At 41.9% G+C, this 113,039-nt stretch overlaps 2 protein-coding genes across 3 annotated transcripts; both read left to right on the top strand.

Annotated features, from left to right (window-relative positions):
• The first annotated feature begins 24,331 nt into the window (after positions 1 to 24,331).
• On the top strand, positions 24,332 to 92,558 carry CAMSAP2 (calmodulin regulated spectrin associated protein family member 2). 2 transcript variants are annotated; one of them, XM_080917658.1, is made up of 17 exons: positions 24,332 to 25,092; positions 40,928 to 41,187; positions 57,506 to 57,667; positions 62,670 to 62,753; positions 66,703 to 66,844; positions 67,097 to 67,236; positions 71,114 to 71,207; positions 73,143 to 73,236; positions 76,727 to 76,761; positions 77,762 to 77,831; positions 78,156 to 80,349; positions 83,280 to 83,416; positions 83,845 to 84,065; positions 85,636 to 85,708; positions 86,666 to 86,781; positions 89,207 to 89,325; positions 89,726 to 92,558. In XM_080917658.1, exons 1-17 carry the CDS (start codon positions 24,954 to 24,956, stop codon positions 90,029 to 90,031), a joined length of 4,386 nt encoding a protein of 1,461 aa, XP_080773784.1. In that variant the 5' UTR covers positions 24,332 to 24,953; the 3' UTR covers positions 90,032 to 92,558. The 2 variants fall into 2 exon arrangements, with proteins under 2 accessions (XP_080773784.1, XP_080773783.1); XM_080917657.1 differs by lacking the exons at positions 24,332 to 25,092; positions 40,928 to 41,187; positions 57,506 to 57,667 and having other exon boundaries at positions 62,672 to 62,753; positions 85,609 to 85,708.
• Positions 92,559 to 100,976: 8,418 nt separating this feature from the next.
• Positions 100,977 to 102,053, top strand: GPR25 (G protein-coupled receptor 25; the record flags this gene model as incomplete). The annotated part of the gene is made up of 1 exon (XM_080918081.1): positions 100,977 to 102,053. One exon carries the CDS (start codon positions 100,977 to 100,979, stop codon positions 102,051 to 102,053), a length of 1,077 nt encoding a protein of 358 aa, XP_080774207.1.
• Positions 102,054 to 113,039: the final 10,986 nt, after the last annotated feature.

Raw genomic sequence — 113,039 nt, 5'->3', positions numbered from 1 at the left:
AAAACCCTGTCTCAAAAACAAACAATCAATCAAACAAACAAAAATTTTAAATCAAAATAGACCTTCTTAAGAAAACTTAACACCATTGTGTCTGAGTAGTTAGCAACCAATTTCATCCAAAAATAATTTTAAAACTTTTTCTGCAGTATTGTTACTATACATGAACTTTGAGCTCATTCAAGAATTTGGTAGGGAGCTGGATAAGAAAACTGGTTGTTCCTCCAGAGGACCTGGGCTTGATTCCCAGCACCCACACAGAGACTTCTAACACTTTGTAACTTCAGTTCCATGGGATCTGACAACTTCTTCTGGCCTCTCTGGGCATTGCTTACATTGGGTGTATAGACATACAGTCAGGCAGAATGCACCCGCCAAAGGATAACGAATAACACATAAGGGTTAAAGAATTGGGGGAGGGGTAGAGAGAAGTCATACTGTTTGGTAGGTAGTGTTGGCCACTGAAAATAATGAATATAATTTTCTGTATCTTAATTAAACATACAAAATACTTCCAATAGAATGTTTATGCTTGTGTCTCTCAAAAACAATCTCCTCCGACTATTCAATACTTATCGCAAATTGCCTTTAAAAGACTCTGGAATTTAGGGTTAATGCTTGTCATTGGTATTTAACTTCTAGGAATGAGTTATAGAATCCATTCTTAAGACACATTCCTTATCTCGCTTACTTTGTATTTCGGAAATGCAAAATGAAACCTTCTCTTAGCATCAACTCAGGGACAGAACACTTGTCTAACATGCACAGAGCCAGGGTTCTAGTCCCAGAATAACAAACAAACCCCCAAAACAAGTTTCCATGCCCAAACCACTAGGAGAAATATTTCCTATTGTTTCTGATAAGGGCCCTGAGTTTGATTACAAAAAATATTCTCACCATCACTTACTTAATTTTTCAGTGTTTATGTTAAAGGGTTTTGTTTTTCCTCCCCACCCTCTGTAGGAGAACTCTGCCTCAAATGAGGCTGACATAACATTTTCTAGAAGCTTCAGGCCACTTAGCCAGCTTTTACCAGTGGCTGCCTGTCAGTGCTGTCTGCCCACACGGCTGATGCAGCCTTCTGGAGCTGTTGGTTCAGGAAGCTGCCCACGTTGTGAACTGTTCTTTGCTCATATAAACTCTGCTCAACTTAATTTCACTAAAGTGTTTTTTATGTCTAACACCCAAGACTGTGCTGTCTTTGAACTGTCTCCCTGCTTCGTTTCTTGAGGGGCGACAAGGACATTGTAGAGCATGCAAGCTCTGTTGTCAGGTAGCCGGTCATTGAGTACTGACTCCAAACCTTACCAGCTGTGGAAGTCTTAGCAAGATTATTTAAACTGTTGCTTCTGTCCCATTTCCTTCACTGTGGAAACAAGAATCATACCCAGCTCAATAGAGGGGCGGATTAATACATGCAACACTCTTAAAATAGTACTGACCAGTAATCGGTGGTTGTGTTTATAGTTAACAAAGTTATTAAATGTCTGGCTCATTTCTGAGCCCTTGGTTTGACCTTAGTCTCTCTGCAGGCTCCTCTTGCTCCCAGTTCCTCAGTCTTTAGTCTCAGCAGCTCTTCCTTCCCACTCTCTCCCTGGCCAACTTCATCTTAGCCTCCAGACTGAATGACAACTTACCTCTTGGTGGCTCCTTATGTTCAGCCATCCTCCTGAGCTTTCCCCATAAGCTTGAGAATCACAGTTTTAGCTGATTAATAAATGTTCACATCTAAAAGTGTCACAGGCACGTGCTCAATACATAAAAAAGCAAATGAACTCCCCTCTTGCCTCCATCTTCCCAAATCTTCCCATGTGTCCGTAGCCAGTGAGGAAGGAACCATAGTAATGAGAACAGAGTGTCGTCCATCTACTGCTAACTGAAGAGGATGCTGTAGTGTTGACCAAGGTGGACAGTGCTGTTCACTTAAAAATAGTTATCCTTTGTAAACTGTCTTTAAGGTTTTGGAACCAAATAGTACATTTTGAGAAAAGGATTTGTGTGTGTGCGTGTGTGCGTGCGCGTGCACCAGTCCAAAGAGTAAGGAATTTAACCCTTCTATCTTTAACTCTTCTATCTTCCCAATCATGACAGCTAGAGCTCACTCTGCTTTCTTTATACACAAAATCCAGAGAAAGACTTGGACAGGAATAGAGGAGGGAAAGACTGTACAGCTTATTGACCTCTTCTTGTTCTTCTTGTTGTTGTTCCTTTTCTTCTTCTTCTTCTTCTTCTTCTTCTTCTTCTTCTTCTTCTTCTTCTTCTTCTTCTTCTTCTTCTTCTTCTTCTTCTTCTTCTTCTTCTTCTTCTTCTTCTTCTCCTTCTCCTTCTCCTTCTCCTTCTCCTTCTCCTTCTCCTTCTCCTTCTCCTTCTCCTCCTCCTCCTCCTCCTCCTCCTCCTTCTTCTTCTTCTTCTTCTTCTTCTTCCTCTTCCTCTTCTTCCTCCTCCTCCTTCTTCTTCTTGTCCTTGTTCTTCTTCTTCTTCTACCTCCTCCTCATCTTTTTCCTCTTCCTTCTCCTCCTCTTCCCCTTTTCCCCTTCCCCTTCTCCTTTTTTCTTTTTTTAAGAAGTGGAAAGTCTGGAAAATGGAGGAGGAAGAGTCAGGCTATAAGGAAGTGTTGTGTGACACACTTCTTGTGGAGCAGTGAACAAGCATCTACTCACCCACGACAGGAAACTGATGACAGACCACAGGATACCACTAAAGTCCAACTTGGGGACCAATTCATTTCATTGGACTTAGTTACAGCTGAGGGGTTACTTACGGAACCCAGTGGCAGCTGCATCACCAGAGTCTACCCCGTCACGGGTGACAGCTCATGACAACTGGAAACTTAGAGTGTGTCGCATAGCCTGAAGGCAGCTTCATCGTGGAGAGTGTCCTTTTCAGGTTGGTCTGATTGCTCTTCCAGGCAGCTCAACTGTTTTTTCTTCCTGGTCTCTCTTTCTTCCAGGCAAATCAACTTGTCTCTGCAGTTCTTACAGCTCTGGGAAGGAGGGGCTTAGTGAGTCTGCTTGGTTTCAGGGACTTTCTGAAGCTGTTTTGTGTTATTTATGTCTTGAATTTAAGGAGCTTCTTTGCAGGATGGAAAGTTCCTCCCTTAGAAGATCCCTTTGTTTCACCTTCCTGTGAACATCCCATCTCAAACTATTTCATCTCCGTGTAAACATTCTGTGTTTTAAGGATTTTTCCCTCCAAAATGGAAGGTTTCCATGCAGGAAGAAAATGCTACATAATAGGAGGGGAGGTTAAAAGGAAGAAAATAGGTGGAAAAGGGAACAGGAAACTTGAGAATACACCTGGTAGACACAAACAGTGGTATCTGAAGCCCTGGATGCCTAAAAGAGGTTAAGCAAACCAATAGAGGGGGTGGGGGACCACACCCACTTTTCTGCTTTCTAACCCTGTGTGGCCTAGATTTATCACTGGAGACTTTGTATGGAGACCCTGGTAAACATTCTTCAGACTCTAATTTTACTTCAATTTTGATTTAAAACACTGTTATGCAGACGCATTGCGGATAGATGAGGGAACTATCACCCTTTACCCTGAGTCACCGGATCAGTGTATGTGTCACTACATTGGAGCTGCAAGGACACCCACTTGGAGGAGCTTTCCCGAAGCCTCTGGAGAAATAGCTCCTATACTGGCAAGTTTCTCTGAAGTTAATTTCTTCAAACTCCCCATTCCTCCAAACATATAGAAGCTTCAAGCCATGTAAGAGTGGAGTATGAGATCTCCTCTCCTTAATTGCCTTTGAAAACATGTCCTCCGTGATTACAGTAATGGCGAGGTAAGAGTTTCTCTTGTAGAGGAACAATCATGTAAACTTCTTCCAAGATTCCTTTCTGAGAGGTGTGTTTCATACACACATCTCTTAGGAACCAAACCAAACCAGACCAAGGACAAATCTGCCTCCTATATGAAGTTATGGGCACGGGTTAAAGCACCCCCTATCTCTCTTAAGGATGCTTTTCTTGCCCCACCTCCACCTAATGGTCCACGAAGTCTTAGCTTTCTCCCCTAGAAATGTGCTCTCTCTTCCTCCACAACAGTGAGGGCCAATGTCAGTGATCCTGTTTCTCCTGTTTCACTGTATCAGCCTCACATGGACCTTCTGTCTTTCAGAGGCAATACCTCACTACTCCATTTTGACCTATGACCTCTGTTTCTAACAGTCTTGTGGGAAGACATGTCTATGTTACCCCATGGCTTCAACACCCCAGGGATTCCCGTCACTCTCACAGGGTTCCTAAGCTCATGCCAGGAGTTCCCAGGGCAGGTGCACACAGAGGACATTAGATGATTATAGTTAGTCACAAGTATGGATTGTTCCATGTCATAATCATATTAGTGTGTGTTACTGCCTACAATGAAACTAAGGCAAGCAGCAGGGTGGTAAGCCACTTATACTGACAAGGGAAAAGGAATGTTACATTATTTCTTATACAGAGACATTTGTTGTCACTCCTGAGAGACAGTCATGACAACACAGGGCAATTGCAAAATGCCATTGTTCAAATTGTTTATATCATTGAGAGGCAATAAAGCCTGAGAACTACCATAACCTAATAATGAAAGTCATTATTAAAGTCATTTGGATCCAACTAGGAATCCTAAGAATTTTTTTTTTTTTTAAATCACCATTTAGGCACATGGTAGTAAGACTGTGATTCTTCACAGTCAAGAAAAGATACTCAGTGCAGAGGGGAGCTGGCCCATTGGCAGGTCCATGCACAGCGAACTGTTAACTCCAGGGGTAGGAGTGAGTGTCTGGGAAAGCCAGAGAGAGAGAGAGAGAGAGAGAGAGAGAGAGAGTGTTTTTATTTGTGTGTATGTCTTGAAGGAAGGTGAGTCTCTAAAAGCAGGTCTCCTAAGGGCATTGACCAAAGGCAGAAGAGATGATGCACACAAGTAAGCTTAAAAAACAAAACCAAGAAACATCAAAGATTAAAAGAAGCCAAAGGTCATGGCCATACATATCTGTCATCTCAACACTCAGAAGCTGAAGGCAGGAAGGGAAACAGTCATGAATTCAGGGCCATCCTCCACATATACTACACTAAAAGCCCATGGCTGGACTGAGACCAAAAAACCAAGGATAGGGAAGAAATACACACACACACATACACACAGAACGACAGAGCATAGAACAGAAATTAAACAAACAGAAACAAAGCCAATAGTGGGAATCCTTGGTGAAGTGCTTGCTGTAAACGCAGGAGGAACTGAGTTTGAACCTTATAACCCAGGAAAGAGTGGTGTGACTTGACCTTATGCTTGTAACACAAGCACTGGAGGGTGTGGACAACGTGGGCAGATCATTAAAGTTCATTTGTCAGATTTAATGACAGACCCTGTCTCAGTTTAAAAAATAAAAAGGTGCAGAGATTGAAGAAAGACACTCAAAATTGACTTCCGGTCCTCACATGACATTACTCTGGTACTCACACCTGCACATAAGTGTGCACAAAACCTCACTAACAAGTGCACACACAACCCCAACAGTCACATACACACACAACAACAACAACACACAAATACTCGCACACATTAAAAATAAAAAATAAAAAACAATGAAGCAAACACTGTAAAACTCAAAGAAATAAGAAAGGGGGTGAATATAAGAACTGAATATGACAACAGTAACAGAAAGATGGAAGGCATTAATCAAAAAAGAAAGTTTAAAGGTATTAATGAGATACACACACTTCTGGCACGGCCCACTAGTAAAGATGCAAAGATGAGAAATAAATACAGATAAACCAAGAATAACCCATGGGATGGAGAGATAGATCAGCAATTAAGAACACACTGCTCTTGCAGATGTCACAACTACCTGTCATTCCAGCATCAGGGCATCCAGAGACCCTTGACCTCTGTGAGCACCTGCACTTGTGTTTAAATACCTCCCCAAAACACACCAAAATAAATATCTAAAAATGACAAGGGAATACTAAGAACAGGTCTACTCCTCTAATTAAAATATAGATAAAATTAAATTTATTTTCCTAGAAAAATACAACCAATATAAACTGAACCAAGAGAAATAAAAGGCCTGGCTAGACTTTCAGCCGTTAATAAATAGATTTAAATGTTAAAATTCTTCTTGCAAAACCACCAGGCCAGGATGGTTTCACAGGAAACTTCTGCCAAACCTTCAACAAGAAGATAATCCTATTTCATACAATTTGTTCCAGAGAGAAGACAGAACGCCTTCCAACATAATTTGTGAAACTAGCACAATATTCATGCCATAATCAGACAAAGAAGCATATAAAGGAAGTTCACAGCCAATCTCAGGTATAAACACACTGAAAAACATGCTAATGGATTAACATTCCATACCCAAGCTGATAACTCATAGTTAAAATGGAACAAAAGGAAAGTTATTAGAATAGAAACTCCTTTAATCTGGAAATGTCATCCTCCCAAGCCCTACACAGACAAGACACTAATTATGAATTATTACTATTACTATCTGTCAAGAGTAACATGGAAACTCATTGTCCCAGCTTATAGTCAGTCATGATTGGACAGAAAATTCAAGCCACGCTGGAAAACGAAGGCAAAAAGGGAAGGTGGGAATGTGGAAGGCAGGAAAGGAAGGAAGAAAGAGAAGGCTAGAGAGGAGCTGGAGAGATGGATCAGTGGTTAGGAATACTGGATGCTCTTCCAGAGGTCCTGGGTTCAATTCCAAGCACCCACAGGGTGACTCACAACCATCCATGACTCCAGTCCCAGGGGATCTGAAGACCTCTTCTGGCCTCCTTCGGGACTTTATACCCGTGGTACAAAGACATACATGTAGGCAAAACACACATGTACATAAAATAAAATAAAAAATATTAAAAAAAGAAAAGGCTGGAAAGATAGAAATCAAACCAAAAGCTCACAGGTGACCATTTTCTCACAGAAAATCTATAAATCAATAAATTATTTAAAAACTGAGCAGTTGTTCCATATGAATTAGGAGTATCAAAATCCTTAAAACTTTTAGGAATAGATCTTGCAGGAGAGGTCAAAGAACTTATGGGGAAAAATATGAAAACACACATACACACAAAGCAATGAAAAATTAGAAAAACCTCTGAAACCAACTGGGTGGTGACATACATGTGTAATCATCTATAATTCTAGCCCTTAGGAGGAGGAGGGGGAGGACCAGGAGTTTAGAGCCATTGTCATTTACCTGGTGACAGTGAATTTAACTTTAACCTGGGTAACAAGAAAGCTTGTCTCAAAACAAACAAACCAAAAAAAAAAAAAAACCAAAGCAAAACAAAACCCAAAGTGGTGGGGTGGAGACTTGGCTCAGTGGTTAGAGCATTTGTTCCTGAAAAAGACCTGAGTTCAACTCCCATCACTCAAATGTAGGTTTACTACTTCCCCAGCACTAGGTCTGCATGTGGTACACAGTCATAAATGCAGGCATTGCACCCACAAAATAAAATAAGCTACACACACACACACACACACACACACACACACACACACACACACAATTTTAAAAAGGAAGTAATGGGAAAAATGAAAGACTAGAGAAATATAGAGCTGCCTCTCCTTGGAGTACATGTGACATCAGCTTTCGTGTGTGTTTGGGGATCTGAGCTCAGGTCTTTGTGCAGCTTTTTAAGTCCTGAACCCCCTCCCCAGTCCTCTTCAAGGGTTTGAAGAAACGGGGCTTCTGTGACATGGTTTTCTTCCTATAAGTCATTCCGTAGACCTGGTATTAACGACTGAAGTGGGGAGTTGGGAAGGAAAAATGAGAGACTTGTATACTAATCTACTTTTCAAACTCAGTTTGGTGCTGGGCCTTGTGAGCCCAGGCTCGGTTTTCTACTGAGCTGCACACACTGCCAGCCAGGCATACTAATCTACTATTGAGATGGCTTGATTTGTTTTTAACAGTCGGGTTAGCCATCATGCAATTGCTTTTGACCCCTTTCAGCAGACTGAATGCTAGCAAATTCTGTAACAGCAATGGTTTTTAATGTTTGGTTTCTCTTCTTCCGAGATGGTATCCTCCTAAAGAAAAAGAATACAAAGTTAAAGGAAACAGAACCCAAATGGGTTGTGTGATACTGGGAGCTTGAAATTTCCCGGTTTTATTAGACTATAAGCACAGATGTTTCCTGATTAATTGTGCTGGCTACGCCAAAGTTTGATTCCTAAACTAGTCCCGGCACTGGAAGACACCAGCTATCTTTTGCGTTTCTTTCACTGACTCTGAGTTCTGTAAATGTTCACTCACGGCTTCCCCCAGCAGCTTGGTTGGCAACAGCCTGGGGCATGGGGTGGCTGAGTGGACCCATGAATGCGGCTTTGTTTGGGCCGAGGGCATGGAACAGCCCAACACTTGCCATTTAAACCTCCCTTTACGGAGCTTTATTACTTGGCTGACACGCCTTATTCTCCATGCGGCTTAGTGGCAAAGGATTACCTTTTACATTCTGAAAACACACATACCAAGGGAGACAAATCAGACATTCGAGCTTCGTTTTCTCCCTTCTTGTTTGTGTTCCCATTGGGGGGGAGTAACATTGAAAAACTGCTTTTAATAAGACATTTGACTCAAAACCATACCCCAGGCCAGGGTGTGTTATATAACATAGTTTTGCTCCTATCTGGAATCTAGTAAGAGCTAACTAACATTTGCTTGGAAAAAGTGAGGCAACTTGGTTTTAGACAATTTTTTTTAAAAAAGTACCTGGGATCCTAACTAACATGGTTTAAGAACCATCTTGTAGTTTAAAAAAAATCACTTAATGTTCTAAGTTAATATGTATATAATATAAAATATGATTTATGATATATAATATATAATATAATATAAAATGTATAAGAATATATAATATAACATATACTATGTAATAATATATAATATAAAATATATTACATATATATTTTTAAATAGCACAGACCCCTGTCTTTTTAATCCCCCAAAGCCCCATAACTAACTACTGAAGTGCTGAAGGTCTGAGTATGAACAGCCTTGGAGGTCACTTGGCTCTCCCCTCCACTTGGCTAGCCCGTCCGTGGGCAGAACTGCTCCTGGCATTGTTTCCTTGAGCCTTTTTTCAGGCCCACGGAATCTCTGGAGAACACGATTCAATGCTAGGAATAATGATTGCTTTCTGCAGCAATTTGTCAGCGGGAGCACTGCAAAGTCCGAATGATCTTTTTTTTTTTCTTTTTCTAAATTGATTGCTGCTTTTAATTTCCCTCAAGAGCTTTATAAATGAAGGCATGGCGGGTATGTGTACATGCATGTGCACGTGTTACATGCATGTGACTGTGTGGATAAATGGTCTCGTGCACACAAGTTTGAAGGCTAGAAGAAGACCTGAGTTGTCTTCTATTGATCTGCCTGCTTGCCTTGAGACTGGGCCCTTGAGGTGCCAGGACCCTCCTGCCTGCCTCCTCCACCATACTGGGGATATAAACACACACAGCCGTGCAGAGCTTTTTGTGTGGATGCTGAGACTTTAAAACCAGGTCATCACGGCTGCACAGCAAGTGCTCTTACTCTCATCCCTCAGCCTCAGCACTCGTCTTTGTGTCTGGGTGTTTTTTGTGTGTGTACAGGGGACAGAATCTTCAGCTTGAACAAGGGCAGCATCACTGAGCTAAATCCTTAACTCCTTGACATCCCTTTTAAAAGAAAATGGAATATTTAATTCATGCCAGGTATTTGTTCATTCAGTACCACAATTATAAGCATTGGGTGAGACTTACAGTTAGTTCTTTTTTATTTTTACTACTGGGGATTGAACCTAGAATTTCATATCTACTAGGTCAGTGGTTCTCAACCTTCTTAACTCTATAACCTTTAATACAGTTCCTCATGTTGTGGGAAATCCTCCTCAACCAAAACATTATCTTCATTAATACTTTATAACTGTAATTTTGCTGTTATGAATCATGGTGTAAATATTTTTGGAGGTAGAGGTTTGCCAGAGGGGTTCATGACCCACAGATTGAGAACCCATCTTCTACCACTGAGCTGTATCTTCAGCCTACAATTAGTTTTTGTGTTTGAGAAGAAATAGTCATGTGGAGAGTCAATAAAGGCCAACTAAAACACACTCTACTTGGAGAGTTTATGGCTTTATCACATGTAATTATGTCATAAAATGATATGCAGCCCAACAGAAATAAATTGGAAGTGTCAAATGTGAAATCATTTATTGACTGAAATGAATTGCCCTGAGACAGGACGCAAACTGTACCTGGTGGCCCTCAGTAATGATTGCTGAGATATGTGCCTTCCAAAAACCCATTATTTGTGGAGCCACAAGAATAAATGTTAAGTCAAAGGCATTACATATACTACCAAGATCCTTTTCTTCTATAATTACCTGACTGACAGGTAGAATGGACAATTCTGTAGGAAACTTCGCTATGCTAATGCAAATGTTTGGAAATCATTACACATTGTCTCTATCTGAGTGTTCTTAGCGGTTCATCTCATCTCTGTCAGCAAGTTTTCTTCTTGGCAAAAGACAATGAGGACTTGATGACCCATTCTTTTTGTTTGGTTCATTAACAGAAACAACAACCTATAATTAGACTACTCATAATTGTTCCATTTTGTGGTTAGTTTTTAAATGTTCTCTACACCTTGACTGTGCAATTGATATTTGCTGGAATATTATCAATATATCAATATTAATATTAATTATTATATGAATACTATAACGATATTAATTATTAACATTACTAACTATATTGATATTATTAGTGTATTTCCAGCTCATTCAGAGTCCTTGTGATGTCCATCCACAGTGGGCTCAAAAAGGAGTGAACAGGTTGCAGTCGTTTGGGCCCTGAATGTCCTCCAGGCCTGTGTGCTTAGTCTTGAGATCTTGATGTTGGGAGGGGATGGAGCTTCCAGAGGAGCCTCCTCATAGGAGGTCGCTGAGAGATGCCCTTGCGGGACGGTGTCAATGGGCATCTCTATTGCTTCTTTGCTTCTGGTAATTGTGCTCCACCACATGTTCCTTCTGTGTTTGCTATCTTACCACGGGCTCAGAAGCAACAAGGTCAACAAATATGGAGAAAAGTATCTAGAGCTACAGGACACGCTCTTTTCCCTTTAAAAGTGTATTTCACACTGGAAGATGGGAGTGGGCGGAGAACATCTGTCATATAACTGCATCATAGAATTGCACTCGGAAGGGCCTGATTAATAATATAATCATCAAAGCTGTTTCCTTTGGACCGAATGATCCCGAATATTTTCTTCAATTTTTTCTTTTTCCTTAAGTGAGGGTGTGAAGGTTACGTGTATAGGAGGCGAGGGTGTGTGGGCATACTAACCACTAACCACATGTTCTACCCCCGAGTTACACTCTCAAGTCTGTCCTATGCAACTCTACATCGCTACTAGATTAAACAACGGAAGCAAAAGGTTGAGAGGGTGAGAACGTGAGACACACACACACACACACACACACACAGAGAGAGAGAGAGAGAGAGAGAGAGAGAGAGAGAGAGAGAGCAAGGGCAGGGAAGGAGAGGCAGGAGGTCAGAAAGAGGTGCTGAGTGGGCAGAATAGTAACCGAAAGAGGCACTTACCTGCGTTGTCATTGGTGGGAGAGCTCAAACTCAGCTACCATCTCTAGAAAGTCTTTTCTGACCCTATCTTCTGGTTTACCATTGTAATCCTTTTATTAACCATCTATTGTCGCATAACAGATTAACCCCAGTGATGGCTCACAGTTTTTGTGGGTCGAGAGTCCAGGAGCAGATTAGCTAAATCACAGGAGCCCAACCTCACTGCCCTCTGAAGACCCAACAAAAACAGATTTGCTCATCACGTGACTGTTGGCGGCTCGCCTCAGTTCTTCAAGTGTGCCTCATAATAGACTGCTGAGTATCCTAATAACAGCGGGATTCTCATGAGAGACTGATTCAAGAGATCCAGTAGGAAGCTAAAATGTCTTTTACAGTCTGTCTCCAATGGCGAGCTTATGAACACAGTCCTTAGGCGTCTTTCTGATTCTTTCAAACTGCATCTTTTGGCCCAGCATACACTAAGGAAAAGACTCAGCCTCTACCCCTTTAAGGGAGTATCAAAGTCCTTGTGGTCTTAATTCGGCTTGTCACATCAGTAACTCATCCTGGGCTTGCCGAAATATTCAGCACTCCATTCCCTCGTGTAATAAAGGAGCAAATTAAAGTTATTGCACTAGCTTTTAACCTAGCAATCTTTTGTACAATTCATCGTGAAAATTGCTGGCAAAGAAAAAATAATAACTTGCATAAAAGCAAAAAAGCAACCCTGGCTCAAGCAGCCCAGAGCAAACACGGTAATATATGAGTCATTTTGCCCTAGAGAACTACTCTTTTTAAAAAAGAAAAATAGAGCTATAAAAATGTAACTCAAGAAAACTAAACTTGTTTTAAAAAAAATAATGGCCACAAAGAAAAACTTATAATAGCAGAAGCTCTTGTGAAGATTTGATGCAACAGAATCAAGGTCAGAAGTGGCTGAAGGGGTTGGCAACCCGAGGAAGGACAGTATCAAAGAACCGGACCACCCAGAGCTCCCAGGGACTAAACCACCAAACGAAGATGGAGGCAGCCATGGCTCCAGTTACATACGTAGCAGAGGAAAGCCTTATTCGTCATCAACGGGAGGGGAAGCCCTTGGTCCTGTGGAAGTCTGATGCCCCAGTGTAGTGGGAGGCTACAGCAGAGGCAGGAGTGGGTGGGTGGGTGGGGCACCCTCATAGAGGTAAAGGGGGGATGGGATAGGGGTTGTGAAGGGAAAACTGGAAAGGGGGATATCATTCAAAATGTAAATGAATAAAATTATTTTAAAAAAAAGAAATTGAAAAAAAAAAAAAAAAGCAGCCAAGGTCAGAGGGATGGATCACTGGTTGAGAGCACTTCCTTCTCTTGCACAGAACCCAACTTCAGTTCCCAGCACCCAGCTTAGTCAGCTCACAACTTCCTGTAACTCCAGTCCAGGGGATCTGACATTACTGGCTTCCGTGTCCACGGGCGAACACATACCCTCCTCCAGACAAAGGCATAATTAAAAATAACAAACCCCTCTATTTTAAAAAAAATTAAATCTCTGCTGTAAATTTATCTGGAAAAGAATATATATATATATATATATTAGAGAGAGAGAGAGACTCTCTGTAAATCAGTAAAAGAAATAGCAAAAAAAAAAAAGGAGTTTAATTGCAGAATAGAAAAAAAAATCTATCAAGGTAAACAATACTTTGAAAGGACAAATTTGATTAAAATCTTGTGTCGGTAACCTGGAGCAAAACTGCTTAAGACAGACTCAGGTATCTAAGTGTCTGTGGAAACAAAATATTTGCAACAATACACTTCTTCATTCATTATGCATATGTTAATAACCTTTAGGGTAGAAGGGCTCTGGAGGAAATGTTTTTCTAAGGATGAAATTCAGAGCGGAAACTGTTAAAGAACAGATTAACAAGGAGGCCAGGCAGGCAGCTCAGTGATCAAATGCTTGCCTCCTGTACTTGGGCTCCCAAGTTCTACTCTCAGCATTAACAAAAAGAGAAATTGTTTTTTTCAGTTGACTATAGAAAGATAAGTACAATCCAAAATGATATAACCAGTGTATGTAAAATAGGAATGAAACTGAGTGTGGTCATGCATATATGTAAACCCAGCATTTAGGAGGCTAAAGGCAGACTGGCCTGGGCCAGTCTGAGTTCCAGGGTAGCCTGGGCTATAGAGTGAGCTCTTGTCTCAGGGAGAAAAAGCAAAAGCAAAAACTGAACAAACCAACCGAGTAAACAAAGGCTGGAGAGATGGCTCAGTGATTAAGGTGCTGAATGCTTTTGCAAGGTTGGTTTCTAGCTGTTTGCGACTGCCTGTAACTCTAGTTCAGGGGAATTAGATGCCTTCTTCTGGGCTCTGTGGGCCTCTGCGTCCATACGGTGCACATAAACTCATTCAGACTCACACATACACATTTAAAAAGTCTTTAAAAACCAAGCCAGAAAGAAAGAAAAAAGGAAGGAAGGAAAAGAATTTCAGAAAGTAACAATATTTGGTTGACAGAGAATTGATACTTATGTACAATATATAAGCAAATATACAACAAAATAAATAACTACATAAATCAAGTTGATAATTATAATTTGTCTTTCACAAATCAATATGAAGAGATGAAGATTCTAACTAAAAAATTAGTCAACACTGTAATGGAAATATAAGAAACTGATTTCATATGAGGAAAAAGCAAATAAAACCATGAAGAAATCTTTAATGCACACTAGCTAGCAATTAAAAATTACAGATGAAAAATATAGGCTATTACATATGACTGTTGTATATATAACTGGTGTGGCCGATTGTTTTCTTTTGTGTGTGTTTCTAAGACAGGGTTTCTCTGTGTACCCTGACTGTTCTTGTACTTGTTCTACAGACAGGCTGCCCGGCCTCAAACTCAACTGCCTCTGCCCCCAGTGCTGGGATGAAAGGCGTGTGCCATCATGCCCGGCTTTTTCTATAAAGTTGAAGACAACGATGAGTCAGTGATTTCTAGTCACAAATTTATCCACATCTGAGAATCATAAGCTAAGTAGGCACAGATGTAACAGATGAATGTATAAGGGTGTTCCTCATAGCACACACTCATAAAAATGAAATTAGAGAAATAGCAAAATATATGTTAACTAAAACTTGGTTATAGTAAAAAAAATGACACATTTACACAATCTAATCTTATTATGCATTAAACTGATGTTTCAGATAGATGTTTAGTCTTATCAAAGGATATCGCTGGCCCTTAATGTGAAATGGAGTGTTTGATATAATAGCATCTCGGTGCAAAAGGAAATGGAAGGATATGCTAAGAATAACCCCTTGGGTGATGAAGCCACGGGCCCTTGGTTCACTTTCCTGTGGTTTCACTATCAAGGAATTCGGTATGGATTGTTTTCATCATAAGAATAAAAGTTAAATTGTAAGTATAAACTGTAACCACAAGGCTATGTTCTAGGGCAGTTTTTTTTGAGGGGGGGCTTTCTATAGAAGTCTTTTAAGTTGTTTACATGGTTTTCTCTCTTTCTAATTGAAAAAAAAAATGTATTTACTGGGCAATATTTAAATCCAGGTCATAGTTCTTGTGTATCCACACCTCTGCTCCCATTCTGGTTCCTCCCTTCCCCCTACAAAATTAACTGAAACATCTACGTGGCTCATACAGGGTAAACAGTAAATCTCATTTTAAGCAAAGTAAGCAGTTATGCAACACACAGGAGTAAACCCCGTGAGTCCCCGTATGTGACATCTAGGTATTCACACACGGGATTGCTGGACACGGGTGATGATGTTGCTGTTTACCGACACCCAGACAATTCTTAGAGTTTTTACTTTTATTTATGGGTGAATAAAATGTCACCAATTTTGTTTCCAAGTGGCATTTATTATCCTGAATGTGCTCATTTAATTTAATCTAACAAATGTTCCCCAGTGCCAGAAGAAATCTGCTTTAAGCTGATTTAAAATGGATTAACAAAAGCACTCAGGAATTTTCTCCTATTTTAAAGGAACCTCTTGAGTTTGGGAATGGAAAGGGCCACCTCTGCACATCTTTAACCCCTTGGCATGTTGTTGCTTTGCTTTCCTTGCTAATTCCAGCTTGTATTTTGAGCAATGTAAAAGCAAAGGATTTCTCAAAGTTAGCTAATTTGTCTGAGTGGTCTAAATTCCGTAAAGAGTATCATTTCCGGTGCCAGAAGCTTTTGTCTTGTTGAATTTCCTCTTCTAGCTTGTCCCAAGGCCTATAAATGGACGACGGAAGACATTAAACAAGAAGTTGCGTTCCTCTGATGTAGAGAGTGAGGAGGAAGAGAGCCCATTACAGCCGTCAGGAGGCGGAAGGCTAATGCTTTGTTTCTGCTAATTCAAAATCCTTCTGGTACCTTAGCTTAAAGATCAAATACCACGAGGAAGTGAAGTGGATCTTTCCAGCTGGAAGGAACCAAATGATTTCCCATAATCCAATGATGGTTCAAATTCTATTTTAAAAGAGGTCCACACATATTTAAGCATAACCCTTTGCTCTTGCTTTAAAAAAAAAAAAAAAAAAAAAGATTTGGTTTGTATTTTGAGGCTCCAAAAACAGAGAAAATCTCAGCTCTTGTTATGACTTGGTCTAGTAGCAATATGTTAAAAATCATAACAATAATTTCCATAGCAAGTATGAAGCATACATAATTGATTTTGTTTTGCATTTCTGGAGGCAGTAGGGACTGCTTTTGTTTACAATTAATAGAAAGTATATTATCTGGTTCATTTACCAGAGTAATGGCCTCTGGATTCTGAGATCTCACAAAGCAATCACTTTGTGGTTAGTGAATGAATAAACCAACTGGAGAGGAGAGACCCTTGTCAATCTTTTTGTTTTATGAAATGAGAACACACTGCAGTTCAACCATTATCTACAACTACTATTACTTCACAGGAAATGGATATTTTAATGAGAATCACCCACTTTAAAAATTTCCACATAAGCCAGCTACATTATTACTGTACAGAAATGTAAACATCTGGGGATCCTTATGAATTTTGTAATTTCCAAGGCCTCCCTGAGTCTTATACATTTTATTTACTGATTTGTTGATGTATTTATTGGTAGTTTCCTAAGTCTTAGGAACCCCCTTCCCCCATTTACTGATGGAATGTTTCAATTAAGAAGAGCTACATGACACTTATATATGTTCTATAGAATGTGTTAACATAGAATTTGTTGTTGTCTTTAACCTTTTAGTTAATTGATACCTTCATTTATTCAACAAATAGTTTCTATGACTTGTTATATATTAGGCACTGCTGAAGATTATCAAGTAGGATAAGATCATCTCCATCTTTGGAAAGAGAGGTGTGTGTATGTGTGTGTGTGTGTGTGTGTGGTCATGTATGTGTATGTGGTATATGTATGTTTGAGTATGTATGTGTGTTTGTATATGTGAGTATGTATCTCTGCATTTGTTTGTATGTGTGTATACATGGTGTGTCTATGCATATGTGTGCATGTGTGTATGTATGTGTTTGTGTGTGCATGTGTGTGTGTGTGTGTGCTTGCACACACGCACATGGAGTGCACAGCATAAAAGAACACTGGTGACAAGAGCCAAGCAGGATCAAGACAGAATCATGACAGAGGTGACACTGAAGGTGACTATTGGAAGACAGAAAGATTGTGATAGCTCACACTCTCCTGGCAACAGCGAGATTAATGATCTTTGTCTGGTAAGCAATGGGTAGGACAATTCTGGAACTAGACACCTGGAGGCAAAGGTGTGAGCACAGTGCTTCCGTCCTCCTAAAGCCTTGAGGAGTTCCTCAATCCCTGCAAGTCTGTATTAGCCCATCTATAAGATCTTATAGATCACTGGATGATAGTTTATTAGATTAAGCTAGATACGATTTGGAATGTGAAAGGCCTGACACATATGTAAACTCACGGAAGTTTCCTGCCTGTGAGCCTTTTTGACTCTTCACACTTCAGACTGAGGAAGATTAGGGGGCTAGCCTGTGACTTAAAGAGAGAGATGGACTGAGAGTAAAAGCAAGAGGAGAAGATTTGAGGAATAAAGGAGGGTAGGGAGAAGTGAGAGATTGCACTTTCAAGATGTATTCTATGTTTGACTAATCCCCCCCTTCTCTCTCTGTGTGTGTATGTGCGTGCAACACGCTTGTGCATGTGTCCATATGCACGGGTACTCATGGAGACCATGCTGGGAACTGAACTCCTGCCCGTTGCAAGAACAACAAGAGGTTTTAATCTTAATGAGCCATCCCTCCAGTCCTGAAGCAGAAGGTATTTGAATTGCTTTGATGGGGTGAGATGAGAAAGGAGGAGGCTGGAGGAGAGATAACACATTTCAAACAAACAAGGTATCATTAGCCGAGTTGAAGGGCCAAGCAAGGGGCCTATTTTATTTTATTTTTTAAGTCTTATTGAATTTGAAGTCCTAGGGCTATTGTTGATAAACATGTGCAGCATCCTTAATAAATTAAAATAGGGATCAGGAGCAGAGATGCACATCAGCAAATTGTGTAGGGAGAATGGACCATAAAGATGTCATTTTGAAAAGCTCTATGGTGGCATACACCTATAACTCCAGTAATTAAAGGAGGCATAGGACTAAGAGTTCAGAGCTAACCTGGGCTACATAGAGAGACCCTGTTTCAAAAATTTCCCTACCGTAATAGAGGTCATTGTGATACCAAGGGAGTAAGAAAAAAGGAGGAGGAGGGGGAGGAGGAGGAGGAGGAGGAGGAGGAGGAGAAGGAGGAGGAGGAGGAGGAGGAGGAGAAACAAGGATTGAGTCTTGAGCAATTCCTCAACAGAGCTGGAGCAAATGACAGGAGTCTGAGGGCAGCAGAGAGGGGGAACTGAGAAGTGAGAGACCCAGGTGCTGACTGGAGGGCCACAGAACCTGCCAGGAGACAGGTTTATGAACAAAGCAGCATTCATCCGTCCTGCATGCCACAGAAGTCAAGGGAACAAGAGCAGGAGAGTCATAACAAGATGTGATGGCTTGAGGGGGCAGTCTCTGCAGTGTGACAAGAGCAGGAGACACATTTCCAAGAAGCAGGGAAATGTTAGCTCAAAGAGATGATTAGCTATTTTGGACAAAGATGCATACGGATCAAAGTGAAGCAAAAGCAATCAAAACGTGGATCTCTCTTCTCTTTAACACTTTGTGCATTGGACAAATGTCCAGGCTGTTCTGTGGACTGTTTGTTCTGCAGTGCTGGGGGTCAACCTGTAAGCCTCTTGCAGGCTAGAAGCATGTCTTCTGTGAAGACACTGCACTACATCCTTGACTTACAAAAAGTCTATTTGAGTGTATATATGTATATAGAATGTGCTGTCATCCTAAGGTGTGTGTTGTGTGTGTGTGTATGTGTAGACTGTGCTGTTATCCTAAGGTGTATGTGTATATATGTATATAGAATGTGCTACTATCCTAAAGTTGTTCTGTATCTCCCTCCTCTATTTGAAGGTGTTTTAGCGATCTCTCGATATGCAGCAGCAGGCCCCTCTATGTACAATTTCTTATCCGATCAGTTCTCTACCAGTGGACATTTGGCTTGTTTCCATTAAGTTGATTAAGAACAAAAAAACAAAACAAAACCGACTCTTCCCAGTTATGGAGAAGCCACTCTAGAGCTCTGACCCTTGCTGCCTGCTACAGACTTTGTGGGTGTGTTGACTAAACACCAGGGCCTTCTGTGTGTATCCAACAGCAGTTGCATCCTCGCGTCTCTCTCCAGAGATCTTCCCTTCTGTATTTGCATCTTTAACTTGGCTGGAGGATCCCAGTCCCTGCTCTGTAACCTCTCGCAAACGTTCTGCACAATAAAGCTTGGTAGGAAATAACCGCGGGGCTGAAGAGTTAAAGCCTGAATGCCAGACACATGACTGATTTGACCTTCATTGTAATCTGGGAAGATATAGAGATGCTGTCTCCATGGTAACTGTTGACACAGGAGGTACCTTAGATGCTGCCTGGGCCCACCTACGTTTACAGCAGTGGATCTCTGAAAGCAGAGGCCCACAGCACAAATGAAGAACAGTGCCGGCCAGGGGCTTTATTTGTAGCCCAGTAATGTTCCAGTTCCCTCCAAACACTCTTACCTGCCTTCAATGTTGTTTAAAGATGACACTTTACTTATTACTGGTGACTCAGGAAAGTTGCTTTGTGTAAGGAACAAATAAAGGAACAATCTGTTTCAGGGTCTGTGGAAATCCCAGTGCTGGACCTGGGAACCTGGAGGTAGGTTTCTCCCTTCTGTGAAGACACTGATTCATGGTGTGTCTCTGGGAAGTTAGGTGGCCTCTGTGCGTTTCTGTCATTCCAGGCACACACTAGAACCGTTGTCAAGATGGATGAGGTAATTCTTGTAAAAGTTTGTTCATTCTTCAGGTGAGAGCCATAGCTATATCTAGAAATGATACATGGCATAGATGCCTCTCACACTGGCTTCTCAGAGGCAGCTTAACATCCAACTAAACCCATTAAAGTCACCGATTAACTAAGAATTCCCTCATATCCCTTTACCTGGTGTGTGTGTGTGTGTGTGTGTGTGTGTGTGTGTGTGTGTGTGTACTTGTGGTAGAACCTAGGACCCTGTGCATGTTGAGTGTTTTACCACTGAGCTGTACGGATCTCTAATCCCTGTTCTTATCCTAGATAATTCAGTTTACTTATAGTTCTAAGTTTCAACAACCTAAGGTCTTCTAGTCACTTAAGCCTTGTTCCCAGTGGTTTCATCTAATGAGGATAATAGGTCTGTGATGAGATTAAATAAGTTAATATATGTAGAACCCAGCTCGGTGCATAGAGGTACCCAGTAAGTGTAGCTGCTATCACCGGAACTGTAAATGGACTTGACCTTGACCCCCCCCCCCCCATGATTTAAAATATCAGTTTTCCCTCTCCCCTCTTTCTGTCTCTCTCTCTGTGTCTCTGTTTCTGTCTTTCTTCCCTTCTTCCTGCCCCCCCCCTTCCTTTTGAGGAGAAGGGTCTTCTGTGGCCCCAGCTGGTCTTAACCTCACTACCTATTCCAGGATAGTCTCGAGCACCTGATCTTCCTATCTACACTTCCCAAGTGCTCCCCAAGATCCAGCGCTGAGGGTCAAATCCAGAGATTTTTATACGTTAGGCAAGTCAGCTGAGCAGGACTACACTGGGGTATTCTGTGGGGGAAATAACAAGGCTTTTAACCTCTGGTGACCCGGGCCTGGCAATAAAGAAAAGCTGGGCTTTTAGACCCTACAGGCTCCATGCTTCCATTGAGAATTTGATGTCAGCCAGGTGGCGGTGGCACCCTCCTTTAGTCCCAGAACTTAAGAGGCAGAGGCAGGGGAATCGTGTGAGTTTGAGGCCCGCTTGGTCTACAGAGTGAGTTCCTGGACAGCCAGGGTTGCACAAAAAACCCTGTCTTGGAAACCAAACCAACCAAATAAAAGACATTTTGGTGTTGATGCCTCTTCCTCATTCTCTTTCTTCTCCTTTCTATTGTTCTTGTTTCTGAGATGGGTCTAGGGTAGCTCAGGCTGCCCTTAAACTTGTTATGTAACCTAGAATGGTACTGAACTCCTGCTCTGTCTTATCCCCTAAGTGCAGAGCTGGAATTTCGAGCCTGCGCCAGCCTGTCCAGCTTAGGAAGCTGGTTCTTCAGCTGCCTGGTTCAACATCGACTCCTCAGCACTTGGGAGCTCCATCGATACGGGCTGAGTGAATAAATACACTTCTACATCTACTCAAACACAGCTCAAGGGTGACCACCAGAAAGAAGTCTGTTTGGCGTTTCAGGATTTCCTTTTTTGGGGGGGAGGGGATTTATTGCAATTCGTTAACCATATTACTTTTTCTTTTCAACATCTTGTCCTGCAGCTTCCTTCGCCCTTTTTGCTCAGATGCCAAAGAGCCGGGCATTGGCACAGGCCATGGGAAGACTGGCAAAAGCCTTAAAGTTCTTCTGTGATGACTCTGACCTTTCCCTTTTTATATACATTCTGGATGGGCATCACAGGTCCTGTTGGCTGGGTGGCCAAATTAAGTTTTTCAGCAGAACTGTCCCCCTTCTTTGGGAATAAGAGCCTAGGGGACTGAGACTTGAAGATGAAAAGCAGCAGGCGTCTGTACAGCTGGAAGAGAAGGCCCAAAATCACCTGCCTTCGGGTTTTTTTTTTTTTTTTTTTTTTGTTTCAAACAAAGTCAGTTGTCTTCAGAAGGCAGAGGCGAGCATTTCTTCTGGACAACGATAGTCCACAGAGACTCCAGCCTCAGAAAGGATCATTCTGAAGGTGTCACAAAGAACACCCTATTAGAGTGTCTGCCGCCCTGAAAATGAATCCTCCCTCTTTGTACTCAGGGTGTTTCCCTGTTAATAACAGGCTCCAACTATGACCCCAAGTTGTTTCACAGCCTCCCTCAAAGTAAAAGCTGCTCATTGTTCCAGAGCTTCCCTCCCTCCTCATTGCTAAACACACGCCTTCCCGATTGGGGTCATAGTAATACTATCCTTACTAAAGCTTCACCGTTGTATCGAGGGACAAGCAAGAGCAACTGCCTTTGTCTCTTCTCTTCCTCATGTTGTCTATTGAGGTTGAAACAGTTTTCAGTGAGATTTGACACGGATTTGTGAAGAACATGGTCTGAGCGCAGTGCTGGGCTGAAGCACAGGTAACACAAAGCCAGATGGTGGTCTTTGAGAATCTTCCATTTGCTTGGAGATTCATATAATAAGAGACATAATACTTCAGTAAAACTTTCTAATTCATATAATAAGAGACATAATACTTCAGTAAAACTTTCTAATTTTTCTAGTCCATAGATTTCTCTTAACTTGGTATATAGGCTCTAGAATCCTGTTGAAACTGGATTCAAGAACATTGTATTTAACAGCAGTCTCTAAGACACCTTCCAAGTACCTCTGGGTATGTTTTTGCTGTGCTTTTTTTTTTTTTTTTGTCTCTTACAGCATGTACCATATTTATGATATGTTCTTTTTATTTGTATATGTTCCATCCCCTATCAAGAGAGGGGACAGGAACCCAGAAACATGCTGGAGGAGTGGGCACAGAAGACCTGGGTTTGAGTTTGAAGCCAGACTCCAGTACAAATGGATGGAGAGATCTTGGTCATAGCATTTGATTTCTATGATCCCCAGTCCTACATCCAGAACAGGAAGACAATTAGGGCTTAGTTCATTGAATAGATGTGGAAACTAGTTACCATTTGAATGCATTTTGATGACTGGTATTTATATGTTAATATGTTAATTTTCAAAGGACCTTGCCCATGAGGAAAGCCCTATTAATATTAATTGAATTACTGAAAAACTATGCCAATCACCCAATGGCAGATTATTATTAGTGACTTTTTTCCTGTTTGGCATTGTTAACGGGGCTTATCTGTAATGCCTCACTGGGTTCAGGGAGGAGTGTTTCTAGGGATTAAGCAGAAATCAAAAGGGAGGGTCTTGCTACTGGAGCTGCCCTTTTTGATAGTAGGGACCAAAACTCCTCCCCACAAGTTTAATGTCTTCCATCTCAACGGCTGATGATAATAGGGAAGCCCTAGTTGTACAAAGTAAGATAGTTCTCAGTTCAGACTGTGAGTGTGCCTTTACTATATCTGTGATATAAGAGGCTTTTCTGAGTCTTAGCTCTCTCATCTGCAAAATTAAAACCCAGGATTACATAATTAAAATCAGACGTGTTAAAATAAGATCTGAGGAATCAGCAAGTTAACCAAACTCAGTGATAATTAAAGTAACATTCTCCCTTTGACCCTAAACATTGACAGAGCAGCTACAGTGAGGTTGAACATCATGTAGGTGTCAAGTCAGCTTGAAAGCTATAGTTCGTGGTTGGAATGCAGTGTGACCAGTTATGATGTAAAGGACATACATTGCTCTAGAATCAGTCCGGGAGGTGCCTATATGACTGTTCTGCATGGGAAGTTGGCAGTAAGTATCAGGGAAGGCTTTCTGGAGGAAGTGACTACTGTGGAGGGGGCTTAAAGTCAGAAGGACAGAGACCACAGTGACAGTCAGTACACAAGTTTGAGAAAGCATACCAGTATGGGGGAACAGAGAGGGGTCTGACAAAATAAACTCATAGAAATCTGCGACAAAAGGTAATCGTGGATGCTCTTTGTGGAAGGGGAAACAGAAGGCGCCAATAAACAAACAAACAAACAAACAAATAAAAAAAACCAAACGATCCCTCACTTAGAAAACTTCAGTGAGGAGTATCAAGTTAAAATGTCTTGATATGAAATTTATACATTTCTACAGCTTTGGAGAGTATACGCCTGGCCTTCCACTTTGGTTAAACCCATGGGTGCCTTAACTTACTGCATCCCTACATAATTTCGTGGTCAAGCAGCTGTAGCACCCCTCTCTCGGGGTTACTGCAAAGACTAAATGGGTGTGCAAGGCAAGTTCTCAGCAATACGTGCGAGACATAAGCAGCACTTGAAGTAAATATCAATTCTCTTGGCTGAACCACGTGTGGCGGGAGGGAAAAAAGCCTTTCCCCTCACTTTCTGCCCTCCCCTCGTCCAGCGGTGTCAGCGGCAGCAGCCCGAAGGACGTCCACTCCAGCGGACACTCTGCTGATTAATGGATAGGGGCGCGGAGCCGGTCACGGGCAGCAGCGAGGCTGGGCATGCTCAGTGCGCGCGGCGGCGCAAGACAGCGGCGGGGGCGGGGGCGGGCGCGCCAGGCGCATGCTCAGTGTTCCCATCTGCTCTTTCCATACAGTGCCGCAGCCGGAAAACCGCAGCAGCGGCGGCGGCGGCGGCGGCGGTGGCGGCGACTGAAGGGGAGCGACGCGTCCGGCCACGGGAGGGGTAGCGGAAAATACTAGGACAAGCCCGATAAGGCAGGAGTCGAGGGCCCGTGATTTGTGGCCTCCTCCAGGCCGCTGCCTTGGCCGTGAGCTGTGCCGAGGAGGCGGGCGGCGGCGGCGACGGGAGCGCCTGAGAAGCGCCGGGCCGCGGGCGGCTCGCGCGCTGCAGCGATTCTGACGTTTTCCGCGGCGGGTCCCGCGGCCCGAGGGGCGGCCGTGAGTGAGGCGGGGCGTGCGCGCTCCACCATGGCGGGGACACTGTCCGCGACGTGATCGTCCAGGCTGCCCCCGCCCGAGCATTCCGGGCCCTCGCAGCCGCCACCCTCCAGCGAGCCCGTGTGACTAAACGGAGACAAAGGGGAGGCGGCGGGGCAGACCGGGGCCGGAGCGAGCGCGGCCGGGTGCCGCCTCACGTCTATGCCCCGGGCTGCGGCGGCGGGCTCGCGACGAGCACAGCTGCTGAGCTTTTCCGTGCCCCGCACCCGGGAGGGCCGCGACCGGCGCGGACGATCTGAACTCCCCTCTCCGCCACACCATGTGAAGGCCGTCGTTCCTCCATCCCGACCAGCCACCGTGAAAGATGGGGGATGCAGCAGACCAGCGGGAGATGAGAAGGACGTTCATTGTTCCAGCCATCAAACCCTTTGACCACTATGACTTCTCCAGGGCCAAAATCGCCTGCAATCTGGCCTGGCTGGTGGCCAAAGCCTTTGGGACAGGTAAGTGATGTCGTCCCTTCCTCTTCCTCCCGATGCTGTCCACATCCCGGTTTTTGTTCCTGATTCCAGCCCCCTCCCCCATGTGTATCTTCCGGTACAGGTTCAGGGAGACACTGGAGACGAGCACTAGCAGAAAGAAAGAAGGCAGCTTTGGTCTTAAATGAGGTGCCCTTGACTGACGCGGGAGGGGTTGACCGGATTCCTTTTATTGGATAGCGTGTGTCTAAATTCGGCGAGCAAATTATCATGTTTTCCCAAAATGGCTTTAATTTGTGGTGCTTTCCTTATTATCCTGCATACATTCTCCTCTCGGTCATAACTGTGATTACCATACCAAGAAGTCTGAGTTTATTACTGGAAGAAGGTGGGGTACTATATTGATTTTGACATTTGTAATGGTGGCTGCTAGTCAGGCTCTATAGGATGAAAGGTGGTCACTGTTGAAGTGCAGTATCTTTTGTAGTCATTACTCAATCCTCTCACAGCCTTTCGTACACATTCCAAATTCTCCTTAAGCCACCCGTTAAAACCAGTTTTAGTTTTCTGACAGTATGGCGCTTTTTCACCTAATATCACCGAGGCATATTTCCCCTTTCAAATGTATTTTGACGTCATAAAATCAGATAAACAACACCTCTTTACTTTTGAGTTTTTCTTTTTGAAGTAGAGTGGGTTTCTTGGGTGTGGGGGGGATGTGTTGTTGACCTAGAAATCCTGTAGTACAGTGGTAATTAAACACTCCCTCTACAACCCAGCCTTTGCGGAATAACAGGAAAGAGACCTCCTGCTGTAATTCCTTAGCTCTTGCTTGAGGAACCCATGTTGTGGAATGCTGGAAAAAAAATGAGAGAAGTTCCTCAGTGCTTGCAAAATGTTCTCTGGATTGTTTGTGGAGGATGACTGATTTCCAGTTTTAGGACTGTGAATGTGTGGCTAAGTTGTTTAACCCAGCTTTATTGTTTAACTTTATACACAGGCAAGTGTTTCCAGAGCTTGTACATACATCTAAGTTAAGGACTAGATGAACCCCTCACTGTTTGTAAGAGTATTTGAATTAGTTTTGAAGGCATTTTTAATGTTTATGTCTGTCTTAATTTTATTTGAATTCCTATACTTTGATTAGAGAACTGACATCAGGAATTATTTTTTAAAAGCTAATTTAAGTTTTAAATGGATAATAATAAATAGGAAGCACAGATAATACTTGTAAAATTTCTGATTATAAGGAATGGGAAGCAGTGTATTAAACACCCATTTGGAAAACAAACGGAGTTTCCTCTGTGGAAGCTGGAAGACGGAGGAGAGGGAGAGGGCATAAAACTTAAAATCCAGAGGTGAATGTTTGCTGTTCATTCTCACAGAGGCTTCTAAGCAGAAATGCCCTACTTTCAGGATGTATGTCAGGCTGGCCACTGGATTCTGGAGTGCTTGGACACACTTGAAGAGAGGGAGTGAAGGAGTATACTATCAGTGGCCCTCTGAGGGCCCTTTTCGATGCTTTACATTAGAATTCACAACTCTGATGGCAATGTGCTCCCATTACAGCAGAAGGAAGCCAGGGCAGCAGTTGGCCTGGAGAAAGGATCTAAGTAAATCCTTAAGAGAGTGACTTACAAATTGAAACATTCTTTAAAATGGCTGTGTAGGTGTGTGTTTTGTGAGAGGGTCTCACTGTGTATGTTCAGCTGGCCTAGTATTCTGTATGGACTCAGATTTATAGCAATCCCCTGCCTTAGTGCCAGGATTAGAGATGTATGCCACCGTGTTCCACGTTTGCTTTGCTCTATTGATAGTCTTTTTTTTACTGATATTTTACTTATTTTTATTTTATGTGCATTGGTGTTTTGCCTGTATATATGTCTTTATGAGGGGTTGGGATCCCTTGGACCTGAAGTTATAGTTATGGTCTGCCATGTGGGTGTTGTGAATTGAGTCCTGGTCCTCTATAAGAGCAGTCAGTGTTCTTAACCACTAAATTATCTGTCCAGCTCCCATTGGCCATCTTTAAAACATGAAACATAAACTTACATAGAGCAAATAGTAATACAAAGTTTTTTTAATATGTTTTGATGCATTTTTATTTGCCACATACACAAAAAAGTTAATAAGTATTTCATATTGTTTTCTCTTACTCAAATGTTAACCCAACTTTTTAGGATAATGTATGGGTTTTTTGGTTGTTGTTAAAAATGTTTCAAGTTTCTATTTGTTGTATTATACTTATATTTTCTGTGCGTGCAAGAGTGTGTGCGGACTACCACTTCCTCACCCATGAGAGGACAACTTGCTGGAGTTGGTTCTTTTTCCCATGTGGATTCCAGGCTTAAAACTCATGTTGTTAGTCTTGGTGGCAAAGGCTTAAACACTGAGCAGTCTTACTGGTCCCTTTCTTACTTGAAATACAAAAAAATTACCAGTTTTAGAGCTGTATGTTGGAAAAGCAATTTATAATGGTTAATGCAGAAAAAATTGTGGGCAAAGAATAAATTGAATTGTAAAACCAGTAAGACACTAACATTTTGAAACCTAGAAAGAAGATATAAGGTATTTGTATGAATAATATTCTTGTCCTGAAAAATATTCCAAAGGCCTCATCTTTTGGGGAGGATGTGCTTTCATTAGTTTTTGAAAGACAGTGTCTAATGGAACCAAGACTGGACTTGAATTCATCATATAACCAAGAATTACACTGAACTCTGGTCCTCCTGCCTCAGTTTCTAGAGTGTGTGCTGGAAACTATGGGCTCCAGTCTTAACAGTTAATTTTCTCTGGTTTTGTGTAAATGAAGAATACGTCTGTAGATGAATTTACAGCAGCAGTAGATATTCTGGTTGTAAAAGAGGAGGTTAAATTGCCTGGTGACCTTTATTGTGTTTGAAGACTTAACACATTCAAACAGCCATAAAATTGAGATTACCTTAAATGTTTAGTGCCTTTAAATTTTCCAGCTGATGGGTATAGACTCTCTTGGAATGAATTTTTCTCTGTCTCTCTGTGTATATGTGTGTGAAACAGAAACAGAGAGACAGACTTACAGCCCTGGCCGATCTCAAACTCACAATGTAGACCAGACTAGCCTGGAACTCTCAGAACTCTCTAGCCTCTGCCTCTGCCTCTGCCTCAGCCTCCCAAGAGCTGGGATTGAAGGTATGCACTACTATGCCTTGTGTGTATGTCTGTGTGTGTGTGTGTGTGTGTGTGTGTGTGTTGAACAGATTTTTGTTGTGTAGTTCTGGATAGCTTAGGATTCATGTTAGTCCTATTCGGCCTCTTGAGTGCTGAGGTTGCACAGGTCAGCCGCTGTGCCCACCTTAAGGCTCATTTTGTAGTGTCAACTTACCATTTTAACTTTAAGAGTGTGTGTTTACGTGTGTGCATGTGCCTGTGGAGGCCACAGGCAGAGTCACTCTCCACTTTTTGAGACAAGGTTTCTCACTGAACCTGAACCTGCAGTTTACCAATCTAGCTCGCAAGCCCCAGGGACCTTTTTTTTCCCTCTCTTGGTGCTGGGATTATAGGTCCATGCTCCCACCAACTCTGGCTTCTTTCATGGAATCCAAACTCAGCTCCTCATGCTTGTGGTGCTGTCTTCCCATCCCTCTTTCCCTTATTGCATCTAGTCAGTGGTGTAAAGGCTTCTGCTGTTGTGAGTATACTTTGTTACATTTCTGCTGCATACCAGCAGATAGTGGTAAAATCCTACAGAAGTCCTGACTCTTAGATATGCACAGGGATTGTTGGAGCATTGGGTAGCCATGAGATGAAAGGAAGACCCAGAGCAGAGGCCATTTAGGACATTTTTGCAAGAGTTCAGGCAAGATGTGGTGAGGGCTCAAGGTGAGGTGGGTATAATAATAAATCTGCTGTATTTATTGGGCAGTTGCTGTGTGTCATACACTTCACACATACTATGGTATTTTAATCCTCATGATGACCTTAAGAGGCAGAAACTATTAATCATCCTAGGTTTACTGATGAGGAAAATGAGGCTCCAGGGTTTAGGAGCTCATCCAAAGGCATCAAAGTAATGGAACTGGGATCAGAACCAGGGAAGTCTGACTTGTGTGTGTGCTCTTAATAGTAAGAACTGTTTTACATGTGTCAAAGGGGTAGAAAAGAAGCAAGTGACAGAAGTGGTGTTGCAGAGATTTAATCCTTAGCATTTCTAGAGGACTGAATTGGGATAAGTGGGCGATTGCTTTGAAGAATATGAATGAGGATAAGGCCACCTGAGGATTCAGAGGAAATGAAACTTGGAGACTTCTTGACTAGGAAGGTAAATTGTAATACCAGTTAAGGGAGAGGCAGATGTTTTTATTTTGTTTTATTTTGTTAAGGTTTATTTATTTATTATGGATAGTGTGTAGCCTGTGTGTATGCCTGCAGCCCAGAAGAGGGAGGCACCAGATCTCTTTATAGATGGTTGTGAGCCACCTTGTGGTTGCTGGGACTTGAACTCGGAACCTGTGGAAGAGCAGTCAGTGAGTGCTCTTAACCTCTGAGCCATCTCTCCAGCCCCCATGTTTTTATGTTTTTGAGCTAAGTGTAAGTCCAAGTATGTTGTCTGGGAAGTTCAGTAAAGTGGATAGTCATAAAGCTAAGACTGCAGTATGGCTCAGAAGCTGGGCCTAGCAATAACAATCTGCTGTTCTGTGGATGGCAACACGTAAGTAAGGTTATAAGGTGGTGTGATTGTAGAGGACAAGGAGAACGTTGAGGCCAGTTTAGAAGAGTGAGTAGGCAGAGGCAGGACACTCGGAGTTAAGAAGCGTGTTGTGGCAGTGAGATGGCTCAGCAGGTAAAGGCCCTTGATTTAATTCTTAACAACTTAGTTTGATTCCTAAGAACTACACTGTAGGAGGAGACAGCTGACTCTGTGCCTTCACATGCACACCATGACATACACCTCCCCCCACCCAATAAGTAAGTAAGCAAGTAAATAAATAAATAAGTGACCAAATACATGTTTAAATGTTTTAGAAGAAAAGATAGTAACCCTAAGGTCCTGGGAGGACAGGTGGTTTGACAGACTGGTTTTAAGCTAAGGTGAAAGTCTAGCTGCAGTCTAGTCAGGGCAAGAGCTGTCCAGTGGGAACAGTGACTCAGAGTATCTTAGGTAAGTTTTCCCTTAGTTCTGAGAAAACCCTATTGAGCACATAGGTTCTTTCTTCACCCAAGTCTCTGTCAGGGTTTCCCAACTGTAGAGCTATTGGTCAGATAAATCTTTGTTCATCAGTGTCCTTGGTTCTTGTTCAAATGTTGAAAGTATTCTCTACACCTGCTGGAAGGTTGGGACACGTTGTCATCTTTACATTAAGGTGCAAACAGCATCCATGTTGAAAGCAAGAGGCTAGGAAGTATAGTTTTTCTTTTCTTTTCTTTTTTGGTAATAAAAGAAGAAACAGGCATATAGAGGCTCATTAAATTATCTATGGCCATTCAGATAAATCTAGTGAAAAACTTCCTTCTCATCTGAACCCTGACATACTCAGCTTTGTTCTGTGCAAGATGGTAGCATCAGAAATAATTCCCAGAAACTCTAAAGCAGTACACCTTTAAAAGGCTGAAAGGTATACTTTATGTTACATGCATATTACCATTAAGAAAAAAAATGAAATATTGGAAATAGCATAGAAAATGGGTTTGAGTAGGCCTAAAAGTTATGATGGGGACCCATTGGATATTAGAGCTGTGAGGACAGACAACTGGGAGTCTATGGATGTTAGAGCTGGTGAGGACAGACAACTGGGAGTCTATGGATGTTAGAGCTGGTGAGGACAGACAAATGGGGGTCCATGGGTGTTAGAGCTGGTGAGGACAGACAAATGGGGGTCCATGGATGTTAGAGCTGGTGAGGACAGACAAATGGGGGTCCATGGATGTTAGAGCTGGTGAGGACAGACAAATGGGGGTCCATGGGTGTTAGAGCTGGTGAGGACAGACAAATGGGGGTCCATGGATGTTAGAGCTGGTGAGGACAGACAAATGGGGGTCCATGGGTGTTAGAGCTGGTGAGGACAGACAAATGGGGGTCCATGGATGTTAGAGCTGGTGAGTACAGACAAATGGGGGTCCATGGGTGTTAGAGCTGGTGAGGACAGACAAATGGGGGTCCATGGATGTCAGAGCTGGTGAGGACAGACAAATGGGAGTACATGGGTGTTAGAGCTGGTGAGGACAGACAAATGGGGGTCCATGGATGTTAGAGCTGGTGAGGACAGACAAATGGGGGTCCATGGGTGTTAGAGCTGGTGAGGACAGACAAATGGGGTTCCATGGGTGTTAGAGCTGGAAGTACAGACAATTGAGACTATGTTGGAAGTGGATAGGAGGTCATTTCATTTGTAGTTAATGGAAAACCCAATTCAAGTTGGCTGTCAATAAAGAGGACTTATTGATTTATGAAACTGCAAGAGTCCTAAAGTAAGATGGATTTGGATTTGAATTGAGTGGGTATTTACTTTAATTCTCTTTCCTTGATTCTTTTAGCTGTACCTATTTTCACAGGCAGATCTCATTCTCCGGGTGTCATGGTACAAAATAGTTGTAGGTGGTCTAGGCCTCAGCCAGAAACCACAGGTCAGAGCCTTTCCTGATTATTACATGAAACTTCTGCAGTCTGTTTTTGCCTTTTTCTTAAAACCATTTGAAGGTATCTTGTCCATGTACAGTAGACGTAAACTTTTTTTTACCTTGGAAGTCATGAATTGTGGCTGGTTTAGATGCCCTGGAAGTACTTCCACCCCATCAAGCATTTGAAATAAATCTCAGCTACTGCCTCCTCTGTCCTAAGCAATGTACCGGTGTCACTGCCATCACCACAGCCCCACCCCATAGCCAAGCATTAGCATTTCTTACTGTTTCATATATTCTTTTTCTATTGTTCAGTTGTTCTTGTTGGGATCTGCAAAGGGTCCTTGTGTTTTAACTTTTTTTGTTTTCGTTTTTCAAATACATAAACTCTCCTCTGTTGTTCAACAGAATTTCTTGGATTTCAGCTGTACTCCTGAACCCAGAGGTCTCGTTATCCTCCACAGAGACACTTGCATGTCCATGTTTCTTACTTATGAGAGTAGGGAAATGGATGCACCCTAAATGCCCACCAACAGATGGGTGCTGGTGACAGTGTGGTTGGTGCATGTACACAGTGGGTGTTTCTCGGCTTTTCAGAAAGGAGTCATGAAGTTGGTAAAAAGTGGCTCAGCCTAGAAAGTATAATATTAAGTGCAGTCACTCAGAAAAACAACTCATTTTTGTACATGTCCATCCTAACCTGTAATGTATACATGTATGTATATAAAAACAGAACCCATATATGGCTGTAAATGTGGGGGAAGCCTAAAAATCTGGAAAGGGGTGTAAGAGAGGATTAGATGAAGGAAGGATGGACGGATGCAGGACACATGGGATATGAAAGATGAAATGCGTTTTGTAGGAAAGCTACAGTCAGGAACAGGGTAGCATGGGGTCAAGGGGGTGGGTGAAGGATGGAGAACCACAAAAGCACACCATTCTCCAGTGCTATAATGGTGTTTAACCCATTACATGCGGGTAAGAAGAGATCTTGTGACCTTTTAGCTCCTGCTCCTCCTGTTTCCACCTCCCAGGTGGTGGCTTTGTAGGCGTGTGCCACTCCACCTGGCTTACTGAATCTTTTATTCTTCAAACTTTCAAAATTGTTTAACAAGTTTTCTTTTGTCTTCTGTGTTTCTAAGTTGATAATCAGATTTAAAGAATTGATTACATTCAGTTTTTTTTTAAATTGTATACTGTGTATGTGGTTTTGTTTAAACAGGTGACACTTCATATCTGGCTAAGATTCTGTCATGATGTCTTCTTTTGTTCATTGGAATGCCCCTTTAAAAATAAACTTACTTCTCTGTATTGTTTGGTTGCCAAGAGTGCTGTGTGGGAAATTACCCTCACACATTAATAACCTCTAAGCACACACCATACAGCCTACCCCAGAGGTCTTGGGACAGAAAACAGACAAAATAACTGAAATGTTCACCTCTCCTGACTTGTTAAATCGATTTACAGGAAGAAGCAAAAGGAAAAAAGATGAGGTAGTTAATAAACTTAGGTCAAGGTGGAAGCAGGAAGAGTCATTCCAAATTCTGTTATAGACAATATTTTTACGCCATCTTTTCTGCCACTTTAGCTTTTTCTGCTGTTGATTTGGCACAGCATCCTGTTGTTATTGGAGATGCCAGAGTGAGCATGCCTTCCACAGTTGAAGCTTGCCAATCAGCTTGATTAATAGTCATGGATGTTGTATTCATTGGGTAGCAAACATAGGCCAAAACGGGGTCATTGCTGTGTAACTGATTGAGGACTTAGGAATGTTAATTTTTGCTGACCCTTTCTCTCTCTGCATATTTACTGTATCATGAATATTAAGTACCAAATATACGTGTATACGTGTATATATCTGTAGCATGAATATTCATTATGGAGGTGCTTCATGAACATTAGGGTATCTTTATCTTTTCCATTCTCTGTTCTCTCTCTCTCTCTCTCTCTCTCTCTCTCTCTCTCTATATATATATATATATATATATATATATATAGACACACACACACACACACACACACACACACACACACATATACATATACACTCCTAGGTACTCCAGTACATTCTATTAAGTCTCTGCTTGCTAAACTTTTTCTTTTTTTCTTTTTTCTTTTTTTTTTAGATTTATTTGTTTTATTTATGTGAATACACTATAGCTGTCTTCAGACACACCAGAAGAGGGCATCAGATCTCATTACAGATGGTTGTGAGCCACCATGTGGTTGCTGGGATTTGAACTCAGGACCTCTGGAAGAGCAGTCAGTGCTCTTAACCGCTGAGCCATCTCTCCAGCCCCCGCTAAACTTTTTCTTTTTTGAAGTATTTTAACACATTTCACCTATGTTCCACAAACTGCAAACTCACTCTTTTTTTTAATAATAGAATGTAAGTCTTAAAAGTAAGGGCATATTGAGATTTAGGGAAGGCAGGATAAATGCTACATTCTTTCCTTTTTTTAATAAAAGGGGAAATTGGACCAAGTTGAATGAATAACTGGCCTGGGGAATCTAAAAGGCTATAAAGTATAGAAAGAAAGGACATTGCAGCATGGATGACCAGAATGTGCAAAGACGCTGTAGTACACAGAACTTGGTTCCTAGGAGCCGAGTGTGGCTGGCAGGAATTTGATCATTTTTTTTCTTTCAGGCAAGAGGAAGGACTTTAATCCTTAGGGAAGGAAAAATACTGAAAATCCTTGGGATGGATGAGGTCTGTTCCATGATTGAATTTGCTTACGTGAAGTAAGCAGTTTGACTAGAGAGAATGATTTAATTTAAATTTTACTCTAATTAATTAAAAATGTGTGCATATGTGCATGCCTGTGCTTGTGTGCATGTCTGTGCTTCTGTGTGTGCCTGTGCTTCTGTGTGTGCCTGTGTTTGTGTACATGCCTGTGCTTGTGTGCATACATGTGCTTGTGTGTGTGCCTGTGCTTGTGTGCGTGCAGGTGCTTTCACAGAGGTTAGCAGTGTCTTGCTCTATTGCTCTTCACCTAATTTTTAAAGACAAGCTTTCTGAACCTGGAGCTTGCTGCTTTGGCTATGCTGGCTTGACACCAAACCCCCCAGGACCCATCTGTCTCCTCCCTGCTCACCCACCCTCCCCCAAGCACTGGGTTAGAGGTGTATGCTGCCATGCTCTGCTTTTTACATAGGTGCTGGGGATCTGAGCTCAGGTTCCTTTGCTGGCGTGACAAACATTTTACTCACTTTGTCATTGTGTCAGCCCCAAGTAGGGTTTGCTTGGGTGGGGGTTTAGAGTGAAGATGGGAAGATAAAAAACTAGCAGTAAATGTAGTAGTTGAGATAAACAGTGCTGATCACATGGACCAAAGCGACGTTAGCTGACATGGTTCTGAATTTTTTGAGGGCTGAGAAGGAAATAGTAACGACAACTCCTAGTTTTTTAGTTTGTACAATTAGGTAAATACTGTAGTGCATGAAACTCTGGAAGGTCTTTCTTTCCCTCCCTCTGCACAAGTACATGTATATATTATATCTGTATATGTGTTGTACTTGCATAGATAAATACAGATACAAGTATATATGACATTTTTTAATTGACTACGTACTTTGTGCATTGTACCCTGATTTACCCCTAAATATTTCACTGTATTTTTTAAAGGTAAGTTAATTCTCTTAGATAATCTCCATTAAGAGATCAGAAAATTAACTATGATATATTTTCTAGTGCACAGCTCATATTCAGTTTTGTTTCAGTGTAAATTATTTCTATTTTTTTCTCATTGCAGGATCAAATTCAGTATCATGTATTGTATTTAGTGTGTTTAAATTCACTTTTAATCTGTAATAGTTCTGTAGTTTGGAAACCGCAGCACTGAGCTACATGCTGAGCTGAGCATCAAGCTTTTCCCTTAGGCTTTATGTGAGTCCTTGCCAAACTACCTTACGATGTGTGCCTGGTAAGAGCAGCCAGCTTTCTGTGGGAGTTGCCTGGCTCACTTCTTCCTGCGTGCTGCTTCTCAGAGCTCTGGAATGTTGGGCCTTCCTTCAGCAGATGTCTCCCTTCACCTTGGCTCAGAGTGACCAGAATGGTGATGAGGTCCTGGCATGGGCTCTGGCTCTGGCCCAGTACAGGAATGCCTGGACTGCAGAAACAGGGCACAGAGATCTCCTCTCCCAGCTGAGCTGATAGGAACACGGGAGCAAGAGACCATGGCTCTTCTGGGACTTCTATCCTCTTGGACTTTATCACCTTTTCTCTTCATGCATCCCTCTTGTGATTCTCACTACCACCAGAGACACCTGTCTCTCCACCAGCAGATGTGCCCTGTTCCTCTTTGCATAGAACCATCTTTGCTTTCCATGGGGCCCTTGGCAAGGCCCTCAGCACCTGAAGACAAGCCAAATAGCCCCCAAAGGAACGATGTTCACATAGAAGAAATTTTCCTTACCCACTACTTTCCTCCCAAGGTCATAACAACTTGACAGCCTCTTATCTGTGGTGATGCCAGGAAGGTCTGTGGGCTAGGGGAGAGAAACAGTAGCTCCTCTCTCCCATTATCCCTCAGTGTGTGAACCTTCAGTGCTGATTTTTTTTTTTTTTTTATTAAAGTGCACTTTTATCTTAGGAAAAAATGGGTCTGTTAATTACAGAATGTCTCTGAACTTGGATTTATCTAATGTTGTAGTGATTGAAGTTAATACAAATCTGGCAAAACTACCACAAAGACATACATATTCTCAGTAAACCAGATCACATGACACATGGTGTTTGTTTCATTGTCAGAGATGTTCATTATGATCATCTGCTAGCTTACTCCATCATAAAATGAATTCTTTACATTTTTAAAACTTTTTTACATTTTTAAAAATAGATTTAGTTTTCTTATGTTTCTTAGTTTTATATGAATGAATGCTTTGCTTGCATGTATGTCTGTACACCATACATGTGCCTATTACCAGAAGAGGTTAAAAAAGGGTGTTGGATCCCCCGGAGGTGGAATTTTAGATGATTGTGAGCTTCCATCTGAATGCTGAAATTCAACTCAGGTCTTCTGCAAAAACACCATATGCTGTTAACCACTGAGTCATCTTTCCAGCCCCCCTTTTTGTTCTTCCATTTTTAGTTAATAATTTATAGGGATTTGACTCCGTAAACTTATACTTACTATTTTAGCATCAAGTAATGGTTTTGTCTGAATTTATTATAATGATTGATTATTGCTGTCATTTCTCCTCATTTATTAGTTGTTACTGTTACAGGGAATATAATGAATTATAATACTTTATTGTTAGGCATTTTATTGTGACTGAAATTACCCTAGGTTTAACCAGTAGGATTCCTTTCTGTCTGGAATCTATGTCCCTTGACATAGCTGCATCACTTACAGCATCTCCTTCCCCTCTGGCATTCATGCTCACACACACTTATTACATGTGTGTTTATGAAGATGTCCTAAGCTAGCCTGCACTTTATCTGTACCAGGCTTTGGTGGGAAAATACTAAAACTAAGATACAGATTCTAGGTTTATTGCTTGTGGAATGTTAATTTAGCAGAAAGCTAATACATAACATACAGCTACATGTCTTTCTCCATGTATAATATGTTTTAACTACAGTATATTTATACAGACACCATTTCATACAACACCAAAATTCCTTCTAGTCTAAATCATACTGTAACCCCTTGGTCATAGAAAAACCTGCCTCTTGCTGTGTGTTTGAGAGTTCTTTGTGGCATCGAAGTGAATTAAGTGTGTTGGTGCTGGTACTGGTATCGGGTGTGTAAAAGAGCTCAGGCCTCAGGGTAACGGAAGGGGAGCTTGAGCCTGGGAAGGCCGAACAGCTCGTGCATGGCGTGTGCCCAGCACTCAGCACGTTGCTTGGTAGTGAAGTTCAGAGAAGGAAGGACGTCTTAATTGACGCCATCTCTGTTTAGGGACTGTGCCTTACTTTAGTAACTAGTCAAATGTACTTAGGGCTGAACCAGTTCAACCATCATCACCTTGAACAGCCCCATGCCTGCACTGACTGCTGTTCATTGTAGAGTGCTTTTCTGACTGAGGCTGAGGGCAGTCTGTAGGTGTAAGCAGGTGTTCATGGAAGCAGCGTGCTGCCTGACAACTGTTTATTCTTTAGGGGATCGAAAAAAATGTTCTAAACCTTATTTGAAGCAATCTTGTTTTGTTTGTCCCCCCCCCCCCCATCAGGATTTTCTCTCTGTGGCTCTGGCTGGCTTGCTCCAAGACATGCTGCTATAAATTCAGAAATCTAGTTCTAAATAGGTAATGGGCAAAAAAAAAAATAGCTTTGATATTCCAATATCACAAGGGTAGAAGGTGGAAGATGCAAGACCTAGGGGCATACCACCAACTTGAGTTGTAGAAGTCTACCCTGAAGACAACTCTGGTACACAGAAAAGGGAAACCATTTAGAATAAGCTAAAGACTGCTTCAAATGAAGGCAGATGTGGTGATGTACGCCTTCAAACCTATTATAACAGCAAAAATTATTAATATAGGTAAGCTTGGCATCTAAACACTGGCCAATGCAAAACAACAGGGAGTGACCTGGACTGCAAGTTTGTCTGCCGTACAAACTTAGGGTTCTACTGCTGAGGAAGAGTAGCCAAAAGCAGTTGGGGAGGACAGGGTTTATTCCATCTTCAGTTCCATCATTGATCATCACTGAGGGGAGTCAAGGTAGGAGCGTAGATGCAGGAACTGGTGCACAGCCCATGGAGGAGTGCTGCTTACTAGCCTGCTCCTCACTGTTTGCTTAGCTTGCTTTCTTAGAGCACCTAGGACCATCAACACATGGGTAGTGTGGCTTATGGTGGGCTGGGCCTTCCTACATTAATCAGCAATCAAGAAAATGCACCACAGACTTGCTAGGTCAATCTGAGGTTCCTGCTTCCCAAATTACTTTAGCTTAGTCAGGTTGACATAAACTAGCCGGCACACACACACACCCATGTAGCATTTACTTAATGGTTTCACATCCGTTCATCACACACAGTGAAAATCTTAGTGAAACCGATAAGTAGGCTACTGTACAGATTAAATAACAAAAGTAAATACTCACACTTACTAAGAACACTGTGTCAGGCATTGCTCTAAACATGGATCCTAACAACCTTTTATATGTGTTTAACAGATAAGCTATCTTGCCCCCAAGACATGCAGCTATAAATACAGAAATCTAGCTCTAAATAGGCAATTGGCTAAAAAATAGCAAGTTTTGTAGTCCAGGGTGGTCTTGCCTCCAAAGCACTGAAGATGGAATAAACCCTGTCCTCCCCAACTGCTTTTGGCTATTCTCCCTCAGCAGTAGAACCCTAAGTTCGTACAGCAGACAAACTTGTAGTCCAGGTCACTCCCTGTTGTGTTGCACTGGCCAGTGTTTAGATGCCAAGCTTACCTATATTAATTTTTGCTGCTATAATAGGAAGTAAAATATCCATTCGCATATTTCATAACAATTGTTTTAGTCATAGTTTTTCTTTACTGGTCTTTCTGCTATGTTAACAGCTTATGTTTAGTCTCTGATACTAAAATATAGTACCAGCACTGATGTCTGAAGTGTACAGTGCTGAGTCCTATGTGAAATTTCAGTTTGCTTCACTGCTAGGTGGATAATGCAACTAGGAAGGAAGGTGTTTTCAATTATTAAACATGAATGATATTTTTAGATGTCTCCAAAATCCCAAATTTATAGATTTGTTCTGACCTCTTTCTGAGTCCTATATTTTCTGCTGCTCACTGGGTATTTCTATGTGGATATTTTTTGCTATTGTTTCAAACTTAACATATCTAAATCTGAGCTTACCCTCTTTCTTCCAGAATTAGTACACTTCTCACTTTCATTCTTCTATAATACTACCACCCTCTCTGTATTGGTTACTGTCTTAGTTAGGGCTTTTTCTGTGAAGAGACCACATGACCAAGGCAACTCTTACAAAGGCAGATATTTAATTGTTCTGTCCATTATCATCATGGTGGGAAGTGTGGCAGTTGCAGGCGACATGGTGCTGGAGGAGCTGAGTTTTATGTCTTGATCTATAGGCAGCAGCAGGAGATTGTGTTCCACACTGGGTGTTGCCTGAGCAGAGACCTCAAAGCCCACCTTAACAGTGACACACTTTCTCCAGCAAGGCCACATCTACTTCAACAAGGACACCTCCTATTAGTGTCGCTCCCTATGGCCATGCATATAGGCCCATATGCTTCAAACACATAAGCCCATTCCTATTCAGACCACGGTTACTTTTCTGTTGCTGCAATAAAACATGGTATGTTTGCAGGTGGGTAAGAGTTTATAACAGCAAGGAGTCATGGCAACAAGTGGCAGGCATGGCAACAGGAACAGGAAGCTGAGAACTCAAATCTTCAATCCCCAGCACAGAGGACAACCTGGAAGTAGGGGAGGCTTTTTTCTCTTAAAGTCTGTCCCAGGGACATACTTCCTTCAACAAGGCTGTACCGTCTAAACATGCCACCACCTGGGACCAAGGGTTCAAAGCATCTATGGAGGACAGTTCTCCATCAAACCACTCCACTTTCCGTCTCACCGAGATCTGATCATCTTTGATTATCTTGATCTCTGCTGTATGCCTGTGTACTTTCTGATTGTTTTTAGCAGTCTTATATCTTCTCTGTGCTCATACCAGCTTCAGATTTATTTCCTTACTCATGTAATGTTTCATCAACCTAGGATTTTTATAGTTATCAGTATTGGATGAAAGACTTTAAACAGAGAATCTTATCTAAATAATAGTTGTGACTACCCCTCAGTAACTTCAGTAATCTCAGCAAATGGGACAAAACTCGGTGCAGGGGCTGGGGCCTCAGAGAAGAAGGACCAAATGAATTAGGCAGTCTCGGTTCTTCCACACAGTAGCTGTCAAACTTTGGGCAAAGGATTTCTCCTGTCAGATGATATCAGCAGGGAGGGGTCTTTGGATAGCAGGTGCATCTCCTCACTGACTGCTGGCTGACTGTAGCTGGGGGCATGCCTTCATCAGTTACCACACTGAAGACTTTTCTCCTTGTCTGCTTTTCCTGTTGTATACCTCAGAGCCATGTTTTCTATAAAGGAAAATTGTATCTTTCCTTTTATATTTTATACCCAGGTCCAAAAAAAAAAAAAAAAAACAAACAAAGTATTATCCTGCCTGTTAAAGGAATATTTGATCTTTTTAGAAAGACTTTCAAGGTAATTATTAAATGACGTGTGTTTTTTTAAATAGAAGTCTCACAAAAATATGAAAAGAATTTTTTTTCTTAACCTTTATAGAAAATGTGCCAGAGGAACTTCGAGAACCATTTTACACAGATCAGTATGACCAGGAGCACATCAAACCACCTGTCGTTAATCTGCTTCTATCAGCTGAGCTCTACTGTCGTGCTGGGAGTCTCATCCTCAAGAGCGATGCTGCAAAGCCCCTCCTGGGCCATGATGCTGTAATCCAGGCATTAGCACAGAAAGGCCTTTATGTCACTGACCAGGAAAAGCTGGTGACTGAAAGAGATCTCCACAAGAAACCCATACAAATGGTAAGTCTCTGCATACCTAAGGTTATTCCAGTTTGCAATGCATCCTTCAGTGAATTGTATAAGTAATGTTTGAAATACTTTATGGCATCTACACAGAGTTTAAAAGTCATCTTTTATTTCTAAGTGAAGGAATATTTTGACAAACTATTTTGGAATATTTGTTTCCATTCTAATATCTGGAAGAAATAATTATGTAAATTCAAACTATTTTGAAATAATTTTTCTTTAATTAAAATTTTTCTTGTTTTAGAGATTAGCTATAAGAAATAGAAAATGTACTCTTAACCAGTTTTGTAAGGCAAGAATTTAGATTTGTAATTTTTCTGTAGTGGGGAGGGGCTCTAGCTCAATATTAGAATGTTTGCTTGGCACTTGGAAGACCCTACCTGGGTTTCATTCCCAGAGCAACAGAAAACTAATATGTAAGGTGCAGGAGAAATTAGCTGAGCGAATATGAGTACTTGCTCTAGGCAACTCTGAGAATCAGAGTTTGGATCCCAGCAGCCATGTAAAGGCCAGGCATAGTCCGGTGGCCTGTGACTGTCACTGAGGGACAGACATGGGAGGGTTACTGGTGCTGGGTCAATAGCCAAGACAGTTAGAGCTCAGTGAGAGGCCCTGCCTTAAAGATGGAGAGGCGATAGCTGTGGACACCTGACACCCTACTTTGGCTTCCATGTGTGTACATCTAGGCATACATACATATGCACACACAGGAATAACATTTAAAAATGTAATAGAAAGGGCTAGAGAGATGGCTCAGCAGTTAAGAGCACTGGCTGGAGCCAAATCCAGAGGACCTGGGTTCGGTTCCTAGAACCCACATGCCAGCTCACAACATTCTGTGGCTCTAGTTCCAGGGCATCTCACCTCACACAGACATAGTCAGTGCACCAGTGCACATTTTTAAAAAATGTAATGAGAAAATGGGAAAAAAATGGCTGATGTATTTATTCACGTGCTTCCATCATGGTAAATCCTTGTACATTAGATAGTTTAGCTTACTTAACAACCACCAACTCATTTCTTGTACAACATACATATAGAAGGTTTCTAAGTGGGTCTGGGATAAGTATGTAGGGAGTCATAGGTAATCTGAAGACATAAATCTAAATATTTTTTAAAGATTTATTTATTTATTATATATAAGTACACTGTAGCTGTCTTCAGACACACCAGAAGAGGGCATCAGATCCCATTACAGACGGTTGTGAGCCACCATGTGGTTGCTGGGAATTGAAGTCAGGACTGCTGGAAGAGCAGTCAGTGCTCTTAACCCCTGAACCATTGCTCCAGCCCAATTTAAATATTTCTAAGTTCATTGTAGGCTTTGGGTAAATTTTCCAAGATACATCAAGAATGTTACTAAGAAACAGGTCTTGTGAAATGGCTCAATGGGTAAGAGGATTTGAGTTCAAATCCCCAGCACCAACATAAAACAAGCCAGGTGTGATCATGTAGCCCTGTCACCTCAGCATCCTGGGGTATGGGTTCAGCAAGTCTCTGGGGTTTACTGGCCACCAGCCTTGTTCAGTGTGAGGCTGTGTGGAAGAGTAAGAGGGAGAATGATAGAGCAGAGCACCCGACTCATCCTGTGCCCTCTGTGTGTGCACACAAATGACCCACCCACACATATACAAAGGATGAGAACAGTACAAAGGACACATATGTAGAAGGCATGTTATAAGACTCAGGAAGAGGGGCACAGTCACCAAGGCTGGTACTGACTGGAAATGATGTTGCACTCTGCTTTCTGTTCTCTCTTTTAAACTTCGCTTTAATATTCTAAGGAACTGAGAACAACTTCTCAAGGGTAACATCATTAAAGTTTATAATGAATAATTAAGGGAGATTGAGGATATTGATCTTTATTCATGTAAGAGACTTCCAGTTCTCACTAATGGCGCTTGGAGTCACATGTTTACTCTGACATGTGTACATATATGTATGCATGTCATATGTAAAGCATTCACTAGCTCTAGGAATAAATAAATTCTGCTTGTGAATATGCCATATTCAGCTCTTCGGAATTTATTCTTAGTTGGATTCAAATAGCAGTGCGGCCATTTCTAAGTGATTGGGAGTTTCTGGGTAGAGCAGACAGGAGCACACTGCTGAGTCTGAAGCAGCACCGGTTAGGACACAGGCAGCTATGTGCTGGATAACGCAGATGCTCTTAACACAGGTCACTGTCTTAACCCTCCTTCATAAGGAAGCAGGCTTACTGTACTTCTGCAGTTTGTCTAGCATGGCTGATATGTGTGAAGATGTACTATGAAGGTCCTTGAAGGACTAAGATATAAATAGTTTGGTAGGCAGCTAATTGCATTACTTAGGTTTCTTTCACCCCATAAAGCATGCTGACAACTTTGAATATTTAATATTTAAAGACTAATTTAAATAACATGTAATCTTCCTGTTTTTTTGCTGGCTCTGACTTCTAATGTTGACCGTTAAATTGATTAGACTACACCACCTTAACCCTCCGCTGTGTCATAGTCACTGACCCGTGTTCTAATAGAATATTTTATATTTTTGTCAGCATTCAAGGTTTTTCAGCTGTAACTTTTATTATTGCTATTGTTATACTCTTTTAAAAGCCTATATGAGAACATTTTACTAGTAGAATTTTGTTTAAACCTTTTTTAATGTGAAATAGGAGTTATTTAAATGACCAGTTCCTTCTTTGCCTTGATTTTGAGAGGTATTTAAATAGTGTTTGACTCACATTACATGTGTTGGTACTGTAGTCTATCATTTTGCAATTCTGAATAGGCTAAGTGGTTTTAGTATCTTTTATTTCTGTGTGCTGCTTCATAGTTTTGGGGGTCAGGGGAATATAATAGTAACAGAAATATTATCTTGATTTTTTAGGACATAATGCTCTTTCTGATTTTTTTTAGACTTTATTTTTTGTATATGAGTATTTTGCCCACATGCATATGTGTGCATAATTTTCATGCCTAGTACCTAGAGAGTCCAGAAGTGGGCATTGGGTCTCCTGAGACTGGAAATACAGATTCCTAGGCTAAGGGAGGCTAGCCGTGCAGGTGCTGGGGACCATGGTGCTCTGCAGAGTAGCAAGTGCCCCTAACAAACAAGCCATCTCTTCAGCCCCTCCATTCTTTTTTTTTATCAAAGTCTAAGATAGTAAAATATTTAATATTTAAAGAACTCGTTTAAATGATATGTCTTCCCTGATTTTGGCTCTGCCTTCTAATTGTTGCTTGTTAGAACCTCACACTAGACTGTGTCAACCTCCCCTGAAATGGTATATGATGTGAGAGTGGGTTTTATGACAAAATATTCATCGAATTGTTAACCTTTGGTTTCTTCTGGGAAGTGGGATTAAAAAGGGATGAAGGGATGAATGGAACTTTCCTTGTTATTTGATATATTTCTGTACTGGTAACATTTGTATATACTTACATATACTGTTTTAAAACTTAAAGAGAAGGAATTTAAGTTCAAATGGAAATGACCATTGAAGTGGTTTCTGTGTGTCCGGGATGAAGAGAATGAGTGTTCTGTGTTAGGATCTAAGTAAACAGGAAAGGAGAACCAACACTGAAGGGTTTTCTAAATACTTGAACTCAAGCTTCCTGTCAGTAGCTGTCTAAAGCTCTCTGCCTGCTGCTCAAGTTCCTGCTGCTGCCTCCCAAGTGCTGCAGTTTCGGTAGAGCACCGCAGATCATGTGTGTCCTAAAATGTGGAGTGACACATATGATTGAGAATGTATGGAAAAGGTGTATCTAATCCAAAGTTTTATGTTGTGCATGTAATACCAGATAGGGCTCAGCAATGCTAAATGTCTTGCCAAAGCGTGCCCTGCTCTGTGGTGAAGCCAGGTAGACTTCGGGCAGAGCTGGGACTTTCTAAAGCACTTTTGCATACTTGCAGTTTTTTATTTTTGTTTTTGTTTGTTTTTTTTTTTTTTTTTTTGTTTGTTTGAGATAAGGTCTCTACATAGCCTTAGCTGTCTTAGAATTCACTATGTAGACCAGGATGGTCTTGAACTCACAGAGATCCACCTAGTATGCCTCTGAATACTAGAATTAAAGGTTTATGCCACCATACCTGGCTAGTTTTTAGAATTACATGTACCCAGGAATCATCTAGACTAGAGACTGAGAGAGCAAACTCTTGGTTGTAAATTAATCTCTTAATTTCCAACCATATTTGTGCATATATGTAGGAAAAAATTAGATGCATAAAACTCTAAATATACATATGTGTATAATGGAATGAGATTGATTTTTAAATAGGACTTACATAATGTTTATTGTTTAATCAGATTTTGTTTAGGAACAAACATTATCATGTAAATCAGAGTATTTAATTTCTTTTCACTGTGTTTCATTTTATTATATTTTGAAGACTCAGCCTCATGTTTCCTAGAGTGCCCTTAAACTTCTGATCCTTCTGCATATAGCTTCCTGGTGCTAGATCACAGATATGAATCACCACACCTGGCTTGTCAGTGGTGGACATCAAATCTAACATTCCTGAATGTTAGGCAAAGCATTCCCAGCCACCAGATCTTACATTGATGAGTAAAAAAGTGAATTTATTCTGTTTGCCTAGTGGTAATTAAAGTGGGACGGTCTGTCATTGATAAGTAAGGCATCACATGTTCTCTTCTGGGGTCTGGAGAGGTGGCTCAGTGGTTAAGAACACTGACTTTTCTTCCAGAGGTCCTGAGTTCAAATCCTAGCAACCACATGATAGCTCACAACCATCTATAATGAGGTCTGACACCCTTTTCTGGTGTGTCCGAAGACAGCGACAGTGTACTCTTACACCTAAAATAAAGAAGACATTGTCTTCTGAAATGCCAAAACTCTTAAAATGGAAGCTTTATGTATTTACTTGTTAATATTTATTTAGACTGTTTTAGTGGGAGGATGGGCAGTCTTGACATAGCCCACGCTGGCCAAACATTATCTTAAATGATCTTTAATGATCTTGGAGCAATCCTCCTGCCTCAAACCTTTTGAATTCTGGAATTACAGATGTAAACAACTATCTAGCACTCTTGCACACTGTCTTATTATGTCCTTAAGGCAGGGTCAGTGAAGCTGTAGTTAGAATGCAGACAGTGGAAACATTTTACTCTTAAAGGGTTATTTCCATATATAAAGAAGTGTTTTGTTTTGTTTTTTTAAAAGCACGTTTTATGCTCAGCACTGACCACTGAGAGATCGTCTTCATTTGAATAATGAGTTTAAAAACTTAGTGAGGACAAACCACCCAGTCAGGTGGCAGGCACTGTGTGCTCTGACCTGGGCGTCTAAGCAGTGGATCCTGGGAACCACAAGGTAAAGAGAATCATCTCTGCTGTTCCCAGGAAAAGCAGTGTAGGGCACAGTGGCTGATTGATGGAATGTTTGTTTTAATCAAAATTTGTGGTACTGGGAAGTATGCCGTGTATGACAACTTAAACTGTGACTGCATACAAGCACACAGATTGAAGAGATGGGAGCTGACTGTAAGACTTAACTTTCTGAGTCTCATAGTTGTCTTTATATTCTCCCTCTCCCTCTCTCTTTGTGTGTGTGTGTGTTTGTGTGTTTCTTAGGTCTTTCTGGTTTTCATGCATCTGCTTTTTCTAGTAGATTTCAGCTTATTCCTATAGAATGAAGCTAAAGTGAAGTTCCTCAAAAAGAAACAGTTTTCTGCAGTTGTTCTACTCAGCTGAGGGTAACCCCAGACTGCTTGTACATAGAATCACTTCTGTGAAGACAGGGCCTGTGGGTCATGATTATCACTATTTTCACAACGCCTAGCCAAGGAGATGCAAAATCAACAAACATTTGATATATTAATAAGTTTTTAAGAATTAAATGCATTTGGCAAGATCATATCACTTTTCCAAAAAGCAAAGAAAAGGATGCAGTCTTGCTGTGCTCTAGGTTCCTGTTTTGCTGCGGTAAAGGATATTAGAGCCCCTATCTTTGTTACGGTTTCTGTTCTTGTGAAGAAACGATATGACCACAGCGACTCTTATAAAAGAGAACATTTAATTGGGGCTGGCTTACAAGCTCAGAGTGTAGACAGATATTGGCATGGCAGAAGCATGGTAATGTGCAGGTAGACATTGTGCTGGACAAGGAGCTGAGAGTTCTATGTCTGCATTAGCAGACAGCAGGAAGAGAACGATGCTGGACATGGCTTAGACTTTTGAAAACCCCTAGTGACACACTTCCTCTAAGGCCACACCTACTCCAACAACACCACATTTTTTAATCCTTTCAAACAATGCCACTCCCTGTGTGCCCCTGGGGGCCATTTTCATTCAAACCACTACAGCCCCTATTGATGGTAAGCTGCTCTTGTCTCTGAAGTCAGCTTTTAGTCCCTTTCACACAGAGCTCCTGGGAGACAAGCCTCTACCTGCCAGGCTGTTAGGGGACAGGATGACTTGGCCTCTCAGTGTCACTCCATTCTGATAAAGCTAATGCCACCAGCCACATTTTCATACACAGCCACCTGGAAAAATTTAGTGGGCAAGCTTCCTCTTCAGAGTTCTTTTGCAGGTTCACTTAAACTTTTGCTGGTGCTTATTTTAATATAATAAATATATTTCAGTGTACTTTTGTAACTTGTTTTAGATTTTGAGGTTTGAGGCACAATTTTTGGCTTAGAAGCAAGTATTCTTGGAAAACTTACAAATTTGGAAAACTAAAACACAAACATTTAGAAACAACATATGTAACTGGTTAAAATGCATTAGGCATGCCATCTTGTGCAGGGGGAGAACATGGCTGCCATTTTACATTGTGGGCAGGTAGCCGCAGTTAGCTGAGCAGTGCTGGACAGCGGGGCTGCTGTGTGCATGTAAGCTGTCAGCTGTCAGACAAAAACTTAGCTCACCGGAGTAGATCCTTGAAAACTCTCTTCACTTAAGCTGTGACTTGGTAAATGTAATCTACCCTGGTGAGCTTTGAATAGAGCCCCTGGTTTGTGGTTTTGATGGTTAGTTTTTCCTGTTAACATGTTAACATATCTGATTGGTTCATTGGAAATCTCATTCATTCCTTACTTAAATCATTAATTGATTAAGTGATTAAAACTAAATCTAAAGAGCATTTTTAGATTTTCTTTCTTACTTAGATTTTATTCCTATGTAATAAGCTTCTGTCATAGTTGCAAATTACAACCGAACTGATTGTAAATCTATAAAAATGTTCCTTGAGAAACTTTTAGAGTTCTTTGAGGTATATATTTTATTTGAAATTTTGTGATGAGAAATTAAATGTGTATTCACATTTGAAAAATTGTTCTGAATTGACACATAGTACCTGTACATATTTGTGGGACAAGCATGTCATTCTGATATATAAATGGAATGTATAATTACAGGTTCAGGATAATTGCATACCTGTTGCTCCAGACAGTCGTCATTCCTTTATGGTAGGAAAATTAACATCCCTTTCCTAACTACTCCCCAACACACACTTTTTTTTTTTTATCATGTGTGTGTAATGTGTATGTATGCTCATTATTGTATATGTATAGGACCTCTGTGGGTGAGTGGGTATCAGAGGATGCCTTTGCATGCAGAGGCCTGAGGTAGTTGTTAGGAATGTCACTCTTCCTCTCAGGTAAACCCAGAGAGCCCTAATAGAGCTGGTCATGTAGATTGCTTTCTCTGGGGATTTTTCTGGACCCACTTTCCAAGACTGGGATTATACACATGCCTCCACATCCATCTGTCATTTTCATGGGTTCTTGTGATCCAAACTCTATTAAGAATCTAACAATCCCCCCTCTACCCACTGACTAGAAATACTCAGTAGTCAGTTATTTCATTGTGATATAGAACATGAAGTGTTTCCTTTCCTCCGAAGAAGCAAGCCTCCGTACCCAACTGATCTCTCCATTTTCCCTCGGCTCTGAGTCATCCTTGTGTGCTACACTTCATTTTTTTACTCATTTGGAGAGACAGGCTCTAGCCCAGGCTGCTGCTATCCTGTATCATTTTGTCCAGAGTCTTGCAGTCTGTAATGCAAACTGTTCACCTTTGTTATTATCTGTCAGAAAGGTTATTCCGGTTTCTTTACACTTCCATATACACTTTAGAATCAGCTTTTCACACAGGCACACAGCTAGTTCCCCACCTGTGCACTAAAGAAAAACAACAAAGAATAATGCTGTCTGTAGGCTTTTGAATACGTCCTTTCTTTTTGTAGTTTGCTAAGAAGTTTGTGTATACAAATTATAAGTAGATGTTATTTTTTCAAGTGGTTTTCCTTTTGTTGAGATACTCAAATGGCTTTCCTTATTTGTCTTATTAACATGTAAACTTTTTTAAATATTAAAAATCTTAGTTACCTTGTCTGGTCCTGATATATTGGCCCCCTCTTCCACACACATACACAAATATATGTGAATGATTCCTTTCCACTAATTCATTCATTCATTCATTCATTCATTTATTCATTCAGTGTGTGTGTGTGTGTGTGTGTGTGTGTCGGGGGGGGGGGTCTCAACCTTATCCTTTTTTTCTTTCCTTCCTTCATTTCCTCCCACTTGTGTTTGTTTATTAGGGCATGACAGAAATGACACCGTTATGACTCTTAACAACTTTCTTCTTTCCTTCTTTTGGTGAAGATTGTCTCTGAAAGCATCACTGATCAATAATCCCACAGTTAAGTTTTGAGCCTTGGTGCTGAGATGGTCTAGTATGGCCACATTCAGGGGAAGCACTGGTGAGTGGACACTGGTGGCAGAACTCCCGTTCATCAGGGTTAGGAAGCAAGAAGGCTGGGCCGTAGTTTACAGATTGGGTTTGCTTGGAGCTCACGGTCAGTCCAGTGGTTTCCTTTTCTGTAGACATTTACTATCGCCTGCTAGGCTGGGCCAGCCTGGTTTAGTGGTTTTCCTTCTGCAGAATTTGGACAGGAAATAGGGGAGCAAACTTAAAAAGAGCTAATGTTAACAAAAAGAAAGACTAGTTAAAAGCATAACAAAGCAACGTTCACAATGGCTGTGGGTCTTGAATCTGGGTGTGTATGGGTGACTAGGTGAGTTCAGTTCCATCTGCGTAGCCCACTTCCTCGCCAACATTTATTCAGGTGCAGTATGGAGTATTGGGACACACCACTATGTAGTGTGGATCAACTTGCCTTCTAGTACCCATACCTATATGGAATCAGAGTGTCTAAAATAGAGTGGAAGACCGTCCAGAATGAACAGACTGCTCTAGTAAGACTGTTGCTAAAGTTGCTTGCTGGACTAAAGGGTTCCTGGAGCTCAGTTAGGTAGTTGCTCACTCTAGATACTGGTTGTGAAGCAAGTGTTCATGAGTATTTTGTATAGTTCTTCCTGAATTTCAGTGTAAAAATACATTCAGCAGGGAAAACAATGGGTAACAAATGCAGTGATTTGAATGAATTCTGATAAAAGCCTAGTAGTTATTTTCATAGCATACAACTACTTGTGATTGATAGCCTCACGCCATCAAACTTTAGGAATTGTCATGTAATCTTTCACACGTCTGCATCAGTGAAAGGTCTGCAGCATGACTTGAGAGCTTGTTACCTCATACGTAAGCACCAATGTTACTTCTAGGTCAGAAAGGCCCAATTCATACCCAGCAGTGTCTGTGTCACACATATGAGTTATGTTATTAAATTAAAGAGGACACAAAGGGATTGGGGAGGTGAGGCCGCATCAAGGAGGAGGTGGGGATAAAGAAGAACAAAATACATTGTATGAGGTTCTGAAAGTGTTAATAAAAATGTGTGTTTTAAAGAAGACATTCCAGAACTCTAACCCTGGGGGAGTTAGCTAAAATATGTCTAGCAGTTTTAAAGCACTTTATCAAACAGTTTTATAGATTTTGGGGGGGAGGGGGCAGTTGTGAATGGTTTGGGCATTAAGTGGCCCCAAGAGGTCTGTGTGTTAAAAGTGATCCGCAAGGTGACACTGTTCAGAGTGTTTTTCAAGTCATTGGGAGCATGTCCTTCAGAGGGATAGTGGGACTCCAGTGACGTCATCTTCTCCATGAGGGTAAGGGTGTTCTGTCACAGCTCTTGCCATGACTGTGCCACAGGCCAGTTGGTGGACCAAAGCCTTCAAAACTGTGAGGCAAAGTAAACCCTTCTCCTGCCTTGGCAGTGTAGCGTAGTGAAGCCCATTTAATTCATCTAAGGTAAGGCCAGAAATGTTATGATCTTTTAATGCTGTTGGTCATTTAGAAATGATGCTATTAAAACTTAGTTCCTTTTTAACTATATGCTGCATTAATTTGGCTGCTGATATGAAATTTCTTTATATATCTATACAGAATAACTACATTAAACATTTTTCATTTATCATTTGAGGTTAAATATGATTCAAATGGCAAACCTTTAAGATATGTAAAGTATTAATTACAAATTAGAATTAACTCTTTAAAAGAAAGTTCGTATGAGCCATTTCAGTAGAATGGCTCAGGTACTTCCTGTTTATAATCTAAGTCGTAGTTTCCTCTTCTGCCCCTTTAGAGGGCTTGGGTTTAGTACGTGTTGTAATCACCATATGGGACTGATTTCAGTGTTGATGTTAGGAATTTCTCTCTTAGTTATGTATCTGACTGCTGTAAGAATTTTAAGGACCAGTAGCCATAAATTTATTTCTTTGTGAGGCTAATATACTTCCTACAACACTTAGAAACTCTTAATTTCTGCCTTTAGAAAGGTATGTGTTATATATGTATATATGGTGCAAGTGAGTATGTGGGTGTTGGTACCCATGAGTGCAAGTCTGGAAACCAGAGGATGGCATACTCTACCTTATTCCCTAGAGATGGACTTTCACTGAATTGGAAACTAGCTGTTCCAGACAGAACCTGCCTGTCTCCACCCTCCCAGTGCTAGGTTTGGGTGCCAGTGTAGATAGGTGAGGGCAGGTCAAAGACAAGGCTGGAGCCTGTGATTGGACATTGGAAAGGGAAGGCAGGCTGAGAGTTTTTGGGAGATAGGAGAGGGATGGAAGAAGAGAAAGATGATCCAGATTCTGAGTGGCTTTAATAGCCACAGGTAGCTATGAATATCTTACAAGGAATGGATAATTACAGGACAATCTAGGTGGGCACTTTATATTAATATCAGTTGACTCTGAGTTTTTGTGTAGACATTTGTTTTGTGGGGTGAGAATTTACTGATATAAATCTGATCGATAGTTACAAGCCTCTAGAGTTTTGATTTTACCAGGTCAAGCAGCAAGACTGCTGAGGCCAGAGAGTAGCTGGTGCTAGCATGGGTTGGTGCCCTTTTTATTATTTCATGATAACTTTATGTGGGTGATAAGGATTTGAACTCAGACCCCTATGCTTGCACACCAACGGTCTTACTCACTAGACTGTCTTTACAGCCCCCAGCCCCAAAGCTCTTCATTTCTCACACATGATGTTAACTTATTTTGCCTAGATCGAAGATTACTAGTTGAAGATAATAAAAATACACCCCTTGTGATACAGGTACAGAGCTTACTGCTGGCCTTTGGATGATACTTGAGATTTCAAAGTCCTTGGAGCCCAGCATCCTTTTCCCTTTAGTAAGATGCACGCACGTGGAACTCTCCTGGTTTTGTTTTTGTTTTTCATAACGAGTATTTTTTTGCTCTTGCTCCTAAATATCATATTTCATCCTGCCACCTAGTGGCCTCAAAAGGGAATGTTGCTCCTACTGTAGTACTAGGAGTCTGTTGTGAATCTAGGTTGGCTTCAAGTCTGCAAGAATGGTGTGTGGTTGTATTCTGCCTGCTTTTCCTGCCTGATGTGTAGCTGCAAATCTATTACATAGGGTTTTTTTTCTATAAAATACATACAGTGTTGCTTAACCCAAAGGTTGCTACATTGAGTTTACAGCAAATCCTGAAAACTTTCCGTAGTAAGAATGCAGGAGCAGTAAACAGTAAGACGCTGAACAGAGCACCTGGCATGGAACAGCACTAACTGTTGCATTAATCTGATGTTAATGCATTTAGATAGGAAACTAAATGTCTTTTACTTGACCATAAAAGCTCTACCTTTGGCTTTGAGAGGTTTTTCTTAAATGCTGATCTTTTCTATAGTATGTGTGTACACACACACACACACACACACACACACACTTTGTGTTATATTATCATAACTTATCTCATAGAAAGTATGAAAAATACCAAAACACAAAAGTTCTTAGTTTTTCTATCAGGGAATTGAGCTGTTTTAAAACTACTTAAGTAATTAGTGTTTAGTATCCTAACTCTTGACATAAACTATAGATTTAATGTTTTCTTTGCATGCTGTATAATAAGGTCCTTTTATTCATTGTGTTTCATTTCCCATTTCATATGTGTAATATATTAATATAAAGAACATTGTTGCATGTTTTATTTTTACTAGTTTTATTATTTATATTTTACATAGTATAAAGTAGCCAAATCTAACCTTAAATTACTTATTGTGGGACATTTATATTTACCTTTTGATAAAATACTAAAGTGATTTCTTTGTGTGTGTATGTGTGGAGGGGAGAAAAGTGCCAGTGGAGGGCAGATCCTTTGGAGATATAGTTATAGATAGGTGTGAGCCACTTGACACCGGGTCCTTGGACCCAAACTCAGGTCTTCTGCAATAGCAGCAAGTCCTCTTAACCTCCTATCTCTCCAGGCCCAGTCATTTTAATGTCTATAACCCTTTCCTGTCATATCTGTAAGGCAAGTAGCCAAGAGAAAACCTAGGATATATGAATTGTCCAGTGACTTTTGAGGTGTTTCTCACATTGCTGTCCATAAGGTTATGGTTTTAATGCTCAACTATTTACGAGATTTTTATCGATAATACCTTGTCTGGAGATAAGAAAAAGAGCAAGTCCTATAGTTCTGGAGCAGAGTTTCTTAAACTTTTTCTTGATTTGTGATCTTTTTCACCTGAGAATTTTTTTTTATGTGCCTTGGTATATACAATATGTATGCAAGTTGATTGTTTTCTGATTATAAATCACAGGGGTCTTTTTTCTTTGTTTTTTGTCATTGTTTTTATTGTTTGTTTGTTTGTTTTTAGCCACATTGGCTGTCCTAGAACTCTTTTTGTAAATCAGGCTGCCCTGAACTCAAGAGAGCCACCTGTCTCTGTCTCCAGACTGCTAGGGTTAAAGGCATGTGCCACCATAACCAGCATGAGTTTATTTGAAAAGTTCTCTAATATATAAAATGTTACCATTACTAAGGGAAAGCAAGTCTGCACACTCATAAGATAGCTGTGCTTGTTTATTTTTACATAAAGAATCTAATCCTGGCTGAATATTTGATACTGCAGGACTAGAACATTTTTAGGTTTTCAGAGATGATTAGTGTTTGAGCAGGAGTGTGTATCGTTCATGCATGTGTATACATGTGCTCGTGGTCCAGAAGTCAACATATGTGTCTTTGTCTCTTGATGTTCACCTTTATTTTTTTAAAGATAGGGTCTCTCAGTGAACCTGGAGCTTGCCAATTAAGTAGGGATTGTCAGGCTTCATAGAAAGTACTTTTCCTTCCTCCCTCCCTCCCTCCCTCCCTCCCTCCCTCCCTCCCTCCCTCCCTCCCTCCCTCTCTCCCTCCCTCCTCCCTCCTTCCTTTCCTTTTTCTGAGACAGGGTCTCTCTGTATGGCCCTGTCTGTTGTGGAACTTGCTTTGTAGACCAGGCTGGCCTTGAAGTCAGAAATTTGCCTGCCTCTGCTTCCAGCACCACCCTGCTCAAGCAGGTACCCTTCTTAAAGAGACAGAGGTCTCATTGTTGCACAGAATAGTCTTAAATTCCCGGGCTAAGGCAATCCTCCTGTCTTAGCTTCAAAGAGCTGGAGTTATAGACACGTGCCACCTTGACCAGTTAAAAATGTAAATAAATAAATGAGTTGGCACACCATGTGGCATATAAATGAGAGCCATTTTAGGTTTGGGATTGCCAGCACACAGCTTTCTGTTTTGCACTGAGCATTTTTTCCTCAATACGGTGACATTTTCTAGAGGCTGAATCCCTGTGTAATACTCTCAGTTCACTTATTTCCTTAGCTCTTAAGTTTACAGTGGTCATTAAGCTAGTGCCTTCCTTCCTGTCTCCCTCCATCCATAAATGTGTGTATAAGAACGTATCATACTGTCCTTGCCCTCTGTTTACTAGGAAACAGAGTTGTGTATGCAGATAACTATCCAGAGGTACGAGAAGTCAATAGTTTTCATCCTTATTTCTCTTCACCGACATCATGTAAACATACCTGTGTTCATTTCCTACTTGATCAGTGCAGAACATAATGCGAGCACAGCTCAGATTAGAGGATGAATGAGGGAAGGGGGAGAAAGCTTTACTGTGTGACATTCAGTGCCAGCCAGGGTTATAAGCAGAACTTAAGAACAAAAGGCAGGGAAGCTTGAAAAGGAATGGAAGACTTGAAGAAGAGCAGGCAGTTTTGTGTGGTTGTTTTCAGAGACATGTAAAAGGGAGCAGGAAGGCTAGAGTGTTAGAAATATGTCAGACAAGAAAGCTTTGTCTCTGTAAGGATTTCTGTGTGGCACTGTGTCTGCTCACTCCAGATAGGGAGCCAACAGCAGACCAAAGTAAGGATACTACTGCATCTTGACCTACTGAACCAGTGTTCATTAGGGTTACTTACAGGACTGAAAATGTCTGAGACAGCAGCATTACCAAAGCCGCCTGGGTAACAACTCACAAAGGAGAAACCTAGGACATACTGCACAGCCCATAGGCAGCTCAGGGGGTTGAAAAGTGTTCTTCCAGGAAGTTCATTTGTTCTGGACTTTTTCAATGCAGCTCAGGTGGTCAGAGTCTTATCTGGGAGGCTAAGCTTGTCTGAGAGTGTTTTCAGCAGTCCTTATAGTGGCTGGGGAATAGAGGAGCCAAGTAAATCTGGCTAACTTCAGGGACTTCCTGAAGCTGTTGAGTTGTTTACTTCCCCAATTTAAGAAAGCTTTCACCTCTCCTTAGAACATCTGTCGCTTTGCCCCCTTTTAACATCCTGTATCTTAGGAGCTTCCCTCTAAGATGGAAGGTTTTAATTTCCAAGGAGACTGATAGATAACAGGGATGAAGGTTTTATTATGTAAAAAAAAAAATATGGTGGGTCTTATGTAGGATGCAGTCTCCAATTTGGACAAATCATCTAGCTTCTAAAATTCAAATGGATTTAATTTAATGGAGAAACTACAGAGGTCAGTGTTTCTGTTAGATTGGAGACAGCCATAGTAGAGATGATGTAAACTCCAGAGCCATAAAGGAAAGCACCAAATTTTTACCGAGAAAGGCTAGGAACAAGTGTTCATATCTAGACAATAGAGAACTAACAGTGTGCCCTGCATGTGATGAACTCTTTACAAATCATGAGAAAGACAATGTCCCAATGGAAGAAACATGCAAAAGATATGTATTTCTGAGGAAGAAATGGAAATAGTTGCTAACCATATAAAAGCATGCCTAGCAATAATCAGAGAAGTACAGAGTCAAGCAAGTGTGAGATTTTCATAACCTTTCATGTAGAGATGGAGAAAGTAAATATTAAAAATTTAGAGATTGGCATTCTGATAACATTCTAAGTGGGATTAAGACTGGTTTAGCTTATCTGGTTATTAGAACTTAAACTGTAGCTACTTTTGGACCCAGTAGCCCCAAAGGAAGTAATTACCCCATAGAGGACAATGTTACTGCACTATTTGTAAAAAGACAAACCAAACTGAAGGCACCACCGGGAAGAGTCCTCATTTATATGCTTTTGTAATATTTTGTATATTTTTAAACTATTGTATAACAGATTCATATTTTTTTTAAAAGAAGGGGGAAAAAGCCTATGAATTACTGGAAGCCCTGTGCCATAGGGAGTTAGGTGAGAAAGAATTTGGAAGCAAGAAAATCAAGTATAGGTTTTTTGTTATTTATTCAGAAGTGAAACTTTGTAGTCTGAATTCAAGGTGTACCAGTATTAATGAGGAGCACAGAAGGATATTTTAAAGTTTGAACTTTAAAATTATACTACATGGGTTTGAAAATGAGGGTTATTAAAAATGATGCTGGAGTTTGTAAACTGCATTGCAGATGATACACAAGTGATTATAATGTTAAAAAGAGAAAAGTAGAGGAAGGCTTTGAATTGCTAATGAGCATCTTAACATAGAATTTCAGTAAGTATTTGAATAATCAAATGAGTCTGCTCCTATTGGTTAGCTTAGCATGATGCTTTGTGCTATCTTAACATCTGTCTGTAGTCTGGCTTTACTACTGTTTTTAAGAAAATACTAATATTTTACAATGAAGCAGTTTCTAAGTGTAATCTTGAACCTGTTTGTGCTTTTCTATTTTCAGAGTGCACATTTGGCCATGATTGATACTCTAATGATGGCTTACACTGTAGAGATGGTCAGCATAGAAAAAGTAATTGCATGTGCTCAACAGTATTCAGCTTTTTTTCAAGCCACAGATCTGCCCTATGATATTGAGGATGCTGTCATGTACTGGATAAATAAGGTAGGCTGTACCAGTGGATCTGGTTCTAATACAAAACTAAAACTCAGTTGCACATTGCTTTGTATGGCTTTTTGTCTTATATCAAAGTATAAGCTAAAGTTGTACAATTTACTTGACATATTTTATTTCTAAAAACAAACACAAAGCCGAACACAGTGGCTCAGGTCTGTAATCTCAACGCCTGTGAGGCTGAGGTGGGAGAGTCGTTGAGTTCCAGGCCAGACTGGGCCACACTGAGACCTGGTCTCAGATGAAAGTGTGGAAACGAGAAAGCACTTTTAGATATCTAACAGTGTCTGTACTCATTCTTCATAATGACTACTCAGGCTAATCCAGTTTGTACCAGATTATTACAAAACTCAGGGCACTCACAATAGGGAGCCACACAATGAGCGGGATCTAATTCTCACACAGTTTCAGATTGGGAGAGTCTTAGATTTGTTTAACCAAATTATACAAAATCATATTGATCATGAATTCATTTTCTTGGAGATTTTTATGGTTTATGCTTTGAACACGGTTAAGTTCTTAATTTATTGCTCTCCTTGTTGGTGAGTACGTAATTCTCCTTGACCCACATCCATGCATTCATCTTTGAGATCAGGTCTCACTGTATACACCCAACTGACCTGAGCTGACAGAGAGCCTATTGCCCCTGTCTGCCAGGTGCTGGATTATAGGCTTGAGCCATTCATTACAGTTGTCATTGCAGATGAAATTAAACTAGATTTGTGGACAGGTACTGAACAAATGTGGAAATTACGTCTTGAGGTGTCCTTCCTTAAATGCTTGCACGAAGCTTGTCATCAGCTAAACTGGGCTGGAGAGATGGCTTAGAAGTAAAGCCCTTGCTAAATAAGCATCTAAAGTTCAGATCTCCTGAACCTACAAAAACCTGGCAGCCTACTCGAACTTTCAGTGCTTGGGAAGCAGTGACAGGGACTCTGTGAGGTCATTAGTACTCTGGTGTGTCACAGCAGCCCTCATTCTCCTTATTTCTACCCCATTTTCTGTGATATTCCGAGCCTTTGGAGCAGGGGACTATATAGATGTCCCATTTAAGGGTGAACATGGAGCAGTCACTTTTTAACTCTATAAGTCTCTAGTTCAATTCTACCGATAAAAGGAGCATCTCTGACCAAGGTTGAAAGCAACACAGATCTACGAGAATAAACGTAAATATTTAAAAGGCAGTTTGACATGTGATCTGCCAGGCTGTACACTGGTACAGTAGTGGCATGGCAGTCCTGGGGCTAACAAACTTCCCATGGATCAGATTTGAGGCCTACTCACAGGAGGGAATTTATGCTTGATCATGTAAACTTTGGTCAGAAGCCTGTGGTGGGGTTGGGGGTGTGGTGGGGATGATGTCACATGCCCTAAGTGGGAAGCCAATACTATTTTATTAAATGCTCAATGTAGGAGGAGAAAATTAACTCCAGCAAGTTGTCTACTGATCACCACATGGAGGCCATGGCATACACACGGCTAATGATATTGAACATTGTTTAAATGTTCATAGCCATTTGTATTTTTTTTTTTTTTTGAGAACTCCGTATAGTTCCATAACCATCTCTCTCAAACTCCCTCTGTATGACTGTTAATGTGAACAGCTGCTGGATTTCCTCAAAAGCTTTTCCTGTAGCTATGGAAATGACCATGTAATTCTGTCCTTGAGTTCATTTATGTAATTTATAACATTTATTACTTTACCTGTATTGATCCTTCCATGCATCTCTGGAACAAAACCATTTTGATTGTGGTTAATGACCTTTTTAATGTATTCTTGAATTGAGTTTGCAAATATTTTGGTGAGAATTTTTGCAACTGTCTTCATCAGGAGTTTGGCTTGTAATTTTCTTTTCTGTTGTTCATCTATTACCTGTTTTGGGTGTCAGAGTAATAGTAGCTTTGTAAGAGTGTAGCCATGTTTCTCCTTTTCTATTTTATGGACTAGTTTGAGAAGGGTTGAGTTTAGTTCTTCTTTGAGAGTCCAATAAATATCCGCAGTGAATCCATCTTGGACTGGATTACTTTTTTTTAATCTGAGATTTTTAATTGTTGTTTCAATCTCACTGTGGTTAGATCTTTTGTAATTGTTTATCTTATCCTGATTTAATTTTGGTAGGTCACATGCACCTAGAACTTTAGATTTCCATTTAGATTTCCAGTTTAATGAGAACATTTTTTTATGTAAGACCTAAAGATCTTCTGAATTCCATTGGCATCTGTTACAGTGTCTCCCTTTTCATCTCTAGTTTTATTAACTTATGTCTTCTCTTCCTCTTTGTTTATTTGGCTGAATTTGTTGTTTACCTTTCCAAAGAGCCACCTTTTGCGCTTCATTGGTTCTCTTTGGTGCTCCTTTCTTTCCTTGGGCCCTGTCTTACTGATGTCTGTCCTTCTGCTTAGTTAGGGTGTGGCTTGTTTTTCTTTTTCCAGAGGTTTAAGGACTATCATTAAGTCGTATATTTTCAATCTCTCTGACTTTCTGACTTGGAGACATAAATCATTCCCAGCCCCTTAACCCCCAGGACTGCTGTCATTGCCTCTGTACGTTTTGGTATGTTTAATTTATTGTCGTTTGGTCAGAAGATTTATTTTCCCCTTAATTTCTTTTAGGTCTCCTTCCTCATTCGATTTTGTTTGGCTTAGTCTCTCCGTGAGCACTAGGGACTGTAGTGTTCATAGCCTTAGTCCATTTTGATAAAGTAGAATACAAGAAATTATGTCAGTTTTCAGATATTTGCTGACTTGTTCTGTGTCTTGATGTATGAAACATTTTAAAGAAAATCTCATAGGCTGCTAGGAAAAAAAATACTTTGCCATGTATGCATGGAATATTCTGAATAAACCTCTTAAATCTAATTGATCTGTGGAACATCATTGAGATGTCTTTCTGTTGATTCTTTTTGCCAGGATAACCTGTCTGTTGGTGAAAGTAGGTACTGAAGTCAACCACTACTGTGCTAGGTTAATTTGTGACTTTGCATTTATCTAGTAATATTTATTTTATGAAATTGTGTACACCTATGTAGCTTCCTCTTGCTGGATTGTTCCTTTAACCAGTTTGAAGTCACCCCCATCACCACCACACCACCAGTTTTGGTTTGAATTCTGTTTTGTCTGAACAGCAACACCTGCTTGTTCCCTAGGTCTATTGGCTTAGAATGCCCTTTTCCATCCTATTGCTCTTAAGGCAGTAATTTTCAACCTGTGGGGTGAGACACCCGCCCCCTGGTGGACACATATCTAACAATTTATATTGCGGTTCATAATAGTAGCACAATTGCAGTTATAAAGTAGCAACAAAATAATTTTATGGTTTGGGGGTCATCACAGCATGAGGAACTGTATTAAAGGGTCACAGCATTAGGAAGGTAGAGAGCCACTGGTCTAAAGTAATGCCTACTTTTTATGGTGAGTAGTGGTTTTGGTTTGTTTTGGTTTTTTGTGTTTCAAGACAGGATTTCTCTGTCTCCCTGGCTGTCCTAGAACTCTATAAATCTGTGTTCTTGAACATAGAGATCCACTGCCTTGGACTCCTGAGTGAGCCTTAAGCTGAGATTAAAGGCGTGTGCCACCACTGCCTTATGAGGGGTATTTCTTGGAGGTAACAAATGGTTTCTGCTGTTTGATACACTCTAAAGTCTTTGTCTTTTGATTGTGGAGTTGAAACTTAATATTCAGAGTTATTATTGAAAGTTATATATTGATTCCTACCATTAGTCTATTTTTATCATGGAGGGCTTTTATCTTCCTGTCAGTTACGACCAGGAGCTTTGCTGGCACAGTGCTCTGGACTGCAGTTCTTCTCCTTCAGAACGGAAATGAGTCGCTCCAAGCTGTTGAACTTCCTGTAGGCATTGCTTTCCTAATTGGTTAAGAGTATTTACTCTCTCATACCTTGAAATTGTTCCTTTTGGTCAGTTAAACTCTCATGCTGACAAATCCAGTGCATACTCCACCCCCCCCCCCCCCAAACTCAGCTCTCTCTAGAAGCACACACTTATCATTCTAACGTTCCCATGGAAAACCGGAGGTATTTACCAAGCTTTCCTCTATTTGATAGAATTTGAATGCCTACCTGCCTGTCCCATGGTGGCAGCTTCTTTGGCCTTCCAGCAAGAAGGGTCTGTGGGTTCTTTTTTAAGCATACATAGTTCAAGGTGTTGTCAAAACTTTGAGGCTAAATTATCTGTAGACTGTTGGCTCTCAAGCTATGAGTCTCAGCCCCTGTGGGTCACACATCAGATGTCCTGCTTACCAGATGTTTACATTGCAATTCATAACTAGCAAAATTACAGTTAGGAAGTAGCAACAAAATAATTTTATGGTTTGGGATCACTACAGCCGGAGGAACTTTGTTAAAGAGTCAGAGCATTAGGAAGGTTGAGAACCACCAATGTAGACTTCAGTCTTGCTTAACTGTGGCCCTGTCCTTCCCAGGATGCTCTTCATATACATGGACCACTCTAATAGATTTCTCTTCAAACCAGTGAGGTTACTTCTCTGCTTAGGTTCTAGTCACTCTTTCCTGTATCAGTTATAAGGAGGCCACATGTCCTGTTTCATTCCATTGCTGTGATAACTTAGGAGAGCAAGGGGCTTATTTCAGCTAACAGTTCTAAGTTACAGTTCCTCGTTGTGGAGAAGTAAAAGCAGAGATAGTCACATCATACCCACCGTCAGGAGCACAGAGAAATGAATGCATACTTCATGCTTGCTTGTGCTGAATTTAAAAGTATGATGAGCTCTTACTAGAACTTACACTGTATATCAGAAACTGCATAGGACAGTAGGTGCTCAATATGTACTGTGTAATTTATGGACCTGGTTTTAGAGTTTTAAGTAAAGTTCCGTGTAGGGTACTATTTTCTAGTTATAGAAATGATATTTTGTTTGAGTGTTACTCGTACTTGATACTAGGGATCTAATTAGAACCATGCCATTCTATTGCTATATTTTAATGAAATTCAAAGTGATTTTTTTATATTTTAAGGTAAACGAACACTTGAAAGACATAATGGAACAAGAACAAAAATCTAAAGAGCACCACACAGCTGAAGCTCCAGGAGGTCAAAAGGTATACTTTGCAATATGGCATATACTTATGATGACTTATTCATATGTTTAGAGATGCCAGAAATTATTCTAGGAAATACAAAATAAATAGTCACTAATAATTAAATATTCCGTAAGACACCCTGAGGTAATGAACTAACATTTAGATTCCCATCATTTCAGCTACATTACTACTTTTGCTTTATGCTTCTATTATTGCAGTGAATATTTTTCCCTTCTTAGAGTTGGTCCGCTAATGTCTAAGAATCTCAGCTTAGGATCTTTTTACTTTAATAATATGGGCTTGTTTTTAAGTGATTCTGAATCTCTGAAATAAAATTATTTGTTGCTAAAATATCTCTAGTATTCTAAACTGTGATTGTGTATAGGGAGAGCAAGAGGGGAGGAAGAGGCACTGGTCTTGCAGATTAGGAACTTGGGCAGTTTTCACTGAAGTGTTAATTAGCATACAGCCCTGTGGGAGCTGTGGATGGAGTCCAGCTGTGCTTCCCACTGTAGCATGCCCCTTGTTGATTCTGGTGGGAGCCCTGCTATAACTTCTGCTTGGTTGATTCTGATGACCTTTCCTTTGCCTCCTGCTTCCCTGTTTTCCTCCATGCTTCCTCTGAAGTCTCCTTCCAAATGGTTTTGGAAACTGGTTCCAGTAAGTTTTCTTCACTACTTTGATTTTTTTCTCTCCAGATTATAATGGTAGTGGTGGTATTCTTCATAGATTGCTGTGTCATCATTTAATACAAATCTGTATCATTAAGTAGAGGGATCAGGTTTTAATATATTTTCATAATATAAAATAAAATAATGGGTCTATTCGGTTTTAAGGACAGTTTAAAGAATAAGCACATTTGCTCATCACAGCATTCACAGATCATTATTACTGATGCAGGTGTGGATTCAAAGTCTTGCTAGAAGTAAAGAGTTCTCATAAAAGTGAATTTGAATAATCCTGTAAGTTGCCTGAATGTTTAAATTGTTTTGGGCAAAATAATTTTCTTATTATCCTATTGGAAGATAACACTTTACTATTTGATAAGGATTAAAGGTGTATCTGTGCCCTCACCAGTATTGTACTTATACTGTGTAAAACTCTGAATTGACCCGATAATTGATATTTCTGGTGTAAGTATGGGCAGTTAAAGCATTCTAAGACCTCTTAGACGCTGTCCTGATAAAAGCATGCAGCTTAGTGTGGGTTAGAGACGTAGCTCAGCAGTTAAAGTTCTGGCTACTCTTTCCAGGGACCTGGGTTTAATTCCCAGCACCTACAAAGCAGCTAACAGTCCCATAGCTCTAGTCCCAGGGCATCCAACAGCTTCTACTGACATATGCGGGCACCAGGCATGCAAGTAGTTACCACTTGCCTATATAACATACACACAAATATATATAACATATATGTTATTTTATTATGTTATATATAATTAAAACTATATACATATATAATGTTAAAATGCACCATTTTTAGCCATTGATTTATAATATGGTGATACTTTTGAATGCCAGATTTTTCAAGTTTGTAAAAAGACTGTGGGATATTTTTGTGCGGTGAATTTATAAAACATGGACTTTCTGGGTTTGGTCCCAACACCCACTATTGCTTAAGTTAGGTGTGTTTATATATCTGTAGTCTCAGCACTTGAGAGACAGAAGCAGGAGAATCAGAAGTTCATATTCATCTTTGGCTATGTAGTGAGTTCAAGGCCAGCCTGGGACACAATACAAAACAAAAGTCATATTCAATGTCAAGGTTTCCATATAACTCATAGACTGCAGATAAACTTTCCTTGGAATTATACAAACCCCACATTAAAGTTTGTTTGCTCAGTGTGGATTTTTATTGAGTGTAATCTTAAGGAAGATTGCCACTCATGATTGCCACTCTAAATCATATTGTCAGCACGTGACACACAAACACACATATACTTCTCATCCACACATGTTAACTGTAATAATAGAATACATTAAATTAGTCTTGCTTGTGATGCTAAGCTAGTTCCTTCTAGACCTTGTGCTAGATGACTGGAGAAAAGAAGGCAGATCTGGAGCAATGCTCACCATCTGGAAAGAGAGCTTACCATTGGACTTTCTTTCTTCCTCTTCTCCCTTTTTTGTAAATTATTTCACAGCAACAAAATGAAGGGTTTTTAGGGATGGTATAAAAGTCAGTAATCATAGAGTCTAGGTTAGACTTTGCACAATGTCTCACGGCTGTCACACCAGCATTCAGAAGCCAAGGCCAGAGATTGAGGTTTAGTGGCAGTTTAGGCTGCGCTGACATACCACCACCTCCCCCAGAATGAGAAGGAGACTGGAAAAGTAGGATCTGTGGGAAAAATTGCACATGTAATTGTTTTCTGAATATAGATGACATATGAGTTAGGGAATAATGTCTGCCTCCTCCTCCAAGTTCTTTTTCCAAGAGGAAAGCTTGCTCCATGAAGGAGAGAGAAGCAGAAATACATGTCTTGTCTTCATATGTTTTCTGGAGGATACCACTTGAAAGAATCGAATCGCACCTTCATGTGTTATGTGTCTTGTTCAATAAATTTGGTATTCTGTGTTTTCTCACAGCTTTGTTTTCACAGTTGTATTTTGATTATGAATTGCAGAGGTGACAGTTTAGATATAATTGAAGAAAAAATTAAATTGTTTCTTTATAAAAAAGACAGCTACATCTGAGGCTGGCTCAGCAGTTTAGAGTACTTACTACTCTTACAGAGGATCTGACCCTCTCTAGCTTTCATGGACACAAGGCACACATATATTTATATGCCAATATACAGAAAATAAATACCTTTTTAAATGACTACTACTAACTATCGGTAGCCTATGTAATCATACTTTCTGCTAACAGAAGGGTCCATGCACCATTAGTAGATCGTAAGCATTATTCCTTTTGGCTTTAGGAAAGCTGCTAGCTAGTAATGGCTAGCCAGTACTCATCACCTCTCTGTGCCCAGAAGTGCACATAGCACTGCCTGACTGTCTTTTAAGTCCCCAGCAGTACTAGAAAGTAGGTTTTACTGTCTCCATTTTACAGAGAAGGAAAATGGCTCTATTACTGGTTCTGAAGTCTGGTGCCATGTACCCTGACATTTAGATGGGAGTCAGAACAGACTGCTTTGGAGCTCCTTTCCTTTGTGAATAGTACTTTTTGCTGCTCACCAATTTTGATAACTCTTTTAATTATTTTTCTCAAATGATACCTTTGCCCTTTGAAGGCTTCAAAAGCTAAATCTTCAAAAGCTAAATTAATCCCTCTAATATTAAAGTAAATGAAAATTTAATCAGTAAAGGAACATAGCTGATTTAAATGCAAAGTGTTCAGATGTGTGTGTGTGTGTGTGTGTGTGTGTGTGTGTGTGTGTGTGTGATAAAAGTTACCTAAACTCTCATTTCTTATTTTCTTTATCTTTAAAATGGAGACAGTGAAACCTACTCTATAGTACTGCTGGGAACTTAAAAAGACAGACACGCAGTGTTATGTGCACTTCTGGGCACACAGTTTTGTGATGGTGTAACTATCATTAAGTAAATGCCATGTGATATCATTGCTAAAATGTTTATAGATTTCAAATTACTAGCCTTTAATCCCAGAACTCAGGGGGCAGAGGCAGGTGGTTCTCAGAGTTCAAGGACAGCCTGATCTACAGAGTGAGTTCTAGGACAGCCAGGATTACAGAGAGAAACCATGTCTCAGAAAACCAAACAAACAAGGAAGGAAGGAAGGAAAGAAAGAGAGAAGGGGGGTGGGGAGGGAGGAAGGGGAGGAAAGAAGGAAGGAAGAGAAAGAGAGAAAGAGAAATTAGTATCATTGCTGTAAGGTTGACTGAGTGGTTGGGAATTCTTTCTGTTTGTATTTCCTAATGTGACTCAGAACTAGAATCTACAGTTCTGGTTTTGTCTATTTTCTTGCATTGTGTAGCATTTACTTCGAACTCTTTCTGTGGTAGGCCCGTTACAGGAAGGAGCAAACACTGCTTAAGCAGCTGCCTTGCATTCCACTGGTGGAAAACTTGTTGAAGGACGGCACGGACGGCTGCGCGCTGGCTGCCCTCATTCACTTCTACTGCCCTGCTGTTGTCCGGCTAGAGGGTAGGTGTTTCAGGGACAATTTCTAACGTGGGGGCAGATGCCAAGAAATGCTTAAACCAGTAATATTTAATAACATGATTTTTAAAAGGAAGATTTAAGTATAATTCTGAGAAAAAGTTGAACTTTCTGTCTAATGGCTATTACATATAAATACATGTTTGTTAAAAAAAAATTACGTGCTTGCGTATATGTACTGTCAGTAGCTATGTAGTGTTCATGGTTAACCCAAAACCCTTCCTTTTCTATTTGAAGATATTTGTTTGAAAGAAACCATGTCTTTGGCCGATAGTCTGTATAACCTGCAGCTGATTCAGGAATTTTGCCAAGAATACTTAAACCATTGCTGCCATTTCAGCCTAGAAGACATGCTTTATGCTGCTTCGTCCATAAAGGTAAATAAACCGTTCCCTTCAGCTGTGTTAAAGTTTAAAAGCCGGTGCAGCAAACGGGGATCTCAGTGGTACCACCGGAGCCTGAGTCAGTCTCCTGAAGGGAGGGAGTGGGGACGGGAGGGGCTTTAGTTCAAGGCCAGCCTGAGCTTTGTGATGACTCAGGCCAGCCAGGGATCCAGCAGATTGTAGCTCCAAAAATAAATGAATATAAAACAAAGCTTACAGATTAACTTTGTCAGTGAAGAACTTGAAGAGGGGTGATTTTTTTTCTTCTTCTTTAAATATCCATCGCTAGCTACAAGTACATTGTAAAGGCAAACAGAGAGTTGTCTATAAAATTGATCAGTTTTAGTGTTGGCAGAGTAGAGTAGAAACCATTAAGTGGTTTTTGATTATAGGTAAATGTAACAAGAGATGAGATTCTTCCTTCAAAAGTGTGGGTGTATGCCTACCACCAATACTTACAGAGCTTAAGTAAGTATTGGCTTTAAAGGGTGTCCTGGAATGATTATAAAGCAAAGTATAGGTCATAATGGTCTTAGAGCCTGAGGTGGGCCACCATGGTGGACCACAGCTGTTCCTCATGATGAACAAAAAGCAGGAAGTGCCTGAGCTAGCTAGTTCCTTTTCCTCTTTCTCCTAAGCAGCCACTTTGGATGTGCTGTCCATATCCCAAACCATTTTTCTCCACTAAGCTAATCAATCCTCCCCAGAAATGCTCGCAGAAACATAACCAGGAATGTGCTTTACTGCTCTCTGAGGTACTTCTCAGGTAAATGTTAGCCATCAAATATCAGAGATGCCTTTGCCAGTGCTTGGGTGCTTTTCTAACTTAGGTTTTGTTGTCGATACATTTCTACATCTCTTTAGTAAATGCTATTCTGCTCTGGCACTGTTCTCACTAGTGAACATACAGTGGTGAACGTGGACCTTGTAGTCGGCACGTGGGCTGACAAGCCGTGGAGAATGATGTTTGATGAAGCTGGTTAGATTGTTTACATGTTTTATGGTTAGTCTTTTTTACTCCTTTCACATAATATATTCTGATTACATTCTTTTCTTCCTCTACTCCTCCTAGCTCTCCCTCCCCTCTCCTCCAAATCCACCCCCTTTCTATCTCTCATTAGAAAATAGGCTTCTTTGGGATGAGAATAGGATAGGATAGGATGGGATGGGATGGGATAGGATAGGATAGGATAGGATAGAATAGACTAGAATAGAATAGAACAAAACTAACACATTGGAATTGAACAAAATGAACAAACAAACAAAAACAGAAGGAAAAACAGAGCTCAAAAGAAAGCATAAGGAATAGAGACCCACTTGTTCTCACAGGCAGTAATCCCATAAATACTAAACTGAAAGCCATATTTCATGTGGGGATGTGGAGGATTGCAGGGTTAAAGAGAAAAGAGATTAGATAGATAGATGTTAGATAGATAAATAGACAGACAGACAGATAGATAAATAATTTTAAAAATAATAGATAAAAACTTGTAAAAGGAAAGGTCCTGACATGACATAATGAGAAAGGGAATCTCAAAGATGCCATTGAGGTCATTTTCTCTTAGGCATCTACCGCTGGGCATGCAGCCTACCCTTAAGAGTATTTTGTTTTCCCAGTGCGACTCGCTTAGAGGAAAAGAATGTTCATGTGCAGGTGGTATTTATTCAAGATAAAACTTCTGGGTTAGGATGGGGAATGCCACTTCTCCTTTGAGCTCTAGGACCCCAACAGGTGCAGATGAGTGTAGGCCCTGTGCATCCTGCTTCAGCTCTGTGAGTTCATATATAGTGGTCATGTTGATTTAGGGGGTCCTGTCTGTCCATCCTGCCCCAGCTCTGTGAGTTCATATATAGTGGTCATGTTGATTTAGGGGGTCCTGTCTGTCCATCCTCCCTCAGCTCTGTGAGTTTATATGTGTAGTGATCATGTTGATTTAGGAGGTCCTGTTCCATTTCCTCTGGCTCATACACTCTTTCCACCTCTTCTGTGGGGTTCTCTGGGAGAGCGATGGTTGATGGAGAAATCCTCTTTAGGCTAAGTCAAAGGTTTCTCACTCACTGCTTTAATTTTGGCTGAGTCTCTGGAGTAGAAGTGCCATCAGTAAGGTAAGACTGTAGTAAGATCACTTTATGAAGAGGATCACTGTTTGAATTTTGGTGTCAGATTTACAAAGGCAAATGCTCTGTAGGTCATTATATATGTAAATGTAGTCAGTGCACTTAGGATTCATTAGGTAGCAGAATAGTGAGAGAAGGAAAAGAAGGAACATCATAGTTCAAGAAGTCAAATAAAGTGAGAAGTCTGTGGTAGCCCCAACGAGTGCTGTTCTGGAGGAGCTCAGTGTGAGACTGGAATGGTTCAGCAGAGGGACATGGAGAAGTGTGGTGTCGGGATGGGTCTGTTCTTAAGGAATTTCATCAGAGGTAAGAGTAGAGGGATGAGGAGAAATAAGATACAATGATATACCGAGAGAAGGTCTCATTTTTCTGTGAGAGAAGTTGAAGGGAAGGGTAAGTCATGAATATAATTAGGAATGCAAAGCTTATATGAAGGCAAGCAGGGATGAGTCCACGGTGTAAGGGATGAAACATTTTCTTTTTTAAAAGGAAGTACAAATTTCAATAGCTTCAAATAATAGTTGTTTATGAATAAGTGTTAGATTGTCCTGGGAATTTACAGTGAAAACCAATGCTGAAAGTAAACAGCCTAGTGGATCCTGTCTCCTGCCCTGTTCCCTCCATGTCCCACATTCACCACATCCACTGAGATGTTTGGGAAAGTGTCAGAGACCTTTTCTGTCACCTGTTTTTCCATTCAGTGGCAGTCACAGTTACTCAGATCAGAGACTTAGAGACATCCTTGATTCTTTTGCTTTCTGGATGTCAGATGAATGCTTGAATGTTACCAGCTTAAATATGAAAGAAATTCAGGCGGTAAAATCTAAGGAAGCATGTTCATGTTACTGCCTTAATTAGTAAATATGTGGAAGGCAAGACATCAGAAGATACCCATATTTCCAGAGATAATAGCCATAATGAGACAAACAGGCTTCATACAGTGCTATTTTTAGAAATAATTAAATACCTGAAATTGAAATTATTCTTTATGTATGTGTATATATGTATATATATATGTACGTATATATATATATAAACATGTAAGCCTAATTTTAGTACAGTAGGACACGTCTTTAACACCACTGTTGGGGTTTCAAGACTGTCTCAAAGCAAAATAAAACAAAACCCAAAACTCTAAAATCATATATATGTCTATGCATGTAGTTATATATGATATGTATAAGCCTGTAGAAGAATGCTTTTGAGAACTCCTTTAAGCCATTTAAAAAATTATTTTCATTTTCCAGTATAAGTAATAAAAGATTATTATCCTTGAATGTCTTCAAAGTTAGATACATTAAATAATTAAAAACAATATTATTTTAGTCATAATAATGTGTAGAGTTTGTCGTTACTTAGCATGTGGATTACTGTTGAATTTAGCATTATCAAACATGTGAATACAATTTTTAAATTACATACTTTTTTCAAAAAAGTCTTACTCTTTTTTAACGGTAAATGTTCTTCGTGCTACTTTTATATGTTTCCCCTGGAAGAAAGGAGGTTTGTTGTCTCGGAGCTGTGTATAACTGGAGACTCGGTGCCCGAGCTTTGCCTCAGCGGGCTGAGCATGTGCAGTTACACGGGCTAAACGTTTACTCCAGCTTCAATGCAACAGAGTGAGCATTTTTAATAACAAGTGTGTAGAATTTAAATATATATTTGAGAGGATAACGCATAACTTTGTGACTATTACATGATTGGTTTTACCTCATGTAGGGCTTCTTTTAATTTTCTCAACTCTCTTATGTAGAGTAATTATTTGGTGTTCATGGCAGAACTCTTCTGGTGGTTCGAAGTTGTGAAGCCTTCATTTGTGCAGCCTCGGGTTGTCCGTCCACAAGGAGGTAATCTATCTTGGTCATTTTCAATGTAGAAAAATGGAAGGTTTATACATTTCATCTGGTTTTTTAGTTTTGTTGTTTGTTTAAGAAAGGGTTTCTCCGTGTAGCACCGGTTGTCCTGGAAGAAGCTCTATAGACCAGGCTGGTCTCAAACTCGTGGAGATCCACCTGCCTCTGCTTCCTCAGTGCTGGGATTAAAGGCATGAGTCACCACCACCCAGCTCATCTGGCCTTTTTTTTTTTTTTTTTTTTTTTAAGATAGAAGCTTGTTATTATTATAGATTCCAGCCATTATCCTTGATAAAAAGTCTAATGTCTTAGTAGTTGAGGCACCAAATTTTAAAATCTCCAAATTATGTGCAAGAAACAGAAAAAACGTACTTGATATCTGATGGCATGGAGCTTTCAGTGTTAACTGGGCGCCATTCACCCCTTAAACCTTTTATTCTAATCTGCAGTTATTTCTTACTGGAATCTTTGTAACACTGTGTTACCCAAACTCTACTCACATTAAGACTTAATTTTCTTTTAAACAATGAAATCCTAGTAGCCTTTGTTATTACAATATAATTTTGATAAAAGTAATAAGAAATAAGAGGGTTTCTGCAGAAGTCTCTGTGAATAAAGACTGGATCGCTGACAAAGGCCGGGAGCACAGCTCAGTGGTAGAGTACTTGGCCAGCTTGCATATAGACCTGGGTTCAACTTCATCACAGCCAGAAAACAAAAAATAAATAAATAAATAAATGAAAGGAATTCCTTCTGGAGTTTTATAGCGCAAATGCCGTGTATAGCACAGTAAAACTGGCTTTCATTTTAAAATCAGACATGTATTCCTACAGGTGAAAATGTTTCTAACTATAGTGTTTCTTCTAAACATAGAACTTTCTTCCAGCAAAAATTATGGGGTTAGTTCTTTCTGTAACAGTGGCTACTATACCCAACATAAAATGCATTCTACTTCTCAGCTATTTAGCAGCTTTCCTTGCCTCCACTTTCCTTTTTCTAATCACTGCAGTTAACCCCTGCCTTCCCAGAGATAGAAAGAAAAAAATTAGGAAGAAAGAGGAGAGGGTTGTAAAATAGCAAAAGAAACACATTGTTCTGGTAGGTATAATTTTACTTCATAAAATAATGTTGCCCTGGGGCAACATTCTGAGCAATGCGAGATCTATCCTGGTATCTCAAAGCCATTTAAAGTAGATTCTAAATAGTGAGCTGTTAGATAATAATACTTTGAAAGAAGTTTAGAGGGGCTGGAGAGATGGCTCAGTGGTTAAGAGCACTGGCTTTTCTTCCAGAGGGCCTGAGTTAAAATCCCAGCAACCACATGGTGGCTCACAACCATCTGTAAGGGATCTGATGTCCTCTTCTGGTGTGTCTGAAGACAGCTTCAGTGTACTTATAAGTGTATGTAAACTAGAATTCTGGTGAAATTCTGTCTTTAGTTAACTACAAACTTACCAGCTATTTTATAAAAAGCAAAACTGAAACCTATCTCATGTCTCTAAAATTCTATGAAAACTTTCACAATATTAAGCATCTGGGCTTATCCTTGTCTTGAATATCTGTCTTAATTTTATGGTACTTCCCCCCCACTAACCTTAAGTGAATTTTAAGAGTCAGATTATATTAAGAGAATCTTTTGACCTTTTGGAAATTATTTAAGAGCACGTTTATATTAGATGAGTTGAGAAAACAGAGGCAGTTCTGGGGTCTTAGGCTTAATCCTCAGCTGGGGGGGTGGGGGGGAGAGGAAGGAAGGAAGGAGAAGGAAGGAGGTGAAGAAAAGAAGAAAGAACACGTTACTCTATAACTCTATAACTAATAAGGGAAGTAGAATGGAAAATGTAAATAATTACTTATGGCTCAGAATGCCTGCAGTAGTGTTAGAAATCAGTTGACTATATGGTTTTGAAGTTTTATCTTTTATTCTAGCTGAGCCTGCGAAAGACGTGCCATCCGTTCCTGTCTTAAATGCTGCCAAAAGAAACATCCTGGATAGTTCATCTAGCTCTGACTTCAGCTCCAGGTAGTCCATGTCATTTACTAATGACACCAAATAATATTTTAACATTAAAAAAAGGTTTTAAATTTTATAGTTAGATTTGTAAATTAACTTACAATTAACTTATGCTACTAAGACCTATTTTAATTTAAATAATTGAAATTTCTACTGAAATGAGTGTCTCATAAGTAGGTTTTTAATGAATCAACACTGGACAGTGGGAGATAATAACGTAAGTTTCAAATGAGGAACCTAACATTAAACTTTGCTGCTGCATTACTCCTGTAATTGAGAATTATTTGATACTCAGTTATTAATACTGAAAATATCTAATAGATGACTCTTAGGCCTCAGAGAACTTGTAAAATTATATCTGGATTGTGACATTTTAACCCTATGTATGTGAGCATGTGTGGAGGTCAGATGACAGTTTGTAGGAGTCAGTTCTCTCCTTCTATGACGTATTCCTGGGAGCAAACTTAGGTCATCAGGCTTGACAAGCCCCTTTCCCTGTTGAGCTATCTTGCTGGCCCAGGATTTGTAAATTTCCTATTATAAAAAAAATTTGAAACAGGTTTTCCCCACTCATATTTGTTGCTGTGATCAAACATGACCAAAAGCAGTTTAAGGGGAAAAAGAGTTCATTTGGCTTGGTAGTCCAGACCTGGTAGACAGCAGGAAGCCAGAGCAAGGAGCTTGGAGCTTTTCCTCTTCAGCTGCAAACACAGAAGCAGAGAGCACACTAGAAGTGGGCAAGGCTGGACCCTCAGGGCATGCCTAGTGATAGACTTCCTCCAGCAAGACTGCCCTCCTAGTTCCATAGCCTCCCCAAACAGCAGCTGGGCCCAAGCATTCAAATTCCTGTTTCAGTGGGAGCCCCCTCCCCTTTTTTCCATTTAAATCACCTCACCACACCACTATTTTGTTTTCTAGTTATCTAGTTATTAACAGGTAGAATTAAATAAATATATTATTGAATCTGTTTTGAATGCTTCTGTCTTTATATCAGGAGCTGAATTGAAAGTTAAGTAAGAATGTTCTAATTAGTATCAGGATAATCCTGGCTACTGCTCCAAGTATGTGATAAAGTCTTGCCAGCTTAAAATAGCTATTTATCTATTTATTTAGTTTTTCTAGACAGGGTTTCTCTGTGTACTGCTGACTGTCCTGGAACTCACTCTGTAGACCAAGCTAGTCTTGAACTCAATCCTTCTGCCTTTTCCTCCAAGTTTTAATCCAAGGTATTAAACACGTGCATTAGCACATCTAGCAGTTCAGTTAAAGAAAAGGTTAAGTGGGATCTATAAGTAGTCTGCTGCTTTTTCCTTCCTTTTTCTGGTTTTTTTTTTTAATTGTTATAGTTGATTTGTTTGTTTTGCTTTGTTTTGACAGGGTCTCACTGTGTAGCTCTGGCCAGCCTGGGACTCTCTAGACTAGGATGACTCTAACTCACGGAGGTGCACTGCCCTTGCCTCCTGTGTGCTGAGATTAACACCAGTGCACCTAGACTTAGCCTTTCATTTGTATTTATTACATCTTGAAATTTTTATTGACTTTAGACTCTCCAGTCTGATTCTTTTGTTTAAAATTACTGTGTTTTGTGGATTTTTAGGAAATCAGGAAGATCTATTAAAAATACACTTTAAAAAGTAATGAGCAAAAGCTTCCAAGTACTCTTCTCATTAATTCTTGGCCTCATTACATAAAAACAAGAACTTACTCTGAAGCTAACACTCACTTGTGAAACCCACAGTGTGACTGAACTTGGAGTTCCCTGTTTGCCTGTGTTTCCTATCTTCCATGAGCTCTCTGCCATCTGTAAAGGAACTGCCTTACTCTCCTCAGCCTCTAGTTCACTGGTTTTTGCTACTTCACTGAGTTTCCTGTTTTGAACCTATCTTGCAGTATGGTGCAGGGGGTTAAGTTATGGAGGACTGCTGCTCTCATGCTGGGGACATCACTCAGAGTGCTTACTTAGCACATACAAGGTCCTGAGTTTGACCTTCAGCACCTAAGAAGAAAAGAAAGGGTGGGGGTAGCTAGTCTAGGAATGTCTGCTTATTTTTTCCCATGGGAAACTCTAAATACAATTAACTTGGTGCTTTTCTGATTGACCATTTCTTCCCTTGAAAGCTTAGAAAATGCTCAGTGTTCTGGACTGTCTGTCGTTCCTGTACTGTGGCCCTTCCATTCAGAAGTGACCAGTGAAGCTTTGAGAATGGGTCATTCCGTCATGATTAGGATAAGGACCCTGAATGAACAGTCTCCCCATCTCTGGCCATGGGAAATAAAGCTTAAATCCTATGGAGACTCATCCCATTTACTTAGATACCCCAGTGGATTTTCTCTCTCTTTTCTAGGAAAACCCCAATTACCAGGTAGATTCCAAACCCTTTTCCTTGAGGAGTTCCTGTCTGTCATCCTAGGCCCCTAGGCCCTCTGATGTCTGTGAGTCTCCACATGGTCCTTTGTAGAACTTCTGAGGAAGGATTTGATTAACTTCTCCTCTCTCTGGGAATAAGGTGGTCACATCTACGGATATTACTATACCTAAAACAAAGGTCATAGGAATAAAAAGGAAGCAGTCATAGCAGAAGACAGGCTCAGCAGCTCTCCCATATACTTGGTTCCTGCTTGATTCTGGAGTATCACAACATCAAAATCCTCTGCAAGTTTGAAAATGAGATAGTTAACCAGCTTTTATATCATGGTAGCTATCATTTGGGGAAGAAGAAAAGAATGAGTACATTTTAATAACCAGTTAACTGGTATTCAGGATTACGCTCTCTGAGAGTATGAGCTGCAGACCGTATCTCAGAAGGCAGGACCTCAGAGGCCTAACAGTGAGTCCGGATAAACCGGGAAGACAGGTGCTCATAGTCGGGAGAAGGAATCACAGACCCCAGGTAGCATTTGGTGTGGGCAGAGGCAGTTCTTTAGTTCAGTATGGCTGCATTCTAGAAAAAGCTTGTTGACTGAGCCTTCATAAGCGGTAAAGTCACAACATTGGCAGTGCCCTGAGTCTGTTTGTCTGAGCTGAAAGACCGTGTGAGTTTCGTGAGCTGTTGAAGCTACAGCCTTGTACCCCTGATTTCCATCAACTGGGGATGAGGATATATAACCTCACTTGGTACAGTAGAACATGGTGGCTTAGAACTTAAAAGGAGGACTAGAAGTAGATATTGATCTGGCCAGTTGTCACTGTTACTGAGAAGAAAGCTTGTCAGTTCCTGTGGACTAAGTACAGGGGCAGAGCTCCGTCAGATCCGTCACAGCAGGAAAGGCCTACAGACGCTGGGCTGGAAGCCTTGTCAGGACCATCTGGGGTTTTATTGTACAAAAGGTTTTGGAAATTTAAATTTGCCCAAAATACTGAAAATTAATGTTTTTAAATTTTTTTCATTGTTTATAAAAAGGTATGTGGGTGGTGTAGAAGAGAGGAGAATGCATTGTATATATTATGGTGGTACATTGGGAAGGAGCTATATTTACTGTCTCATCATTTGCCTTTTAGATATACACGTCCCCAAACTCATTCTTCAGCCTCAGGTAATGTATTTGAAAAAACCTATTGAGGAAAATGCTGTTAAGTAGGCTAACTTGGAAATAAGTGCAAATAAATATAAATACCTAGTCCTTTCTGTAAGTCTGTCATATGTGTGATAGGTAATCTATAGCTCCATGCCTGCTTTTTTTTTTTTTTTTTTTTTTTTTTTTTTTTTTTTTTTTTGAGGTATTGTGGACTAAACCAAGAACTTTGTGTATCATGTGTTAGCCAACTGCAGCACAAGTGAGCTGTGTCCCTAGTCCCTGTGCTTTAGTTTTGTTTTGGAACAAGGTCTCACATAGCCCAGACTGGCATCAAAGTCCTTATGTAGCCATAGTTGACCATGAATTTCTGATGCTTCTGTCTTGCTCTGTAAGTGCTGGGAATACAGGCATGTGCCACCATGTCTAGCTAACAGAGGTGTGCCACCATGCCCTGTTTGTATTATTTTGAGGTCTCTTTGTGGTACCCAAGCTGGTCTTAAACTACTAACCCTCCTGTTCCAATCTCCCAAGTACTAGTATTACTGCCATGTGCCGTTACACTTAATGTATGTGTTTCTTTGTCAATAAAATAAACATCTTGGGGCTGGAGAGAAGGCTCAGAGGTTAAGAACACTGTCTGCTTTTTGAGAGGTCCTGAGTTCAAATCCCAGCAACCACATGGTGGTTCACAACCATTTGTAATGAGTTCTGGTGCCCTCTTCTGGCCTTCCCATGTACATGCAGGTAGAATGCTGTATAGATAATAAATAAAAATTAAAATTCCTTATATGTATGTACTTATTTTGTCAGGAAGGTAGTTTACTGGGGATTAAACTCAAAACCTCTCTTGCTAGTCAGGTGTTAGCTATAAATTACATACTGCTCCCTTAAACTTAAAAAAAGGGAATTATTTACTTTGTGTTGTTGCTACTGAGGTTCCACCTTTTTGTGCCATGAATGAGCTCTCAAATATGTCAAATATATGGTTTCAATGAGTTTTCTTTTTTTGCATTTGAAGGAGGAATTAGAAGGTCTTCATCTATGTCTTATGTTGATGGCTTCATAGGAACATGGCCTAAAGAGAAAAGGTAAAAACAAAGTTATTCTTGGTATAGACACATTACCCAAAAAAATGCCAGTTTTATTTCACTCTGCTTTTTTGTTGTTGTAGTTACTCAACATGTTAAAGCTAAATTTCAGTTAGGACCTAACTTTGGAAAGGACAGCATGGGGATTAATAGAGTCAAGGGGATAAACTGAAAGTGATGAAGCATCCCAGTCTCGCCATGAGGTCAGCAAAGCTACAGAAAGTGAAGGAAGGGCATAGACTTCCAAACAACTGCTCAATGGTATTTTTTAAATCGTTTATTTCCTGCCATTTCTTCAACGTTTTGTCTTCACGTCTTTTTTAGAACATCGGTGCATGGCGTTTCATTTGATATTTCTTTTGATAAAGAAGACAATGTACAGAGCTCCACTCCAAACCGAGGAATCATTCGCTCTGTTAGTAATGAAGGGCTCACTCTCAATAACAGTCGTGCATCCAAACACATAAGGAAAAATTTGTCCTTCAAACCAGTGAATGGAGAAGAGGAGGAGAGCATTGAAGAAGAACTTCATGCTGACCCTCATGGTGACCTCAAATCTTACATGCCTCTCAACACAAATGAGCTAAACTCTAATGAGAATACTCACTACAAGCTCCCAAATGGGGCCTTACAAAATAGAGTGCTTCTAGACGAGTTTGGGAATCGGATTGAAACACCAAGCATTGAAGAAGCATTACAGATAATCCACGACACTGAAAAACCCCCTCATACACCGCGGCCAGATCAGATTGCTAATGGTTTCTTTCTTCACGGTCAGGATCTGAGTATCCTGAATTCAAATATCAAGCTAAACCAGGCCAGTCCTGATAACATAACTGATCCAAAAGGTGCCTTGAGTCCCATAACAGACACTACAGAAGTCGACACTGGAATTCACGTTCCTTCAGAAGACATTCCGGAAACCATGGACGAAGACTCTTCCTTGAGAGATTATACTGTTAGTTTAGACTCTGATATGGATGATGCATCTAAACTTCTTCAGGACTATGACATGAGGGCCAGCAATCCCAGAGAAGCCCTGAGCCCCTGTCCCAGTACCATCAGCACCAAGTCTCAGCCCGGGAGCAGTGCCTCCTCCAGCTCTGGGGTAAAAATGACCAGCTTTGCTGAGCAGAAGTTCAGGAAACTGAATCATACTGACGGGAAAAGTAGTGGGAGCAGTTCTCAAAAAACTACACCGGAAGGCTCAGAACTGAATATCCCTCACGTGGTTGCCTGGGCTCAGATTCCAGAAGAAGCGAGTGTTGCCCAAGGTCGGGACACCACACAGCTGTTGGCTTCCGAAATGGTGCATCTTAGGATGAGACTAGAGGAGAAGAGACGTGCTATCGAAGCCCAGAAAAAGAAAATGGAAGCTGCTTTTACCAAGCAGAGGCAGAAAATGGGAAGGACAGCGTTCCTAACTGTAGTGAAAAAGAAAGGGGATGGGATCTCCCCTCTCCGAGAGGAAGCAGCAGGTGCAGAAGATGAGAAAGTCTATACTGACCGAGCAAAAGAAAAGGAATCTCAGAAAATGGACGGACAAAGGAGCAAGTCGTTAGCAGACATAAAAGAAAGCATGGAGAATCCTCAGGGCAAATGGCTGAAGTCCCCAACCACACCTGTTGATCCCGAGAAGCAGTGGAACCTGGCAAGCCCTTCAGAAGAGACTTTAAATGAAGGAGAAATTTTAGAGTACACAAAGTCCATTGAAAAACTGAATTCATCCCTGCACTTTCTACAGCAAGAAATGCAGCGCTTGTCCCTTCAGCAGGAGATGTTAATGCAGATGAGAGAGCAGCAGTCCTGGGTGATTTCACCTCCACAGCCCTCTCCACAGAAGCAGATCCGCGATTTTAAACCTAGACAGGCAGGCCTGTCATCAGCTGCTGCACCATTCTCAGCAGACTCCCCACGCCCCACTCATCCGTCTCCACAGTCTTCTACTAGGAAGAGTGCATCTTTTTCTGTTAAAAATCAAAGGACTCCAAGGCCAAATGAATTAAAAATAACTCCTCTGAATCGAACCTTGACACCTCCTCGGTCCGTGGATAGTCTTCCTCGGTTAAGGAGGTTTTCCCCGAGTCAGGTTCCTATTCAGACACGATCATTCGTATGTTTTGGTGATGATGGAGAACCCCAAAAAGAGCCCAAACCAAAAGAGGAGATTAAAAAGGAGCCCTCAGAGTGCAAAGAGACTTTGGAATCTTGTGACCGTAATCCTGGGGAGAAAGAGATTAAACCTCTTGAATCAACAGTGTCTGAAGTGTTGTCTCAGCCCATCACAGAGACAGTGTGTGTGACACCAAATGAGGACCAACTGAATCAGCCCACAGATCCACCTCCTAAACCCGTTCTCCCTCCTACTGCTCCTAAACATGTCAATCTGATTGAAGTGTCTCTGTCAGATCTAAAACCCCCTGAAAAGGCTGATGTAGCTGTTGAGAAGATGGATGGAGAGAGTGACAAGGAACAGTTTGATGATGACCAGAAAGTGTGCTGTGGCTTCTTCTTTAAGGTAATACTAATGACATAGTTTTGAACCACACTCTTAGGATGGGTGCCTATATATTTCTTAAGTTGATACTTACTTCCTCAGTAACAGTATCATGTATTATAAGTCAGCCATTATTCCTGAAATGTGTCTAGGTAAACCAGGCCTTGGGCTACAGAAGTACTAGGGCACACTTGTTATATTACATGTTCTCATTTTTGTTGAAGCCCTTTTAAGAATTCATCTATTTCTAATTGGTAAAAACAGTCAAATTGCATCATATTTAAATATATGTTAAGGTTTATCAACTTGAGTTTTGCAGACTTATCAGATAGGATCTTATAAAGTGAAATATTGTCAAAAGGGTGTAGTAGTTTGATGTTATCATTGAGATATAGTTTCTCTTTTTCTGCAGTTCTGGGAACCAAAGCCAGTGCTTTGCATACTGAACAGAGCTCTGCCAATATATAGCTACATTATCCACCTCTGAAAAAAGTCCTTTAAAAACATTTTGAAAAGAGATGTATACACGATCTATGGGCTGTGGTATTACCTGCTTATGCTCTGCACTGTGGTCCACAGTTTGCTTTTCTATAACTAGAAATGTATTTTCAGATTTGTTGTTGGTAATGCACTAAAACCAGGTAATCGCTAGTCCTATGTCTGTGCAGATTAGGACTTTCAATTTTAATTTTACCATTGCTGTTAGATTACAGTAGTTAAACAATACTTCAGCCAAACACGTGGCAGAACCTAGACAGTGTACTTCCTGATAGTGAGGTTCTTGGGCTTTATACATAAGCTTGAAATAGAGTAAAGCTTTTCTCCTCCTCTCTTATCCCATCACTACTGGAAGAGGGTGTTTTTCACTGTCAGAACATGTGCTGCTCATACTTCTTCCCTCTGGCTTGGTAAAGATGCTCGGGGTAGATTTACTTAGAAGTGTGCCAAGAAGCCACAGTTAGAGAACTTAAAATAGGTGACGTGTGCATCAGCAGTGGCAAGAAACAAGCAAACTGAGACTGTTGAGACAGTGGGTTTTGCTTGTTTTATTGTGATTTATTTTAAATTTTATCTCAAAATGCTTGTCCCTTAGGCTTCTCTCAGCATTTAGAAATGGATGTAAGTCGTGTTTTGTCTGTTAATCATAAAGAAATGCTATTTTTTAATAGACTACTACTAACACATAGCAATTTTTTTAAATGCAAGTTTAGAGACCTTTGTTACCATTTTTTCCTTGCCAGAAAGGAAACTGGGGGCAGGAGCATCCTCACTGTAAACTGGGCATCCATCCACATCTGCATTCTTTTCCTTCCTGTTGACTCCATCTCCTGGGCATGGGTATAATTTCTTACATGGGTCTCCAGCCTCTGCTCATGCCATCCTGTTCTTTATGCCACTGTCCCCATGAGCCTGGCTCCACTGCAGGCACCTTCTTCATATTAAATGTGGTTCTGAGCAGTGAGCCTGTGTCCTCCAGCATTCTGAGTGAACATTTATAAAGTTCAAACCTTAGCACAATTCAGGGACTTGGGTAGAATAACCCAGACCTGCTTGTCTAGACTCTTCCTTGTAGCTTCTAGACTGCTCTTTAACTCTTTCCTCTAAGACTGCCATGCTTCCTAGGTTAACTGTCTTCACCTTGTGTCTCTGTGGGGTCCTGAGTATACTGACATTGCACTTGGAATCCATAGTTTTTAGTTACCGTGTTTTTCTTTTCTTTCTCGATTACTGTGAACACGCAGGGGCACTGGTTCTTTTTACCCAAAGCATAGTGTAGTATGTATAGTTTGTTAGCTAGACAGAAAGGTATGTTTCAGCTGATGATTTGATTTGATCTTTTTCTGTTCACCATGAAATTTGTCTCTAGGCTCCCAGGCAAAAAAAAAAAAAAGAGAGAGAGAGAGACAAAAGTCCCTCTTTCCTGTGTGATTCAAAACCTGTAATGTCCAGCACATAATGCAAATGCATTAGCCACTAAAACATAAGCATCCTCAAGGAGTCTGTGAGACAGTGAGTCGGTACTGCAGCTTGGATTGTAAGCCCTGCACCGTAGAGGGTTCTGCAGCTTGGATTGTAAGCCCTGCACCGTAGAGGGTTCTGGGAGCTGACTGAGGACAGTCAGTCTAGGAGGGTTACGGGTCCTGAACAACACTGAGAATGCAGAACTTCAGAAAAGGAAATTATACCTAGCTCTGCTTCCAAGTGACCTACCAGTCAAACTTTCAGTACCTCAGCTGAACAAAACAAAAACTAAACTGAAGACGAGCCCATGCAACAGTGTGCCATTTATGTGACATGACATTTGCTGTGAGTTTTGGAAAGCTTTTTATCTGAGTTTTCATTATAATTTAAATGTGATTTTTAAAATGGAGGCCACACTCTGCTACTCTAGGTTGTTTATTAGGATGAAAACAAGTTATTTGTGGGCCAGTGAGATGACTCAGGGGAAAGACACTGCCAATTCTGACAGTCTGAGTTTGATCCCTGGGACCAACATTGTAGAGGAAGGGAAGCAGCTTTTGCAGGTTGTTTCCGACTTCCATGTGGGGCCGTGGCATGTATGCATGCACACATTAGTTCAGAGAATGTAATTTTTGTAAACAATTGTTTTTAGGCCATGAGACAGCCCACCAGGTAAAGGCTGTTAACACCAAACCTAAAGACCTGAGTTCAGTCCCTGAGATCCACATGGTGAGGGAGAGAACAGGCTTCTGCAGGTTATCCACCAACCCCCACACATGCACTGTGGCGTGCACGTGCACATGTACACAAGCTGAAACAGAATAAGAAAGCACTTATTTCCTTCTTTTGACGGCCATTAAGTTTAAGGATTTCTTACATTTTGTGTGTCATGTCCACATTTGTAGGGTTGTAATTAGTTCCAACCTTCAGATATAATAGTAACCATAAAATGTGGCTATGGTAAATGAAATGTTTACTCTTTGTTCTAGGATGATCAAAAGGCAGAAAATGATATGGCAATGAAACGGGCGGCTTTGTTGGAGAAACGGTTAAGAAGAGAGAAGGAAACTCAGCTTCGGAAGCAGCAGCTGGAAGCAGAAATGGAGCATAAGAAAGAGGAGACCAGGTGAGGAGGATGCTGTGCAGGTATGTCAGGACTCGGGGCTCTTTAGAGCTGCAAGTGTGCCTGCAGGGTAGTGTTGCATCAGTACCATACTAACAGGATTCTTCAGGAATGTTGGGTGTAAAAAGCAGCCAGGCCATTCATTGTTGGCTCTGGGTGGTTTTAGAAGTTCAAACTATTCATTTTGCTTGTCAGAGTAAATGAGTAGTAACTTTGAAAATCAATACTAATGTTTAAAAGCCATTAATTTAAATAATGAGAAACACACACACACACGACCAAAATTTAAAATTTGCTCAAGTACATTTTAAGCCAACAATGATTTTTTTCCCCACGGTTCTGAAATAGTTTCCTCCCATCAAACATGTAACTCTCCAGTGTCGTTTGTATTTGGTATGCAGAATAACCTATTCAGCCATTTGACTTCTTAGGCGAAAAACTGAAGAAGAGCGTCAGAAGAAGGAAGACGAGCGAGCACGGAGAGAGTTCATTAGGCAGGAGTACATGCGGCGGAAACAGCTGAAGCTGATGGAAGACATGGACACAGTGATCAGGCCTCGTCCTCAGGTGGCAAAGCAGAAAAAACAGCGACCAAAGTCTATCCACAGAGACCATATTGAATCTCCCAAAACGCCAATCAAAGGCCCTCCAGGTAACACCAGTTACTTATGAGGAGGTCTGTTCATAAACACCAGCTTGCTTTGGCGTACTAACTGGACAGTGCTTTGGTGATACTAAATTGGATACATTGTTTGAGGTGATGCATGGTCTTATTTGGAAAACCAAAATAAGCAAAGGAAATTTGTATTTAATCCAGGTGCATTGTGTGTGCATGCATATATCCAGCAGATCAAATGTGAATGCCTAACGTGAATCTGCAGATATAATGTCCTCCCCTCTTAGACAAGGACTCATACAGCTTAGGCTAACCTCAGACTCACTGTATAGCTAAGGATAACCTTCAACTTCTGATCCTCCAACCTCTGCCCGGAGAGTGCTGGAATTACAGGCATGTACCACCCTCTAATGCAGTGTTGGGATTGAATCCAGGGCTTTGTGCTTGATAAGCAAGTGGAATTCAAAGCCACTACACTATGTCCCCAACGCAGGAACTACTGTTTAAAAACATAAGTTGAGGATAAATGTCACGTGTGTGAAAGGCAGAAGAGACACACCTGTACATCTGTTTTGTCTGTTCTAATTCAGGACTTCACATGGGAGGTCTAAGCCCTGCCACTGACATTCTTATCTGGATAGGAAAGAACATCAGGTCAAGATTTTAGAAGTCTTCCCTTTAAGATACAAATAGTCAAAAATTCAAAATTATAATTTCTTGGAGTTGAAAATTTCAATATACATAAATATTTAATATCATGGAAAATTTCAGAAATTTTCTACAGTTAGAGCTGAAGATAAAAAGTGGAGGCCTTGCCTAATATCCTTGAGGCTCTAGATTTTATCCCCATTACCCTAATATTAAACAAGAACTTGTGTAAGTTACTCTGGATTGGGTGGGCAGTGAGGCTTGGCTTATGTGCTTGCTCTTCAGCACAGCCTGCCTCCAGCTAGCATTTCTGCTCCAGTCTTCCAAATTCCGAGGCTGTAGGAACAAGCCTGGTTTGGCAAGACTGATACAAAATATGGCCGATGTGCTGAAGAGATGGCTGGAGGCGCTCAGTGGTGAGAGCACTTGCTGCTCTTGCAGAGGACTAGGGTTCAGGTCCCAGCTCACATAATAGTTCACAACCAGTGGTTCATAACTCAGGGATCCAGCACCCTCTTCTAGCCTCCGTGGACACCAGGCACACAGCCAGCATCTACAGACGTGCAGGCAAAGAGTCATGGAACAAGAATCAAAACTAAAAAATGTTGGAAGAAGAGTATAATAAGCTAATTTTGCACAGAGGAATTAGATATTGCTAAATATATGTTTCTTTCTTGAAAAAACCCTGGTCAGGGAATTAGGTCTCTGTTACCACTTCACTTTTGAAACAGCAAGTTAGTTTTATTGTTGCCTCAAGCTTTATTCCTTATTCTTAGTTTACGTTGTGGATATATGCGTGGGACATGCTGTGTGCCTAGATTCAGAGTAAAGAAAAAAATAGCAAAAGTCCAGTTATCATTGCTGGTGTTATCTAATGAACAGCCTCTTTTCTAGTTTCTTCTTTTACATTTCCAATTTTGTTTTTGTTCAGGATCACGAATTTACCGTGTTTTTTCAGTCTCTAGCCTCTCTTTGGCATCGCTGAACACAGGTGATACCGAGAGTGTTCACTCAGGCAAGAGGACGCCAAGGTAAGCCCAGAGCTTTTGAATGTTTGTCACAGGAAAGAATGTGGTACTTGCAATTACATAAAAATATAAATAAAAATTTAGTTATTTTATAATAAGTGAAGCATCACAAATTTTTAACATTGCTGATTTAAGACTTAATGTTAAAATGATATGAGGTGGGGCCACTAAGATGGCTCAGTAGGTAATGGCATCTGCCGCCATGTCTGATGACCTGAGTTTAATCTACAGAACCCACACGGTGAAAGGGAGAAATGGCTTCAAGTTGTCATCAAACCTTCTGAATGACATTGTATGTACATGCACACACACTATATTGTTACTAAGTGTTATATATAATATATAGTTACTAACTATAGCTTACAATTTTATATAGGTATATATAATAATATGCTATAGTTATAAGATCTGTTTACTTTTCAGTGCTCTTTTAGAATTTGAATTAACAAATGCTTTTACAAGCTATAAACACTAATAGTATTTTTATACAAATAGTTGCTAATATAACTATGATTAAATAATAAAGAAAAATAAAATCTGTTTTCCCAGTGAAGACAATGACATTAGAATAATCCCAAAGTACTTGCTTATTTGAATATAACATTCTGGAGCATTTGTATGTAACTCACAGATACAAGGACCCTGATACTATTTCTCTAGCATATAGACTTGAAAGATCAGTGTCACCTTGAATTAGGAGACCCACATCACAAAAGAGCGCAGAGCACTTCTTGGACCTAGGACAGACTGTCACTGGCACCACTCTTGTGCTGGCTGCCAGATTGCACATGGGACAGTTCATTCCAACAGATGTTTACAGTGTGCCTGCTATGGCATAAAGAAGATACACTATCTCTCTTTAAAGCTCTAGGTTGGTTTGGTTGATACTATAACATGCATCATCAGGAGCTCAAAGATTCTTTTTTTCTGAGACTTAAAATGTAAGATACTCATTTTTAGGTCAGAGTCTGTAGAAGGCTTCTTATCTCCAAGTCGTTGCGGCAGTCGGAATGGCGAGAAAGACTGGGAAAACGCATCCACAACTTCTTCAGTGGCTTCTGGAACAGAATACACAGGTTTGTGTGAGTTTTTCAGGGGAGCACTCTAATTTAACACACTAACGAGAACAGGCGTAGAGTGTGGTACAGGACTTACAGGCTCACTTTGCATCACAAACACAGGCGTGTGCTGCAGTAAAGAAGGGCTCACTGAGGTGCTAGCCTTTCAGTGATGCAGCTCCACTGAAGGAGGCAGTGGCTCACTCCTGCTGAGTAAGGTTGACCTAACTCAGATACCATCTGCCCATTTTACTGGCCATTCCTGTGTGGTAATTTGGGCTCAAAGAAACCTTAGAGAAGTTTCATCAACAAAATATTGTTCCTTATAACTAATGAAGGAGATTCTATTCCATAAGAACTTTATAATTCTCCCTAACATCAAGACTTCAGTTATAACCAGCCTGGGTAACTTAATGGGACTCTATCTCAAAATAAAAATAAAATGCACTGGAAGCCTCTGCCTAATTTGCGTGAGGGCCTGAGCCTAACTTTTAGCACCATCAAAATAGTAATGATAATTACAGTATCAAGGGACCCTAAAGGTAAGTGCATTCGATCTAGGAGACATCATCCTCACTGTCCCTGTTCCCTCTAGCTCCTCTTTAAAGCTCTGTGGGTGGACAGCACTGACTAAAGCCAGACTAGAAACTAGAAAATGAGGGTACAGTTAGACATGGAGCAGAGGCGGGAGTGAGGGACAGGCACCTATGTGAGATGAAGGAAAGGAAGGAAACAGAAAAAGGAGACGGTCCCATGTTCCTGCGGTTTTGCAGAGTTGGAAGCCTTACCACACCCTCAGTAGCCAAGAACCAGTTAGAATTGTTCGTGTATTTACTTTCTAGCTTCTCCTTCCCCTTTTAATGCTTTATCTATTTGGTACAACTTCCTAGGGTCAATCTGACAGCCTCCCTCTCCATCCTTCTGCCTGCCTGCCCTCCCGCTCATCCATCCATCCATCCATCCATCCATCCATCCATCCATCCATCCGTCTATCTATCTAATGTGTTGCAATATTCTTTTTAACCCAGTCGCCAATTTGTTGCACTTTCCTCTTCAACCCAAATAAACCCATTCAATGAAAACACAACTCAGTAACTAGGAAAACAAACTGCTGTCTGTTTTGGGCAGATTTACCACTACACTCTGTATCCTCCTCTGACTCCTCCTCTTCCATTTCCTCTCCCTTCTCCCACCTCCTCTCCCTGTCTAATCATGTATTGCCTTAACATAAATCTACACTAATGTATATGAGTGTTTTGCCCATGTACATGTTTGCTCCCCACTTGCATACCTGGTTCTGCATCAGCTCTGGGGCTAGAGTTCGAGGTGGTTGTGAGCCACTGGGTAGGTGCTGGGAATCAAACCCAGGTACTGTGGAGATGCAAGCAGCCAGTGTCACATCTCCAGCCCCAGTCTTACAGCTTTTAGTGTGAGATTGGACAGTATTGCCATGGTGCTCCCTCTGCATTTGTAACGTTGAACAGTCTTAGCAACCTGGAAAAGAATGCTTTTCTTCATTTTGTGTACACATGCAGAGCAAGAAGACAACCTGTGTGTGTGGTGGTCTGCTTTGGGATTTTTAAACAGGGTCTCACTATGTCCCCCTGGCTGGCCTGTTTTCTGGATACTGGTATTGAAGGCATATGCTACCACATCCAGCTGTGTGTTTTTGAAACAGGGTTTCATTTGCCTGTCTTCACCTTACCAATACTTAAATATATATAATGTGGGTTCTAGGGGGTTGAACACAAATCCTGTGCTTTCAAGAAAAATGACTACCTTCTTAACCTTTTTACAAGCTAAAGCCAAGTACGGTGGCTTCTAACTGTAACGCCAGTACTTGGGAGGCTGAGAGAAGAGGGTGGCCATGAGTTCCAGGCCAGCCTGGACTGAAGAGTTATGAGTGAGTCACTGTCTCAAGAAAACTAAAGTAAACTAAGAATTACTCTTAGGCCCTTTATACTTTAAGCTCACTAGTAAACAATCAAGCCAGTCTGGAAGATTAAGGGGACAGTGTAACAGTTACAAGCAATATCTTAATTCTGACACTGCCTTCATGGGACAGCATCAAAATGCCACAAGAACATTCTCCAAATGTGTCCTGTATGAATAAAACCATGTTGTGTCTGGAGTTGTAGTCAGACCATAAGAGCTGGACAAATGGTGGTACATGCCTTTAATACCAGCACTTGGGAGGCAGAGGCAGGCAAATCTCTTGTGAGTTTTGAGACCAGCCTGGTCTAGCTGCAGAGTTCCAAGACATCCAAGGCTACAGCAATGGAAACCTGTCTTCAAACAAAAAAGGAGGTTTCATAGCAGCTTCTCGTCTAGAGCTCAGGTCTCACTTGCAGAGTCAGCAGTGTGGCAGTTGTGTCATAGAAAACTGATAGCATTTCTGTCTGGGAAATGTTATTTCTATAACTGTTGTAAATGTTTCCTACAGGACCAAAGCTTTACAAGGAACCTAGTGCAAAATCCAATAAACACATAATACAGAATGCGTTAGCTCATTGCTGTTTGGCTGGAAAAGTAAATGAAGGTCAGAAGAAAAAAATATTAGAGGTAAGCATGTTCTCATGAAAATTAAATTTTGTAGCATTTCCAAACTTCAGGAGTCTTCTGTTTGGGTGGGTGCAAGGGAAAATACTGTGACAGGCTCCTAGAATTTGAGAGGGTCTGAAGTGATGTTTGTTAGTATTAGATGGTGTTACTCTCCTCAGAGTTCTGGAAGACGTACAGGTTTAATTAAAACCACGTAGAGACTTTAAAATATGTCAGTAGTGTATGGTGATGAGCACATACTTAGCAAGTGTAGGTAATCCCTGGCACTGCCAGATACTAACAGAAGGTTTGCTTCTAGACTGTGTCATAAGTTCTAACCGAGAAATAATTAGCAGTGTATAAACATTCAGTAAAATACTACAGCTTCATTGTTATCTTGTTCTTGTTTTCTGTTCTAAAGGAAATGGAGAAGTCAGATGCCAACAACTTCTTAATCTTGTTCCGGGATTCAGGCTGCCAGTTCAGGTCTCTGTATACTTACTGCCCAGAAACTGAAGAAATTAATAAACTGACTGGGATAGGTCCTAAATCTATCACTAAAAAGATGATTGAGGGACTTTACAAGTACAATTCTGACAGAAAACAGTTTAGCCACATACCTGCTAAAACGTTATCTGCTAGTGTGGATGCAATTACCATTCATAGCCACTTATGGCAGACCAAAAGACCAGTAACACCCAAAAAACTCTTACCCACTAAAGCATAGGAGGCAGGAGATGCTTGCTTCAGAAGCTGTGTGGTAAATTTGTACTTCGTCTTTCCTGCCTATAGAGAATCTTTCTAATTGCCAACAAGATTTTTTATCAATTAAAACTGGACCTTAACTCTGTTGTTGTGAACAACTGGAATGTAAACAGTATTTGGAGTGCAGAAGATTCTTACTAGGTGATAAGTCTACTCGATGAAGGAGATGCTTTGATTCACAAACGGAGGTTTGTATATTTCCGGGCTCGCCTGCCTGTGTTAGAGAACTTGAAGCACTGAATTCTCATGGACACAGTAGGACATAGGCTTGAGGTGTGGCTAGATGACAATTATGTGTTGTATTTTTTTAACCCTGTACTATGTGTACACATCTTCAAATGGTTTTGTTGTTGTTGTTCCTGTTCTCTCTCCTGGGGGTTTATTCTAAGCTGCCTTTGTGTTTGTTTTATGTGAGATCATGAAAGTAGAAAGTTCATGTTGAAAAGAAACACTTGCACCTTTCATATGATGTTAAGAGAAACACTAGTGTTACGTTTTACAATAGCCCTCATGTTCTAATGGTGTTACAGCGTTTGCAAAAATCCTAAGTATTTACACTCTGTATTTATTATTCACACAAGTATTAACATTTCTTTATTAAGTAAGAAGGTATAAAAGCTGCTACTGGGTTCCCTGTAGACCACACAAGCTAACCCAGAGTATCCTGTAAGGAACTGCTGATTAAGTCAGTGCTGTTTTTTATACCACTTCTGGCCAACTGAGGATGAACTAGATTGTACTCTTAACAACAACAAAGACCACTTTCTATGCCTTTACAAGCTGGCAGAAGTGAGTGACGTGGGAGTGTTGCCTTTCAGTATGGAAATGTCCGGTTTCCTGGGAAGCTCAGGAGGCCTTTGTATTTATAACTGATAGGGAAATTATATTTAGAATTTTTAAACATGCACAAAGGGCTACATTTTGATTTGAAAGTAGCTTCACGTTATTTTACTTATACTGGGTTTTCTTTCTTTTTAATCCTTTTCCAGTGGAACAGCTTAGATTAAGGACACATTTGCAATCTCCTCTACACAATCTTTCTTTAGCAAGTATACCAGAGGGTTAGTTGGGGAAAACTCCATTCTCAGGAATAGACTTGAATGATTGATTGTGTGCCCTTTTATGTGTCAGTGTTGTGACAACTGTGTACACCAGTGGGGAAGATATTGTTTATAAGTGACAGAGTAGTTTGGGTTTTTTCCATGGGATATAGAGATGATATATGTACATTTCTCTAATTAAGTTGTTTAGAGAGGGAACTCATGTCTCATGTGATGTATTTACTTATTTAAAAAGAAGAATGGAATGTGAGTCCCTGAGCTGTACTTTTCTATTATTATAAAGCCTTTTAGTATCAGTGCATCTGGGTTTTCAACATTTTCTCAAATGCTGTCAATATTTTACTGTAATTTATGTTCTTATATTTATGTATATTTGTTAAAATGTAAAAAAAAATTTCACAGATTTTTTTCCAATACCTGTGCAAAATGTATGTGTAGCTCAAAACTCTTTGCGATCTACTGCTTGCATGTGAGAGACCAGGATATGTAACTCTTATATTTTAAATGTATACATACTGTGTATATATAAATATTAAAAATGGGGAATTTCACATTTTACCTTTCAGACACCAATTTTTATCACAGAAGGAAATGGGCAAACAAAGATATCCTTGGGATAAGAGTAATTTTAAAAGTTATAAACAAACATAATCAAAACAAAGTGAATTACAAAGGAATTTAATAAGCATTTTATATTACTAACCATGGCCTTTTCCCTATCAAAGCGGCGGTCTCCTTGCTTGTCGCCTGAGTACTGAATAAAGAAAAGTCAGATGCAGGACATTGAGAGAATTCATGAACACTGAACTCGCCTGTCTTCGTTCTTACATCTGTATATCCAGCAACTGAGCAGGATGTCTAGTGTGTAAAGGTGTGCTGTGAATATTGCCACAAAGCTCATTGCTCTCAGTATTAGATTTTACTTTATTAATTCCAGAGGAATACAGATATATTTCTTTAGTCTTCAGATTTTTTTTATTATGGTGCAGCTTTTTAAATTATGTTTTAAAATTATACAAGAGAAATATGCCATTCCATAAAGTTTGGAGATTTCTATCAACCTTACTGAAACACAAGTGTTGTCATCATTGGAGCTCAAATTACCATGGTAACTACTTAGGTAAATTTGCCAAATCCTTGTCATGGTAACCAGTGTAGCCTGTCAACTTTTGCTACTTAGCACAACTTCTCAAGTTTTCCTCTCAGTTTCTTGGTTTTGTTTTAGGAGAACTATTATAGTTTTTATTTGGCCACTTAAAGCCAAAGTCCCCTTCTTTGATGTGACCCATGGACACTGTTGGGCAATGTGCCGTGTGTGGTGTGCTTCCTGTCCGCTCCCGAGCGCTGCAGGTGATCCGTGCTGTCAGGCTTGCTCGTTCCGGGTACAGTGTAGTTCCCCTTTCATTTAAATAAAAGCATGGCACCAACTGACTCTGGTTCTTCAATAAAGTGTGTGTGGTCTTGTGTTTGGTAACATTATTTGGACTCGGGAGAACACATCATGGAGTTTTCCTGTCTCTCAGCCTGTGTTTAAATTTAGTAATTGAATATTTACTTAAGTAACTTTAATATTAAACTATGTTTGAATGCTTCTTAGGTGATATGAGAATGTTTTTAAGCTTCTATGCTTTGCTCAGATAGATACACACCTCACAGCATCTCTGTGTTGAGAATTGTGAGGTGTGAGAACTGCTATGCCTTTCAGTGTGGCACTCAACCTTCTGCACACCACAGCAGTTCCATATTATTCTATAGCTTTCACTTGTGCTCAGCTTATTCAAATGTAGGCATGAAAAAAAAAAACAGCCAAAAAACATCCTCATGCATGTTATGAGCTCGGGCACTGGCATGAGCATCACGTGTCTGTAGGATGCTCAGTCCTCAGCTGAGCGGTTGTGGCGCACGTCTCTAACCCCAGCACTCAGGCAGCAGAGGCAGGCAGATCTCTTTGAGTTCAAAGCCAATCTGTTCTACAAATCAAGTTCCGGGACAGCCAGGACTGCGCAGAGAAACCCTGTCTTGAAAAACCAAAAGATAAAAGACAATCAGTCCTCAGAGTACAACTATACTTCCACAACAGTCTCCAGGATTTAAATTTTCCAAAATAAAAACATTTGATCCTAAATTCTGACTACCAGCAGAGAAATATCCATAAGCCATGGTACTTTCTCTTCATCTGGCTCATAAATGGGTGGACGTTGCTAGGGTAGAGGAAAATGCTCCATGGCCAACAGAACATTGCTATTACTAACCTCTATATGGAGATAATGCAGAATAAAATCGGATCAAACAGCAATCCCATGACTTTGGAACCAGAAATTAGAAAAAATCTGAAATGAGTGAAATTCTGTCACCTCATAGAAACAGTGCCACTTAAAACCACAGCTGTGCTTTCAGAACAAGGGTTTGGTTTTGTGTTTGCTAATAATCAGGTTCATGGGGTTTGTATAATTTGATGGAGTTTGGATCGCTCATGTTTGCACCTTTGGGTGCTTCTCAAAAGCACCTCAGCATTGCAGTGTCATGCAAATTTAAGTGACAGCAAAACTTGGTGACATGGTTGCACAGGAGCTACCTGCATTACCAGTGCTTTCTTTTTGGGTTACAAAGGTACAGGCAGGACTGGAGAGATGGCTCAGTGGTCTGTACGTGACCCTGGTTACAGGGAAGCTGATGTTTTCTGGCCTCTAGACATCAAAAGCACCTGCCAGTTGGTAAGTGAGCCAATCAACTAAAGAGACAGTTCTCAAAAGAGCGACCAGTACAAGTGTGCTGAGTTATTTACAGTTATTCTCCAAGGAGCTGCAAATGAAAACTAAGATTCCACCTCACAAAATCACAATGGCTGTCCTTGAGAAGCACGTTACAAATGCTAGTCTAGAACCGCCAGAGTCTCATACTGCTACTGAGTCCTTTCCTACTAACAGAAGAACCTTGATTCCCAGGCAGTAACCAGAACTTGGTGAACATCACTTTCCACAGTGGTCATTGAAAGCCCCCGCAGACTCACCCAGCTCGCTTTTAGCATGGCTGAAACAGATTTGTAGACACGCCAAATAGAATGCTGAGATATTTCAAGCTATCAAGTATGTCTGGGATTGGGGCAGGGTGTTGAACTATAAGTCCTTCTCCATGTTTATTCTCCTGTTCAGCATTGTATGTTGGACGACCTGGAAAGCGGAGGTGATCCTCTGTGTCACTGCTCAGAACCACAGAGTTTGTCCATACATACCTTAGAAACCCTTAAGTTTGCTTTGGCCTTGACACAGGGCAGGATGTCACAATCTGCCTTTTATCACGGTAACTAGTACAGGATGGTATCTCTAATACTGTGCCCTGCTTGAGAGGAAGCCCCCGAGTCCCAATCTGTGTTGTTTCCTGATACTGATGCCCTTGCCCAGAAGCATGAAGGGCTGTTTACAAAGTCAGTCTGAACTGAACGTGACTTTAGAAATGGCTTCGTTGAATAGCCCTGGGGACGGTGTCCGCTCTCTCCCGCCCATGCTAATGCTGTGAATAGCTAGAAATCTGCACGAAAATGTGAAATCTCAGAAGTAGTGGCAGGCAAGTAGGTTGGGGTTTAGCAGAACACATACCATTACAATTTGCTTCCTTTCCAGACAAATTCTAGGGGCATTTTTACATTGAGGGTCTTCCCTATTGCTGTCTTTAAATTGTCTGGTGAGTTTGTTTAACCTTAAGTCTTTGCCGGAAACCAGTATCACTTTCCTTAAAAGCTACATTTCACCCCAACTCTCCAGCTCTGCTCCTACATTCCTCCCCCATGTCCTTCAAGGGCCACCAGAGAAACGTGGGCAGATGTAGCCTTGGGACAGTTATACAGCTGCAGGCCCCGGGGCTTTCATATTGACTCATCCCCTTAGGCTCGAGCCCAGTGCTCATATCTGACTGATAGTGTCCATTCCCAGCTACCACACTTAGTACCTAAAAGTATCTAAAATAATTGAAGAGCTAAGATATGAGGGTGGTGTGTGTGTGTGTGTGTGTGTGTGTGTGTGTGTGTGTATTCCAGCCATCTCTCAGGACCAGAATGACTATTGATCATCCCCTGTATCCTTCATACATACATACTCACACCCACAAAGGTCCTACCCCAACAGAGGTAGAGGATTCTTCATTCCCAGTTCAAGCTGCATCAATGGTATAGAAACACAAGGTGGAGCTTTGCTTGTTTTAACTCACCCTTGAGACTCAAATTCTAATGTCTGTTAACTGCCTGACTTAGCAGAATGCAAGCTGTGGTTTTAATCCATCTAGCAGTTTCTTTTTATCATCTAACGTTTGGCCCTGAGGGATTCATCATCAGAGTGACACCAGGTCTTATGAATAGTGGTGGTCAAGTCTTGAAGATACTCTGTAGCTTCCATACATAAGTCAGCTGCTGGAAGGGAAAGGTAGAATTCGCGGCAAGACAGCCACCAAGCCATATAGCAGGCTCAAAACTACCTGTAGCTCTAGTTCCGGGGGAACCCACCTGGTCTCCATAGACACCAGGCATTTTTCTACTTTTTTAAAAGTTATTTTTATTGGATATTTTCTTTACTTACATTTCAAATGTCATCCACTTTCCTAGTTTCCCCTCTGGAATCCCCTATCCCATCCCCCCTGCCCCTGCCTCTATGAGAGTGTTTTCCCACCCACTACCACATAAAGGCATTCTTACACCTATAATAAGTCTTTAAAAACAATAGCCATAAAACTCAATGTCCACACAGCATGTGTTAACTATTATTGTTGCTGTGACAAAGTATCTGATGCTAACTTAAAGGAGAAAGTATTTATTTGGGGCTCACAGTTTGAGAGGGTTCAGTTCAGCACAGCCCAAGAGAGTGTTATGGAATTCCCACTGGTTGAAGTGGGGTTGGTCTATACACCTCAAGGTCTTCCTTACAGGCCCCACATCCACCAACTAAATCCTGTGTCCAAAAGGTAGACAGCATTCCATGACAACGTCACTAGCTGGAGACCCAAGTATGTACATGTGTGCCTGTGAGGAACACTTTACATTCAAATCAGCACATAATCAAAGAGAAAGTAACATTTTAAACTGAAAATGACAACAGCAACAAATCTGAAATTGTAAGATTAAAAACTTTAAAGTAGCTGAGAAAAAGTTTGGAAAAATACCTAAATTAAATGTGATCATGATCTATCCTAAATAGCTTATGAAAATTAATAGTAAACATAATCATAATAATACATAAGAACATGATTGTCTGAATACCACAAACTATAGCAATTAAAAGCACCCAAACCACTGAAATGTCTAAATTTAAGTACTTAAAAATTTAAGCAAAATTTAAAAAAAAATCAATTTAGCCAGGCTTGGTGGCTCATGCCTTTAATACAACATTCAGGAGGCAGAGGCAGACAGATTTCTGTGAGTTCAAGGCCAGCCTGGTCTACAGATGGAGTTCCAGGACAGCCAGGGCTACACAGAGATCCTGCCTCATAAAACCAAAGCCAAACAGAAAAACAGGACTTTTGAGAATAGTAGACAATGAACCAGGTACATTCTAATAACAACGATGGCTAAAACGGTGTGTAAAATCTGCATGCCTGGAGGATATGTGGTATACAATATTCTTAAAAATTCAAACATCAGATGGAACTCGGGGCCTTATGGGAGAGTTGGGAGAAGGATTTGAGAGATGGGAAGAGAAAAACCAACAGTGTCAACTAAGCTGGACCCTTGAGGATTCCCAGAGCCTGAATCATCAACCAAAGAGCAAGCATGGGCTGGTAGGCCCCCTGCACTTATGTAGCAGAAGAACAGCTTGGTCTTCATGTGGGTTCCACAGCAACTGGAACAGGGGCCAGCCCTTTGCCTATTGCCTGCCTGACCGTGGATCCCTTACCCTAAATAGACAGCCTTGTTTGGCCTCAGTGAGAAAGAGTGTGCCTAGTCCCACAATGACTTGATGTGTGCGCGCATTTGTTTGTTTGTGTGTGTGTGTGTGTGTGTGTGTGTGTGTGTAGGTTCTGTTAGAGGTGTTGACACCCAGAGGGGGGTTTCTCCTCAAAAGAGAAGGGGAAGGTGGAATGGGAAGAAGATCTTCCTGAGGGAATATTGGGAGGAGAGGAAGGGCTGATACTGGGTTGTAAAGTAAATTTTTTTTTAAATCTAAAAATAATGGGAGTGTATGGACACTTTGTTTTCAGAAACATCCTTTCCTGGGTGAAAAAAAAAAAATCACCAATCTATTAAGTATAATTGTGTTGAAGAGCCACATCTGTGGTGATTTTCATGTGGTTGGGTAATGAGAAAGGCAAGGACAAAATTTCCTTGAAGTTTATTATTTGTATAGAAAAATGAATAGTAGTCTGTTGCTTTAAATACAGCCTACATGGGGGCAGAAAGAAAAATCAACTTCCAAAACCAACTGAGATTAAATGTTGCACACATTATTCTCTCTTCCTCCAAACACAATACAGTGCCCTGGACAGGGCTGGGTGAACCACAGAACAGCCAGCCCTGTGGCTCCCCCAGTACAGCAGGAGACCTGTGAGGGTCGGTATCAGAGAAGGCTTTGGGAGTAGTTGGAAAAAGAGCCGGCCGCTTCCGCTTAGCCTCTGCACACTAGCCAGAGAGTGGGCTTCATCTAGTTGGCTAACTTGTTTGTAATCCTGTGTGGTGAGTTCTTCTCAGGGGTAAAGAGACAGTAGTTGGCCACCCCTCAGAAAGCAGCCTTAATACTACAGGAGCCCACACTCAGAGCGTTGTCCTCGGCCCCTGCCTTTGCTGCTATCTTCTCTGGACAGGCTCAGAAAGAGAAGAGAAAATCCACCATACGCACTCAACCAGACTTCCCTTGGGTATGAGACCACAGCCTGAAAGCACGAATCTGTGTTTTTCAGTAAACAACCAACTTCTACTTCCCCTCTGCCCCCTGATACCCTCCCCTCTTGGCAGCTGCCTCCAGCCCACCAGGGGCATCTCAGATGTTCATCACTTGCTTTCACGATTACTCACGCTCTCTGAGCTCTGAGACATGCCCAAGTGCAAGTAGTAAAAATCCAGCACTGGCCCTGACCTCAGCTGTCCAGGCTTTGTCCTGCTGGTCTGCCAGGTGGCTGTAGCCCCTTTGGGCAACCAGGAAGTAGATGAAGCTCACCAGCTCTATGTGGGTTGAGGACCTTTAGGAGGACACTCAAGCCTAGAAACTGAGGTGCCCACAAAGAGTTTAGACATTCACTCTGTAGCCTCTTTTTCCAGCTTGTAACTGGCATGAGAAATACTCTTTAAAAAACTGTTATACCTTTCTAGTGTGTATATGTGTGCATGTGTGTGCATGTGTGTACACATGTGGGGGGGCATGTGTGTGGGCATATGTGTCATGGCACAAGTATGATCAGGAGACAACTTGCAGAGGTAAGCTTGTTTTTTTAAGATGTAGGTTAGGGGACTGAACTCACCTTTACCTACTGAGTCATCTCAGCTGCCCAAGAAAACAGCTTCTTGGCAGGAACAGACTAGACACGAAGCCCAGTCCCTGCATGTTTGATTTATGGGTAGGTTTTCAGGATGGAGGCAGGTGGGTAAGATTAACCCCAGGCCCTTTCCCCTTACAGAGAAGAAAGCTGGCTACCCGCTTCCTCTCTAGCATAAGACCCTTGCTCTATGAAAACTGGAAAGCACTTAGCCCTCCATCCCATTTCCTATTCCCTGCTGGGTAGCTCTGTATACGAAAGGAAACTCAACCCATGGGGATCCATAGCTCCCAGAACAGTACTGTTTACTGACGGTGTATTTTCAGTCTGAGACATGTCTAGGTTACACACACACACACACACACACACACACACACACAGAGAGAGAGAGAGAGAGAGAGAGAGACAGACAGACAGACAGACAGACAGATAGACAGAGACAGAGAGCTGCTCTTCTGTGCTCTGATTCTTTCATTACAGAGACAGCTTCCATGTCCCAAAGAAGAGAAACCCCAGATCTCCCTCCAGTTCTCTCTGTGTGGAGACCTGTGCTGTATCTCTTAACACATCGTCCCTTTTCTGTCCCTACTGCCAATAACTGTGTCACTTAGTAGCAGAGCTCCTGCCTAATAAGTGTGGGATCTTACTCCCTCCCAGAGAAAATGGCAACCACCACCTAGTTCCTTTACAAATACAACAGCTTCCCGTGGAGTCCCGCTGGCTTGAGCCTTCCCCCAAGACGATCCACACAGTCCTGCAGGGACCTTTCCAAATCAGACTGATGTCCATTGCCTTCAGGATCAGGCCACAGTGCCCTTTGTCAACCTCCGTTGTCTACTCATCCACTACCCACACTCCTCCCCTGGGCTCCGGCAGCCTGCCAGTGTCTTCCTACAAGCCTCAGTCTACTTGCTTCTTTAATCCCCTCCTCTCTGCTCTGCCATTCCTTTGACCTTTAACCCCTTCCTAGACCTGACCTGAACTCTTGACCCCTCTGCAGGCCTTTTCCCATTGGATGTACAGCCCCTCCTTCTGAGTGGACGTTGTCTTAAACCTGTACCACAGTTTGACTGATGGCACGCTGGCCATCGCACACGCGGCCGGCCTGTGTCTCTCCCTCCTCAGCAAAGGATCTGAGGCCAAGGATGCATTTCTTGCAATGCAAAGCAAACCGGTGCCTGCTGCTTGGGGAGATCTCGTGAGTGAAATGGGAATGGACAAAGCAGACAGTTCCCTGGGATTCCCAACATGGGGTTGCTCAATGTACCAATCACTCATTCTTGGTGACAATGGCATTGACTGTGGGAAGGCACACCACTATTAACATTAGTTCCAACACAGCCTGTCAGGGTGTGGGTGGCTGTTGACTGTGTGGTGCAGCTCCGAGAGGAGACAGGGGGTCTTGCCTCACCCACCCTCATCTCTCCTCTGTTTTGCCATTCCATGCAAGCTTAGACATCTTGCACCCCCTTATCCACAAACCCTTTCCTTCCCCTCGGTTCACAAGAACTCGCAGAGCTCCTGTCTCATGGTTTAGAATAGCAAATCTGCTGGATTGTTAGGGGCCATTTGGTATCTTCTTCTATATAAAGGTTATGACCCTGTTAGGCTTACCAGCAAGATTTTGAATTATGGGGAAGGAGGAGAAGGGTTAACCCAGGGGGCTGGGCCTTTCCAGCAGGGCAATACTATCCCTCTCTGGCTTAGACCCCTTCCACATGGTTCCATGAGGATTGGACCAGGACAAAAATGCCACCCCAGGTAGTACATCTAGTCCTTCACCCCAGGAGGCTAATTAGTCCAAAAACTCTGGCGCCAAGCCAATTCATGATCAGGAACCAAGGGAAGGTCCCTCGCCCTTCAGATCCCCTTGCATGTCACACGGCAGAGCAGAGGAGGAAGCCAAGGCCTTGTCCTTCCTTAGAAGCCCTCATGCCTGGTCTGTCTCCTCCCCTCTAAAAACTAGAAAAGAAAATACCTGGTAAGAACATGGAGAGCAGGTTTAGGGCTCTAAGGCACCCACTGCCCTTTGCACCCGATCTCAGATTCCCAATCCCCTCCCCAGATACTAGGCCAAGCACCCAGAAATGATAAGCCACCTACTCTGAGTGGCCAGCGCTCAGCCCTAAGGACATCTCACAATACCCAGTTGTGAAGCACCCGCTGGCCATAACTTTGAGCCAGCCACAACTTGGAGGTCTCTCTTTCCACCACAGAGGCCTGCCCCACCCAGCCTCACACTCTTCTCACATTCCACCCTCCTGCTCACCCCCATAGCCTCAGCCTGGGGTGGCAGGAAGGGAGGTGCTGGGCACCGGCTGTGAAAGCAAACCCCCTCCTGCTCAGAGAGAGCTGCACTGCTCCAGGGTGTACGCGAGTCCGGTGTCCCCAGCCATGCAGGCCACCGAGCTCTGGAGTGCAAACTGGGGCACGATATCCTGGGACTATTCGGGCTCCGGCTCCCTAGATCGAGTGGAGCTGTGCCCCGCCTGGGAACTGCCCTACGGCCACGCCATCATCTCTGCACTCTACCTGGCGGCCTTCGCCGTGGGCCTGCCGGGCAACGCCTTCGTGGTGTGGCTGCTGAGCCGGCCGCGCGGGCCGCGGCGGCTGGTGGACACCTTCGTGCGGCACTTGGCGACCGCCGACCTGGGCTTCGTGCTCACGCTGCCGCTGTGGGCCGCGGCGGAGGCGCGCGGCGGCCTCTGGCCCTTCGGCGACGGCCTGTGCAAAATCAGCAGCTTCGCGCTGGCCGCCACGCGCTGCGCGGGCGCGCTGCTGCTGGCCGGCTTGAGCGTGGACCGCTACCTGGCCGTGGGCCGGCCGCTGAGCGCGCGCCCGCTGCGGAGCGCGCGCTGTGTGCGAGCCGCGTGTGGAGCCGCCTGGGCTGCGGCGTTCCTGGCCGGCTTGCCCACTTTGCTCTACCGGGGGCTGCAGCCGAGCCTGGACGGCGCGGGCAGCCAGTGCGCCGACGAGTCCTCCGATGCTTTCCAGGGTATCGGGCTGCTGCTGCTGCTACTGACCTTCGCGCTGCCACTGGCTGTCTCCTTGACCTGCTACTGGCGCGTGTCACGCCGCCTGCCGCGCGTCGGTAGGGCCCGGAGCAAATCGCTGCGCATCATCTTCACCGTGGAGAGCGTCTTCGTGGGCTCCTGGCTGCCCTTCGGCGTCCTGCGCGCCCTCTTCTACCTGGCGCGGCTGCGGGCGCTGCCGCTGCCCTGCTCCCTGCTGCTGGCGCTGCGCTGGGGTCTGGCTGTCGCCACCTGCCTGGCTTTCGTCAACAGTTGTGCGAACCCTGTCATCTACCTCCTGCTGGACCGCTCGTTCCGTGCCCGGGCCCGGTTCGGGTTGTGCACGCGCGCTGGGCGACAGGTGCGCAGGATCAGCTCGGCCTCCTCGCTCTCCAGGGACGACAGCTCGGTGTTTTGGGGCCGGTCCCCGAAGGTGAACTCTGCGTCGGCCGCTTGGTAGCTTCCCCGCGATGGCTCAGATGGAACAGAGCTTCAAAGACAGGAACCACGAGGGGGACTATGCGCTTGGGGACTGCCTATCGGCTTTCTCAGAGCTGGCTGCTGAGGCTGGGGAAGGACGGGGAAAGATGGGGTATTTCCTTAATTTTCTCCAGGGCAAGAAAAGCTGTAGACACCCACCTGGAGAAACGGGTTCACCTAGTAGGTGGGAGGGAAGTGGGTTCCGTTCTCGGCTTCATTCTGTGTAATTCAGCCCAGACATCCAATCCAGACTCTCAATGGCCCTTCTTGTCCCTGACTATTCTTGCCCTTGCAAAAGCCTTTGTCCTTTGAGACATGACTCTCTCCCTCCTCCCTCTCTCCCCTCCTCCCCCTCCCCCATCATCATTACTATGTTGTCTGTATTGTTTCTCATCCCTGATTCATATTTTCGTTTTCAAAGGCTCACAAAAGAAATGGAACCCAACCCTAGTGTGAACTGCTCAATTTGGTCGGTCCCACCTGTTGCCCGTTGCCTCACCCTGGTGTTGGACCCTTCTCACCTCTGGAGACCCTCCCTGTAGGACTCACCCTGAAAGTAGTTCTGACCTTCCTACTGGATGCTGGGATCTGAAACTTTTACCTGGGTGTTCAGACCCCCCCCCCCCGCCCCACTCAGCCAGAAAGAACCCTAGGCTCTTCTTTCTGTGAGCACACATCTCAATAAAATGGTTGGCTCCAGTTGGCAACTGTGTCTTGACTTGAACATTGAGAGTTAGATGGGGGTCAGAAGGGTGTGTCACACAGTCAGGCCCTTCAGGGGGGTGACTCGTGTGACCCTGGGACTGGGAGTGCCAGCTGCACCTGTGAGTGTGGTACTCTCAGGAGGGCAGAGAATGTTTTAAAGGACATGGCACATCCAGAGAGTGGCAAGATGAAAGGAAATGAGGAAGATGTTCAGCATCTGCCTGCCAGGTGTCATTTCAAAGAAGAGATGTGTAATTTTGATTTTTAGAATGTGGTCCGGGAGTTCCCCCCACCGCTCTGGGAGCTCTTCCAGTACAAATGTTTGGAATTAACCGTTTCAGACTCTGGTTTATCCTTTGAGGCTCTGGAAGGCTTAGAAAGTAAATGTTTTTATTTGAGAGGATTTGGCCCACAAACATTTTGATCAGTGAGGAAAAGGAATTCCCTCATCCTGCTGAGGACCAAGTCCTACCTAAATTGTGGACGGTGGAGTAGCAGTCCAGGCTGATGTTCAGTGCTAGGTTAGTCTAAAGGTGGGTATTCTCTTGGACTATTTAACCTCCTCTCTCCTCACCTAGCTAATTTCTTATACTATTCAGGACTGCCTGCCCAAAGGTATCTCCACCAACTAAGAAAATACCTCTACAGACCTTCAGAGAGGTCAATTTGGTGGGAGTATTTTCTTTCTTTTTTTTTTTTGAAAAAGATATATTTATTTTATTTCATATATGTGAGTACACTGTTGCTCTCTTAACACACACCAGAAGAGGGTATAGGATTCTGTTACAGATGGTTGTGAGCCACCATGTGGTTGCTGGGATTTGAACTCGGGACCGCTGGAAGAGCAGGCAGTGTTCTGAGCCATCTCTCCAGCACAGGGAGTGTTTTCTTAATAAAGATTCTTTTGTCAGAGGCTGGAGAGATCTCCCCCCACTCCCACCCCCACCCCTAAGGGCACTGACTGCTCTTCCATAGGTCCCATCAACCATATGGTGGCTCAACAACCATCTCTAATAGGATCTGCTGCTGTCTTCTTGCCTGAAGACAAGATTTTAAATAAATCTTTAAAAAGAAAAGATTCTTTTGTACTAAATGACCAATGCCCTAAATGATCAAGTTGCTATAGATTCACTAACACTGTCACCTTTGGATCAACACTATCTTTTGTTCTTTTCTTAACCCTCATGGTTTAGGCACAAAAGGTAAGATCTTTTCTCCTGCTGCTCACTAATATAATAGCAACCATTTTACTTATTTATTGGTCTCTCTCATCAGAATATGCACTCCATGATTACAGGAAATTCTGTTATTTGATAGTAGACCATGTCCCCAGTGTCTGGAGCATCGTCCCCACACAGCAGGTGTTAACTACTGCCACAAGAGCTGCCACAAGAACTGTGTCAAGACAACAGTGTCTGGCATCAGTGTGAGAAGAGGCTTTTGTTCCAGGGAGGGCATGTTTTTCCCAGTGTAGGGGAATGACAAGGCAATGGGGTAGAGAGGGGGATCAGGAGGAAATGCACCTTTGTGAAGGCAAATGGAGGGGAGGGAGGATGGGAGCAGGGCAGGGTAAAGGGATAACATCTCAAATGTAAATACAGAGTATCTATAAAAAAATGTTAAAAAAATGGTTCCAAAACAAAACAAAACAAAACAAAAAAAAAAAAAAAAAAAAAAAGAACTGTGTCGTCATGTAAGACACAGTGAAGTGAAAGAAACAGCACTGCATTCTATGTACAATGGTAGTTACATTTTATTAAAAGGCACAGAGATAAGGCTAGAAGAAAATGCAATAAATTCCAGCAATGGTCATATTAGAATAAGGGAATTATAGCACCTTTCTCTTCATCCATCCTGGAAAATGTTTATAAGCTTTTCAAGGGCTGTTAGCAGTATATCAATGTGCCCAATACAAGAAAGCTAAGGTTAGAGCAGGACATGTCTGATACACACACACACACACACACACACACACACAGAGTCACGTTCAGTTGCCTGTCCCTGGCCCCTCACCTAGACTTCTGAGCTGAAGCTGAGACTGATCATATCTGCTCTTCTGTATCACAGATCAAAGGAAATGATGTTCTTGAAAGTACTTTGTGAGGGGTGGTATTTTAGACAGATGTGTCTCGAGAGCTTGTCTTTGGGGTTAGCATGTTCCTTAATCTCCTTCCCCATTTTTTTTTTTTTTTTTTTTAACTGTGGAGAGACAGGAGAATTGAAAAAGTCAACATCTAGCCTGAGGCTCTAACTCAGCTATAGACCCTTATACCTAGCAGGTGAGAAAGCTGGGGGTGGGGTGGGTGGAGTGGGGGCAGGGCAGGGAGAAAAGGGAAGAGAAGAGGGAAACTCCACCTCCAGGCAAAGGCTGGCATATGGCCTTTTGCCTCTTGTGACTAATTCTGACTTTTCTCCTTACCTCCCTCGACCCCACCGGTCTGTTCTCGGGGCACAGTGTGGGAACTGGGGCCCAGACTGCTGAGTGATCTGAGGAGTTCAGAAGGCTGGCAGAGCCAGGGTGTACGGTGGTGGTGTGTGATATGACTCAGCTCTGCTCCTCACTGAGGGGACCCTGGACACTAGGAAGTCATGTCACTTGTGGGATTTTTATCAGGTCTAAGGCTCAGCTAAGAAGCCTACAGGAGACTGCTAACATCCACCCCACCCTCAGACACAGCAAATGACACCATGGATGACCAGACCAGGTGCCTCAGGTGACTGGGAGGGAGAGAGCACATGTGAGACACCAGCTTACAAAAAAAAAAAAAAAAAAAAAAAAAGGCGCTCGATGGTAGCATTGCTGTCTGGTTTTGTCCATTCAAACCATCAAACCAAACAAACAAATCTCACAGCTGCAGCCTCCACTGGACTATAGTTCATTCCAGACGGAGGCAAAATGAAAACCAAGAAGAGCCAGCACAGCATTCATGCCTGGTACTGAAAACATGGTCTACTGAACGCCAAGCTTGAGCCAGGAACTACACACACGTGTGAGCACAGCAGACTCACAATAGTCTATATAAATTTGTACCGACTTAGGTAGAAACCCAAGGCTGGGTGAGTCACCAAACCGAAGAGGGGACCTACTGATGTGTCGCTAAATGGTCATGCTGTCAACCTTTCTCCTAGACACTTAGGTTTATGTTCATGGATTTGTGCTGTTCTCATCTTGGTCACAGAACTTCTTGTTGTGGTGGAAGCAAGCTGCAGACCAAACATGGCCCATAACTATAATCCCAGCAGTCAGTCGAGGTGGAGGAATTGTGATTTTAAGACAAGCCTGGGCAATAATGTATACTGCATATAGTAACAAGGTCAAGACTATAGCTTGATTGTAGAGAACCTAGCAAGGATGAAAGCCTTGGTTCAAGTGCTAGCATTGTTTTGTACACACACACACACACACACACACACACACACACACAGAGAGAGAGAGAGAGAGAGAGAGAGAGAGAGAGAGAGAGAGAGGGCACACACCTATATTAACAAATGACTACCGAAATACCAAGCTTGAGCCAGAGAGTACACACACTTGTGAGCATAGCAAACTCACAATACTCTATATATAAATTTGTACCAAGTTATGTAGAAAAAGAACCATACGGTAGTTCTTTTCTATAATTAAACAACTATACAAATGAGCTATATATATGCATGTGTGTATTTTTATGTATATAGACATGCACTCAGGGCTAGAGATAAGTCTCAACAGTTAAGAGCGCTTGCTACCAAGTTCGGTTCCCAGTCCCCACACCAGACAGCTCCCAGCTGCTTTTCTAATTCCCTCTGGCCTCTGTGGGCACCTACACACAGATACAGACACATACACACAAGATAAAAATAAACCTTAAGAAAGGAAAAGACAAATACACTCTATAATCTATGACAAAAATAATATGACTTTTCATGGTTTTTCTTCATATATCCCCTTTTTGTATTTCTTACTATCTGAATTTTTTTACACGTATATAATGCATCTGAATTATACCCCTCTCTACCCGCTCCTTCATGCCCTCTTCCTTATGACCCACTGAGCCTAGATAGTGCTCCCTGTGTACAGATGGGTGTGGCAGCCTCCCCTGGGGCAAGGCAGCAACTACCTCCCCTCCCCCCCCAAAGTGACACTTCTCCAGCAGCTGTCAACTGCCAATAGCTCCTCAGTTAGAGGCGTAGCCACTGGAGGTCCTAGCCCTCCACGCTGAAATCTTTACTGGACTAGATCGTGGGTAAGTACCACAGGTGCCACCATTTGTGTATGCCACAGCCATGTCAGGCCCAGAGGACCTCAGGTTGCAGCATTCTCCGTCCTCTGGTCTTATATTCCTCATCCTTCTTACTGTCTGTGGTCCTTACTGAGGGTTGAAATGTGCGTGCCATTTAAGGCTGAGTACCCAGGCATTTATTCTCAGTGCCATTTTTGTTTTTGGTTTCCCGTCAAGACAGGGTTTCTCGGTGTTTCTGTCTTGCTACTTTTCATGTAGCTTAAGTCATGATCCTCCTGCCTCGGCTTCCCTGGGATTTTACTCATGCAATTTAGCCTAATAACTCAGGATAAGCATCCTTACAGAAAATGAGTTATGTCCAGAAGGTAGAATGAGGCCAGAGGTGTGCTCTGGGGAGAGGCAACCCTGGACAAATTGCTAGAAGTGATATTTTTCATTTTTTAAAAAGTCTTTAACGTAGTTCAATCTTGAGCTCAGGATCCTCAGCTTCCCTCAGGCTGGGGTTTTAGGAGTTTACCCGACACCTGACTCTTAAAACAAACTTACTCAATAGAGATGCTGAGGAGCTTGAGATTTGTGTGTGGGGGTGTGGGGCTGTGGTTTGACCCAGGAAGATGTGACAGACAGGGGTGATTCATAGCTTTACCGACTGTCTCCATGATGTGGACATTCCCCATCTCCGTTCTACACTCCTGCCCAAACAAGTATAAAATCTGCTGGCCCATCTAGTTGGGGGCCCCCTATGCTAGATTCTAGGATCTTGAAGTCGAAGCATACTGTGAGTAGCTAACCAGATCGAGGCCAACCCTCGTGCCCCCAATCCTCTCAAGACTCCACCTCTAAAATTATTGCTACAAATAAAGTCGTATTTGTGAGATTGAGTGAAGTAGCTCAAGACCCTCTGGTCTAATGACAAGAATTTTTCCATCTGTATGTCTTTACAAACCTTCTCGGGTGTGGCTACTTGCTACATCCATGTAATATGCTGTTTGGCTCTCTCTCTCTCTCTCTCTCTCTCTCTCTCTCTCTCTCTCTCTCTCTCTCTCTCCCTCTCTCCTTTTCAGGTGAATTTTATCATTCTATCATGTATGGGGTTTTACCTGCATATATGTGTATATACCATGCATGTACTTGGGAATTGAACCCAGTCTCTTAATTTCCAGCCCCCAATGTTCAGCCTTTTCTTTTGCACAGCACTCTATATGTTATTATTATTTTTTTCTGTCTCAATATAGATTTCAGGACTGTCACTTTGAAAGCTTTGTTCTGTGGATAGATCGTAGGTTGACAACCATCCCTTGAGGCTCTTCTGGATGTTGAAATTCTTCCAGGGATGCTGTTCTTATAACTACGCCGGCATGAGTATCTTTTCCTTCCAGTTGGGGAATGGCTTGGACTGTGTCAAAAGTGATCAGACTCCTGCTGCCTGCCCCTTTGCTGGTCTGTCTGACTGTATCACGCAGAAGACAGACTCTCAACAGCAGTGACGGTGGACGGGTGGAAATACATCACAGACGCGCTTTGAAAAGGGGCATAACAAGCTAAGGAAAGCAGGGGTAACGTTTACAGCTTCTGCTGCCTCTGCCTGGTCCAAGCCTTAGCTCTGTGACTGTCTCACAGTCCGTGAATCAGGGACAGCTTCCAGCTCGTCGGGCAGTTGGAAAGGTTCGATGTGTCGCTACATGGAGAAGTTAGGATTATCCTGAACATAGCAAGCATTGTGCGCGCTACAATTCCAGTAGTAAGATAAATTAAACAACAGAACAATGAGCGGTTCCATGGTTCTGATCTCGCCTCTCAAATTCACAGAGTGAATGTAACGCTCATTTTGTGATCCTGTGTTCCAGGAAGCAAGAGCGCAAGAGCCACGGGGCACAGGCTCCCAATTCTATAAAACAACAGTTGAAAACTGAGTTTCTATCCAGTCACAAAAGGACAGAAAATGCAGAGTCAGTGGTTACCGAATTAAAAAAAAAAAAATCCCACTGAAGCTAAAACTTATAAGATGAATTCTGTGCTGTGAGTTGGTCTCTTGTGTGTTCACTGGGTTTCTAGTGACAGGTCAATATGTCACAGGGATAGAAGTCTCTGGATAGAGCAAGGACACTTTGTCTCCCTGCTCAACATTTTCTTCCAGGGGCTGGAGAGACAGCTCTGCGGTTAAGAACACCGTGCTCTTGCAGAAAACCTGGGTTCAATTCTCAACACACATATGGCTGTTCATGGTGGCTCGGGACCATCTGTAACTCTAGTGCTGGGACATCTGCCACCCTTTTCTGGCCTCCACAGGTCCTAGGCACATAAACATCCATGCACATAAAATAAATATAAAATAAAATTTTTAGTTATGTGTTTGTTCGTTTGTTTTCTTGCTTACTTATTTATTAATTTTTGAGGAAAGCTTTTCCTGTGTAGCCCCGGCTGTCCTGGAACTTGCTTTGTAGACCAGGCTGGGCTTGAGCTCAGAGATCTACTTGCCTCTGCCTCCTGAGGGTTAGGATTAAAGATTTTATTTTTAAAAATTATCTTCGGGATCTCAGAAGGAGCCCTGAGATGAGAGAACCTCCTTCATGGTGTCACCTCCATAAAGTGCTATACGCCACACCGATAAACCTACTGTCCTCTGTCTCAACACTAGGACAGATCAGAAGGCTTCTTGGGATTGGATCAAAACACTCCCTGATCTTCTATAGTTCAAAGATTCCAAACATCCCATCCACCCATAACCCTTCTCCAGACACGTATTTACCATACTACTTTCCTAGAAACCTTTCCTTTTAATAAAAGGAAAGCATCAACAAGGGGCGGGTTAATAATGACTAAGTCTAGTGTTAGGGATACAGTTCAGCCAGTACAGTGTTTGTCTAGCATGCTCAGAGCTCTGGGTTTGAGTCCCAGTACCAAACAAACCAGACCTGGTGGCTCTCACCTGTGAGCCTAACACTACAGAGGCACAGGCAGACCAGGAGTTCAAATTCATCCTTGGCTACACAGCAAGTTCAAGGCCAGGCTGAGCTACGTAAAAACTTGTCTCTCTCAAAGAATATTTTTCCTAAGTCCACATGATAGGTAAAGAGAAATTCATTAGACAGACTGGACTCCCCCCCCCCCCATGCCCCATCTCCCCACCAGTTGCTTCTTACCGGAACTCTTCAGTACATGTGGTTATGAGCCAATAGGCACCGTGCTTTGACCTAAGTGAACTCACAGAAGACTGGCGATGGGCAAAGGCTGGGGTCAGAGCTCGGAGACGGAGGAAGGAGGAAGTCAGACATAGCCTATCTCCACTAAGTAGACAGCTATCATCTGACCTCGGTGAAAACCCACCTTCCTCTTTTTTCATCAAGCAGCCAAAAGATGGGAGGAGGTATTCACTTGTTTCTGATGGTCCCGGCCACAGCCCTGGCTCAACCCCAATACAGGAGGAGTGGAGCCTTTTGAAGCAGCTGGTGGCTAAGCCGTAGGAAGTGGAAGATGGTCAGTGGTGAACAGGTCTGGATCTTCAAAACATAGAAGCATGCAGAAAGTCTAAGTGTTCTCCCCCCACTGAGGGTTAGCAGCAGGGAAGAAAAAAGGTGTGTGGGGGTCTTTTTTTAAGACCAAAAATGTAAGAAGACATCTCTTTAAAAATCACCACCACTTATTGGATGTTTACTACCAGCAAAGCACAAGGCCAGCAAGTGCTTTATCTGCACGGGTGCCCGTCACAGCCATGAAGGTGGGAGGTGAGGGCCCCAACACACCTGTTTTACAAAGGAAGAAATTGAGGATCATTTTCTGTAGGGTAGACAGTGCTCTACCCCTGAGCTCCACTTCTCCTAATGTGTCTCCTAAATTACCCATTTAATGTCATAAAAGGTAAGCCAGCGATAGCTTCAGCCCAAGCACTCCCTTATGATGAGACATCTGCTATCTCAGACCTTTTGAAAGTTTAACTGCTCTTAGTGATGTTATATTAAAAAAAAAAAAAAAAAAGTTACAGGACGTTTACTGTCTGGGCTGAGCCCCCACACCGAGCCCAGAAGACCAGACCAAAATTGTTCAGTAGCACGAAACAAAATTTCTCAGGGAAAAAACAAAAAGCAAAACAAACAAACAAACAACAACAACAACAACAAACCAGAAAAACAAACAAAAAAAAAAATTCAAGAGCTAAATCCTCAAACTGGAAGCTTCTAACTGGCAAAAGAAGTAACTTCCATGGAGTTGTCCCTTAGGGAAAGTGATCAGGGTAACGAAGCCAGCAGGTTGCTCTCTGTCCCTTTCTGCTTTCTTTTCCCTTTCCAGCTTATCTGGGTCTTACCTACCTTTTACAGGAAACATCTTCCCTACTCACGAGCCACAATTAGAAACGTGTGGCACTTGGTTTTTTAAGCACCCCCTCCCATGAGAATAATTATCCTCAGGCAAGCATAAAAACAACGTGCTATCCGAGGACAACGAGTTGTCAGTCTGCAGCTCTGGCAGACTTCAGTCCCTGGATCTGTCCCCTGGCCTGGCCTAGATATAAACTCTGTCTCACTCCACAACCAGGGCAGAAACAGGCAAGACCAGATCGATGGGTCTCTAGACCCCATTGTAGATGACTTCAAACAAGGTTTCCCAAAGAATCAGGAAGGCTTTTCCCAAGGGACCTGAAGAAGGCTTAGAGGGTAGAGCATCCTTGGGGCCCTGCTGTTCTGTCTTGAATGCAGCCCCAGATTAACATCTATTTCTCCCTCTGCTGTATTGAATCTCAAGGAAGGAACAAAACAGAACCATAATTAAATCTTACCTTAAAGTTTCAAATCCTCTTTAGGTCTCCGAAAACGAGAGGATGGTAGGAGCTATGGGATTGGTGGCCGGTGGTCCTCAGGGGGATGAAGGTTAGGTGGGAACAAGAGAGGGGTCAGGTTTTCCCCTCCAAGTCTCTCCCAGCGTGGACACAGGAAGGGGAACTGAGATAGACCCTGAGTCCTCTTCCCGTCCTCTACCCACCTCCTGGGGGATCTTTTAGACCTACAGAAGACCACTGATCCAGACCAACGGTGACCAGAACTAGTGGTAATTATCACCCCCTAATGGTCTCATTAAGATTAAGAAGGTACAGAAAGATGTCGGTGATCTGATCAGGGATCTACACAGAGCCCCAAGGACACTAGTCCGTGGCCTCTCAAGTCCCACAGAAGCCCAGAAGGTTAGAACAGAAGGGGTGGAGAGGAAAGCCAAGATGCAAACAGAAAGGGTGAAGAAAACATAAATGAGAAGATGCTGGAACCCTGGAGAGGACTCAGAAAAATCTAAAAACTAGACCAGAGGGTGCTGGAGGAGTGGCCTGACTCATGCAAGTCAGGGGTCTGACCCCAGGGCTGGGCCTGTCCTGTCTAGAGCAGCTGTGCAGACTCAGCGTCTGGGCCCACTTTTGTGTCTCTTCCCTGTGGCCGCCAAGGGAAGCCCCAGGTTTGCCCCTTCGAGTCCTATGCAGCTCATGGAGCTACTTAGCCCCCTGGAGTCCAGCCTGTCAATCAAGAGTTCTAGTCCTGGCTGCAAAAGCCTCCAGGCAATGCCTGCTGGCTCCTGCCTCAGCTTGCAGGATGTGGTGAGGAGAGGAAGCAGGTCTTGGCCCAGTCATTCTGGGGTTTCTAGAGAGCTTCTTGTCAAGACATTGAGAGGACAGCATCTATGTGGTTACTCTGGCCTTTCTTTCCCCACCTGGCTCTGAGAGTCCAGGAGGGGACTATGTGAGGTGTGCTCCCTCTCTGCCAGACCCAAGGATGGAAGGAAGGATTGGACATAGCAGCTTTTGAAAGGCAAGACAGGAAGAGCCTGGGGCCTCCTCCTTCTGAAGGAGGACACTGGGGTACAGACAACCTGCTCAGCTTCCAGAGGGCTGTGAGATTTCTCTCTATCTGCTTCTTCCGGATGGACAAGACGTCTGTTTCCGATCCCCTCTCAAGCCCATCTGCTAGAAGGCTTTTTACTCTTCAGCTGACTCAGAAGAAGAGAAAACGAACGGAGCTTAGCTGACTTACCATGCACCTTCCGTGAACTTGGGTTTC

The sequence above is a fragment of the Micromys minutus genome (assembly GCF_963924665.1).
Source record: "Micromys minutus genome assembly, chromosome: 6".
Classification (NCBI taxonomy): domain Eukaryota; kingdom Metazoa; phylum Chordata; class Mammalia; order Rodentia; family Muridae; genus Micromys; species Micromys minutus.
Note: the sequence above shows the minus strand (reverse complement) of the source record. Positions and strands in the feature narration are given on the sequence as shown.

What these genes read in the sequence shown, in the direction of transcription:
- CAMSAP2 (XM_080917658.1), top strand. Translation starts at nt 24,954, where the DNA reads ATGGGGGATGCAGCAGACCAGCGGGAGATGAGAAGGACGTTCATTGTT. An exon ending in TGCTGTTGTCCGGCTAGAGG is followed by an intron (nt 66,845 to 67,096) that starts GTAGGTGTTTCA and finishes TTCTATTTGAAG; the next exon opens with ATATTTGTTTGAAAGAAACC. An exon ending in CATAAGAAAGAGGAGACCAG is followed by an intron (nt 83,417 to 83,844) that starts GTGAGGAGGATG and finishes TTGACTTCTTAG; the next exon opens with GCGAAAAACTGAAGAAGAGC.